General features: G+C 42.8%; 2 protein-coding genes across 4 annotated transcripts in view; both read right to left on the reverse strand.

Moving 5' to 3' along the window:
* The window catches only part of AP1M2 (adaptor related protein complex 1 subunit mu 2), a 13,511-nt gene extending 9,601 nt beyond the window's left edge, over positions 1 to 3,910 (reverse strand). The window contains exons 1-2 of the mRNA XM_063449485.1: positions 3,665 to 3,910; positions 1,693 to 1,849 (exon numbers count right to left, since the gene is read on the reverse strand). Of these exons, the coding sequence (XP_063305555.1) occupies positions 1,693 to 1,849; positions 3,665 to 3,706 (199 nt within the window). The 5' untranslated portion in view covers positions 3,707 to 3,910. The remainder of the gene's footprint in view (positions 1 to 1,692; positions 1,850 to 3,664) is intronic.
* A 27,281-nt stretch (positions 3,911 to 31,191) lies between these two features.
* Positions 31,192 to 95,149, reverse strand: SLC44A2 (solute carrier family 44 member 2 (CTL2 blood group)). 3 transcript variants are annotated; one of them, XM_063449489.1, is made up of 22 exons: positions 94,856 to 95,147; positions 62,168 to 62,216; positions 57,803 to 57,876; positions 53,690 to 53,774; positions 53,509 to 53,593; positions 49,752 to 49,868; positions 48,330 to 48,390; positions 46,439 to 46,565; positions 45,560 to 45,643; positions 43,970 to 44,082; positions 43,739 to 43,870; positions 42,821 to 42,920; positions 41,602 to 41,694; positions 41,085 to 41,169; positions 37,786 to 38,048; positions 37,597 to 37,691; positions 37,079 to 37,182; positions 35,531 to 35,604; positions 35,326 to 35,396; positions 34,304 to 34,392; positions 32,956 to 33,040; positions 31,192 to 32,030 (listed from the first exon to the last, which is right to left on the reverse strand). In XM_063449489.1, exons 1-22 carry the CDS (start codon positions 94,896 to 94,898, stop codon positions 31,924 to 31,926), a joined length of 2,136 nt encoding a protein of 711 aa, XP_063305559.1. In that variant the 5' UTR covers positions 94,899 to 95,147; the 3' UTR covers positions 31,192 to 31,923. The 3 variants fall into 3 exon arrangements, with proteins under 3 accessions (XP_063305559.1, XP_063305556.1, XP_063305558.1); XM_063449486.1 differs by having other exon boundaries at positions 31,937 to 32,639; positions 94,856 to 95,149; XM_063449488.1 differs by lacking the exon at positions 94,856 to 95,147 and adding an exon at positions 76,171 to 76,273 and having other exon boundaries at positions 31,937 to 32,639.
* Between the last annotated feature and the right edge of the window lie 12,157 nt (positions 95,150 to 107,306).

Consider the following 107,306-nt stretch of genomic DNA (forward strand, 5'->3'; position numbering starts at 1 on the left):
TAGCCTCAGGAATCCTTCTTTTTAAATGTTTGAAAGTCCTTGTGGATCCTCCTCTTGAAGTCACATGGTGTGGAATTAATCACAAATTGGAAAACAGGTTACGCTCTACATTACAAGTTACAAGAGAAAACATCTGTGGTAGAGAATTTCCATTTGTTGACAAAATTGTCAATCATCAGTGATGTTTAGTTACGTAATGTTCATTGGTAGTGACATAATTTTAAATATCAATGTCACTTCCGCCAACCATTCACACCATTGGATATTTAAAATTATGTCACTACCAATGAACATTACGTAACTAAACATCACTGATGATTGACAATTTTGTCAACAAATGGAAATTCTCTACCACAGATGTTTTCTCTTGTAACTTGTAATGTAGAGCGTAACCTGTTTTCCAATTTGTGATTAATTCCACACCATGTGACTTCAAGAGGAGGATCCACAAGGACTTTCAAACATTTAAAAAGAAGGATTCCTGAGGCTATCATGCAGCTACTGAGGAAGCTCATAGAGTGAAACGCGTTTAGCTGATTATTCTGGACTTTTTATTGGACTTTTATTGGATCTTTTTACTTTCTAAGTACCCATTTATTTTGTTTTTAATGTATTAACAATAAATGTTATTTACTATTTTATACTTTAGTCCAAAGTCCTTTATAGCCATCAGGAACTCCATTGGGGAGAGTGCTATTCCCCCTCTAAAGTAGCACATTGTTTATCAACCTCAGAGCCGGGATTTCAGGGCTCTGCAGAAGGTGAGCACAACTATTTATATTTCAAAATACCATTATAGTATGTGCAATTCTACACAGTTGTTTTTCTGCTTTTCTTCTCGTTGTATACTCCTGGAGGGACACTACCTGGGATAAAGGGGTGTGTTGCTGCCCTAAAAGCATAAAGGATCCTTTTACGGAGCCAATACCATATAGGCTCCTGTCCATGTGAGTGGTTTCAGTCATTACTTACTACCAATTATCCATTTTGGAACATCTGCACTATATTTTTGTTTCTCTTGTTTCCTTTTATATGTACATTCAAGTTTTTCAAGACTGTCACTGTACCAAAGGGGTGAGTAAACCCCTCTACTGTTTAGAGCGCTACACTTGTTTGGTATAATTTGTATACCTTATTTCTGTATATTTGTTTTTTATTGTGGGTAAGGGGTATTCCACTTTTAGTGTTGAGCAGCTTTTACATTTTGGGCACTGTAAAGAAACACTTTCTATCTCTTTATTGAGGTAGTTTTCTCTATTTTGATAGAGATCTATATTCACTTGAACCTCTCTGTTAGGTGTACGAACATCTTCCTTTCGGGTCAGCCTTCACCTCTCATGTCCATCTTATACTGTTCCAAAAATCCACAGAACTTCTGCAATGCGCAAAAAACTACTGTATTGACATAACTTTGTCAGCCATGTATTATGATATCTGCTGATTACATCATATTTCAGTGAAATTCCAATACTGTCAACACAGGTATTTAAAAGATAATATCTCTAAAGAAAATCGCATGGGTAGCTAAATGTCTAGTGGTGCCAAGATTATCCATCACTCTCTTATGATATATAATAAAGACTGCCAAAGGTTTAGCCACCCTCATTTTATAGTAAAACAGCACATATAACGCAAACCACTCTCCCCGTCCCCTTGTATAAAGAGTGGTCGGCATGTAGTTGTGAAGGATACAGTAGAGGTTGCTGTGTTTAATCCACAAAAAATGCACTTTTCCGTGAGTTAGCAATGGTGATAGATTTCCTTCCTCCTCGCGTTGCACTAGCAACGGCATGAAATGGTCAATTTCCGCCATATTGATGTCGCCTTTGTAATTCCTGCAGATGAGGGGCTACAGAAAGAAATTATCTTGTTCAATATTCAGCAAAATTAGTGAAATCACTAGCAGATCATAGTTAATAACTATCAGGAACATTATGGTTTACCCAAAGTACAAGGAATTTCACAATTAAAAAAGGGACACACCAAGCACCACAACTACTTCATCTCATTGTTTTGGTTGTGGTATAACAAAGCTGTTAATGCGTTTTCAGATGTGGCAATAAAGACACTTTAAGCCATTGGTTAAATAAACTATGGTGAAAACATAAAACAACATCCAGGTGAAAGGTAAAACAGGAAGTAGGAAGAACAAGGCCGAAAAAGAGAGTTTATGAGAACACAAAACGCTCAGTACTTTGCCATTCATTTCAGATCTCTAATTTTAGCTCACTTGCAGACCTATCAACTACCCTGGTTTTGGCAGGACAGTCCCTATTTCAGGATGCGGTCCTACCATTCTGACTTTGTTCCCTGGTATCGTGGTTTGGGGACATGTAGAATGAGTCTTAAAGCAAGACGGTCAAATGGACTTAATTTGCTTGTTGGTAGACTGTAGCGTTTATTCACTAAATAGTGAATGATGGTGAACTGAAAACTAGACTGCAAAATTCAGGACACAATAGCCAAACCGTGGAACTGAACTCTCCTCTCAAAATCAGTACTTTTTTTCCCATAAAATGTTTGTATTTGATATACAAGCCCCTTTTGCCAGGGTTATTCACTGAAGCGAAAATTGGTGGGAATTCGGAGTGAATTTAAAAATTAAGGCCAAAGTAGATGAACGTGAAACATTGCTGACTTGGATTCATTTTTCCAGTTAGGATATTTTGGCCTTAAATTTAAAATTCACTTTGAATTCATTGAATAGTCCTGTCTGTGTACATTCACCATCATATATTTTGCCACCTGTCATCCCTCTGCTGAGGTGCCACGGCTGTATTTAGTTAAGTTAAGGATTTAGTTAAGGATTCTGTAAGGTGAGCAGCATGAGGTATCTACTTAAAGGGACACAAAAGGCACCAAGACCACTTCAGCTCATTGAAGTGCAGTATCCCAGGGGCCAGGTCCCTTAACCCTGCAGTGGTAATTATTGCAGATTTTAAATAAACTGCAATAATTACCTGACAGGGTTAACTTCACCTCTAGTGGCTGTCAACTAGACAGCCACTAGAGGGACTTCCAGGTTTTTAGGCGACTTTTGGTCGCCTAATTACCACTGGGCGTCCTTACACTATGCATTAGAACATCCAGCTTCACCCACAACTCCATAGGGAAGCAAGGTTCTCGCTGCGCATGTGCATTAGGTCCCCCCGCCAGCTGACTTTGGCAGAGGCAGAGCAGAGGCTGAGCCGGAATTTGATTGAGAACAGAGTTTGACTCTGTTCTCTCAGGGAAGTACCTCTAGTGGCTGTCAGTAAAACAACGGAGAGAGGGGTGTTTAACCCTGCAATGACAACGTTTCTACAAGGGTTAACACTAAAGGTCCACTGCACTGAGATGATGTGGTCTGGTTGTGTTTATTGATCCTTTCATCTCACATTTACACACTGCTGCACAGAACGTGTTGCCCTACGGTATTTAGCATTCATATGCCGCAGGAAGGATATCAATGAATCCAGATGGGATACCCAAATAACTTGTTTAAATCAACTGATTATCACTTGCGACATAGGAATTATATATATATCACAGTACAGGAGCACTTTCCATGTTCTGCCCCTCAACACAAAGAAGTGACGTCTATCTAGGAAAACATGGTGGATCTGATAACCAAACTCCTTGAACATAATTTCCGAAACACCAGATACAATGAACGAACACTCACCTTTCCCTTCAGATCCAGGACAAACACTGCAGAGGCTGACATGATTGAAAGATTATGCCTCCTTATACAGAGTTATTGTAACTAGAGGGTTAAATATGATCTTCCTACTTCCAGGAAGGTCTCTGTCCCAGTTACGGGATTCCCACAGAATATTTGATCCTTTTCCAGTAATTTTATTTTCTTGTCCTGCATGCAGTTATTTGCCAGCTATTCCTTCTCTTTTCCTGCTTCCTGTCTTCACCTACCCCCGACGTCACCAGCACAGGTACATCCAGTTTCCAGGTGTGCTGGTTTCTTAAAGGGAAAGTGCATTGTAAAAAAAACCTCCCACCTCATCAATACATGTAAGGACAGTGGCTTTAAGGCACTTCACCTTTAATTGCTAGAGTAAGGTATAGAGTTACAGGCAGTAGAGGAGGAGGATGGCTTGCTGACACTTCTAGCTTTCGAGGCCTTGTTCAGCCATTCATTTACACCTGTGGGGATTAACCTTATCTACAGCATATCGGAAATGTATTCTCTAAATGGGGAAATGTGAAAAACCAACATGGGATATAACTTAATCTAAAAATTGCAAATTGGAAAAATACAACAGCTCAATTGTTTTTTCAGCTCAGTAGATCCAGTTAAAATGTAGTAATTCCCTTTTCATTTCTCAATAAATCCTGCTTCAGTAAATTAACGTCTTAATGAAAGACGGTAGTTTAACCCCTTAAGGACACATGACGTGTGTGACACGTCATGATTCCCTTTTATTCCAGAAGTTTGGTCCTTAAGGGGTTAAAGGTAGATATCTCTTTATTTAAACAAAAATAATATATTCCCTGGATAACACTTGTTTTTCAAACCCTTCGCTTTCTGCACGCAAAATTATAGGCGTTATTGGGTATAACAAGTGTCATGTGATGAAAAGTGGTCTAAGGTGCTACAAGTGGGGCAGTTACCATGGAAACCAGTGGATCCAACAAGCAACATTGCATTGGAAACTCCGCCCCCATTATATATTTGACCTTTGCTTTATTTTTTAGCTGCAGAAACCCCATAGTACCTGACAAAGGAACATGTTAGATACAAGTTAATAACTGGTTTCTTCATTAGCAGGATTAATAACAAAAAAATCAAACTTTAGTGAAAATTCAGGCTAAAATAGCCAAGTCCTGATTTTAACTGATTTTCCAGATCAGCTACGTTAGCCTTAAATTTCCCATCTCGATTTTTATTCACTGCTTTTTGAAGTTTAGTGAAAAACACAGTTAATGTAGCCAGTGGAACAGCGCAGCTAGTGGAGTGGGGCTTGGCAGAGCCAGGAGGTTGGCATAACAACCAGGGGAAGTTATTATGAGCGTATTTATACCGGCCATTTTATGAAGTGGCCATCTTAACTAAACCTAAACTTACCTGTTAGTTGTCCCCCCCCACTCTCCCGAATTTGGATAGGTTAAGTTTTTCCCGTTTTCTTCACCTAGGTGGGGAATGGCCGGGTTAAATCGGGGGATAGATGGAGGAGGAAGTGGGCATCCTGAGGTTTAGTGTGGATTAGGCAGTGTTGGTTGGTAGGTTCGACCCCGTCTGGGGGTGTAGTGGTGTCTTGGTACAACGCTGCAATTTAATCCGGTGGAAATGTGGTCGTATTGGACGGCCAGTTTCTGTGTTAATATGTTAATTAGATTATTATTGTGGGGTCATTGCCAGGAGTATGTTATGTATACGGGGGGTACGTTGGCTTTAATAATATTTGTTGGCAATGACCCTATTTGTTATAATTTATTAATTAATAATTAATGAAGCTGTGGACTAATATTTCCAACAGTATAACCTGTGTCCGTGTCTTAATGGGGTTCAGGGTAAGGTTAGCACATGTGCCGGTAAATCCAACTGTGCGCCTGTCATGTGAATTGCCAAGAATTGGAAAATGATACACTAAAGATTGAATATTTATGAAGTGAAAACTAAATTTCAGGATTACATTTAAAATAACCCAAGCCCACACTGTAGTTGAGTTATGGAATTTTCCTGGTATTTTGACTAAATTTAGCAATTTGGTTTATAATTAATTTATAACACATTTACTATTTAGTGAAAAGGCCCCTAAATGATTTCTAGGTTTATTTATTTCTATTCAGAATTAAAAAGACATGTTAAACATAGACAATGGATATATATATAGAGAGGAGGTAGGTAGTCAGAGTAAATTTCAAACGGCTACAAGTACCTAAATGATATTAGTAAATGTCACAGCAGAGCGCACTACTTGCAAAGCTTTCTAGTCCACTTAAAAAATATATATATTTTTTAAATGTACAAAAAGGGCAGGAGTTGGCTATTAGAGTGTTGGATGAGTAAATGGAAGTTTGTGGTGGGGAAGGGTTTAAACGTTTAGGCCAACGTATTCATATTCAAGCCAGATTTGAGAATTTTTACAGCTATATTGGCCTAAAATTCCCAGATTTTGCTATTAACATGACGTAAAGTCATGATTTTATTAAAGACACGGAGGCGTGTATTATGCATAACTCTTTCTTTATTTCCTCAGCAGCAAAGATAGAGGAATATAAATATTATCAAAAATGAAAGAAAAAACTGTATTGGCACACAGGCAACCAATCACATAACAGAGGAAGTGACTATAGAAGGCCTGTGTCTCCCACAATCCCCCTCTTTCTTGCGAAAACCGAAGACCAGGTAAGATGAACGATATCCCACTCGACCAGAACAGAAAACGGGAACAATTCGATAACTTCAAGCTAAAAAAGAGAGAGAAATATGGTAATAACCAGACTCCAAACTATAGACTTACCAAGTAAAACTGTCATTAGTCATAAGGAAAATTGAAATCTGAAAAATATAAAAAATATAATAAATACCAAATTGTATAATTACCATATGCAATCCACATAAAACAGACCATATTGCAACATACCTGAAGGGTCCAACAGCATCTCACCCCCTAAACCCCACACCGGGAGGGTGGGAGGGAATAATACTCGCCTCCGTGTCTTTAATAAAATCATGACTTTACGTCATGTTAATAGTAAAATCTGGGAATTTTATTAAAGACACGGAGGCTCATATTATGCAAGTTTAAAGCTGCGCTATCACCCGAGATGCGATGTGTTCAATTGGTCTGAAATAGAAATCCCGGAAGGTCGATTCCCAAGACCAATCCGCCGCTCGCATAATGTCCTCTAGACGACAGCCGACTGAAGATGCTTTTGAAGCCATAGCACCTCCCACCGAATGAGGTGTAAATATAGAGGTGTCTATACCCACTGAAGATAACAGCCAACACACCCAACGTGCCAGAGTCGGCGTTGAAACAGGCCGGTGAGGTGCTCTAAAGGAGACGAAAAATAAATGCAGACCAGGTGAACGAAGGGACTGTGTAGCGTCCAGATAAGCTCTAAGACAGTCCACTGGACAGAGTGCCGGACACCCTGTGAATCTGGGGTACGTGAATGACTTGGCTGCAGACTTAGTCCTCCTGTATATGTTGAAAGTAACCCCTTCAGGAGAGAAGACAATGGCGTTCCAATCAAGGGCCCTGACGTCGGAGACCCTCTTACAGGAAACCTTGGATGATAATTGTTTGAGAGTCAGTCCTTGGTTAGGGTACCATGACGACAGGAACTGCAACATCACGTTGACGTCCCAAAAGGTAGAAAAACGAGACCGAGGAGGACAAGCGAGGCGAATACCCTTGAGAAAGGATGTCTGCCGACAGGTGAACCTTCCAAACCACTGTGTCCGGCTGAAATAGCCGAGCGGAAAAGGTTGATCGTGCGATACGCCTTGCCCGAATCAAACAGAAACGTGAGGAACTCCAGGATCAGGTGGAGAGGGGCAGATACGGGATCCATTGCCCGTTCCATGCACCAACTAGACCATGACTTCCATGCAGCACGATAAGCTGATCGTGTACCCGGAGCCCAGGCGTTATCGAGGAGCAGGAGAGTTGTTTGTGGAACGTTCGGGACATCCCAGGTTCCACTGAAAGGAGCCACGCTACCAGGGGCAACTGATGTTGTAACACCAGTCCGTGTGAGTTCCCATCCGGATCCAGAAGGAGGTCCTGGAAGCTCGGTATCAGTCGTGGGTAGTCTATCGACAACTCCATCAGGCGAGGGAACCATGGTCGGGATCTCCACAGAGGGGTGATCAGCGCCAGACAGCAATCGTGACGAACCAATTTCGAGATTATGCGAGCAATCATGTTGAATGAGGGAAAAGCATATAGGCGGCCCGGCGGCCATTCCTGGCCGGGTCCGGCCTCCAACTGTAAAACTCCGGTAGTTGAGTGTTCAGATCCATTCCGAATCGTCCCCACAATCTGGTCAGGCTTTGGAACACCGAAGCGTGCAAGTGCCAATCTCCCGAGTCTCTTAAATGTCTGGAATTCCAATCCGCCCCCGAATTGTCCAGACCTGGATTGTGTTCCGCCGTCACCGAGACGTTGTTGTAAAGGCAGAATTGCCAGAAATCTTTTGCCAAAAGCCCAACATCTTGGATTTGGTTCCCCCCAGGTGATTTATGTAGCGGACAGCCGATACGTTGTCCATCTTGAGGAGAACGCAGCAGTTTGCCCGCCCTGGGGTAAAGCTGCGAATCGCGAAGGCCCCTGCCAAGAGTTCCAGACAGTTGATGTGTAATGACTTCTCTGTGTTGGACCATCTGCCTCCTGTGGAAACGTCGCCACAACGAGCACCCCAGCCGTGCAAGCTGGCATCGGACTCTATCACCACGTCCGGAACGGAACCGAAAATGGCCCTTCCATTCCAAGCCTCCATGTATGCCAGCCACTACACCAACTCGTCCCTGGATTCCCCGTCTAATCATATCCGGGATTCGTAGGAGTGACCCGATCGGAGGTGTGACCCCTTGAGTCGTTGGAGGGCCCGGTAATGTAGTGGGCGCGGGAATATCGCTTGAATGGAGGCTGCAAGTGTTCACCAATGATCCTTGCCAATTGCCTGATTGACAAATCCGAAACTCGAAGAGCTTGTCGAAGTTCCTTCTGGATGGCCTTCATCTTGGATTCCGGCAGGTACAGGAATTGTTGGAAGGAATCCACTTGGAAGCCCAAAAACTCTATAGACTGGGCAGGGGTCAGGACTAAATTGTCCCAGTTGATCAGAAAAAGTTTTGTAAAAGGTTGATTGTCCAGTCCAAATGCAACAGCAGATGTTCCTTCGATTATGACATGAGCAAAATGTCGTCCAGGTAAATAATCAGGCTCCCCCCGGGTACGGAGGAACACCACCACCGGCTTCATGATCTTGGTGAAGCACCAAGGGGCTGAGGAGAGACCGAACGGCAGGCAGGTAAAACGCCAATGCCGCCCGTGACAGGTGAAGTGAAGGTAGTCCCTGTACTCCACCACGATGGGAACCGTGAAGTATGCGTACTTCAGATCCAACTTGGCCAACCAGTCCGACTGTCGCAGAAGATCTCTGAGGCAATGTATACCTTCCATCTGAAAGTGTTGGTAACGTAGGAATGCGTTGAGAGGACGGAGATTTATCACCGGGTGGACCCCGCCTCCTTTCTTTGGCACCAGGAAAAGATTGCTCGTAAAGCCCGGAGCGGCCAACGGCAACTCTTCTATGGCGCCCTTGGACAACATCTCCTCGACTTCCGCGGAAATCATCTCGTCCTGATCCGGCGGGAGAGATAACTCTCTGGGGGTATAAAACTGGACAGGCAGGGAAACAAACTCCAAGTGATAACCCCTTACGCATTGCAGTACCCAAGCATCTGAGGTAATATCTGCCCACCCTTGGTAGAACAAGGCTAGCCTCCCCGCCACCCGTACATGATCGAGAGGGGAAGAAAGGGTACTCACCGTAAGGACGTCTGCCCGAAGCGGCCCCGCGGGGGTATCTGGAGCCCCAAGATCTCCCTCTGGCCGGAAAGAAGGGAGGTGTCCTCGGATCTTGAAATCCTTGGGAAGGTAAAAAGGCCGGGTGGACGGTTCCTGCTACGCCCGGCCCCTCCGAAAACCTTGGTCGCGAACACGTGCTTCATGTTCGCCTGTGCTTTGTCTATTGCCGTAAAGGTCTTAACATAAGATCCCATGTCTTTCACGAAGGAGGTGCCGAACAACATTCTTTCATCGGACGGATCCGGTTCCGCCACTGTCATGGCGGCCAATTTAGGGTTGATTTTCAGGAGAATCGCTTTACGTCTCTCTGAGGACATAGCCGTATTAGCGTTCCCCAAAAGGCAGATAGCCCACTGGACCCATCCAATGGCCACATCCACGTCCAAAACGGAATCGCCAGTTCTAGCGGCATCAAGAAGCTCATATAGCTTCGATAAAGGGCCCAGGGTATCCAGGATCTTGTCCTGGCATCCCTTAAGGGAGTGGTCAAGTCCCTTCTTGGGTTTCCATCCCGACTTATTCAGGAACTGGGCAATCTAGGGATCAATGTCAGGGGTCCTGCAGGCCGAACCCGGAAGGGAAGGTCTTGGGCACTCGGCGCGCAACTTATTGCGGACCTCTTTGAACAATGGGGTGCGTATACGCTTAGCCACATATTGGGCGATATGATCTGGGGGGACCCATTCAGCAGACTGTGGACGGCGGAGGTCATCAGGGTCGAACAGGGGGTTACCCTGAGGGTCAAAAAGCGCCTTACTATCCCCAGTGGGTCCCATTATCTGACCCCGGGCATTGGCAGAGGACCCAGAGGGGGGAACACCCGTAAGGGGTAGGTCCTCGCCCGACTCGCCCTCGTCAAGGGAGTCATACTCCATAACGTCGGAATCATCCTCCACACTCCGGTCGGTATCCAACCCATCATCCAGGGCTCTAGCCCGTTTCCATAATCTAGCCTTTTTAGCCCGGCCAGGGGCTCTTTTGCGCGTGGGAGGCACGCTATCTGTGACCGCCTCTAGCGTGTCAGTCATGGCAGGTAAAACCTGCATCGAGGAGTGGGAGTCGACGTGTCTAGACTTAGCCTTCGCCTTACGGGCTCCAGGCATAGTCTGGGCAGGGGAAGGGGACCCCACACCCAGGGGGGTAGGGGCTGCCATGGAAGGCAATAGCATAGAATGCAGTGACTGGGAAAACAAGGAGGAAACAGCACCCATGGCTGAAGCAATTGCTTTCTGTAGGGAAGATGCCATAGTGGCCTCTAGCAGGGCCTGAAATTCCTGGGAGGCCATGGCACCCTCAGGGTTGTCAGAGTTAAAATCCCCAGAGGGACCTTCAGGCCCTTCCTCCCTATCCTGCATAGTTATAAAGGTAACAAACTGAGAATAAAAGGGCACTGAGAATAAAAGTTTACAGGAGCACTAATGAGAAGGGTTGAGTAACCCACAGCAAAACAATATAAACAAGATGACCTGTACGCTGGTGCACCCAGGGGACCCAGAGCCCGAGAAACCCGACTGCACGGCAGCACAGCGATCGGCCTAAAGGACCGCCCAAAATGGCCGCTGCACGTGTAGAAGTGTGCTCACGGACTGACTCCCGGCGGGGGAAGGAAAGGGTAGCGCACGCAGCCGCGGCCGTGTAAGGGAAAACAGCCGCGGCAACGAGGCAGCACCGGGTCCCACGCGGCACGAGCAGGGAACAGAGGAGAGTAGAGAAAAGTCGAACAGAACGATGGAAAAACCCCAGGGGACAACCTGAGCACACCAGCGTGAGGCAGGTCAAACACAGAATACAATAGTTGCACAGATAAGGCAAACCAGTAACAAGAATAAATAATAGTACAATAAATAATAGTGCAATCAAATACAATGAGCAGAGAAAAACAAATACTTAGCTGTCTGTGGAAGCAGCAAAGAAAGAGGGGGATTGTGGGAGACACATGCCTTTTATAGTCACTTCCTCTGTTATGTGATTGGTTGCCTGTGTGCCTATACAGTTATTTCTTTCATTTTTTTTATTTATTTATTTATTTTTTTAAAATTCCTTATTTTTACTGTGCACGTAAATTGTACAGGCTGTCGAGAGGTGCCCCAAAAGCAATCCTCCGCTTTTTCCCACGCTTAACATGCGGGGCACATGAATGAGAGGCACATTTTTATGTTAAATCAGGCTTAAACATTTGGCTTTAAACACAAATTGAAATTATAAGTAAGTAAGAACGGTGTTATAACCATGCCGTAAGCAATCCTAGTAGTGTAACTGCCTAACATTAGTGGTAACACGCTAGAAACATGTACATATGACTTAAGATAACCATCGTTTCATGTTGTTAAATTAACTTTGCTTATATATAGAAAACTGAAATTCAATAGGTTGCTAGAATAGTGCACTAACCCTGCCATAAGCAATCCGATTAGTGTAAGTGTGTTTCTTTAGTTATAACAGGGTAGGAACACGAGCCTAAGTCGTACGCTTACCATTGCTTTAATGTGCTAGATTAGCTATGCTCTTATATATGTAAAATCTGGTCACCATTCAAGGTACATTTTGCAGCGGTATTAAGTTGCTGGTTTGTTTACCGCATGAGGTGTTGTAGCATTGCATAGTCATACATCATCGTCAAAACAAAAAAAGAAGTGAACAGAACAAAAAAATAAGAGAAAAAAATGAAACAACACAAGTATAATACCTATCCAGGGCTGCGGAGCTTATGGACACTAATGGCCAGTCATGAGGTGTAGTGGCGTGTATTGGTGGTGGGGGGAGGGGGAAGGGGGTGAGGCCCAGGAGTCTCTCAATGCACCGAGTCACAACAAATGTGTGATTAGTTCTACCGTCAGTCTTGGCTATCCTGTTCGTTGTCCGTCTGTGCATGTTTTACCCAGTCTTCCCACGTCCTCTGGAACTTTTTGTATTGTCCAGGAGAGCTTAGTGACAGTTTCTCATATATATAAAATTGTTTGACTTTGTCCTTAAGCCGGATGCGAGACGGGCAACCGGGTGATTGACAGTTAGCCGCAATTAAGTTCCTGGCCGCTAGTATGATTAGCACTATCAGCTGTTGGCGACTACTGTCAATGTGAGCATCGGGTAGTAGTAGGCACTTAAGGATTGTCAAGTTGAAGTTTGGTATCCCCAGCGATTCCAACAATATACAAATGTCCTCCCATAGGGGGCGGATTCCCTTACATGTCCGCCAGATGTGTATCAAGGCATTTGGAGGAAACCTGCGGGTAAATTTTCTGCAGCTTGTGCGGCGTCAGATACCATCTGTACAGGAGCTTCCTATGAGCTTCAATGTGTGTATAACATTTCGTCCATATGGACAAGCTGTTGAGTGCGCAAAGCCACACAGATTCCGTCAGTCTGTTACCCCCGTCTGCTTCCCAGTGTGCCTTACAAGACATTGGTTTGTCGGGTTGCATCTCTAACCAGGCTTTATAGCAGAGAGAGAGGGACTTTGGCTTAGTCGGTGTCTCCCAGCACCTGATCATTACCAAGGGCGGCGAGAGCAATTGGAGGTCACCGCATGTGTTACCTGAAGTGCGAGTGTATGTGGACAGTATGCTATTCACACCTGCTGGTACAAAAAGGCGTCCCGAGCAGGGACTCCCCATGTATCTTGCATGTCCGAGAAGGACCTCAATTTAGTCCCATCCAGTAATTGGCCAATATGTGTTATTCCCAAGGTATGCCAGTTTTCTATGGGTACGGACTCGGCAGCAGTTTATAGCACAGATAGAGGTGCCTTCGGGTGAAGCTTGGTTTTATATCCTAACCGGGACATGAAATCATCCCACACTGTCAATGTCAGTTTAGTGGAGGAAAGCAGTTCCCTTCCAGAGCCCCGCAGGTGTGTCAGGGTCCACAGGTAGTCTGTGAGAGATCGGTCTGGTAGTTGGGCTCTTTCTAGGCCTACCCATTGTATTAGTGTCATGATCTGCTCTGCTCTGTTCTGATGTCTGGACTTGGCTTCTGGTATGCAGTACTCTTTTTGTGTAATGTGTAATCCCAGATTGTTTTCAGTGATCAAAAGAGCCCTGAGACACAATGCCATCCATGAGTTAAACTGAAAACCAAAATATTTAATCTTTGTGACACCTAAATAGAATTTGCATAATAATTTGGAACAGGGTGTACAGTGAGGGGAAAAAGTATTGGATCCTCTGCTGATTTTTGTCAATCTTATTTTTATTAAAGGCATATAGTATGGGATACAAAAGAGAAATCGGAGGAAACGTTTAAGCGATTTACAATATAGGGTTGATACAACAATACGCCAAGTTAGAGTACATTTCCAGATTTTCAGTGCCTCATTTTTTTATATATATTGTAGTTAAACTCCAGTTTGAAAATACAAGCTAAGGATCAAAAGATCCGGATTGGTAACTCGCTAAGTCATGTTAGTCAGGCGTCTGGTGACACATGGGTGAGAAAAACATTGGTTTCACAATAGACGTTAACACAACAGTACATCACCCAAGAATGTTAATTTTTACGTTAAACATAAGCTAAACCATTGCTTATAAGTATCCCATATGCTGTATTATGCTTTTCTAGGCTTTAATCGTGTGCGTCAGGGTTGGCTACAAGTGTGGATAGCAGTGATTAACAGGAAACAAGCATGGCCTAGTGATGGGGTTCATACATCAGAAATACAGTGTAGTACATGCTTAAATTGTTAACACCTTAGGTGATTGAAGGGTAGGAGACCATAGGTAGTGTGTAGAAACAAGAAAAAAATATATATATCATGGTGTGCATCATTATTTATCGGCATATGTAGCTTAATTTGTGGTGTCTAGAGTGAGACAGTCCTCTCGGCCTGTCAGGCCACTGTGGAAAGTCCAGGATTAACCAATGCCCTGGGCTGGTGGAGCGTAGAAGTTGGCATGAAGTGCAGCTATCCAACCTATGCCCAGTGCAGGAGTGTGCCTCTTGCTGTTGGTGTTGGCCTCAGGGAAAACGCTGGTACACGCTGGTGGGCTGTGTAGGGCCTCTGCTGTGCAGGTGCGGGAAGAGGCGATCCTCCAGCCCCAGGCTGGTGAGCAGGCCTGCATCACTGAGCCACAAACCCGGTGACTTCCAGAGTCCGAGTTTCCTCCTCTTGTGGGAGTGCTGGGGGGTCTGGTGGTATGCTGCCGTTTACGGCGCTGGGACCTCCGCTGCTGTGGAAGATGCTTACGGGCTTTAGCCCTGGTGGCCTTCAGCCCAGGTGGGCTACGTGGAGTAGGGGTGTTTGGCTGTGAAATCGCTGTGCCCGAGGACACCCTCCTTGCTCCCCGCTGCTTGTGCCCCACCTCACCGGCGCGTGTCTTGGTTTGTAAATCAATCTGGGCTGCCTGTATGCGCTGGTCCAATTTCTCCCAGAACCGGAGGAAGATTTCCTCGAGGCGTTGCAGGGTGTCTGTGGCATTACTGTGACTGGGCATGTAGCTTAGAGGCAGGCTTCTAGTATGCGGTGAGTGTGCAGCCGCCATCTTGGATGTGCCACGAGGCAGGCGTTTGTAGTGCCGTGCTGGATGCTGATGCAAGTGGTTCTCTACCGCGGTTCTGTATGGTCCAGGATAACCCCCACTGGACCGAGGGGGGGGGGGGAGGTGTGTGTGCGAGGCTGCAGTCACTGTACCTGTGCCCGGAAAGCGGCCGTCTCTCCGTGGCTCAGTTCGCGTTAGGCCGCAAGCCTTGGCGTGTCAGTTTGGCTGTGCAGGAGTTCGGGGGAAGCACCCGTCGATGCAGCAGCCTCTCCTGGTTTCAGTCGTCGTGGGTTGCAGTTTGTCAGACACGAGTTGTGGGTAGAAGTCCCCGTTTTTTGTCCCCAGACGCGGGAGCTCTCGCTGGACACGTCTGGGCTGCTTGGCTGCTTGGCTCCGCCCCCTCCTCTGCTGATTTTAAACGTTTGCCCTTTTACAAAGAAATGATCAGTCTATAATTTTTAATGGTAGGTGTATTTTAACAGTGAGAGGCAGAATAACAAGAGAAAACTCATGTAAAATACATGTCAAAGTTTGCATGTCAATGAGTGAAATACATATTTGATCCCCTATCAATCAGCAAGATTTCTGGCTCCCAGGTGTCTTTTATACAGGTAACGACCTGAGATCAGGAGCACTTAATCTCCCCACGGGCCTATGAAGGCACACAGCAGGGCCAGGCCTTGGATAGCGCTGGCTCTACATGGGCCGGCAGGGGAGATCTCTTAATTGTTTTTCTGCTAAGGAGACAGGACAACTGCACCGCATCAAAGGGACCATGTACCGTCAAATCTTGGGTGAGTACCTCCTTCCCTCAGCCAGGGTATTGGAAATGGGTCATGGATGGGTATTCCAGCATGACAATGACCCAAAACACACAGCCAAGGCAACAAAGGAGTGGCTCAAGAAGAAGCACATTATGGTCCTGGAGTGGCCTAGCCAGTCTCCAGACCTTAATCCCATAGAAAATCTGTGGAGGGAGCTGAAGGTTCGAGTTGTTAAACGTCAGCCTCGAAACCTTAATGACTTGGAGAGGATCTGCAAAGAGGAGTGGGACAAAATCCCTCCTGAGATGTGTGCAAACTTGGTGGCCAACTACAAGAAACGTCTGACCTCTGCGATTGCCAACAAGGGTTTTGCCACCAAATGCTAAGTCGAAGGGGTCAAATACTCATTTCACTCATTGACATGGAAATCAATTTATTACTTTTTTGACATGCGTTTTTCTGGATTTTATTTTTGTTATTCTGTCTCTCATTGTTAAAATACACCTACCATTAAAATATAGACTGATCATTTCTTTGTCAGTGGGGTAACGTTCAAAATCAGCAGGGGATCAAATATTTTTTTCCCTCACTGTATATCCGTGTATAGTGATGTCCCGAATGGTTCGCTGGTGAATAGTTCCAGGCGAACATAGCGTGTTCGCGTTCGCCATGGACGGCGAACATATGCGATGTTCGGTCCACCCCCTATTCGTCATCATTGAATAAACTTTGACCCTGTACCTCACAGTCAGCAGACACATTCCAGCCAATCAGCAGCAGACCCTCCCTCCCAGACCCTCCCACCTCCTAGACAGCATACAATTTAGATTAATTCTGAAGCTGCATTCATTTATTTATTTATTTATTTATTTTGTGTGTTTATTATACATTATCCTCCATAGCCAGTAACCTGTGTTTATTATACATTATCACTCCCATAGCCAGTAACCTGTGTTTATTATACATTATCCCCCCATAGCCAGTAACCTGTGTTTATTATACATTATCCTCCCCATAGCCAGTAACCAGTAACCTGAGTTTATTATACATTATCCCCATAGCCAGTAACCTGTGCTTATTATACATTATCCTCCCATAGCCAGCCCAGTAACCTGTGTTTATTATACATTATCCTCCCCATAGCCAGTAACCTGTGCTTATTATACATTATCCTCCCATAGCCAGTAACCTGTGTTTATTATATATTATCCTCCCATAGCCAGTAACCTGTGTTTTTTATACATTACCCTGATACACACTGACACAGAGCAGAATAGGGACTGTTCCTCCTACATAGGGTCACTTGGCAGATATGGATTGACACCTGTCCTCAGGGACCCTGATACACACTGACACAGAGCAGAATAGGGACTGTTCCCCATACATAGGGTGACTTGGCAGATAGGGATTGACACCTGTCCTTAGGGACCCTGATACACACTGACACAGAGCATAATAGGGACTGTTCCTCCTACATAGGGTCACTTGGCAGATATGGATTGACACCTGTCCTCAGAGACCCTGATACACACTGACACAGAGCAGAATAGGGACTGTTCCCCCTACATAGGGTCACTTGGCAGATAGGGATTGACACCTGTCCTCAGGGACCCTGATACACACTGACACAGAGCAGAATAGGGACTGTTCCTCCTACATAGGGTCACTTGGCAGATATGGATTGACACCTGTCCTCAGGGACCCTGATACACACTGACACAGAGCAGAATAGGGACTGTTCCCCCTACATAGGGTCACTTGGCAGATAGGGATTGACACCTGTCCTCAGGGACCCTGATACACACTGACACAGAGCATAATAGGGACTGTTCCTCCTACATAGGGTCACTTGGCAGATATGGATTGACACCTGTCCTCAGAGACCCTGATACACACTGACACAGAGCAGAATAGGGACTGTTCCCCCTACATAGGGTTACTTGGCAGATATGGATTGACACCTGTCCTCAGGGACCCTGATACACACTGACACAGAGCAGAATAGGGACTGTTCCTCCTACATAGGGTCACTTGGCAGATATGGATTGACACCTGTCCTCAGGGACCCTGATACACACTGACACAGAGCAGAATATGGACTGTTCCCCCTACATAGGGTCACTTGGCAGATATGGATTGACACCTGTCCTCAGGGACCCTGATACACACTGACACAGAGCAGAATAGGGACTGTTCCCCTTACATAGGGTCACTTGGCAGATATGGATTGACACCTAACCTAAGGATCCCTGATAGACACTGACACAGAGCAGAATAGGGACTGTTCCCCCTACATAGAGTCACTTGGCAGATATGGATTGACACCTATCCTCAGGGACCCTGATACACACTGACACAGAGCAGAATAGGGACTGTTCCTCCTACATAGGGTCACTTGGCAGATATGGATTGACACCTATCCTAAGGATCCCTGATACACACTGACACATAGCAGAATAGGGACTGTTCCCCCTACATAGGGTCACTTGGCAGATATGGATTGACACCTATCCTAAGGATCCCTGATACACACTGACAAAGAGCAGAATAGGGACTGTTCCCCCTACATAGGGTCACTTGGCAGATATGGATTGACACCTGTCCTCAGGGACCCTGATACACACTGACACAGAGCAGAATAGGGACTGTTCCACCTACATAGGGTCACTTGGCAGATATGGATTGACACCTGTCCTCAGGGACCCTGATACACACTGACACAGAGCAGAATAGGGAATGTTCCCCCTACATAGGGTCACTTTGCAGATATGAATTTACACCTGTCATTGGGGACCCTGATACACAGTGACACAGAGCAGAATAGGGACTGTTCCCCCTACATAGGGTCACTTTGCAGATATGAATTGACACCTGTCATTGGGGACCCTGATACACAGTGACACAGAGCAGAATAGGGACTGTTCCCCCTACATAGGGTCACTTTGCAGATATGGATTGACACCTGTCCTCAGGGACCCTGATACACACTGACACAGAGCAGAATAGGGACTGTTCCCCCTACATAGGGTCACTTGGCAGATATGGATTGACACCTGTCCTCAGGGACCCTGATACACACTGACACAGAGCAGAATAGGGACTGTTCCTCCTACATAGGGTCACCATTTTAGCCCAAGGCAGCTCATCTCATCAGGCATTTTTAGTCGAATGTATCGCCCACTGTCAGTCCCTTCGGGATCCATCCCTCATTCATCTTAATAAAGGTGAGGTAATCTAGACTTTTTTGACCTAGGCGACTTCTCTTCTCAGTGACAATACCTCCTGCTGCACTGAGGGGACTAAGGACCACTGGGGGAGAAGGAGGGGGGACTAAGGACCACTGGGGGAAGAGGGGGGACTAAGGACCACTAAGGGGGGAGGGGACAAAGGACCACTGGGGGAGGAGGGGGAGGGGACACTAAGGATCACTGGGCGAGGAGGGGGGGACACTAAGGACCACTGGGGGAGGGGGGGGAGTAAGGACCACTGGGGAAGAGGGGGGGAGTAAGGACCACTGAGGGAGAAGGGGGAAGGTCCACTATGGGTTTGCCAGAGGGAGGACCACTAAGAGGGGGAGGGGGGAGTGAGAAGACCACCAAGGGGGGACTGCAGAGGGACAGGGGGCCAAGGGAGAAAACTGAGGGACAGGAGGGAAGGGGAAATCACTAATTGACAGGAGGGGAGAGCACTATGACATTTATTTTTTAAAAATAAAGAGCTGCTTCCCTCTCAGTCCCTATCCTACCCCACAAACCCTCTCTTTTACACTACACACATACACAATTCATCCCCCCCCACAAACACAGAAACATACAATTCATCCTTACACACAGACACACCTGAAACACACAATGCATCCCTTACGCTCACATAAACACTCATTCTCTTACACACAGAAACAAAATGCATCTCTTACACACTCAATGCACCCCTTACAGACACACACTGCATTCAATTACATACACAGAAACAAACCTTGCATCCCTTACACACACACACACAGAAGCATACAATGCATTCCTTACACGCAAACACACACTGCATTCACTATACACACACTACATCCCTTACACAAATTGGTATCCCTATACACTACATTCTATAAGAACACACACATTACATCCTCTACAATAACACATAAAACATCCCCTACACACATACACTCCACTACCTGTGAGAGAACTCATGGGTGGGCCATGTAGGTGGATTTATGTGTGGGCATTGTAGGCATACTCACGGTCAAGCCCCGTGACCGGCAATCAGAAAAGCGGAGAATTTAAAACGGAACAGCAGCTGGATGTTTTATGCACTGATGAAAACTCGGACTGAGTTGAAACGCGTCTGCATGACTGTGATTTTGTGTGTCACCATATGGGACCTGCACAGTTACTTTTAAACTTTTATTTACAATAAATGTAATATTTTTTTATCATCACTTGCTGCTTTTTCCTGCTTCTGGGGGACATCATCCAAGATTCTCCATATAGCCTTCTAAGGCACCCTTGGGCACTATATACAGAGCCTGGCACGGCTCTGGAATTCGTGAGTGTATTCTATCACTTTCATATATTTCTTTTTGTATATACAGTCTATACTATGTATCTTTTGTCTTTATAGGATTTTACTACATGGAACATTTCCCATATGTACCTGTATATATATAAGTATCATTATTTCTTATTTTATACACAGGGAGTGGTGTGTGTATTTGGCACTTGTTGCTTTCAATACTCTATTTTATTACTTTGACTTTAGGGTGTTGGGGAACACCTTTTTCCACTCCAGTACTGTGTTTTGATTTTACTGTGTAAGCGCCATCTACTTCTCTTTTTTATTTCTAATAGTTCAGACAAGCCAGCTGTCAGACGCTGGGCAAGGGGGTGACTTTCTGACATTGGCTTCTTACGCTCAAACATGTCCTTGACAGACACCTGATTGTGGGCAGATGAACGTGAACTGCTCAAGGCGGGAGACGGAGTGGCGGATGGTTGAGAGGGGGCAAGGAGGACAGCAGTGGTTGACGTGGCTGAAGATGCTGGACCAGGAGGAGGATGGCGGCTTTGAGTTTGCGTGCTTCTTGTACTCATGTGTTGATCCCATAGGCGTTTGTGATGTGCGATCATGTGCCTACGCAAAGCAGTTGTACCTAGGTGGGTGTTGGACTTCCCACGACTCAGTTTCTTTTGGCACAGGTTGCAAATGGCATCGCTGTTGTCAGAGGCAGACACACAAAAAAAATTCCACACTGCTGAGCTCTGCAATGACGGCATTCTGGTGGTGGACACAGCATGCGTTGATTGGCGTGCTGTCGGGCTGACCCCGGGTGCCGATGCATGCTGTTTGACTGTGCCACTAGCTCCTTGCGACGACCTCCCCCTGCTTCCAACTCGTCTCCTCCTCCTCCTCCTCCTCTCTGTCTCACCATCTGAACTTTCGTCCTGTTCTTCTTCTTGCCGAGCGGGCACCCACGTGACATCCATGGACGCATCGTCATCATCATGGGCGTAGGAACCCAAAAAAATCTGGGGGGGATAGCATTTTTACTCGCCGGGTATATTCTTATTCCGTAAACTAGGAGTTGTTTATCCCATTGTACAGCGCTACGGAATTTGCAGTCGCTATATAAATGATTAAATAATAACATTAAAGGGTCACTACAAGGAAGGGGTTTTACTTACCCGTATACAGCGCCGGGATCCTCATGATTAGAACCACCCCTACCCTTCCCATGAATATTAGAACCACCCATACCCCTTCCATGCACAAAAGAACCCCACCTACCCCTTCCACGCATTTTAACCCCCTACCTCTTCCATGCATATTAGTACCCCCTAACCACTTCCATGCATATTATAACCCACCCTACCTCTTCCATTCATATTAGTACTCCCCTAACCCCTTCCAATAATTTTTCTACCTCCCCCCTCCTCCCATCCATATTAGTAGCCCCCCCTAAACCCTTCCAATTATTTTTCTACCTACCCCTCTCCCCCTATCCTTATTAGTAGCCCCCCTAACCCTTTCCAATAATTTTTCTGCCATGTTAACTAACGCCAGTGCTGGAGTGCCGCCGTGTTTACATTAAAAGGTCTGCAGGGACAGGCTATAGACACCAGAACCACTACATTAAGCTGCAGTGCTTCTGGGAACTATAGTGTTTCTTTAATGTGAGGTAAATTAGAGATTAGTGCCACGAATAATATGATAGATTTCCTACTTACAACCAGATGAGGATGATGATGGGCTCTAGCTGCAGTCTGGCTCCACTGGTCTGGTGTAGAACAGGCTCTCTGGAGGCTGTTTGTAACTGTGGTCCCAAAAATCAATGTTCTGTGAGAACGGGAATCAGCTCCATTTTTTGGGGGCCCTTTACACAGCTCAAGGTCTGGGTCCCAGGGTCCACCTTCACGTTCCACCAATGAGTTTGTTCACAGGGGGTGGAGTGTGTAGGGGATGTCCTGATATGTGTGTAAGGAATGCATTGTGTGAATCTGTGTTTGTATGTGTAAGGGCTGCAAGGTGTGATTCTGTGTATGTACGGGATGCAGTGTGTGCGTCTGTAAGGGGTGCATTGAGTGTGTGTACGGGGTGCATTGAGTGTGTGTAAGGAATGCATTGTGTGTTTCTGTGTGTGTAAGGATTGCATGATTGTGTGTGTGTGCACGGGGTGCATTGAGTGTGTGTAAGGATGAATTGTGTGTTTCTGTGTGTGTAAGGGTGGCATGATTGTGTGTGTGTGTGTGTGTGTGATGGATGTCAATCTCTCTCCCTCGTCACTCTCTTTCATCCCCTCCCTCGTCACTCTCTTTCTCCCCCTCCCTTGTCACTCTCTCTCTCCCCCTCCCTTGTCACTCTCTCTCTCTCCCCCTCCCTTGTCACTCTCTCTCCCCCTCCCTTGTCACTCTCTCCCCCCTCCCTTGTCACTCTCTCCCCCCTCCCTTGTCACTCTCTCCCCCTCCCTTGTCACTCTCTCCCCCTCCCTTGTCACTCTCTCTCCCCCTCCCTTGTCACTCTCTCTCCCCCTCCCTTGTCACTCTCTCTCCCCCTCCCTTGTCACTCTCTCTCCCCCTCCCTTGTCACTCTCTCTCCCCCTCCCTTGTCACTCTTTCTCCTCCTCTCTCCCTCCGTCCCCCCCTTGTCACTCACTTTCTCCCCCCCGTTTCTTTCTTTCTCCCCCCCTCCCTCCCTGTCCCCCTCCCTGTTTCTCTCCCCCTCCCTCCCTGTTTCTTTCTCCCCCCTCCCTCCCTGTTTCTTTCTGCCCCCCTCCCTGTTTCTTTCTCCCCCTCCCTGTTTCTTTCTCCCCCTCCCTGTTTCTGTCTCCCCCCTCCCTCCCTGTTTCTTTCTCCCCCCTCCCTGTTTCTTTCTCCCCCCTCCCTGTTTCTGTCTCCCCCCTGTTTCTTTCTCCCCCCTACTCCCTCCCTGTTTCTTTCTCCCCCTACTCCCTCCCTGTTTCTTTCTCCCCCCTACTCCCTCCCTGTTTCTTTCTCCCCCCTACTCCCTCCCTGTTTCTTTCTCCGCCCCTCCCTCCCTGTTTCTTTCCCCCCTCCCTCCGTTTCTTTCTCCCCCCTCCTCCCTGTTTCTTTCTCCCCCTCTCCCTCCCTGTTTCTTTCTCCCCCCTCTCCCTCCCTGTTTCTTTCTCCCTCCTCTCCCTCCCTGTTTCTTTCTCCCCCCTCTCCCTCCCTGTTTCTTTCTCCCCCTCTCTCCCTCTGTCCCCCCCTTGTCACTCACTTTCTCCCCCCCCGTTTCTTTCTTTCTCCCCCCCTCCCTCCCTGTCCCCCCTCCCTGTTTCTTTCCCCCCCCTCCCTCCCTGTTTCTTTCCCCCCCCTCCCTCCCTCTTTCTTCCCCCCCTCCCTGTTTCTTTCTCCCCCCTCCCTGTTTCTTTCTCCCCCTCCCTGTTTCTGTCTCCCCCCCTGTTTCTGTCTCCCCCCCTGTTTCTTTCTCTCCCCTACTCCCTCCCTGTTTCTTTCTCCCCCTACTCCCTCCCTGTTTCTTTCTCCCCCCTACTCCCTCCATGTTTCTTTCTCCGCCCCTCCCTGTTTCTTTATCCCCCCCTGTTTCTTTATCCCCCCTCCCTGTTTCTTTATCCCCCCTCCCTTCCTGTTTCTTTATCCCCCTCCCTCCCTGTTTCTTTATCCCCCCTCCCTCCCTGTTTCTTTATCCCCCTCCCTCCCTGTTTCTTTATCCCCCTTCCCTGTTTCTTTATCCCCCCTCCCTGTTTCTTTCTCCCCCCTCCCTCCCTGTTTCTTTCTCCCCCCCTCCCTCCCTGTTTCTTTCTCCCCCCCTCCCTCCCTGTTTCTTTCTCCCCCCTACTCCCTCCCTGTTTCTTTCTCCCCCCTACTCCCTCCCTGTTTCTTTATCCCCCCTACTCCCTCCCTGTTTCTTTATCCCCCTCCCTGTTTCTTTATCCCCCCTGTTTCTTTATCCCCCCTCCCTGTTTCTTTATCCCCCCCTGTTTCTTTATCCCCCCTCCCTGTTTCTTTATCCCCCCTCCCTCCCTGTTTCTTTATCCCCCCCCTCCCTGTTTCTTTATCCCCCCCCCCTCCCTGTTTCTTTCTTCCCCCCTCCCCTACCCGTGTTGTAGCGTGGCCGAGCTGTGTACTGTCCGCGGGTACAGGGAGCTTTTGTTTCCTGTATCCGGCGGACTAACAGGAAGTGCACACTCAGTGTTCACTTCCTTTTAGTCCGGCCGGGTACAGGAGACAGATGCTCCCTGTACCGGCGGACTATGCAGGGCTCGGCCACGCTACATTGAGGGAGTGACAGGAGGGAGCGCTGAGCGCTTCCCTCCTGTCAGCCCCTCTCCTCTGGCTGCGCCCGGGCAGAGCTGCAGCCGCCTGAGGCTCTCTGCAGAGAGCTCGGGCGGCTGCAGCAAAAGGGGGGCCGGCGGAGCTGTGGGGGATTTCCCCATTACCTGTCCCCCCCACATGATTTGCTGGGGGGATGCGTCCCCCCCATCCCCCCCGGTTCCTACGCCCATGGTCATCATCAACCGCTTCACTTGTATCTGACAACTCAGCAAAGGAAGCAGCAGCGGGTACAACATCATCATCATCACACCGTACGTCCATGTGTGTAATGCTGCCTGCCTGAGACATATCCCTGTTATCTACATCCTCTGGCAATAATGGTTACGCATCACTCATTTCTTCAAACGGATGTGTGAATAACTCCTCTGACATACCAAGTGAAGCGGCTGTGGTGCTAGTTTTGGTGGTGGCGGCAGGCGGGTGAGTGGTATCTTGAGAGGTGCCTGAAGCTAAGCTGGAGGAGGATGGTGCGTCAAGGTTCCGAGCGGAAGCTGTAGAAGATTGGGTGTCCTGTGTTAGCCAGTCAACTATGTCCTCAGAACTTTTCAAGTTCAGGGTACGTGGCCTCTGAAAACTGGGCATTATTCTAGGGCCAAAGGGAATCACAGCATCACGACCACGATGGCCCCTGCGGGTTGGCCTGCCTCTGCCTGTCATTTTTTTTTGGATTAGTGGTACTATGCATGCAAGCTACTGTGAGACCAGATATGAGTGGCACTGTGCAGTGGCAGAGGTTGGCAGAGTACACTCTGTAGGCCTGACACACCCGCTTGAAGACAACTAACTGCTATTCAATCTATAACAGTGAAACAAGTTTTTTCTTTGTAAAGGCACGCTATAGAGACACCAGATATGAGTGGCAAAGTACACTTGCAGAGGTTGGCAGAGCACACGCTGAAGGCCTGACACCCAGATGCTTGCAGACAACTAACTGCTATTAGCTTACAGTGAAAAAAAAACTTTTTTTCTTTGTAAAGGCACGCTATAGAGACACCAGATATAAGTGGCAAAGTGCACTTGCTGAGGTTGGCAGAGTACACGCTGAAGGCCTCAAACCCAGACGCTTGCAGACAACTAACTGCTATTAGCTTACAGTAAAAAACTTTTTTTGTTTTTAAAGGCACGCTATAGTCACACCAGATATGAGTGGCAAAGTGCACTTGCTGAGGTTGGCAGAGTACACGCTGAAGGCCTGACACCCAGACGCTTGCAGACAACTAACTGCTATTAGCTTACAGTGAAAAACTTTTTTTGTTTTTAAAGGCACGCTATAGTCACACCAGATATGAGTGGTGGCACTGGGCAAGTGGGCACAGTATCCACTGTGAGCCTGACACAGAAGCTGGCAGACAACTAACTGCTATTAGCTTACAGTGAAAACCTTTTTGTTTTTAAGGGCACGCTATAGTCACACCAGACATGAGTGGCAAAGTGCACTTGCTGAGGTTGGCAGAGTACACGCTGAAGGCCTGACACCCAGACGCTTGCAGACAACTAACTGCTATTAGCTTACAGTGAAAAACTTTTTTTGTTTTTAAAGGCACGCTATAGTCACACCAGATATGAGTGGCAAAGTGCACTTGCTGAGGTTGGCAGAGTACACGTTGAAGGCCTGACACCCAGACGCTTGCAGACAACTAACTGCTATTAGCTTACAGTGAAAAACTTTTTTTGTTTTTAAAGGCACGCTATAGTCACACCAGATATGAGTGGTGGCACTGGGCAAGTGGGCACAGTATCCACTGTGAGCCTGACACAGAAGCTGGCAGACAACTAACTGCTATTAGCTTACAGTGAAAAACTTTTTTGTTTTTAAGGGCACGCTATAGTCACACCAGATATGAGTGGCAAAGTGCACTTGCTGAGGTTGGCAGAGTACACGCTGAAGGCCTGACACCCAGACGCTTGCAGACAACTAACTGCTATTCGCTTACAGTGAAAAACTTTTTTTGTTTTTAAAGGCACGCTATAGTCACACCATATGTGAGTGGTGGCACTGGGCAAGTGGGCACAGTATCCACTGTGAGCCTGACATAGAAGCTGGCAGACAACTAACTGCTATTCAATCTATTACAGTGGGAAAACTTTTTTCCTTTTTAAAAGCACGCTATTGTCACACCTGATATGAGTGGCAAAGTGCACTTGCTGAGGTTGGCAGAGTACACGCTGAAGGCCTGACACCCAGACGCTTGCAGACAACTAACTGCTATTAGCTTACTGTGAAAAACTTTTTTTGTTTTTAAAGGCACGCTATAGTCACACCAGATATGAGTGGCAAAGTGCACTTGCTGAGGTTGGCAGAGTACACGCTGAAGGCCTGACACCCGCTTGAAGACAACTAACTGCTATTCAATCTATTACAGTGAAAACATTTTTTTTATTTTTAAATGTCAAGCTTAAGCTATTGTGACACCAGATATGAGTGGTGGCACTGGGCAAGTGGGCACAGTATCCACTGTGAGACTGACACAGAAGCTGGCAGACAACTAACTGCTCTTCAATCTATTACAGTGAAAAAAAATGTTTTGTTTTTATATGCAAGCTTAAGCTATTGTGACACCAGATATGAGTGGTGGCACTGGGCAAGTGGGCACAGTATCCACTGTGAGACTGACACAGAAGCTGACAGGCAGGCAACTGCAATTACATTACACAGAAAAAAACCCCCAAAAAACAGAGTGATGTTCTAGCCCTAAAAAGGGCTTTTTGGGGTGCTGTTCTTACAGCAGAGATCAGATGAGTCCTTCAGGACTGTAGTGGACACTGAATACCCTAGCCTAGCTATCAATTTCCCTATCTAATGAGCAGCAGCTACACTTTCCCTCCTCTCACTAAGAATGCAGCTACAGAATGAATCTAAAATGGATGCTGGGAGGGAGGTAGGAGGGTCTGGAAGGGAGGGTCTGCTGCTAATTTGCTGGAATGTGTCTGCTGACCGTGAGGCACAGGATCAAAGTTTGCTCAATGATGACGAATAGGGGGCGGATCGAACCGCGCATGTGTTCGCCCGCCGTGGCGAACGCGAACACGCTATGTTCGCCGGGAACTATTCACTGGCGAACAGTTCTGTACATCACTATCCAACAGGTGTGTACAGAAAACCTGTAATACAGTCAAATAGTAGGAGAATGACCGTATGCAATAATAAAAGTTCCCACTTGGTGGTGTCAGCGTACCTAAAATTATAAAATACGATCCCTAGTGCTTTCTGTATAATAAAACATCTTACTAGGTACAATTAGAAACGCTGTCATATTCCAAGTGATTAAGAGTCAAAAAGGGGATCAGCCCTGGCGTGGAAATGAGTTCTGTGGTCTGCGGTTTGGCTGTGAGGGATTAGAGTTGTAGTCTACCCAGCTGAAAAATCCAAACCAGAGACCGAATTAGCGTGTGTTCCACTTCGCCCTCTGCGTTCCACCTATTTAGCCTGTCAGTTTTGTGAATATGTTCAATCGAATTTGATGATTCGCCTTACGTGTTTCGCGGCGTGAAACTTCTCTTCATCTGACGCGTAAAACATACACACGGCAGGATGGCACCATTTACCTTGACGTTGACAGCGCGTTTGAGCAGAGTCTTCGTCACTTCTTGTCTCTGCTATATTAATTATGTTAATTACTTGTTAAATATCCCCATTTTTCAGTGGTAATGCATTGAGGAATATGTTGGGGCTACATATATGATATCTGTAGGTGAGTTTCATTTTCCAAGTGGTCTTTGTGTTTTGGGACAGTGCGCAGGTAACATTTTTGGGTGTTTATGTATGGAGTGTGAATATTAAAATTAAATCCCAACTTTTTAAAAGGACAAAGAAGTTGTGGCCAGGGCACGGCATTTTAAGTGACTTACTAATAACAGTTTACAAAAGTGAAATGTAATTTAGAACAAGAACATTGTATCTTATTTACACAGACTGGTTTCGAAACACATATATTAATGTTTAAAGACACACAAGGTATGCAATAAAATTGTCTGTTCCAACCAAAGAACCACTGGATTAATTTACCTTCTGTGGTTCTTCTCAGCTAGGCTATTTTAAAGGATTTCCAAATAATTTCAGCGTGTTGTGGCATAGCAATCAGAATAACGCAACAGTGGTCCGCAGCCTCTGTACTGTGTGAGGTTCTATGATGGAGTAAAACCTCTGCAGTTCATATCAAGTCATTAACCAATGCACTCAGGTACTAAGATCCTAGGCAAATAATCATCTTGTGCCGGTGACTTTAGACATTTTTTATCCCCAGATGTTCTCAGGGTCATGGCCAAGCAGTGGAAGATAGTGATGTCCCAAACGGTTCGCTGGCGAATAGTTCCAGGCGAACATAGCGTGTTCACCATGGACGGCGAACATATGCGATGTTCGGTCCGCCCCCTATTCGTCATCATTGAGTAAACTTTGACCCTGTACCTCACAGTCAGCAGACACATTCCAGCCAATCAGCAGCAGACCCTCCCACCTGCTAGACAGCATACAATTTAGATTAATTCTGAAGCTGCACTCATTTTTTTTTAGGCGTAACCCTTACACTACCTGATCGATACAGCATCATACCTGATGTTTTAAAGCACGTTATTCCAAACAATTTAGGAATGTTAGGTGATTTATGCCCTTTATGGATTAAAACCAGACTCTGCATCAACTATGTAATTTTCCATGGGAGTTTTGCCATGGATCCCCCTCCGGCATGCCACAGTCCAGGTGTTAGTCCCCTTGAAACAACTTTTCCATCACTATTGTGGCCAGAAAGAGTCCCTGTGGGTTTTAAAATTCGCCTGTCTATTGAAGTCTATGGCGGTTCGCCCGTTCGTGAGCATTTGCGGAAGTTCGCATTCGCCATTCGCGAACGGAAAATTTCATGTTCGCGACATCACTAGTGGAAGACATTTTCCCATCAAGGACTGTAACTATAAATCATGTTACCAGCTGTGGTAAAAACAGGGCTCCTGACAGAGCTCACCACTGGTATTCCAATATACACTGACGATGTCACACCTGAGCCCACTGTAGTGGTTATGGTGCCAAGAGTGTCCAGGCACCATCACAGTTCTAAAAACGGTTTGACAGCATGCCTGGGCCCCTCAGCCACCACGTTTAATAGTCTCCTGCAAATTAGCCAGTCTCTGCAGTTAACCACTGTTGTTGACAATGGTTAGGAAACCATTTGCCTACTTAAATTTGGGGGCAGGGGTGCCAGAGCTGTCCTAGCAACATACACAGAGGAGCACTCTGTAGTACGTATGGTACTTGGAGTGTTGTTTTAATACTAGGTGGATGAGTGGGTTTCAATTTTTAACAAGGTTTTAGCTTTTGATCTTAATTCTAATACTTCTTTTACTCATTCGCCAATTGTATTAGTGTATATATAAAAAAAGATGGGTCCCACGTGTACGCTTTCCTTATTGTGTCTTCGTACCTGTTTGCATTGTTACTGCGGCTTGCCTTGAGATAGATGAATGGGCTCGTGGGTCAGAGATATCATATCATGATGACTATATACTCTGTTTATGTGAGCATAATGCTCATCGATGAAGGACTCAAGAGTCCCAGTTTCCGCTTTGCTTCTCAGTCCTGCGTGGTGGTTTGCACAGTTACTGTACGCTTTCTAAAAAGGTTACCGTTAATGCATGCTTTCATTGATAACCGCACGTGATTTATATGTGGTGACACTTATTCAAAAAAAATTAATAAAAAGATGGGTCTTCTTAATGGAACACTATTGTGTCAAACTAACTATTGCGGTTCCTGGACCTCCTTTGACCCCCCCCCCCCCAACCAACCCTTGCAGAGTATAAACATGCGACATTTCTGTAGCCTGATGTGGCTTGATACTGGTGTAATAAAAAATTCACATGGAATTTTCTTCTGATTTTCAATCCAGTTATATAAAACCAGATTGGATTACTTATTTTATGGTCCTGAGCCCAGAAATATCAGATCTAAATTGGACCCCTCACGAGTCCAGAGACCAGAAATATAAAGGCTTGGACTGAACACTTGGCACATCTTATTATAGCCCAGACAGCAGCGATATACAAAGACTGCACATCTAGCACATTTTCGTACAGACCATAATCCAGGAATATAACATCTGGAAAATTTCATGACCACAGTTTTGTGATACAACAGGACTCCATGCAATACATTATGGTTTCGCTCCAGCAATTTTCAGTCCTGGACTACACGTTATTACGGTCTGCAAGCCAGCAACCCAACGCTGCATAATATTTACTTTCATATAAAGAAAAGCCAAACGGCTCATCCACGTGGCTGGGGCTCAAGGGAGATTTTCCAACTAGCTGATGAGACAATCTTACAGTATATTCCGAACTTGGAAAACACGGTAAAAGAGGCACTCCAGATTCCACTACGGATTAAAAACCCAGGAAGTTTAAGAATGACTTTTTATTCTACTTTAGTTTCCTAAAGTCTCAGAGCGGCCTAGCAAAAGGTAACACCTGTACGGCAGCTGGGCTATTAAATAATTTGGCAGAGAAAAAACTGTGGAAAGTTGAATAGATTAACTGCCTAGAGAGTTCAAGTTCAAACACATTTAAGAAAAATTTTCTTCGTATGTGGATTATTAGATACACCGAGAAGAAAATATACAAAAAAAAATCTGCGTTTATTATTTTTTGCTTCATTCAATACATTGATCGAGGGACAATTTTATACAAATACTTATTCGCCTAGTAACATTTGGTATTTTTCGTAAACATTTCAGCCTGTGTTATGTTTATATATACAGATACAAAAACGCACAAATCGTCATGCAAATATAAAAAAAAAAAAACAAAAACAGAAAATCTTCAATGGTAATAACTCTTGAAACATAGAATTAAACCTAGTCCAGTTAACATCACACAAGCTCTGTTATAAATACCTGTGCACCGATTGCTTATTGTAGACTTTCCAGGATCCACAAGAGGCATAACATTTGGTTAACGGATTTTATAAAAGCTGATTGGGTTTATAGACGAGAAAAGAGTATGCCTTGCGTGTGTGAACAATGTACACGTGTTACTGATGATTTAAAAAGGTATGTATGCTTAACATATATATGTAAATTATCACGTTGATCTGTAGGCACAGAGCAGCATGTGTACAAAAGGAATTCCATGTTCATACCGACACAAATACATATGGGTAATAAAGTGTACATACAAATGCAAGTCTAAAACCCGCTTCCATAAATAAAAGTGCATATACATGTGTATATACATACAGCCCTTAGAAATGTACACACACAAAGCAATATATCCATTACGGTCAGGCCTCATTCTCCTCTTCTAGTTGGTGCTGAAGGCAACAGGACACTAAGGTAACATAATGCAAGAACTATTTTTCGTCCGCACTTTTGTTCGTTTTGTTTAGGAGTTTCTGGAGATTCGGGGCCATGAAGTACGGTTTCTCGGTCGACCCATCGTTCCTTTCTAAGTCTTCCACTGCATGGGGTAGGACAAGTAGTGTGGAAGGAGGAAAAGGCAATGGAAGCGGATACAGAGAAAGAATAAGAGTGGAGTAAGATGTAAAAAAGGGGGGAGTAAAAAATACAAAAAGAGAGATGTTTAATTTAAAAACTGGGTCATGCAGTAGTTATAAGAAGGCACTAGTTGTTGGCAGGGTACATTGACAATGTTTTACGAAGGAGTATTAAAGAATAGATTCTTATATACAGAGGCTGTGAAGGCCTATGATAGACAGTATAATGCAGCACTATCTCCATAGTGTTTAGAATTTAATGCCATATAATGCACCGCACATTTGTGGCCAGGAGGCCATGTCTAGATGCCACCATTCCCAACACATGCTGATCATCTGAGATTGAGGTATAGAGAAGGGGACAGTGAATCTGGGAGAGTAGAGCAGATATTCTTCTGAAGTTCTTTCCTTTGCCCGTAAGAGTTTTATAGTTTGACCACCAGGCTTCCTTCAGCTCTCCGTCTCGCTGGATTTTAACGTTTCAGGGTTGTTTTTGAGCAGGATCTCTCGGAGTTCTGGAGACATGTAATAAGGTCTCTCCAAGGAGCCATCATTCCTCTCCAGATCTTCACCTTGGTTATGATCAGCCCCCCAAGGACGATCAACGTAAGATAGAAAAGGTGAGGGAAGCACGCAAGTCAGAAGGAAAGAGAAGCAGAAATATAGATAGAAGCAAAGTGATGAGCGAGAGGTTTAGGGATTTAAAAGAGAAATGAAAAACAAGAAAATAAGATTAGTATAGTAGAGACTATCACCATATTAAATCAGATTGAAACAGAAAGGTTAGGATTCAGTTAGACTGCAAGCTCTGCAACCAGTTCATCTACCCATCCACCCTAAATGACATCGATGTATATTATTTATTACCTGGATGTAACAAATACTTACAGAAACACAGGAAGAGTGTGTCTACACACATCGCATACACACTGAAAAAGCCGTGAGCGATTAGGTAGGATCCAATAACCACCGTCTGAGGAGAAGGAAGGAACAAGTTTAATCAGTTTTCATTAGTCAGTTTTTATCCACTATCGATGTCAACTTTTTCATTCTGGAAGGCATATAATAAAACGTTCCTTAACAGGTGATATTTGCAACTGGCTCACAACAGACCAATTATATCAAGTGTTAGGAGTGTTGGATGTTCGTGTTTGAAGACAAAAATCAGTTTACAATTCAATGTTCCATAAACACTAGCTGTACATGTGTTAATAGTGACTACAAAAATAAAATAAAATAAAAAAAAAAAAACTTAATTTTCAGCTGCCAAATTTCAATGTTAAATCAATCCTTACCGTTACAAACCTCACTGAATTTTATGAAAGATTATGATTTACGTGCTAAGGTAACCTGTTTCCATTGTAAAACCTCCTATCCTGGCATCTTTTGGGTCTCGGATTAAAGGATTTTTTTTCCCATCAGAGAAAATGTTTTAAAGGCTAGAGAGTGCAGTGTCCCTGTCTGTCCAAGCCTGCATTGTAAAATCTTGCCAATATTTAGGAACGGCAATGTTTACATTGCAGGTTTAATATATTGAGAATATGTTTTTTTAGCATTTATTTAGCACCAACACAGGGACATACACCTAGCTAGGTCTCAGGACACTATAGTGTTAGGAATCTATGTTTATATTCCTAATGCAATAGCGTTCCTTTAAAAATACATATCTATTGATATACTTGTATAGATAGATGGTATAGAGATAACTTTGTGTAAACTCCTTTTGTTGACAAAGTCTGACTTTTTATCTATTTCAAAGTCATGCAAGGTTTCTGTCAATTTTATTTGTATGTACAAATATATACATGTTTATTTTTCTCCTAATTCCCTATGAATGTTGTGTTATTGTGTAGGAATATTTTTACTCCATTTAACCCCTTAAGGACACATGACATGTATGACATGTCATGATTCCCTTTTATTCCAGAAGTTTGGTCCTTAAGGGGTTAAATAATGTGAGGGGGAAAAAAAATCCACAAAATAACCAGCAGACAGAAAAATGAATTTCAAATTAGCAGATTATTATCTCTGGGAAATGGTCAATAGAACAAGCCTACATGAAGGCCTTGAATCGCTTTAAATGGTCACACCAAAGATCAAGCTAAAATTCCAGACATTTTCACCGGCTTCAAGTGTCATGGCGAGTGCTCATAAATACACAAGCATTACTGCTGCATGCTGGAACACATAATATAAACAGAGGATTGTGGGAAAAGGTCATTGTGATCCAACTCACCAGGATTGGAACCCAGTAATAATTGAGAGTTGGCGCCGTGTCCTGCACGATGCGGATCCGATGGGTAAAGAAGAAGAAGGCAAGAATACCTGCAAAACATTGACACCAAGTGAATCTTAACCATATGAGAGAGATTAATTTCAACAGCTAGCACAACAGTTCTAATGTTTAATGGGTTAAATAGTAAATCCCACTGGGGAGCACAGTGACCTGTTCAATGGGTTAAAAGTAGAATTGGATATTAGATGCATGGCATTACACTAAAGAGACTATATTTTTATTGCACCGCTTATATATACCTTGCTACATGCGGTTTTGTAATGGTGGAATGTTTAATAAAAAAAGATTGACAAAAAAAAAATGAAAATTAAAATTATCTACACTCAAAACAACAACTTCATCCCATCACCTGCACCCAAAGCAACAATTCAGGAGTACAGCAGCTGGGGCTCAACTTTGCGGTTAATCCATTTGAAAGAGGGTTAACACATTAAAAGGACACTCCAGAACCCTAAACCACTTTAGTTGGCTGAAAAGCTTTATTAGAGAATAGTGTGTCCTATTTTTTCATTTTGCAAAAAGTGCAGATTTCAGTAGAAATTGACACTTTTATAAATTAACCTGGTTACACCCCCTGGCTTTCAATCAGACAACAGGTAATGTTACTTCCTGGATTGTTTAGCTCAGTGAAGCTTAACTCATGAGGCAGCAAATGAACAAAGCACCATCTCTGCAAAGGCAGCAGGCAAAAGATCTGCAGCTTTTGCAAGTATTTTTGGATATACCCCCAATAAAAAAAAGCATAATTAAAAGCATGAAAGTTTTCATTTGGGGTACAGCTACTAAATGCCGTTTTTAAAAATGTATTTTGCATTTGGGAAGTGGAGTGTCCCTTTAAGGTAAAAAGTGTCAGGGACTCCAGCCCCCAAAACAATCTTAATGGCATCGTGCTGAGTGTACAGAGTACCTTTAATATGGTGCAATAAACCCAGTGAGACACGACAGGAGACTTTCATTCTTACCCACGCAACCTACTATCAGAAGTTTCCCGAGGAAAAGCAGGAAATCTGTGACTTTATCCAGGACGGCCACGCTGTGGACGGAGAGAGAGACCGGGTTACTCCAGGAGGATTTACACAGTTCAGAACATCTGAGGCAGGTTTGGGCTCCCAAGCAAACTGTGCACCCTTGATGCCATAGCAGTATGCCCTCTCTGAGCTTACTTACCGAATTATGTTCCTCATGAGCAAGAAGAAGGCATTTCGAGCTGATGTGCAGAAGTTGGTGCCATATATTGCTATCTGTAAAAGATACAGCATTTGTCACAGATCCTGCGGTCTTTCTATTGGTAGGATTTTAGGGTCCACCGCCACACCTTTACTCTACCCCACATAATGCCGCTTACATTAAATGGATCACATACATTATCTGACACTCCCCACATCCTGTCCCATACATTATCTGACACTCCCCAGGTCCTCTCCCATACATTATCTGACACTCCCCACATCCTGTCCCATACATTATCTGATACTCCCCAGGTCCTGTCCCACACATTATCTGATACTCCCCACGTCCTCTCCCATACATTATCTGATACTCCCCACGTCCTGTCCCATACATTATCTGATACACCCCACGTCCTGTCCCATACATTATCTGATACACCCCACGTCCTGTCCCATACATTATCTGATACACCCCACGTCCTCTCCCATACATTATCTGATACTCCCCACGTCCTGTCCCATACATTATCTGATACACCCCACGTCCTGTCCCATACATTATCTGATACTCCCCACGTCCTGTCCCATACATTATCTGATACTCCCCACGTCCTGTCCCATACATTATCTGATACACCCCACGTCCTGTCCCATACATTATCTGATACTCCCCACGTCCTGTCCCATACATTATCTGACACTCCCCACATCCTGTCCCATACATTATCTGATACTCCCCAGGTCCTCTCCCATACATTATCTGATACTCCCCACGTCCTGTCCCATACATTATCTGATACTCCCCACGTCCTGTCCCATACATTATCTGATACTCCCCACGTCCTGTCCCATACATTATCTGATACATCCCACGTCCTGTCCCATACATTATCTGATACACCCCACGTCCTGTCCCATACATTATCTGATACACCCCACGTCCTGTCCCATACATTATCTGATACACCCCACGTCCTGTCCCATACATTATCTGATACACCCCACGTCCTGTCCCATACATTATCTGATACACCCCACGTCCTGTCCCATACATTATCTGATACACCCCACGTCCTGTCCCATACATTATCTGATACACCCCACGTCCTGTCCCATACATTATCTGATACTCCCCACGTCCTGTCCCATACATTATCTGATACTCCCGACGTCCTGTCCCATACATTATCTGATACTCCCCACGTCCTGTCCCATACATTATCTGATACCCCCACGTCCTGTCCCATACATTATCTGATACTCCCGACGTCCTGTCCCATACATTATCTGATACTCCCCACGTCCTCTCCCATACATTATCTGATACTCCCCACGTCCTGTCCCATACATTATCTGATACTCCCCACGTCCTGTCCCATACATTATCTGATACTCCCCACGTCCTGTCCCATACATTATCTGATACTCCCCACGTCCTGTCCCATACATTATCTGATACTCCCCACGTCCTGTCCCATACATTATCTGATACTCCCCACGTCCTGTCCCATACATTATCTGATAATAATGTCTTTCTGGTGCTTACCATGATATATGCATTACGATTTAGAAACTTGATAAACTTCTCCAGACACCAGAAGCAGCATTTCAAGCAGCAAAGGAGGAAGCGTGCACATTTATTCTCTGCCCCTAGAGGGAAAGAAGGGAGATAAGAGTATTCAATTATTCAATACCTGGCATGAACTTGATGAACTTGTGCTCTGCTAGGTTTTTATTAAGATCCTGGAGAGAGCAAGCAGCACGCTGTTCAAGGGTAGAGAGGAGTGGACATAGCAGAGAGAAAACTATGTGGTTTCTACATTATTCTACTACTCATTACTACCATAAATTATATATGTTGTAGTGGTGATGGTGCAGGGAGAGTCTTTGGGTGTTCCACCATGATTTTGACAAAACAACATTGCTCTTCCAGCAACCAAAGCTCAGGCCCTTGGTTGTCACTCAAACAATGACTTGTCCACCATCACCAAACCTGTCCAACCTTGGAAAGCAATGACGGTTGGAAAGTGATGGGATAACCTGCCTCATTCAAAGCGGTCTTACCTTTGAGTTTGTGATCCAGATATTCCAGCATGATTCGTATTAACTGCACTATGGCGAGAATAAGAGATCCAAATGCCAAAGATCCTGTATGGTACCTGCAGCAACAAAGCATCACAGGAAATGCGGTGAGTTCGTTTACGGTGTACCCACCCAATAGGATGATCTACATTATGGTCAGGACCATCTTACCTCAGTGCCCGGCCCAGAGAAGAGAAGATAGGGAAAGCTGGCATGTCATCCGGCTTCTTAAACGCCCAGTAATAGGAGGCAAACGCCCCAGCAAGTGTTACTTGCCCCAGTGCTATGACAAAGTTTGCCAACCAAAGGAACATGAAAGCATTGTAGATTTGAAAGACTATAAGGTATTTGTGGTAATAGGTTTCTCCTCCGTAGAAGGCAAACTGGCACCTGGCATCTGGACACAGGCGAGTGACATTGGTGGAGTTAAACGTCTGAGGAAAAATATAATTATTAAAGAATAGACTTAGACATAAAACCATGACAATCTAATTTCAAATTGGAAATATTGAGGAGGTGGGGGAACCACGTACACAATATACAGGAGTCAAAATCCATTTCAGCTCCACAACTTGAAGTGGCACCGTCACGCCAAACTTATCTTTCTCCTATTGCTTCCTCTTCTCTTACCCTCTCAGAATCTGTTCTTATTTTCTCAATTTCTGATCTAGTTTTCTTTAAAACGTAAATAAGTAGGGACTACTTTGTCTTATGTCTTTTTCCTACGCCTGACATTCTCTGACCAAAGGAGGAGCTTAATTCAGCTACATCTCCTGTATCAAAGAAAGTATTCCCAGAATACTCACCCTCCTCCTAGACACAGGAAATGGAGCCGACTTAAACTCCTTCTTTGGTCAGAGAATGTCAGGCTTAAGAAAAAGACATAAGACAAAGTAGTCCCTACTTTATCTTACATTTTAAAGAAATCTAGATCAGAAATGAAGAAAAGAAGAACAGATTCTGAGAGAGGGAGAGAAGAGGAAGCAATAGGAGAGGCAAGTTTGGCGTGACAGTGCAGCTCTAGCCATTAGGGGGTAACAAATTGAATCTCCTTGATGGCCAACTGTTTATTGGAAGTTTTTTTTATAAAGTTCACAGAGTACTTTGTGTCCACATGTTTTTACATTCCTGCAATTTTGACTCCGCAACAAAATGTAAAATACAGTTAAAATAAATACAATAGACAAGTGTTGTGCTCTACAAAGGAATGTAGCTATTTTTGTTGGGTTGACAAAGCAGCTTTCCATGTACTGAGCAAAAAACAAAAAACAAAACACAAACACAGTCTTAAAATATAGTGAACCACTTGAACAGAGTATAGAAACAGTGAGATAATATTCCCTACAAAACCAATTTTACCCTAAATTCTGTTTCAGAGTCTCAACACTGAATTCACATTCAGATTTGTGATCCACAAAGGGTTGTTTACCCCTTAGCATGCACAAACCTAGGAACTGTACAGCTTTGCCCCAATAGCTCTTATGTAGGCAGTGGATTGCTTGGTTTCTGCGGCTTAACACTGGTGTGGTGGCAGTGGCGCCCGGTTCTGGGCGAGGGCAGGCCGTGGCGCCCGGTTCTGGGCGAGGGCAGGCCGTGGCGCCCGGTTCTGGGCGAGGGCAGGCCGTGGCGCCCGGTTCTGGGCGAGGGCAGGCCGTGGCGCCCGGTTCTGGGCGAGGGCAGGCCGTGGCGCCCGGTTCTGGGCGAGGGCAGGCCGTGGCGCCCGGTTCTGGGCGAGGGCAGGCCGTGGCGCCCGGTTCTGGACAAGGGCAGGCCGTGGCGCCCGGTTCTGGACAAGGGCAGGCCGTGGCGCCCGGTTCTGGACAAGGGCAGGCCGTGGCGCCCGGTTCTGGACAAGGGCAGGCCGTGGCGCCCGGTTCTGGACAAGGGCAGGCCGTGGCGCCCGGTTCTGGACAAGGGCAGGCCGTGGCGCCCGGTTCTGGACAAGGGCAGGCCGTGGCGCCCGGTTCTGGACAAGGGCAGGCCGTGGCGCCCGGTTCTGGACAAGGGCAGGCCGTGGCGCCCGGTTCTGGACAAGGGCAGGCCGTGGCGCCCGGTTCTGGACAAGGGCAGGCCGTGGCGCCCGGTTCTGGACAAGGGCAGGCCGTGGCGCCCGGTTCTGGACAAGGGCAGGCCGTGGCGCCCGGTTCTGGACAAGGGCAGGCCGTGGCGCCCGGTTCTGGACAAGGGCAGGCCGTGGCGCCCGGTTCTGGACAAGGGCAGGCCGTGGCGCCCGGTTCTGGACAAGGGCAGGCCGTGGCGCCCGGTTCTGGACAAGGGCAGGCCGTGGCGCCCGGTTCTGGACAAGGGCAGGCCGTGGCGCCCGGTTCTGGACAAGGGCAGGCCGTGGCGCCCGGTTCTGGACAAGGGCAGGCCGTGGCGCCCGGTTCTGGACAAGGGCAGGCCGTGGCGCCCGGTTCTGGACAAGGGCAGGCCGTGGCGCCCGGTTCTGGACAAGGGCAGGCCGTGGCGCCCGGTTCTGGACAAGGGCAGGCCGTGGCGCCCGGTTCTGGACAAGGGCAGGCCGTGGCGCCCGGTTCTGGACAAGGGCAGGCCGTGGCGCCCGGTTCTGGACAAGGGCAGGCCGTGGCGCCCGGTTCTGGACAAGGGCAGGCCGTGGCGCCCGGTTCTGGACAAGGGCAGGCCGTGGCGCCCGGTTCTGGACAAGGGCAGGCCGTGGCGCCCGGTTCTGGACAAGGGCAGGCCGTGGCGCCCGGTTCTGGACAAGGGCAGGCCGTGGCGCCCGGTTCTGGACAAGGGCAGGCCGTGGCGCCCGGTTCTGGACAAGGGCAGGCCGTGGCGCCCGGTTCTGGACAAGGGCAGGCCGTGGCGCCCGGTTCTGGACAAGGGCAGGCCGTGGCGCCCGGTTCTGGACAAGGGCAGGCCGTGGCGCCCGGTTCTGGACAAGGGCAGGCCGTGGCGCCCGGTTCTGGACAAGGGCAGGCCGTGGCGCCCGGTTCTGGACAAGGGCAGGCCGTGGCGCCCGGTTCTGGACAAGGGCAGGCCGTGGCGCCCGGTTCTGGACAAGGGCAGGCCGTGGCGCCCGGTTCTGGACAAGGGCAGGCCGTGGCGCCCGGTTCTGGACAAGGGCAGGCCGTGGCGCCCGGTTCTGGACAAGGGCAGGCCGTGGTGCCCGGTTCTGGACAAGGGCAGGCCGTGGTGCCCGGTTCTGGACAAGGGCAGGCCGTGGTGCCCGGTTCTGGACAAGGGCAGGCCGTGGTGTCTGGTTCTGGTGGAGATGGTGTATGTAGAGATGTTGGTTCTGTAGCAAAGTTAGTTATTGTTTATTGTCCAGTTGCACCCCCAAAGAGTGACTGGCCCTTTTATTGCTATTCCTGTCCACTATTCCCACACGCTTTCCTCCCTGTAGAGGTGTGGGAGTCATTAACTGATAAATACTCAGATACGGCAAAGTACCTAAATACCCCCTGTAACATTTAAAAAGCATTATATATGAACTCCTAGGGACTTACCTCTGGGTTGCAGATATTGCCAGAATCATCACATTGTGTTTGGTTAAACACTTTATAAACTGCGTCATTGGAGGTAGAAAGAAAGCTGAGGAGTGGTTAAGGATTCGTCACTAAATAGGTTAAGAAGAAGAGTGTATAAGGTGTTTTAGTGCAATTGCTGTCTGATGCCTTGTCCTGGTACTTACCCACTATTCTCCTATAACATGCATGCATTTAAAATGTGTATTTTTATTTTGCACTTTTTTGTAAAAATTATAAAAGGGCACACTTCACACATGAGTTTTTCTTTAAGTGTGTGGAGTGTCCCTTTACGTATTAGGAATGGTAAGTCCCTAGTAGGAGACAGACAGCTTTATCAAGATCATTATGCAGTCAGGGGAACCGCTGTGGGTGATGGAAGGATAGGTGTATTGTGGGATGCAGTCAGGTAGTACGAGGTGGAAAAGCGGTTTGGGATAAAGGAAGTACTGTTGAGTGTCAGAAGGTACACTGTGAGCGGTGAGTACTAAAAGGATACACAGCTGTGATGGCCCAGTACGCGATGCACAGACATACAAGTAAGAACGTAAATAGAGGGAACACCAGTGAGGACATCACATGCCCAACGGCCCTGAGGAAAGAAGAGGATACAGGTTACAAACAGAGAGATAGTCGCAGTAATGAAGAGGCAGGAAATGGAAACAGAGAAAGTGACTACGAGCGTGAGAATGAGGGCAAGACAGAGGTGCACGAGTATAGTACAACAAATACAAAAGAGTGAAGGACAGAGAGGCCATGAGAAATGGAAAAGCTACAGAGACCACATGCAAGTGAGACACAAAGCAAAACAGAGGCAGATAAGAGGATGTGAATGACAACTCGAAAGAGGAAGCTAGGGAGCAAAAATAACATAACAAAAACATTTATTTCTAATAAAAATATGAATCATCCCAGAAGAACTAACAAATACACTGAATTACAGTTTATTTAAAAATACATTTTAAAATTAACATATTCTGTGACTGCACAAGAATTTTTAACTATATCACACTTTTCTAATAAGTGTTCTATGCAAGAATGGTCATTAGATACGGTTACTGTAGTAAGGATTGTTGAGAATGTAAAGTGAGTTTGATACTTAAGGCCAAAATGGATAAATGCTCCACGTCAGCTAGGCATCTAGTTCAGATAGTTTGGCTTTAAATCCATTTGAAATTCACTATGAATTACTGACAAAACTCACTATAGTGCATGTCTCGGGAAGATAGACCGTCAAAGAGTGAGAGTCATATAAGGCCAAACAGTGAGAAAGACAGAGTAGACCAGGGGTAGGCAACCTTCGGCACTCCAGATGTTGTGGACTACATTCCCCATAATACTCTTACAAAGCATGATGGTAGGTGTAGTCCAAAACATCTGCAGTGCCGAAGGTTCCCTATGCCTGGAGTAGACAGACAGTCACAGAGCGAGAGTAAGATGAGGTCATAGAGACAGGCACAAAGCAAGAGTCAGATAAGGACAGAGCTAAGTATAGAGTAAGAGTCTAGGTCAGAGAAACCAGCATAGAAAGACGGTCAAAGAATAGTATATGAGAGAGAGGGTGCGGTAAGGTCCGAGACCTCCGAGGAAAAATCAGATCAATTAATTTCCTGGACTTTCCACCATGTTCATTGTTGCCATGGTAATGCTGGTTTCTTAGAAGGATCATCATAATCTCAGCATTCCAGTAGCAATCAATACAACATGGCTTCCCTCACCTGCTGGCCTCCTTTATAAGAGCAATGGCGATCATGATCCTCTTCCTCAGGAATATGAGCAGGAGAATTACGATGACTTCCATAATACAGAGGATGATCACTGTAGGCAAAAGGAGATTGTGTGAGCCTTGGTGAAATAATTGGACGTACAGCTAAATCCAAACAGCAAGATGACTTGACACCGTGTGATTAAGCAGTGCTGGCGAGCGTCTAACAGGACAGAGCAGGCTACTCCATTCCCTTTACCACACACCCAGAGATAGCGTGGCATACGGGCAATAAATAACTCTTTAAACATGGCAGCATCTCTCACTTAGAGCCCAGCTGGCTATGGTCTGTGAACTGTTCCATACAGCACAGCCACACGCAGGAATGCATTTTACACTTCTAAATGCTCAGTTACAATAGATGCTGTCACTTGAACAAGTCATTGGCCTGGTGTTAAACTTTAAAAATGAGATTGTTAAAAAGCCTTGCAGGATTAATAATCCGTTTACTATCTTGCTGGCCCACCATATCAATTTTAATCTCCATTATTTCAGTGTTGGTGCCATCCCCTGCATCAAATTTATTTTGTTACAGAAGGAGCAGCAATAGACGTTCAAATATTCCACCCTACATCATTACAATCATGGGAAACATGTGATGTCCGTTCTCTGCTCACATGAACAAACCACAACCATATATACAAAGAACAGTAGCTGCTTCAGTGTTGATATCATGTTACGTAAACACTATACCACAACATAAACACAAAATTACAGATACGGCACTCGCACGCACTCTGCATCACATTATCTATACACAGCACAGGTTTGGCACCAGCATCTACAGCATCAACTTTCTCTTCCTACCAGGTAGATCATGGTTCCAGCTTCCTCCCACACAATTACAATGAAGAAATGCACAACAACTTACTGAATGCCAACCATGTCTGGCGTAAGTGCAAGTACACACGAAGGTCCATCTGTAAGCCGATATCGGTGATCGTGACATCTGACCCCGACTCTCCCTTCAGTCGCGCATATTCCATGTAGCAGTGAAAGATTCCTGTGTACGGGAAAGCAGAGAATATAATAACATTATATGACAGAATGGTGTCTGAAGTGGGATCTGGTGAAACTAGAGGTAAATCATAGATATACGTACCATAGCCCATCACAGCAATCAGCATTATAATCATCACCCAGATCATAATACCAGCCAGGAACCTCAGTAAGACCACAAATATCAAACTGATCACCATGGCAATTACAAGACCTCTGTGGAACAGAATAAACATGTTATTTGCATAGTTACATAGCTGAAAAGAGACTCGCGTCCATCAAGTTCAGCCTTCCTCACATTTGTTTTTTTGCTAATGATCCAAAAGAAGGCAAAAAACACAGTCTGAAGCACTTCCAATTTTGCAACAAACTAGGAAAAAAATCCTTCCTGACCCCAAAATGGCAGTCATGTATCTCCTTGGATCAAGCAGCTATTATCCCACTAATTAGGAGTTATATCCCTGTATGCTATGTTTTTGGAAGTGTTTATCCAATTGCTGTTTAAACATCTGTAAGGACTCTGATAAAACCACCTCTTCAGGCTGAGAATTCCATATCCTTATAGTTCTTACTGTAAAAAAAACCTTTTCTTTGCCTTCGATGAAATCTCTTTTCTTCCTAAATGTGTGACCCTGTGTCCTATGTATAGCCCTGTTTATGAATAGATTTACAGATAATGATTTGTACTGGCCCCGAATATATTTGTATAATGTTATCATATCCCCTCTGAGGCGCCATTTTTCCAAACTAAAGAGATTTAAATTTTTTAACCTTTCTTCGTAACTAAAATACTCCATTCCTTTTATCAATTTTGTAGCTCATCTCTGCACTTTTTCTAGTGCCATGATATCCTTCTTTAGAACAGGTGCCCAAAATTGCACAGCATATTCAAGGTGTGGTCTTACCAGCCATTTATAAAGAGTCAAAATTATATTTTCATCCCGAGAATTTATGCCCCTATTTATACATGACAAGACCTTACTGGCCTTAGCAACTGCAGATTGACATTGCATATTGCTGCCTAATTTGTTGTCGATAACAATTTCCAAATCCTTCTCGTGTGTGGTTGTTCCTAATTCACGACCATTTAGGGTGTAAGTTGCTTGTGCATTCTTGCCCCCGAAGTGCATAACTTTGCATTTCTCTACATTAAATTTCATCTGCCATTTTAGTGCCCAGTCCCCCAATCTATACAAATCCCTATGCAGCAAAGCAATATCCTGCTCACATTTTATTACTTTGAAAAGTTTTGTGTCATCAGCAAACACTACAACATGACTTTCAATGCCTATTGCAAGATCATTTATAAATATGTTAAATAGAAGAGGTCCCAAAACAGAACCCTGAGGGACACCACTTTGCACCTCTGTCCAGTTTGAAAATGTACCATTAATGACAACTCGTTGTACTCTATCCTTAAGCCAATGTTCTACCCAATAACAAGTATATTCATCTAGACCAATTTCTTTTAGTTTGAAGACTAACCTATTGTGAGGAACCGTATCAAATGCCTTGGCAAAATCCAAGTAGATTTTGATCAGATTTATATTCTGCTGAGTCCACTACATAACACTATCATATTTGTCTCTCCAGAATGTTCTCACTGCCCTCGCCAAACAAGCAAGCTGAGTGCCAACAACAGCTGAAGACACAAATGTTGTCCACAATGCCCCCACCATGATGAACCTCTTACATGATTATCCAGTACCACGATACTGTGTAGTCCTCAAATATCTTCATGGCCACCTGGCGAGCTTCTAACACTATATTGGCTTTTCTGCAGAGAAACAAAAAATCCAAAACTGTAGGACTCTCTTAAAAACGAGGCTTAGCAATAAAGATACATCACAAAAAAAATACAATCTAGAAAAACATGATTTTGTAGAACTATATATAGATTTGATTTTTTTTTTATAGAATGTTATGTAATACCAATTACCAAAACAAAAACACCAACAAGTGTCAGAAATCCTATTTAACACCCAAAAACTAGCACCTTCTCAATCTTTCAGACATTTGTCTCTTGGTCTATCTTGGTGTTTGGATGCTTGGTCACAAATTATTTACGACACATTCTGGTAGATCTTTTCTTTGATTTGTTTTTTTATTATAGTGTCCAATATTTACGATAGGTTCACAGTGTTTTAGTCTTGGCCATCTGCAAAATCCATACTTATTTCATTGAAAAAAAGTTTCCCAGGGAATTGATCAGTGAACAAATCAAGATAGTATATATGTATCTCCACAGCAAACAGTATGTACACCTACCAAATGTGTCCCTCTTTTTTAGAAGCTCCCTTATATGATATTGCCATGTTTCTCCTCTCGACCCCTTTGTTAATTAGGTTTTTTATTCTTTGGAATATGAGAATAAAAGGTGCAAATGTATCCCATACCATAGAAAGCAAAAATGCCAATTATTTAGATCATTATTGTTTAAGAGTATTCTAATAGCATTGTTATAGAATGCATCGATATATTGGCCCTGTTCGGTTGGAACAATGGTCGTTCTCAGTGTTATGTTGGATATTGAAGTTCTTTTCAGGTCTGGACCCTGGATTACGGTACTTACTTTGCACCTTCCACAAGATCGGTAATATTTCGCGATTTTTGATCTATCCCATCATCAAATGTAGTCGAGTTTCCGACCATCACAACCCCCTTTTTTAAATTAATTGCCGGGAAACATCTTCTGGTGACTGGAAATAAAATGCATGGCATTTAGTATGATGTAGTGAAAAGAAAACATACAAAATCACACTGGGGCAGGCCGACATGATGGGAGCACTTGCAGAGCAGGAAGAGGGGCTCCACCAGACCTCTGGAAAGGAATTCTAGCTTACACAGTGTTCTAAATTAACTCAGAGTCTGCATACTTAGCTAAAATTGTTCTGTCAAATAGTGAAAAATAGTGAACTACCTACGTTTAAATGTTAAAATGGCTTTATCATGGGCAATCCCCCCTGCCCCCCAAAAGTATTTTTCTTCTTGCCCCTTCATCCCAACCCCCGTCCTCCCACTACCTCGGGAAATAAAAGCTGGCCACGCATGCCCAGAAAGCCACAAGCTTTCACGAACAGAGTTTGCAAGACCAAAAAGATGACAGACTTGATGGAAATGTGAGTATTGTGGAAAAATAGGACTTCGCAGATAACAAAAAGAAGTGGAGCATTGATTTAACTCCACTCTTTGTCAAGAGTTGGAAAAATACATGAAAAGTAGAAGAAAAAAGAGTAGATTCGAAAAAAGGAAGAAAAGAGCTGTAGGTTTTGGGGGGAGGAGGGGGACACAGAGCCACTTTCAAAGGATACCCTGGGGACCAATATTACTTAATACATTTGATAGGTTTTTGCCTCATTAACATGCTATATTTTATGCATGCTCCAATCTTGCCTGCCTCTTTAGTCACACCCCCTGATACCAGAAAAAGACTTCCTTATCAAATGTATGTACACAGTTTAGCCATTCACAGTACTGAGTGATCTGAACCACAAAACAACTTAAATTAGAAGGAGAGGGCACCCAGAGAGACATATAGTGAGGATATCACTAACTGTTTGTAGTTTCTCTGACTGTCTGCAGCCAGGTTGTGAATTAAACGCCGCTCACTCAGTGCTTTTGGTGCTGAGACTTTGTGCATATCATATCTTTGATCATAAATTATTTCTGGCATCAGGGGGCATGGCTAAGGAGGCAGGCTTATGGAGCAGAATTCTGCAAAACCTTTTTTTTATTTTGTGCAAAAACTACATAAGATTTGAGCATACAAAAAATATACAGCAAATTAATGAGGCCAACATCTATTCCACACATTGATTTTGTATTAAGGCCCAGAGTGTCCTTTTAAAGTGTATTTCTCAAGCTTAAAAATGGACGTTCTACTACCCACATAAATAAATAAATCACTATTTAGTGCACAGACTCCTAAGGAACATACGCATGCATTTAATTATGCGTTTTGTATTGGGGGTATATGTAAAAACAGCTTACAAAACCTGAAGATCTCTTGTCTGCTGCCTTTGCAAACCTTCCCATTCTAACCCCGCCCAGCCTTTCTGTGACTGTCCAAACACTCAAGAGGCAGACAAATGCCCAGAGAACCTGCCTTCCAAAGACATATGCTTCACTGAGCTAAACAAACCAGGAAGTAACAGACTGGATTGTCTGATTGACAGCCAGGGTGTGTAGCAAGGCACATTTATAAAAGTGCCAGTTTCTATTGAAATGTGAACTTTTTGTAAAATGAAAAAAAAAAAAAAAAAAAAAGGGACACAAACTGTTTACACATAATGCTTCTCAGCAAGCTAAACTGCATGTGAGGAGTGAAAAAAAAATAAAAATATATTTTTCCTTCTTTCTTTTAGAGACTTTCCCAGATTATTTACGTTGGTGACTGAATAAGCTTAGAAAAGGATAGGGTGTCTGGGAATTATTTTATTACGACCTCATCCCACCACACTCACATGGCTTGCTTGGTGTAATCATGGCAGGACAATCTCGATCTCTCAACACCTCATTCAGACTCTGCAAATGAAGAAAAACATTTCAAAGCGCATAATGACAACAAAACGATTGGGAAACCAAAATACCAGTTTTAAAATAATGAATAACCGGATAGATTAACCAGTCTATTATTAACCCGTTTGCTGTAACAAAAAATGTCAAGAAGAGAATACGTTGTTTCACTGACACCACCACTATTTACCATACTGTACACAAGGCAGACAGAATGGATGTAGAACCAATCACAACGCTGCACTGATTATCACAGCGTCTTGTTCACCTCTTGTCCCGGTTATAGTCGATATGTAAATTACTTGTCAAATATCCCCATTTTAGAATTGTAAAGCGCTACGGCTTATGTTGGTGCTATAGAAATGATAATTTCAATGCAATTTGCGGTGTAAAGGAGTGATCATTAAGCAAACGCTACGTTCGTATTGGCTGTACTTTTTCGCCTATCGCAATAAATGGGAGACTGTCTTCCTGTCAGGCCTTTTTATAAACCCTCAGGCTATTTACAGCAATATTATATCCATCCCTTGGTCTTTTGCGGTAGTCGTTGGATAGACTATTCATCCCCTCTGTAGGCTTTCAAAATTAAAGTCACTTACTTCACTTTTAGCACAGATTATGCACAAATTAAAGGCATCAATACAACTTTACCTTAATGAAGCAGTTTTGGTGTATAGATCATGCCTCTGCAGTCTCTCTGCTCAATTCTCTCCATTTAGGAGTTAAATCACTTTGTTTACACAGCCGTAGTCACACCTCCTTGCATGTGACTTGCACAGCCTTCCCTAAACACTTCCTGTAAAGAGTCATCTAAAGTTTACACTTCCTTTATTGCACATTCTGTTTAATTTAGATCTCCTGCTCTGTTAATGCATTCTATACACTGCAGGAGTCTCCTATGTGTGATTAAAGTTCGATTTACAGAGCAGGAGGTTACATACTTGTAAAGCAAGTTAACATCGGACTTAAACTAAAACTTTTTTTTCAATGCAGGCTGTGTTTGAGCCAAAGCCAGGGGAGGTGTGACTAGGGCTGCATAAACAGAAACAAAGTGATTTAACTACAAAATGTCAGATAATTCAGCAGTGAGACTGGAGGGGCATGATATATACATAGAAACCAATTTATTAAGCTAAAACTATTTTGGTGTCCAAAGTATCCCTTTAAGAATAGGATCAGATAAACATTCTTGAAATACTCTGTATTCTGTTTATATAACCGTCTGCTAACAGGGATATGCCTCGGGCCGATTAATAAACCTCTAGATTTACATACAGATATGTGATACTGATAAGGAACATGCTGCACTGTATAATGATGCTCGGTATCTGTAGCGGATAAAGAACATGTTTTCAGGTTTCATTAGCTACCTTTGAAAAGTTATTGAATCCGGGTCTGCAGAACTGTTTGTAGTAATCAAAGTTTTGTTGAGTGGCGATAACAGAGTAGTAAGTGAGGAATCTGTCCGGACACTGGTCCACGCAAATCTGGAAGAGTAAAACATCATAAGCAAAATAATATATTATGTCATATAGTTGTAGACACATTTGGCCTATTACCCTTTTGGTGGGTCTGTGTCACCCTGTGCTGGGAGGGACAGACTCCATATCCCATAGCTCCCTCCTGTTTGTGTCACCCTGTGCTGGGAGGGACAGACTCCATATCCCATAGCTCCCTCCTGTCTGTGTCACCCTGTGCTGGGAGGGACAGGCTCCATGTCCCATAGCTCCCTCCTGTCTGTGTCACCCTGTGCTGGGAGGGACAGACTCCATATCCCATAGCTCCCTCCTGTCTGTGTCACCCTGTGCTGGGAGGGACAGACTCCATGTCCCATAGCTCCCTCCTGTCTGTGTCACCCTGTGCTGGGAAGGACAGACTCCATGTCCCATAGCTCCCTCCTGTCTGTGTCACCCTGTGCTGGGAGGGACAGACTCCGTGTCCCATAGCTACCTCCTGTCTGTGTCACCCTGTGCTGGGAGGGACAGACTTCATGTCCCATAGCTCCCTCCTGTCTGTGTCACCCTGTGCTGGGAAGGACAGACTCCATGTCCCATAGCTCCCTCCTGTCTGTGTCACCCTGTGCTGGGATAGACAGACTCCATGTCCCATAGCTCCCTCCTGTCTGTGTCACCCTGTGCTGGGAGGGACAGACTCCATGTCCCATAGCTACCTCCTGTCTGTGTTACCCTGTGCTGGGTGGGACAGACTCCATGTCCCATAGCTCCCTCCTGTCTGAGTCACCCTGTGCTGGGAGGGACAGACTCCATGTCCCATAGCTCCCTCCTGTCTGTGTCACCCTGTGCTGGGAGGGACAGACTCCATGTCCCATAGCTACCTCCTGTCTGTGTTACCCTGTGCTGGGTGGGACAGACTCCATGTCCCATAGCTCCCTCCTGTCTGTGTCACCCTGTGCTGGGAGGGACAGACTCCATGTCCCATAGCTACCTCCTGTCTATGTCACCCTGTGCTGGGAGGGACAGACTCCATGTCCCATAGCTCCCTCCTGTGTCACCCTGTGCTGGGAGGGACAGACTCCATGTCCCATAGCTCCCTCCTGTCTGTGTCACCGTGTGCTGGGAGGGACAGACTCCATGTCCCATAGCTCCCTCCTGTCTGTGTCACCCTGTGTTTGGAGGGACAGACTCCATGTCACATAGCTCCCTCCTGTCTGTGTCACCCTGTGCTGGGAGGGACAGACTCCATGTCCCATAGCTCCCTCCTGTCTGTGTCACTCTGTGCTGGGAGGGACAGACTCCATGTCCCATAGCTCCCTCCTGTCTGTGTCACCCTGTGCTGGGAGGGACAGACTCCATATCCCGTAGCTCCCTCCTGTCTGTGTCACTCTGTGCTGGGAGGGACAGACTCCATGTCCCATAGCTCCCTCCTGTCTGTGTCACACTGTGCTGGGAGAGACAGAATTCAGGTCCCATAGCTCCCTCCTGTCTCTGTACGGCAAGGTCCAGCTTATTTACACATTTATTCTAGAGCAGTGGTTCCCAAACTAGTCCAGGATTTAAGGATTGCCCAGTAGTTTCTAATGTATTTTCTTTTTCTAAAAACACCGTAGACAGAACTAGGTAATTCCAAAATCATGGACAGGTGGTGGTGTTTGAGGACTGGTTTGGGAACCACTGTTCTAGAGCCTTTCTATGTAATCCTCCTTCATGTGTCACAGGGGAGCCGGTTTACAATGTTGACATTTGCCCGGTCACCCCTGAGGCTGAGTATACTAGGAGTTCTGGTGAACAGCAGCTGGAGTGCTGGCAGAAACAAGTCTCTCCCATATTATGAGTTATTTGTCCTGTACTAATAAAATACAGTAAGTAGCCCCAGGCCTCAAATGTAATGTACATAAAGCAACAAAAGGTTTCAGTTCTCTACACAGGCCTCATTATGTCAGGTCTTGGAAGAGACGATAAATGGGTGGGGCAAGGAATGCACTCTCACATTCTGTAAATGGATTAAACGTAATAAGACAGGGAAAGCGTATTCACAGAGAGAAAAATATGACCACAAAGAAGGGAATCATCAATATTATATAATGCATGCACGCACATACACATACACACGCACACGCATACCAGTGAAGTGTTTATAGTGGGAAAATAGTGCCATCAATAGGTCCTGGATACATTGTAATATATACCACAAGAGCACATGGCATTTTGTGTAATACAGACCAACATGTTTTTTTTCCTTTTGTTTAATTTAGGGCCAGGACTACGGTTACTTTACTAATAGGACGGCACCGGCTTCCGGCTTGCATAAGTTTGGTGAGAGTTACTTTCCAGGGAAGCAGACACAATTTTGATATTTTGGTTTGTTTTCCGTCTTTCTTTCTCTCTTTTTTTCTTTCTTTCTTTTTCTTTCGTTCAGTCCATCACCCTCTGGTGATAATTTGATAACACGGTGTCCCTCCAGCTCCTCAACCGGCATATGTTTTGGAAGAGTGACTAATTAGTGGTGGGGCAGCTGTCGGGGGTTGTAACATGCACATCCTGTAGATAAACAGCCACACAATACCCTCTATACACACGCACACACACACACACTATACCCCGTATACACACACACACACTATACCCCGTATATATATATATATACACACACACACACACACCATATACACACACACTACCCCATATACACATACACACACACACACAATACACCCACAATATCCCGTATACACACACACAATACACCCACAATATCCCGTATACACACACACACACACACAATACACCATATACACACACACACACAATACACCATATACACACACACACACACACAAACACACACAATACCCCATATAGACATACACAATACCCCGTGTACACATAATCTCAATTTAAGCAGACAGGCATTCGCCACGCTGGGGATCGGAGTTTGGTCTTCACCCACAACAGTCACAGTCAAAATAAAGTCCACAAATCTGGATCCAATGCAGGGTCCTTTATTCAGCCTTACCAAGCTGGAGCGGACATGTTTCAATCTCTCCAAAGCTTGCTAAAGGACCCATGGGGTGGATGACGTGCAATATGCAGTGCCAGTCATCCTGTGTAGAGCGTCACTTGAGAACAGGATCTATCCAGGTATCTTTACATACAAGATACTAATGCTTGTAAAAATAAACTAATTTATTACCATCTGTGCAATTTGACACCACTCATGTTTTAAATTGTAGCAGTATCCTGACTGAGTGGAAGCTACATGTATCTAATGGTAGTGGTAGGTATAAGGCAGTAAGGCAATGAAGTCTGTAACGCTTGCATGCAGATATAATCAAACGTCTCAATCAATATGCTTCTATCTGAATTTGAGTCTAGGATTGTGCGCCAAGTTCCAACACACAGGGTCCTCTCTACCTTTACACTGGCACAGTTCTGTAACTTGGAGGGATTTAAATGACCGTGTTGGCATCATTTCATTCATACACAATTCTCCTGTGCCAAGGAAAATCAAGTAGGTGGTAAACCGTATACGGCAGAAAAGGGTTTTGGCTTAATTTGCTTAGTATCCAACCACCACTAGAGATTTTGTCATTTTGTCAGTGACCCCTCTAGGGAGTAGGTGGCGGAACTCCTGGGACTGACATTCTGAGGGACGTGGGTAATTACTCACCTGTGTTGTCGGGCACTGGAATTGCAGGAGGACAAGGGGACTGGCGCACTTCATGATGTTAAAATAGAATAGGAAAGGTTTCTTCCTGCAAATAGGCACAAAGAGAGAGGTAAGAGCAGCAATGACTCTGCGATATCACCCGTCCTAATACACCCCAACTGTGTACCGAGCCGTTACTTACTCATTGGGGGTCCCGGCCTGACCACAGAACTGACCACGACTGTCAGTGGGGTAGATCACCTTGCGTGGATCTCCGTAGGTCCAGGCTGCAAGAAAAAGACGAGATTCCTTGGTCATCATAAGAATAAGAGGATCTGCATGGCTGAATCAAGTTGGGATCTATTTATAATTTTACAAAGTCTTTTGCCCTTTAAATACAAGTCCTCTTATTTATAACCACCAGTGACGTAAATACTACACTATATTTTGTTGTATTGTCTCTCATTTATCATATTGTTTCATCTAAAGCATCGACCACTTACTGATTTATGTATTTTTTTAATTGCGTAATCAAACACTGAATTTAGGGCAGGTTTGTTGAAATACAAAATTAAGAGAAAACTTTAATTTACATTATTTAAGTACGGTAATTGGGTCAGGCCCCTTGTCGTATGAGTAAATACATATATAAAATTAAAAGCTTTATAAACAACAAGCTAAAAAACTACACTAAGACAGAAAAATTTGAAAAAGGATATAAACTCAATTCCATGCCCAGGTGTGGTGATATATAAAGTTTCACAAGTGTGAAAAAAAACAAGCCTTAAAAAGAAAGCAGTATTTGCATAGAATTGTGGAAGTAAAAAGGTCTGCATTCTATACAGAGCAGCGAGCCATGTAAAGTGGCAGAAACTTAACCTAATTAAAATGCATTCAAAGCAATAAACCCATAATCTATAAACCAGACGGTAAATGGTTTGGAATTTGAAAACGGAATCGGAACATTTAGCGGGTTTGAAAAAAAATAAAAAAAACAAAACAGTTTAGCTATTATAACATTTTAGCAAACTAAAAGCCACATAGCAAAACTCAGACTAAAGTAGCCAAAATTCAGATTACCTACTAATCTGCGAGCTGAAATGGGATTGCAGAATTTAAAGGGGCACTATAGTCACCAAAACAACTTTAGCTTAATGAAGCAGTTTTTGTGTATAGATCATGCCCCTGGCTCACCGCTCAATTATCTGCCAGTTAGGAGTTAAATCAATTTGTTTCTGTTTACTGTATTTCACCCTAGCCAAACCACATCTAGCTGAAACTCACAGCCTTCATTGAAAAAAAAAAAAAAAGTTTTAATTTTTAATCAGATGTACACTTACTTTAAATGTTTTTATCTCCTACTCTGTAAATTGAACTTTAATTACATTTTTGAGGCTTCTGCTGAGCTAGCAAGCTATTAACCCCTTAAGGACCAAACTTCTGGAATAAAAGGGAATCATGACATGTCACACATGTCATGTGTCCTTAAGGGGTTAAGAGAGCAGGAGATAAGAAATCCTAAATAAACATACAATTCTTAAACATGCAAATGTTGCAATAAAGTAAGTGTAAACACTAGATGACTCTTTACAGGAAGTGTTTAGGGAGGCTGTGTAAATCACATATAGGGAGGTGTGACCAGGGCTGCACAAACAAAGTGATTTAACTCCTAAATGGCAGAGAGTTGAGCAGAGAGACTGCAAATGCATTATCTATACACCAAAACTGCTTCATTACTGTTGTTTTGGTTGCTTTTAATGACTTTGTTGGAGTAAAAAGTACCGTTTGTTTCCAACGGGTACTCCAACTTCCCCTAGCAAGCACAGTCTATTGGTTAATAGCTGCCCTGTAGCTAAAACACCCCGCTAACGAAAAGGGAGAGACTCAGGGGTGCAAAACCAGCCACATCGACACTTTACACTAGATCGGAACTTACCGGCCTGGGTGGCGATTAAATACCATATGTACAATAAGGGTGTTATTTGCACAAAGGGAAGCTGAGGGGAAGAGCTAACCAAGGATGTCTTGTTTGTAGGAGTTCCAATGTTTTGCGAGAGGGTTTTAGGGCTCCACTCTCCCAGTGCCCTGACTGGATGGTGGGAGAATGTTATTAGAGACAGTAAAGCAGGGGAGGGATTACTCTTGTTCTGTTAATCACCTCCTTGTAGGGTGAATACATATTTTATACAGTATAAATATGTTGTCCTATTCACAACAAAGCGACCAAGGGAGGGAGACTACTGGAGACACTCAGCTTGAGTACTGGAGCTCCGCCATACACATGTGCAAGCTTTTATTAATCTTGTAGTGTGAGTTTAAAAATAAATGATGGCCCAGCTGAAATAATCAGCTAAAACTGGTATTAGATGAGTCATGAAGGCAAGGAGTTTAGATTGCAGCTTACAGAGGAATTAGAGGTTATGTGATCAGTCTCACAGTTGTTTTATTAAAGGAACACTGAGCACCATAATAAAGTCATTTCAATTAGCCTTTTTTTTGTGAACTATTAGTATAACCTTATGATTTGAGTTCATTTTCTCTTTTTATACGAGGAATACGTACTTACACCAAGCAGAACATCCCGATAATCAAATAGAATGTTTGCGATTCATATTTAATTCAGCGCAGATTGAGGCCACACTCTATACAGACAATGATTGCCAACTCGTTAGATGTTTATTTGTCAAGCCTCTGGGATCTGCAAATACGTTATAGGAACATGTTACCCACTTCCTGTGTATCCAACTAGACCACGATTCATAGGAAACCCTACGTAAACAGACAAATCAAAACACTAAATCTAAGAAGAGCCCAAACGGCTCTCTGAATAAAATATACAACCTTGCTATTGACCACTCCACCTTGTTTGGTTAAAATCCAAGTACAAGTTTCCCTTTACCTTGATTACAAGCGGAAGCGCCTGGTTTTCACGTAACCTTTATACTGCAGTGAATTAGAGATGGAATTCACTCTGCGCCTGCTAGGTGACTCTCCTTTAATGTGTAATAGGAGGGGATGGGAAGATCTATACATGTATAACCAATAGTTGTCAGGCATCTTGATTTTGTTATGACAGTCCAGACAATGTGGCCCTTCTGTCTGCCAATGGCTCTTGCACATGAGAGGGATTAGAGGAGTTTTGTGAGCAAACAATATTGGCCAAATGTAGCATTACGTCACATGACCAGTCCTACTAGGAGAGGATCTTTGAAGGGACACTATAGGCACCCAGACCACTGCAGCTAATTGAAGTGGTGTGGGGGCACTGTCCCTTTCACACTTAGTGCTGCAATGTTAAACATTGCCGTTCCAGTATCCCTTGCACTCTAGTATCCCTTTAACAAGAGAGTCTGAACATAGACAGACAGGACATTGAAATAGCTGGTTTCTAAAGTCCTTGACATTTCAGCACACAAATCAGATCATTGCAACTGCCCATCGTACCTGCATCAGAGCACCGCAACTGCCCCTCACACATATCAGAGCACCGCGACTGCCCATTGCAAATAAATAAGAGCCCTGCTAATGACCATTGTACCGGCTTCAGAGCACTACGACTGCCCCTCACACAAATTAGAGCAAAGCGATTACACTCACACAAATCAGAGCAAAGCGATTACCCTCACACAAATCAGAGCAAAGCGATTACCCTCACACAAATCAGAGCAAAGCGATTACCCTCACACAAATCAGAGCAAAGCGATTACCATCACACAAATCAGAGCAAAGCGATTACCCTCACACAAATCAGAGCAAAGCGATTACCCTCACACAAATTAGAGCAAAGCGATTACCCTCACACAAATCAGAGCAAAGCGATTACCCTCACACAAATTAGAGCAAAGCGATTACCATCACACAAATTAGAGCAAAGCGATTACCCATTGCAAATAAATCAGAGAACCACGACTATCATAGCACAGCAACGCCCCTCACACGTGGATCAGAGCACTGTGACAGCTTTTTATTTAAAGTGAAAATGTAATGCTGTAAAAACTTGGAAATGTTTTGTTATTTACATTTTTTTTGCTTTACATTTTATGTTTTCAGCGATTTACCCTTTACATCTACATTTCTTTAAGCTATAATTTACTTTTCAGCGAACCTTAATAAACAAAGTTATGAAAAAAAAAATGTAAACACCCAACACCCTTAATAAATAACTAATGCTTTATTACTATATTTATATATATATAGGAAGTGGTTTTACAGGTTTAGCGTGGAGTATGAAACATTCAAATATATTAAGTTCAGAAATGTGATGTAACCAGTCTCTTTGCAGGCCTGTTGTTGACACGCTTCAGGGTGTACTTACCCACAATTCCCACAGCCACGTACGCAATGATGCCAAGTACAATAAGTATACAGCACAGGATATCCGTGCAGCTTCTGTTAAACGGAAAAAAAAGAAACATTTTAAGACCATTTTATCACAAGGATTTATACTCTGGTTTATCTGCAGGAACAGATGATGACTTGCAGTCTCTGCCAGTTTAAAGGACCACTCTAGGCACCCAGACCACTTCAGCTTAATGAAGCGGTCTGGGTGCCAGGTCCAGCTAGGGTTAACTAATTTTTTTATAAACATAGCAGTTTCAGAGAAACTGCTATGTTTATCAATTAGTTAAGCCTTCCCCTATTTCCTCTAGTGGCTGTCTCACTGACAGCCGCTAGAGGCGCTTGCGTGATTCTCACTGTGAAAATCACAGTGAGAGCACGCAAGCGTCCATAGGAAAGCATTATGAATGCTTTCCTATGTGACCGGCTGAATGCGCGCGCAGCTCTTGCCGCGCGTGCGCATTCAGCCGACGGGGAGGAACGGAGGCGGAGAGGAGGAGGAGAGCTCCCCGCCCAGCGCTGGAAAAAGGTAAGTTTTTACCCCTTTCCCCTTTCCAGAGCCGGGCGGGAGGGGGTCCCTGAGGGTGGGGGCACCCTCAGGGCACTCTAGTGCCAGGAAAACGAGTATGTTTTCCTGGCACTAGAGTGGTCCTTTAAAGACATGCCAAATGGAAGTTTGCATTCTGCCTCATCTTTAAAAAATTTTTTTAAAAAAAATATACTTCCAAAACAACCTCCATCTATATAGAGCATAGGTATCATGGGATACTGAAGCCGTACATGGCCATTTTGTTTTGTAATTTTTGCAATACTGGGCCTAAAGCCAGACCAAAAAAAAAAATTTAAAAAAATAATTTGTTTAATTAAAATATAATTTTTCTTCCCAGTATTCAAATGTTACTTTGTTTATGCAGCCCTTGTCACACCTCCCTACATGTGACTTACACAGTCTCTGTACACACTTGATGAAGCCTGTCAGGAGGGGGGCCCTAAGGGTGGGGGGACCCAGAGACCCTATAGTGCCAGGAAAACGAGTATGTTTTCCTGGCACTATAGTGGTCCTTTAATAGCCTTCCAGATCCTGCCTCCTGTGTGTAAATAACGTTCAGTTCCTATGTTCCAGTCTCTTGATCTTCAACTCCTTGTCGGTACTGCATTGGAATCCTTTCCTGCACAGCCCCCAGTGCACAGATTTACAGTCCAGGTGGCTTCTTACCTGGTCACCTTGGACTATGTCTATCTGCAAGGGTGAGCTTACATATCTGCGCTAAAGACTCCCATCTCAGGTAAGACCCTGACACACAGCTCATTGAGAAGGGAAAGGGAGCAGGCATGCTCCAGTCTAGCGCTCCAGCTACTTCCGTTAGCCCCGTGGAGCCACCCAAGCAGAAGAAAACCTTCCCGTTTTTGTTTTGTTTTGAATTTTAAAGTAAAATATAGACCTTTTGTCATTTAATAAGAATTCTGATTCTTTCCAAATCAGAAAAATCTGAAATTTCAGTTCCTGTAATAGCATGCATGCCTTTCTGATAATTTTAATTAGAGCATCCCAATGGTTATGGTGAAGCCAATGTGCAAGGATACCACCCAGGCACACTGTTATGGATTCACGGTTTCTGGAGTGTGAAAACTTTGATTTGCAGTTAATCTTAATGGGTATGTAGCTTGTCCACCTAACTATTCCCCCACTGCCCCCCACCCCCATCAAATCGACACAACTAAGGAAAGCTTACTGCACCACAGAATTATGGGAAATTGGTTAATCTGAATGAAATGCCAAGGACGCCTTTTTATAAGGTTGCTATGTCCTGTCAGGGGCATTTTCAGCCTATTTGCAGAGACCTAATAGAGAGAGGTGACCCAATTGAAAATCAATATATACAATTATACACGTTTCTGGTAATGAAGGGAGTTACGAGCATTCTGTCATTTCCTGTGAGTGAGCACTAAAGATTATAGAGCGGATTGTTGCATTTTAAAATTTAAACTTTTCACATGGTGTTTTTAGAACTATCTGACAGCATTGTGAGAACAGAGATACCATCTTATCTGATAAGCAGCCCAAAAAGAGAGATGCACATTGTCACGTACAATGCAAGACTTTGTGATTCATTATTCCAAGCCAGGGTCAAACAAAGGTGTTTTTTTTTTTTTGTTTTTTTTTTAAAGGGACCTGTGATTATTATAAAATATTTATGGACACATTATGAAAGTCATTTGATATCCATCTTCATCATGCAAAGTATGCTCAACCAAAACCAGGAAGTGGTACCACCAATCAGGAGCCTCTCATTCTGATCTCTGAAGCCCACCAGTGTGCCACAAATGCAACTACATTTAAGACTGTCATAGGTTGTAATAGGAATGCAGTCCTTAAAAAAAAAAAGTTTGTTTTTAAAAAGTGTCAGCATTAAAAAATGAGCTTCCTGTGTATCTGGCTGATAATTAAAACCCAATAAATAAGTTTGACGAGGAGCATCTCTCTCCAGTAAATGTGAGATTCATGAGCCGCTGATAACAGTTAAAAGAATAAGTTGGTGTGTCTCGGAGATTCTTTTTCCCACGTTTTGAAGTTTGCCTTGGGAACCACTGCCATTAACTCCTCTCCAGCAGTGATTTTTTGGATGAGAGGCTTATTCCCTAGCTACAGTTTCAATCGTCACATAAATTCATACTGCAGGTCATTACTTTTTACACAGCCCAATTCACAAATATGTGCTTAGATTGTTGCGAATGTCTTAAATTTCTAGATACCGTAAAAGAGTGTCTGATGTTAGTAAATTCTGTCTGATGACCTTGCTTAATATGGGTTAAAAAGAAAAGACAAAAAGAAACAAAAACACAATGTAAAAAAACGATTATTCTTGATCTTATGGGAAAAGTTGTCCTACAATCACTGGGGGGCCAAGGCTGGACACCCTTGTTCTAAAAGCGTGGTTCGGACCTGGTAGCATTCCAGTTACAGCTTTCATTACTGGGTGGCTTTTACATGGGTTAATAAGCTTTGGGCATAGTGGGGCTTATTTACTACAATGGGAAACGTAGACAATTGTAAAATTTCACACCAAAATAGGCACGTTGAAAAATTTTTTTTAACATGCTGCCAATTTTTTTGCCAAAAATGTCCACTTTTAGTGAATGAAACCCTATGATTCACATTGGAACGGGAGCATAATACTGCACATCGATACGCCATTTGTCTATTTAGAGACACAACTGTTATGAAATAGTGATACAGCAAAATGTTTTAAGGGATACTCTGTTTTACTGTTTATTAGGCACCAATCAATATCTGAAAAGGCTTTGTTCAGTTTATTAGAAAAAAAACCTATGTAGAATGCACAGCTAAGTAAATACAAGTATCAAAGAATCAAATGTCATCCAGCTTAAAAGATCTACTGTAGAGTCTATTCCCAAATAATGAACAAGATGTGTCACAACAATGGCATCCATTGTCTATTATGGAAAATAAACGTAATTTTAACAGGGGGAAAACCAAAACGCCACATATAATGCATTAGTCATCACAATTTAGAAAAAAAAAGGAAAAAGGATAAAAATTAAATTAAAAAAAGATATATGGCAATAATCAAAAGCAGTTAACCCACTAAAGGACTTTATTCATAATCCGATGAAGAAACACTGAGAATTATCACAAATTAAATATATTTTATAAGTTTTGCCCTCATATTAATGCTGTGGTTTTCAAATGTCTAGAGTTTTGCTAAAAGGGAAGAAAAAGGGGATGGGGGAACGACAAAATAATAAAAACCACACACCACACTTAAGGACCACAATCTTGTCCTTATCGTGTGTCACTTATTTTTTTGTTGTATTGGCATGCTCCCCTGGCAATATTTTTGAGATATACTGGTACATAAGGAATATTTGGGACTACATTTCATTATACATGGCCTGCAGGTTGACAAATGGTGGTGCTTTAGTCTTGTCACGTCCTTTGTCAGCTTTTGTATGTCAATAATCTGATGTAATGACCAATTTATACAAATTCAGAATTTACTGTTGTTTATCAACATATCTCGAGTTCTGAGACAATTCTACTTTAGTAACAGTTATTCAAAGAGAGAAAAAAAAAATAACAATTGTCCCAGAATTTCCAACTCAAAATGCAGACGAGCAAAGACAGGCATTCTATTTCACACTTCATCCTGCATTTCTCTTAGCTCTGGAATGTGGTTTTAAACAGAATTAAATGTCCCCCCATAGCAGTATTTTCATCATGTTTATATGTGATTGGATTACTGTAACAGGTTTAATACATTATATTAGCAGCATTGCGGGAATAAATTATAGCCTCCTTAGCCACCAATCTCATTATTACCTGTTATGGATCGGACCTTTGAAGTTTGGATCATACTTCCGGGGTTCACCTGAAAAGAGAAATAGACAGGTCGGTGAGAGGACCATACCTAACTTCACCTAGCTATAGCATGTACACTGTGTAACCAACAGCACAACCAGCTTCTCAATGACAACATGGCAAATATAGAGAATAAAGAGTTACTTCAACCAAACATAGTGATAACTCCTCCCCCACCCCCCAAAAAAATGAACTGTTTTTGTTTAGAGCAAGGGTGCCCAATATTTAGAACCCAGATGTTTTAAATCTACAGTTTCCATGGTGCTTTGTCATTCTCTAAAGGCATGCAAAGCATCATGGGATTTGTAGTTCTACAACACCTAGGGAACTATCTACAGGTATCTGGGAAGCCCTGGTTTAGAGTAATCCTTGCTGGGTTAAAAGAAAGATAAAACCTCTCTCGGTTCGAGAGCCGGGGTCAATATCTGAGGTTAGCCAAGCTGCCACTGGACAACTGTCGCCAAGCTGCTGACGACAAGTCCAACATGTACAAATTGACATACGCCAGCTCGGTGCTTTAATTCCAGGATAGCTAATGACACTACCAGAGGTGGTATTACACCTCAGACATCAGATGGGGTAACCTCTGTATGTGCTGCGTATCAAAGTGAAATGCTGCATACACAGACTCCAGGCACCATGACCACTTCAAAATACTTATTAACTCTTTAAGCAACACCAGAACGAGCCTCACTTTCTTCTCAGTTACACCATAACATGTATCCAGGAAGATATATAGTGTAGCCAAAATGAAAACCAGCCTCCCCTTCTTTGAGGTTACCAACAGCATTAGAATCTCCATCACACAGTTACACCATTCTCCTGTAACAAGCACATATACAGTGTAACCAGGGCCGAGTAGGCAGCTGCCTATAGGTGCCTGTGAATTTGAGGTGCCTCCACTAAGAACAAAATGTATGTTTGTCCCTTTCATATTTTCATGGATTTTTTTATTTTGCCACAAGACTTTCTTTTGCCTCTTCCAAACCATAGAGCCGTCCAAAACAGAGAACTGTTTTTTTGGTGGAGAGGTAGGAGAGCCTGAGCCGTTGGTGCCTACAGGCCCTAGAGATGTGAATCTGTCCATGATTGTAACCAGTATCCTCCTTCCTCACATTGCCAAACTAGAACTACCATGAAAATTGCAATCTGGAGATACAGATCTTCAAGTGCCTTTGTAGACGTTAGGCTATCCTAACCACACAGTTATACTGAGCCCTTCATGAACTACAAGACAGCCGTACACACACACAATCGCTATTACTGCATGGAATGGAAAAATGATGACAATACTTAATGCAATTCTGAGCGTTATGTCAACAACATTGAAATAGCAAACACACACAAAGAGCAGCACCATCAAAAATAACACTGTTAGGGTTAAACTTACGGCTAGTTCGTGTTTAGAGAGAATTGGAGAATCACAATAAGGCTTTTGAAATGTCAGGTGTACTCTAAACCTTCTATAAAAAGGCAGACTTATTGCCCAGGGGACGCTGCTCTAGTATATCAATGGATATGGAACAGTGTTTATGCTTTTATGACGTTGTAAAATAACAACTTAAAGAAACATGTGGGGTAATATAACTTCATTGGAATTTAGCTGTTATGGTTCCAACAGGTCCCTGGTGCCATCCAGGGCCGGATTAACATAGTGGCTGATGGAGTTGCAGCTCCCGGCCCATGCCCATGGAATAGGCCCATTGATAAAAAAAATAATTTTTACTACTCTTCACATGCTCTTGCCTAAGTATGGAAACTTAAGAGGGATGTAGAGGAAACAAACATGTGTGGACTGGCTGACAACGAAAATAGTTAATGTAAAGCTGACTTTGCACACTATGCAAATGCTCTTGCTGCTTCAGTCTCTCTAACACTGTGGCATGTTCCTTTTCTTCTACACTCACTACATACACTTTCTATCTGTCCCAGACTGTATCACAGGAGCTGCTGCCTGTTAGTATTAGGAGAGGAGTGAACCAGCAAGTGCTTGGGGACAGTCTTTAGAAAACATAGAGATAATGCATCATTAGAAGCATTTATGCCAAGCTCATGGTGCTGTCTTTGGTTGGACATCCTGCATGATTGGCAGGCAGTGTGACATGCAATCACGCCAGACTGACCATCAAATTCTTCATGCAGACATGCCCCCTCTGGGTATGTTTGTCCCTTTGGGCGGTCCTGGTTAAATCAGTGGCCCACCCTTTTACCCCGCCCACCGAAATCCTGCTTCACGGGACACTGCTGTTAGGGGGTATGGATTTATTTGAAAGATGAAAGCGAGAGATTATCATAGGGTAGGTGTTTTCTGATAGCTATATCCTGTGTGTTTCCCTCCAGCACCAGATTCATGACGCTCAGGAGATATAACTGGTTTAGTGTTTTCTGTTGATAAAAATCATAATTGTCAGCACCAGGCCCAATGGGCTCTTAACCCCTTAAGGACACATGACATGTGTGACATGTCATGATTCCCTTTTATTCCAGAAATTTGGTCCTTTAGGGGTTAAACTAGCCCTGGCGACACCTTGTCTTCAGGGTTTAAACTGTTAACAAACGGATTAACCCAAAAGTCGCCGGTACGGTTCAGCTCTGCCCCCTCAACATACATTTGAGTCCGAGGCTTGAAACAGCTAGCCTCAAATTGGGTGCCGCTCATAAGTGGAAAGCCAAAGTGTAAAAATGCCCAGATTATGCCATCCCTATGCCACTTGCAGGACATACCAGCAATTATAATCAATTTACAGCCCAAAATTCTCGCCATACAAGTTCATTATTAGTTTAACCTGTAATCCATCAGCTGAGTGGCTGAGTATAACAATTTTTTTTATTATTTTTCATTAATAAACAGCAGCAGTGCCAAGGTCATACAGCCAGCCAGTACATGGGAGATGGAACAGAATCTTTAGGCGGGTCAGTTGCACTCCTGCTGAATTCTGTGATTCAGAATTGGATTATTTGCCAAAATCCAAGTTAACTCTATAGTTACTTAAATGTGGCCGCTTCATGTTCCGTGTGTGCTGACCCTGCACGTTTATAAAGCCTTGACTACAAACTATACCAAGATCAATGATCAGTGCGTAGATTTTACCATGAAAATTACACAAAATAATTTCTATTGGCGCTTTAGCAGAAAAATATTTAACATATAAGCACCTTAATCTAATACTATATTATTATCGATAATCTAAATCTAATACTATATTATTATAATATTCATTACTCTTTACAGATATTACTGAAGAAAAATAAACGGGAATAAGATACTGTCATGTTCACCTTTAATGTAGGACTGTAATCAACGAAAAACACAACACAGGTAGGCACTCGCTCCTCTTCCTAATTTATTTGTTTGGACTAAATAGTAAGTGGTTCGTCAAAACCTACAATGTTCGAAAGAATACTGCGCCTCCGATTATCAAAGAATGACTTTTAAAGTAATAATAATAATAATAATAATAATAATGATAATAATATTAGATTTAAAGGAGGTACATTACATTTAACAAAGAAATGCAGCACATGTGGGAAGGGGGAGCTCTTGAGGCAGTAGGGGGGGTTTCGGTGGTAGTCTGGGCAGGGATTTGGTAGTTTGGAGATGAATTAGGGAAGTTAGGGGGTTCATACATGGTTATTCCCACCAGGCCCGAAGCCTTTGGATATCTTCCCCTGGTGGAAGATCTTCCGAAGATCTGGCGTTCCGTATCTGTGGAAGCCTGTGGCAACGCTCTGAACAGCCGGAGCCATGCCAGCAGTGCTTTGTTTATCCCCAAATCCTTGCACAGGGGTGCCTTACAGACTCACAAGGAGTTTCAGGGAATCCATTCCTACGGATATGCATTACTCGTGTACATGCTTGGTGTGTGCCGTAAGAAAGCCACTTCATCTCTTACCCTTTATCTGTAATTCCTCCCTCAACAGTCAGACTATAAAAATCTGGACTAATGCAGGAGGCCATTGATACAGTATCATCACAAGAGTGACTTTATAACATTGTTGTGTTAGCAGCCTTGTAGATAAGGATTTAAAAAAAAAATATATATATATAGAAACCCTCTGTCATCATCAAAACTAAGCTTTCTCACAAAACATGTGTTGACACAGAATAAGGCTCTGCTATAACTTGATATGGTCTTAACGTATCTTGTCTTTACAGACCATTTTCTCAGCCTGAGCATTAATCCAGTACATCGCCCAGAGCCTCAATCAATTGCCCACCGAATTCGTCAATACTGTGGCCAAGCTTCTACAACCTTGAGCTCCACTGATGAAGTTACATTTTGTATCTCTGGACTTTAGAAACCAAACCTTTGTAAAAGTTGTAGCATGTTTTAACCCCGTCTTGCCAGCAGCTGAAACGTTCTTACGAAGTTACCACTGGTTAGTTTTGAAAATTATATAGAAAAAAAAATTTGTGTAGATAAAGTTAAAGGGACACTATAGTCACCCAGACCACTTCAGCTCAATGTAGTGGTCTGGGTGCAAGGTCCCCCAGGTTTTAACCCTTCAGATATAAACATAGCAGTTTCAGAGAAAATTGCAGGGTTAATCCAGCCTCTAGTGGCTGTCTTCCTTACAGCAGCTAGAGGCGCTTCTGCGATGCTGGATGCGAAAATCGCATCCAGCGTGCAGAACTTCCATAGGAAAGCATTGAGAAATGCTTTCGTATGGACTGTTTGAATGCGCACGCGGCTCTTGCTGCGCATTCCGCTCCACTTGAGAGCTGACGTCAGCGGGGATTAAAGTAAGTAGCTGAAGGGGTTTTAACCCCATCAGGGCCAAGGGAGGGGGGCCCTGAGGGTGGGGGGACCCCAAGGATGATATAGTGTCAGGATGATATAGTGTTTTCCTGACACTACAGTGATCCTTTAAGCTTTAGGCTATTTGTGTGGCCTATATACGCTCATGATTAACCCGTTAACGCCATTACGGCATTCCATGCCGTCCCGCATTTAGTGGGCTTTAAAGCCGTTGCGGCGGCATGGAACGCCGTAACGGCTTTTAGCCCTGGAGCGCCCGGGATACTCACCTACCCGGCGCTCTGCTTCGGGAGGACTGCCTGACAGCCTCCCCACGGCAAATCAGGCCCCCGGGGTCCATGTGATCGCTCTCACATGGCCCCCTATAGCCCCCCAGAGCGATCACATGGCCCCCTATAGCTGGCTGTGGATCTGCCAGCAGGGGGACTGTCTAAAATATTAGACAGTCCCCCTGCTGGTAGGTAGTGTAAAAAAAAAAAAATATTAGACAGGTTATAAAATAAAATAAATATTATATATATATATTTAACGTCATACATAGTGTATTTTAATATTAATATAAGTACATATATTAGTATTAAAATACACTTAGAATGACGTTATATATAATATGTATATATACACATACACACATACACGTATAATTACAATAATAAAATAAAATAATAAGGCGGAGCTAAGCTACTGAAGAAGAAGGTCGCATGGCCGCGAGGCTCCCGACATTAGCTGCCCTAAAAGACTATTACCCGCGCTCACACACGAGCCAGCCTCACCTCAGGATAATCTTTACTTACCCAAGGGCACGATGGGCCAAAAATTGAAAAAGCAGAGAGCGGACAAGCCCCGGCTGGGCATGAACATAGGGGAGCTCTGGCGGCAGGCCCACGCTGACGAAGTCCTGATACCGGCCCCGGCGCTACCACCGCCGATGCGGGCACAGACCCAGCCGGTAGGAACAAACCCCACCCCGGTGACCATGGAGGCCTTGAGCACGCTCATGGCGGAACACCACGGCAAGATAGCCGCGGATGTGGCCCTGATCCGGGGAGACCTCAAAACCATTGCAACGCGGCTGGGAGCAGTGGAGGAGACAACCACCAAACACACTTGCCAAATCACGGAGCTCCAGACAGCCGTGCATAATCTGCAACAACAAAACCTGCAGCACGAACATCAACTCTCAACGCTGGAAGATAAACGGCGCCAAACTCACCTGAAGGTCAGAGGTGTAGCAGACACAGTACCTGAGGCAGAGCTCCCACACCTCATCAGGAGAATGCTCGCCGCACTGCTAAACCCGAAGACAGCCAAAGCCATCCTTATCAATGGGATCTTTCGGGTGCCTCGACCAGTAAATGCACCACCTAACACCACCAGAGATGTGGTGATCCGTTTTCAAACCCTCAAAGACAAGGCTGCAGTACTGGAAGCTACCAGGGGCCACATCACTTACTCTTTCGAGGACATGACCCTGTCCTTCTACGCGGATCTCTCCAGTGGGACACTAGCATGGAGAAGGTCCTTGCGTCAATTTACCACTGAACTGCGACAACACCAAATTAAATACCGGTGGGGACCAGGCCGCACTTTACAAGTCACTGCCGGGCAAACTTCACATGTCATTTGGGACCCACGCGAGGCCGCGGAGGCCTTGCACAAACTCAATCTCCCGGGGAACTCACCTACAGAACCGGGGACAACATCCGGACAAGGGCATTCCTTTAGCAGAGATGCAGCCGTAGCCCCAGAGTTCGTGCCACTTCGCCCACCAGCGGCATCCTACGCGACAATTACGACCTGAACCCAAACACAGGGACACTGCTATCCTGGCACACATCACTGCCCCTCGGTCCCCTGGACACAGCCTGATAGTGGTGACTTCTTTCACTCAATTTTGCCGCAGAAACCAGATTGATGGCCGGACTCTCCACACATATCTTCAGTACCCTGCTCAACACATTAAGGGACTGTGTTGACAAATTGGAGGGGTGCCCCGGAGTCCATCGGCCCCATAGCATTACCTACTAACCTGAGTATACCCTAGCTTTAATACCCCCTGTAAGGTACCACTGCCCAACACTACCCAGGGCTCACAGTGCCTGGATCACACTTGTAGGAGCAACGTAGCTAAGTTTCGCTCATTGTACAGGCATTAACCATCAAACATTGCCTCTAGGACACTGTGGTTAGCAGTTATTACCCCGATAGGGGAAATTGTTCATCCTATGTTATTGGTTTCCATAACTATAATTTCTTCAACCGTATGATGTTCTAATCTGACAGTCTATTGCATGACCCTTTCATGTTACTCTTGCATGTTAACTACTTAAACAAAACAAAGTGCAAAAACTGCATGTAATACTGTGCTCTAACACTCAACTCCACAATACGAAGCGTGCCGCATGTCCGACAAGTTAGAATTTTTCTTTTCTGTGGTGTCCTTATATTTTGATTGTCCTGCCTAGCCTGACTTCTTTTATATTGAAAACGTGCTGACGTTGATTGTCGTAGTTTTGATTATACCGTCTCTAGCCTCCCATCGTTGTTTCTGTCGTAGGTATTACTTGGCTAACGCTCTGACAACATTTGTCTAGGGAGACCGCTAAACGCAAAAAGGGAATGTCGGCTCCACTTATCTTATATGTAAATTAGGATATAGGATGCCCACAAAACAACCAGAATACTAAGCGACCTCTAGCCGCCCCATAAGGCATGCCAGTCGTAGCAGACACAATACTGGTATGCCAGTATGCAAACACAAATTGCCACTGCTTGCTTATATAGGTTAAGACACTAGACACACAAGGTCAGCCTACTAGAGATCCTTATCACATGCCATATTCAATTGAAGTATGGAAAACCCTAGCTACCGAGGTCCGCTCCACCAAAGACACCGGGTCCCATTTCCACTGATTTTAACATCTCATGCCTACTCATCACACAGCTAGTATGATCTCTGACCTTCAGATGTACCATATTTCTTTTCTTCAACTGTTAATGTAATTCTGTTAAGTCCTTACTCATAAAATAGAAAATGCGCAAATGTTTCTGCCACTGTATAACTTGTTTCTACCTACGTGTACGCTGTTGTGGCGTTTAATTGATATGTTTGTACTCACCTGCGCAAAAAAATAAAGAATTTAAAAAAATAAAATAATAAAATTAATAAATAAAATATTGAAACAAAATGTAATATAAATTATATATACATATGTAATTTCATTCTAACTGTATTTTGTTATTACTATATATATACATACATAATAATCTTTTAACATAATTATGTGATTTGATTAATTAAAATTTGATTGACATGCCTGACAACACAGGGAGAAAGTGCACAGAATTTAATTTGCAAGCACTATATTTGACCCTGTAATGGACTTTTATGGACTATATTATTGTTGTAATATGTTTTACTGTTTTAAAACACTAATATTTGTGTTTAGTGAAGTCTCCCGAGAATAAATATACCCCCCCATGTACAGGTTTTATGGTGTTTTGGAAAGTTAGAGAGTCACATATAAGGCTTGCATTTCATTTTTTTTTACATTGAAATTTGCCAGATTGGTTATGTTGTCTTTGAGAGCGTATGGTAGCCCAGGAATAAGAATTACCCCCATAATGGCATAGCATTTGCAAAAGTAGACAACCCAAGGTATTGCAAGTGGGGTATGTCAAGTCTTTCTTAGTAGCCACTTAGTCACAAACACTGGCCAAATATTTGTTTTTTGCTTTTTTAACACAAAAACAAATATGAACGCTAACTTTGGCCAGTGTTTGTGACTAAGTGGCTATTAAAAAAGACTAAACATACCCCACTTTCAATACTTTTGGTTGTCTACTTTTTCAAATGGTATGCCATTATGGGGGTAATTCTCATTCCTGGGCTACCATACCGTTTCAAAGGTAACATTACCAATCTGGCAAATTTCTATTTGAAAATGGAACGTTCTATATTTGGCCCTGTAACTTTCCAAAACACCATAAAACCTGTTAATGCTGTTGTACTCGTGAGACATCGCTGATTACAAATATGTGCATTTTTGTGCAGTACAACCTAACAGTATTATGACATTCACAGCTAAAACGTCAGACGGAAATACAAATTTTAAAAAAAATCTTATTTTCTCAAATTTTTTTTAATTTTATTCATAATAAATTATGTTCCATATATGAATAGTTAATGATAAATGAAAGCCCTGTTTCTCCTGAACAAAATGATATATAATAAGTGTGGGTGCATATAATATGAAAGAGGGGAACTACGGGTGAACAGATATATAGCGCAAATTCCAGTTTTTGTTTACGTTTTGTTTTGATCAGAACGTGCACTATTGACTCCGTCCTGAAGGGGTTAATTAGACTTCAATACAAACCCTCCACGCCTTGTGTACATGCACACAGAGCCTGTTATTTACACACAATGACAGCGTCAGAGAGACACAGAGCTATCTAATATACATGGGCAGTCTGCAGATTATCAGGACAGGCTCAGAGAGTGCTGGGTTTATATCTAATCTTCAGAGACCTCCTGACTGCAGATTATCAGGACAGGCTGAGATAGTGCTGGATTCATATAATATATATTCATATAATTTAGAGAGACCTACCTACTGCAGATGATCAGGACAGGCTCAGACAGTGCTGAGTTTATATGAAAGATACAGAGACCTCCCTACTGCAGATGATCAGGACAGGCTCAGACAGTGATATAATATACAGAGACTTCTGAGACCTTTTAGATCAGCTCTAGCTAGTTGGTTAGTAGCGTTTTTTAAATATATATATATATATATATATATATATATATATATATATATATATATATATATATATATATATATATATATATATATGCAGATATGTAGCATGTGAGCTTCATTCAGAACCATCTCGAAGTCTGCTTAAAGGGACACTGTAGGCACCCAGACCACTTCAGCTAATTGAAGTGGTCTGGGTGCAGTGTCCCTAGTGCACGTAGTGCTGCAATGTCAAACATTTTAGTTCCAGAGAAACTGCAATGTTTACATTGCAGCTCTAAGTCTGCCCTTAGGGGCTGTCTACCAAACAGCCACCAGACGGCTCCCGGAATCCAAACGAACCTCTTGTCCAGAATCTGATGCTAGACATCCTCGCGCTCAGCAGGAGGACCTCCAGGTGTCAAATTTTACCCATAGCAAAGCATGCGCATTACGTGGGAGGAGCGTGGGCAGGGCCTGACCCAGTGCTGAGGGACATCGGCGCTGGTTTCAGGTAAGTGGCTAAAAGGGTTTTAACCCCTTCAACCCCATGGGAGGGGGAACACCTTAAAAACCTATAGTGCAGGGAAAATGGGTTTGTTTTCCTGAGACTATAGGATCCCTTTAAAGAAGCATTGTCAACCCTCCCAATCCAAAATGAATATTTCATTAAAAAAATAGAATCTTTGTGAATTCTTCACATTGACTGTGTTGGAATATCACCACTTTGTCTCAGAACTACCGCCGTCAAACCTCGTCATTTCCCCCACCTGTTACTAGTGATAGCTGTAGGGATATTAAGCTCTTTCTATGGAGGAACCCATGATCCTCCATAGACCTCAATGTGTCCTCTTGCACATCTCACAGTTTCTGACAATTATTGTTGAAAAACATAAAAAATGAAATACTAAATCATCACTCGAGAAGAGAATTGCATTGTGGGCCAGAATGGTCAAGTTGGAGAAATAGCTAAACTAGATAATTTTTTCAGCTTGTATTTCTTACAGGAATTTTAGAGCATTAGGAATACAAACAAGTATTCCCATTTTCCTACATATTTAAAATCAGGAGCTCCACCCCCAAATAAAATTTTGGGGAAAATGAAAGGAAGAGACGTGCATGCGCAGCAAGTGCCGCAACCTGTCCAATCAAATGCTTCTTAAAGGGAAGCATTGAATCCAATTGATTAGGATTTGAAGACGTTCAAGCTCTGTCTTTGCCATGGATGAACTCTCCAGCAGCTGTTTGGGTTCATGGCTGAACAAAATCCAATGGGAACATGCTTTCAGATGTACATACAGATTTCAGTAATGGAGGAGTCATGTTCTGGACATCACGGCATTGATTATTCAACCAATCACCGCAGCGTGACTTAGCGCTGGTAACATGACCTGCATGGTAAAGGATTTGTGTGCATGCATTAGATCAATGCTGCCCAAGAACAATGTATTCATCTACAGCCATTTTCATGATACCACTATTTTAACATCATGAAAATCTACACTAACCATTTAAAAAAAAAAAATCAAATCAATTATTCCAGCAGTTTCTGCAGTGTTTCCATACTGCCAAAATGCAGTATGCAGGTATGTCTTTATATTGTACATACAGCTGCCTACTCCTCCACTCCCCCACAATAATTATCCTTGTCCTCGCTTTAGCATTATTGGTGATTTCATTTTATAGTGTTCTTTTTTCATTGATACATTACATGATTTTGATAAATATATTTTATTTAAAAAAAAAAAAAAAAAGGGGGGGGGGGGGCTGGGGAGGGAAAGAAAAGATAACCAATAAATAAGGAACCTTTGATGCAGGCAAACAAAATCATTATACTTTTCAATGTTACTATTGCTTTAAGCAGTGTACCTTTCTAGGGGTCTATTCACTAAATAGTTAATTATATCAACAGTAGAGCAATTTGGCGAATTTGTACAAATCAAATATAGCTCTGGCTATAGGAATGAGGAACTAAGGGAAACAAATACCCTACAGAAAATTTAGTGGGGAGGGAGGAGTGCTTTAAAGGGACACTATAGGCACCCAGACCACTTCAGCTCATTGAAGTTGTCTGGGTACATATTCCCAGGTCCCTTAAGCCTGCAAAGGTAATTATTGCAGCTTTTAAGAAACTGCAATCATTACATTTCAGGCTTAACTCCACCTCTAGTGGCTGTCTACCGGAGGAATTTGCAGGTCGTTTTGGTTGACTTTTGGTTGCCCTACGATGGACGTCATCAAGCTTCGCATGAGGACATCCAGCGTCATTCAAAACCCCATAGGAAAGCATTATACACGCTTTCCAGTAGGGAAATACTTATGAGAGTGTGGCCATTGCCGCGCATGCCCATTAGGTCTACCCTGCCAGCTGACATCAACGACGGGGAGCGGAGGCAGCCCGAACTAGCTCGTAGGGACATCGGCGCTGGACTCAGGTAAGTGACAGAAGGGGGGCACTATAGGGATCTTTTGTTTTCCTGGCACTATAGTTTCCCTTTAACATTCCCACCTCGTTATCCATGTGTAGAAATTTGGATCATATGTTTCACGGTTGTGAGGACCAGTAAAGGCACCCAGACCACTTGATCTCATTGAGGTGGTCAGGGTGCAGTGGTCCTTTAGGTTTAACCCTGCAATGTTTTCATTTCAGAATTAAATACCCCTTCAGTGGCTACCTGCCGCAGATCTCCACTGTGAGAAATTGGTTCTTGGTGCGGTGAAAAAAAAAAACCACAAAGGAAAAATAAAACATTTCCCCCCCCCAAAATATTTGTTTAAGGGGGGGGGGGGGGTATTTAAAACAAAATAAAACAGAGGAAAATATTACCCAAAAAGCTTTTCAGAGTTTATGGAATAACCCCATGTATTTCACTTGTATACAAAGTTCCCAGAAAAAGGAAACATTTTTTAGACAGAATAAAATTTGGCAATTTGTATTTAATATCATTTACAGAAACACAAAATCAGGTAAAAATGTACAGATCTTATATAAAAAAACAAGGAAATTGAACTGAACTGAACATAGATTTTCAAAATTCAGGCTATATGCTTTCTACATCAACTATTTTTTCCTAAATGTTGCGGTTCATTTCTCAATTCACAGAACTTTAGGGTTTAGTGAATAAATGCAAGTTTTGAGGTTTACTTTAAATATTATCCAAGCTGAAGAATTCTCCCACTCTGCTATTTTTCAAATTTTAAAATACCGGTATGTAATTCTTTTGTTAATTCATAGATTTTTAATATTTCCTTTTCGAGATCCGCAATGGAGCCAAATATTCCAAGTTTAGTAAATAAACTTCACTAGATTTGAAGTATTTACCCCCCCCCCCCGACGATTTTAATTTTAAAAAGTTGCACCCAAAATGGTCACTACACTACGGGGGTTCATGGGAACTCCCATGAATTAACATTCCAATTTGTTTATATATATAGCTAAGCGTAGGAGTAATTAGAGTTCTTATCACCAAGCCTCTTCACCGATTCCTGGACCAACTGCTCGTGAGCAGATCTTAATCCTAGTGAATCACTATCACTTTACTGTACATCTGGAATTTACATCGAACGTACAGTGACCTATCAGTACAGGTGCTGGGCTTGTATCTGCAGATTATCAGGACAGGCTCAGACAGTGCTGGGTTTATATATATAATATACAGAGACCTCCTGACTGCAGATTATCAGGACAGGTTCAGACAGTGCTGGGTTTATATATAATATACAGAGACCTCCTAACAGCAGATTATCAGGACAGGCTCAGACAGTGCTGAGTGTATATATAATACACAGAGACCTCCTGACTGCAGATTATCAGGACAGGCTCAGACAGTGCTGGGTTTATATATATAATACACAGAGACCTCCTGACTGCAGATTATCAGGACAGGTTCAGACAGTGCTGGGTTTATATATATATAATACACAGAGACCTCCTGACTGCAGATTATCAGGACAGGTTCAGACAGTGCTGGGTTTATACATAATATACAGAGACCACCTGACTGCAGATTATCAGGACAGGTTCAGACACTGCTGAGTGTATATATAATATACAGAGACCTCCTAACAGCAGATTATCAGGACAGGCTGAGACAGTGCTGGGTTTATATATAATATACAGAGACCTCCTGACTGCAGATTATCAGGACAGGCTGAGACAGTGCTGGGTTTATATATAACATACAAAGACCTCCTGGTGTAGATTATCAGGTCAGGCTGAGACAGTGCTGGGCTATTTTATATCCTATCAATAGCATTGTTAACAACCACTCCCTTGCTGCAAATGCCACAAGCAAACCACCCTGCATTCTCAGGTTAGAATCCTGGAATCCAAGCACTCATGCCCCACTGTCCCTGTCCATCACACTAAGTTATTTAAACCCACCCCTTGCACCCAGCTCTGCAGAATATCTCAGCGTTCTATAAACACATCCATGGCAATAAAGGGCCACCCCTCACTTACCATGCTTGCCATAATAATTCTCCTGGTCGCCCATGCTGCTTCTAGCCGTGCAGAGTCCTTCCCCACCTTGTATCAACCCCCCTCCCCTCTGCCTGTTACCCCTCTGTGCCTTTCACTCCCCTCCCCCGGGTCCTCTGCTACTAGCCTCTCCCTCCTCCTCCATCTCTGTGCCCCCACCCATGTCAGCTGGTGCCCAACACCCAATTACTCCTCCCTAGCCTGTGTGTCTACCAAACTGGTCTATCGAGTGTCAGGTTTAGGAGTGAAAGAAAGGAGGATGGCATGAGTTAAACAAACAGGGAGGAGAAATTGCACATCTTGCAGATGCATGGGAATGGGGTGGAGCAAGTGGGCTGCTTTTTGGGGATATTGTTAAAAACCTCCTCATTCTTTGTAACCAGACAGCTCACAGGCAATCCCATTTATACACAGTGGTAATTGTGCTCATTCTCCCCAACTGGTGTCTGTAAATAAATCCTTACAATTGACATTTCTTTATAGTTAATTTATTAATCCTATACCCAGGGCTGGTGCAAAGAATTTTGGGTACATAGGCGAAGATGCATTTTTCCATCCTCCCACCCCCCCAAAAAAACCATCTTCACCTGTGTGCCTCTTAACCTCCCTTTTGTGTTTCTAATCCCGTCTTTTAAATATCTTACTCCCTTTAGTGTATTTTAGCTCCTATTTTTCCGCTTGTGTGTCTCCTATCTCTCCTCTTTGTATGACTCTTACATCCTCCCACATTTTGTGTGTCTTACTCCCCCCAGCCCCTTTGTGTGACTCCTTCTCTCCCAGCCCCTTTGTGTCTTTTACTCTTCCCAGCTCCTTTGTGTGTCTCTTTTTCCCCTTCTCAAGCCTCGCTGTGTGTTTCTTTCACATCCAGCCCCTCTCCCCTCCCCGTCCCTTAGTGGTCCCCTCTCTTCCCCGACCCTTAGTGTTCCTCTCCCTTCCCTCCTCCTTTCCCTGTCCCTTAGTGTTCCTCTCCCCTCCTCCCTCCTTTCCCTGACCCTTAGTATTCCTCTCCCCTCCCCCTCCTTTCCCTGTCCCTTCGTGTTCCTCTCCCCTCCTCCCTCCTTTCCCTGTCCCTTAGTGTTCCTCTCCCTTCCTCCCTCCTTTCTCTGTCCCTTAGTGTTCCTCTCCTTTCCCCCCTCTGTTCCCTGTCCCTTAATGTTCCTCTCCCCTACTCCCTCCTTTTTCTGTCCCTTAGTGTATCTCTCCCCTCCTGTCCCTTGGTCAACCACCCACCCCCATAGTGGTCCCCTACCCTTCCTGGTGTGCATCCTACCTTTCTTCTAGCGTGGCTGAGCGGAGAGAATCCCGGTACAGTGAGCTTTTCCTTTCAGTCCGGCCAGGTACAAGAAACAGAAGTTCCTGTACTGCGCTTCTCTCTGCTTGGCCACGCTACACTCAGTGGTGTATACACACTGACAGTCACACACACTCAATGACACACAGACGTCTCTCACAGCCAGACTCACTTATCTGACACACTCATTCATTGACAGACACACACAAGCACACTGACAGACTCATTGACATACACACACTGACAGACACACACACACTCACATGCACACACATACACTCACAGACACACACACTCACTCACAGACACACTCACTCACACACACACTCACTCACAGACACACACACTAATTATTAACATAAATTTAATTTAAATTTCCCACCCAGCCTCCCTACCTGAAGAGCTGGCGTGGGTCTCTCATTGGATGTCCAGTGGGGCTGCTGGGAGGCGTGCAGCTGAATTGGAATCCGAGGCGGCGAGGGAGCTGTGTTCTCTCTGCTCTGCTCCCTCGCGGGCAGTTTACTGATGTCGGGAGCCGGAATATGACGTCATATTCCGGCTACCGGCATCAGCAAAAGGCGCGCAAGAGAGCAGAGCAGAGAGCTCCCTCGCTGCCTCGGATTCCAATTCACCTGCACGCCAGAAGGTGGCCTGGTAGGAGGGAGCACTTCCCTCCTGCCGTTCACTGGAATTTTGCGCTCTCAGAGCCGGCCCTGCCTATACCATGAAATCTCACCTGCCTCCCTGCCCTGTAATTAATAAACCCCCTCCTCGCTTAATTTCTGTAAATAAATTCCAAAATTTGTCTCTTCAAAAGTAACCCTTAAATACTCCTGCCCAGTGGTGGCTCTAGACTTTGTAAGGCCTTAGGCAAAACTCAAACATGAGGCCCCCACTATCACCCAAAGTGTTAGGCGGCCGCCTAAATCGCCTAATTAGAGAGCCTCCTAAATCGCCTGTCTCCTAAGGGTTTGGGGGATAAGTGTGACAGTGTTAGGGGGTATTTGGGGTATCTTTTGATCTCCCTGCCGGATGATAGAGGACCTGTGAAAAGCCGAAGCTCCAGGTTCAGACAGGGGCTCACCTAATGAGTTATTAAACTTTGAGGAAGCGCGTCTCCTAGCTATCAGAGGGACAACCATCAAAGGCATTTAAACCCTACAATGTAAACAGTGCTGGTCAGGCAAAATGGCAGTGTTTTACAATGCAGGGTTAAACAGACAGGGGCATGGTACACAGACAGCCTTATTGAGATGGAGTGCTCTGGTTGCCTATAGTGTCCCTTTTATCTAGCGATGATACTTTTGGACTCCACCTTATTCTCCATGCAGCATATGAGTTCCACGTACAGCAAGTTTTTTCATGTCACACAGCGTAGTCCATACAAGGGCTCCTTATAAACAGGATGATATGCCAACTCTACCCTCTTACTTCTAAACTAACTCCGAACACATGGGGTTGCCATATGCGCCATCAGTTCCTGCATATGTGTCTCTTTATGCGGATGTATATGAACATATTTATCAAATCACGCAATATTAACATGTGCTACACAGTAAGGATAATTCACTACAGTCTGCAATGTGTAAATGAGTTCTGAATCACAGATTTAAGACTAAATTAGGCAATCTGTGACTATAGCTAAGTAAGAGAATTCTTCCATACCAGCTATACTTGCCAAAATCTTGCCACTCATAATTCAGCAATCAGTCCACCGTATCACCAGACAGACCGACTGTCACTGTGTCAGGAGGACTGCTATTAACTGCAGCGCAAGGTTAAACACATTTACACTGAAAGAATAACAGGGCATGTACACCCATAGGCAGCCCTGATTGCACACCATGGTGACTCGCCATTTTTTACAAGTGGATACGCCAGCTATGAAATTAATTGCGATTCAGCCATGCCTTCCCACTGGCCTTTCCTGCCACCCTGCTCCCTCTCCTATCTCCTGATTTTAGACTCGACAAACTTAGTAGATCTGCATGAAAAAAAAATCATTTTTGTGATGTATGCAGCATTCAAATGCTACATCAGAGAAATTAATTGATCAAGACTATTCTTTTAAAAGCCCTTGCAGATTTCTTCCTGAAGCACAAGGTTGCTACATACAGTGAGGGTGGCACTCTTCACGAGCAGCTCGTATGCATGTTGTATGTAGTATGTGTCCATTAACATTAACTGCAAATACGTTCAAAATTAACCAATCTGTTTTTAAAGTGATTTATGGGGCTGTCGTGTTACTTTCTAACAGCCCACTGTGATCACTGTGATTCATTTCCTGATACACTGTCTCTTGTGATCTGTCGCTTCGGATATTATTGTCTCTCCTCAGATACGCCCCCTGCTGTTTAATAGTAAAACTTTACGCCCATCTAAACGTTAGCACATCCCATGCATGTTATTAATATTTACAAATCACCAACAGATTTCCATTGTTTATAGACACGTCATAGTTCGACATAGGAACCATATAACAGAAATGGTTAAAGGATACAAGATACAACAAGTCAAATCCCATCCCTGTCAGCAATAAACAGAACCATAATAGCAGGCTTGAAATTTCTATTTTTAGTATTTACTAAAAACCACATAGCTAGTACAACCAATGTTCTGTACGTCTGAAGGATAACCCGCACTGGGCTGGCATCTCTCATGGGCCCAACATGCATCTGGCAAACCAGTCACCACGTGTCCATGCTCTGCTATGTAACCACGTGCATAATGTGACATTGTTTAAAGGAGACTATGTCTGATTAGGTTCCTGAAGAATTGCCCTCGTATGATGGGAAAATGAAGACATATTAACTGGTTCAGTTCATTGTGAGCGTAGTGACAGAAGGGTGTCACCTGATTTAACTGGGATTCCAAGTTGGGAAAGCAGCTAAGTGGGATAATAATGGTAGCTATCTGAAGAGTACCTGAATTCTCTACTAAACCCGAAATAAACTTTAAAATTAAATCTTGTTCTCTTTCTTCCTTTTGTATTGTGCTAAACGTATCAATAAAGAAAATAAAAAACCTTCAATATTCCTCGCTTTCCAAGTTCTCCAAGACAGTCTACACATCTTTGGAATAATAAGGTCCATAATGGTATTCTCCAAAACGTCCTCCTTAGAAGAGACAGTATAACTTAAAGAGGGATACACCATAATGTGAGGAGTGTCTGTGAAACATAACACAGCTCTCCAGCAATACAACAGCTGTACTAAATAGTGTGACTGTCCCTTTAATTCCTTTCTTGATGAAAAACATCTCTGTCTTTCGGAGCCATTGTCCTACAGTAGAGTGAACTTCCTCAACACTGTCGCCTTTTTGGCTGACCTCCAATCCACAATCTGCCTTGTTGGCATTAGTGTGCTGATGCTTATTCTAAGACTTAGTTTTCTCAGTGAAAAAAAATAAAAAAAATAAATGTCAAACATTAACATGTGTCTCTTCATACTTACACAGACAGGTGACATTTTTATTCAGATAGTGAAATTGGCAGCTTCTAATTACCAGTAGTTATTCACAAGAGTGACAAGTCAAAGTGAATGTGGCGGCCTACTCGCATGGGACCTGAGTGTGATTATAGCGCAGAGTATATAGCTTAGTGAGAGCTATTCACCCCCTATAGCTATTCACTACCTTATTTAACCCCTATAACGGGTTCACCCAAACACTAGCTGAGACTTAGTGTAGGGTGAAGTAGAATGCCTGGGAGTCCATACCTGACCAGTAATTTAATTAGCGACCAGACACCTCGGCGCTGGTTAACAATTTCTATTAAAAAACAGGGTTCTAGTGCCCACATGCCCAAACAAATGCAGTCCCCAGAAAGCTCTCTTTCGAGTGTCCACTCTGTTCAAAATGTGCTTGGATCGCAGGTGGCTAGCCCAAGTTAGCTGGAAGTACAATTTTGGCCGTACCCATCCTCTGATTCAGCGCAGAGTTCCACAGCGCTGGGTGGGAAATGCCGGTCAACTAAAAGGGTGTCGCTCTCTGCCGCTATATGGAGCTTCCTTCAAGTCTGGGTATTGTTCAGTGGTTGGGTGACCGGGTGGTCTGTCACATTGAATTTTACATTTAAGGCCAAAGTAGGCGAATTGGAAGCATAGCTGACTTAGAGAATTTTTCAAAATCAGCCTTTTTTTAAACCTTAAATTTGAGATTTCTTCTATACTACGAGTACACTGTTTAGCAGTGATGTGGGACCTGGCACCAAAGGTCTCCAGGCAACATAATCACTTCAATCCCTTGAAGTGTTTATGGTGCCCAGAGCTTCCCTTAAGATTTTTGCTACTGACTAAGATGACTGGACTACGAGACAGAGCTAGTGAGCGTGAGAAAACACTGCTTTTAATTTTGTTGATATTTTCCCACCCCTCAAAGTTACAGTCAGAGAGCAGTTTAAAAATATCTACAACGTTTACAAAGGAAGCAGAAAGTTATTTTTAAAGTGTATTGGCCAACAGGATCTCTCGAGACAGGGAAAATATGCTTAAATGCAATGTTTCAATGCGTAGGCACCTATAGTTGGGAAACACAATTTATCGTCAACTTGTTACACAGTCATCTGAAAACATGGTACTAGAAAGGAAGTATTTGTGGTTATTTACTTCCCCACAATACTTCTCAAAGTCAAGCCTGCACTGCTTTAATATAGAATAGGGTCACATAGCAATGTGCTCGAGATGGGTGCTATAGTTGTATCAGGTGGGTCCATGCGATCTTCACCGTAATAGCCCTCTATGTCAACATGTCCAGCCCTTGGACTTTGGTGGTCGGTTGGATTTTGCTCGTATTTGAGACTTCCACACAGTAAGACAGCTCTAGACTAGGCTGAGAGCTCAGAGAAAACATCAGAAGGTATTACTAGACAAGGAACAGATGAGTCATAGAAGAACATGATATATGAAACCAATATATGAACGGCAGCTGAACAGCGAATAGAGAAGTAGGTAGGGCAGAATGGCAGAACGATATTGGAATCTTAGAATTATAAGGCAGAGTTCGAAATGGTTCCAAGGCCATTACACAGTACAGACCAGCCGTACAAAGATTATATTCAACTCAAGCTAGGTCAAAGAAACTCACAGTAATAAGATCGATTTAAAGCGGCACTATCACCATCTGGGAACTTTGCATAAGTTGCAAAGACCCCCAACGGTGCTCTGGATGCTGAAACTGTCTGCATGAGCTGCCATCATCTTCTGGGTGGTTCTATTCGGTTCCTGGCACTACAGCTGCCACAAGCCAACATCACTGCTGAACTATAGCGCAGACGCAAGAGTGCAGCCGAGAGGTTTATCGAGGATCCCACGAGATCACGGAATTCTCCATAGATAAGGGAAACATTTCCTGCGGTATTGACACTTATTGATGGCAGTAGCTCCGCCTCTGTGTCAAGAAACGCCAGGCGTAAGAAGAGTGCTCAGAAGAAGTAGTCCCTACTTTGTCTCACTATATCTCTTTACTGGGCTGACATTTCAGTGAAATTCCAACACGGTCATTCTAAGGCTTTATCTTTATGAAATACAAATTTTGCAGGGGAAAGTGACAGTGCCGCTTTAAAAAAGATAATGATGAGGCAGAATTAATGTCCAAGTCAAACAAAACAGGAGCACGTAGCCAACACTGCAAACCTTGGCAGGATACACTTAGAGAACAAGAGGATTTATAGAAGGATTTGCTAATACTTAAAGGGACACTATAGCCACCTGAACAACTTTAGCTTAATGAAGCAGTTTTGGTGTATAGAACATGCCCCTGCAGCCTCACTGCTCAATCCTCTGCCATTTAGGAGTTAAATCCCTTTGTTTATGAACCCTAGTCACACCTCCCTGCATGTGACTTGCACAGCCTTCCATAAACACTTCCTGTAAAGAGAGCCCTATTAAGGCTTTCTTTATTGCAAGTTCTGTTTAATTAAGATTTTCTTATCCCCTGCTATGTTAATAGATTGCTAGACCCTGCAAGAGCCTCCTGTATGTGATTAAAGTTCAATTTAGAGATTGAGATACAATTATTTAAGGTAAATTACATCTGTTTGAAAGTGAAACCAGTTTTTTTTTCATGCAGGCTCTGTCAATCATAGCCAGGGGAGGTGTGGCTAGGGCTGCATAAACAGAAACAAAGTGATTTAACTCCTAAATTACAGTGAATTAAGCAGTGAAATTGCAGGGGAATGATCTATACACCAAAACTGCTTTATTTAGCTAAAGTAATTTAGGTGACTATAGTGTTCCTTTAACGTTCTCTCTGTTACTTTTTGCCACACTATGGATACACCTGTCTGTGATTCACCCAATTTATTGATCAAAAATAAACTTTTAAAATTGGCGGTTGTTTTAATAAAGCACATTCTTTGTCTAATGTATCTTTCTGTCTGCTCGCTTCATTGTAAGTTATATTTACTGTGACCGTGTTTCCACAAACCTGTTGAGCATGTGATGGTATCAGATTGTTTGAATTATCCGTTTACTAAGCCAGGTTTCCGTTTCCTTAACCAGAACACTATCTTCTTGTGAAACAGTCATCTATCTGGACATCACACCACTGAATAAAACTTTGAAAGTCACCTATAAACTGTTACTCTTTTTTCTTTCCTGTGAAGCTCTGATTTCTTTTCATTTATGTTAACCCCTTAAGGACACATGACATGTCTGACACGTCATGATTCCATTTTATTCCAGAAGTTTGGTCCTTAAGGGGTTAAAGCAAATCTATCACCTCCCCCCGACCCCCCCTGTCAAAATTGGGTATTTCATAAATATTGAATCTTTCTAAAATACTCAGAATTACTGTTTTGAAATTTAACTGAAATACCAACCCAGTCAAAAGATAACATAAAACAAAATAGGGACCTCACCTTTTGTTGCCCACTGGACCCCAAATGAGGAGAAGAATTACAAACAGTGGAGGAGATTTATCAAAGTGTTCTGTTCTACAGAGTGTAGCAAGTGACAGAAGGTATGTAGAATTTATCTCACCTGATGACCAGGACATGCAGTTTCAGGTGCCGGGCAGGAAGATTTGTATTCTCTTAGTCCTGCTAAAGTACAGAGAGCATGTGGGAAAGGCTGAACACCCACTACTGTACTTCAGCTGCTGGTAATCTGTGCTGTGTGTGTAACAGAGAATGTGTAGCTTCTGTGTTTGTTTCAGTTTGTGTTGGTGGATGTGAGTGTCAGTGTACAGTGTATATTGGTTAGTATATCACAACCACATACAGCTAGCACACACATTACATACAGCCACAACACACACATCACACCCAGGATAAACACCACATACAGCTAACACATACAAATACAACATATAGCCAGCACACACAAATGTCACATACAACCATCACACACACACATCGCATATGGCCACACGTAAACATACCACATACAGCCAGCACACAATATAGAAACATAGTCTGCCAATTTTTTTAAAAATACTTTCATTAGTCCCTGGCCTTATCTTATAGTTAGGATAGCCGTATGCATATCCCAGGCATGCTTAAACTCCTTTCCTGTGTTGGCCTCTACCACTTCAGCTGGAAGACTATTCCGTGCATCCACTACCCTCTCAGTAAAGTAATACTTCTGGATATTATTCTTAAACCTTTGCCCCTCTAATTTAAGACTATGTCCTCTTGTTGTGGTAGTTTTTCTTCTATTTAAATATAGTCTCCACCTTTACTGTGTTGATTCCCTTTATGTATTTAAATGTTTCTATCATATCCCCCTGTCTCGTCTTTCCTCCAAGCTATCAGTTCCTTTAACCTTTCCTTGTAAGTTTTATCCTGCAATCCATGAACCAGTTTAGTAGCCCTTCTCTGAACTCTTTCTAACGTAGCAATATCCTTCTGGAGATACGGTCTCCAGTACTGCGTACAATACTCCAAGTGAGGTCTCACCAGTGTTCTGTACAATGGCATGAGCACTTCCCTCTTTCTACTGCTAATACCTCTTCCTATACAACCAAGCATTCTGCTAGCATTTCCTGCTGCTCTATTACATTGTCTGCCTACCTTTAAGTCATCAGAAATAATCACCCCTAAATCCCTTTCCTCAGATGTTGAGGTTAGGACTCTACCAAATATTCTGTACTCTGCCCTTGGGTTTTTACGTCCAAGATGCAATATCTTGCACTTATCCACATTAAATGTCAGTTGCCACAACTCTGACCATTTTTCTAGTTTACCTAAATCATTTGCCATTTGGCTTATCCCTCCGGGAACATCAACCCAACCCAACCCAACCCAACATATCTAAGTATCATCAGCAAAAAGACATACCTTACCATCAAGACCTTCTGCAATATCACTAATAAAAACATTAGAGAGAATGGGTCCAAGTACAGATCCCTCTGGTGACAAGCCCATGCTTCGAATATACTCCCTTGACTAGAACCCTCTGTTGCCTGTCACTCAGCCACTGCCTTACCCATTCAACAAAATTGGAATCCAAACTTAAAGATTGCAGTTTATTGATAAGCCTTTTATGTGCAACAGTATCAAAAGCCTTACTGAAATCTAGGTAAGCAATGTCTACTGCACCACCCTGATCTATTATTTTAGTTACCCAATCAAAAAAATCAATAAGATTAGTTTGGCATGATCTCCCTGAAGTGAACCCATGTTGTCTCTGATTTTGAAATCCATGTGTTTTTAAATGTTCAACAATCCTATCATTTAATATGGTTTCCATTACTTTCCCCAATACTGAAGTAAGGCTTACTGGCCTATAGTTGCCCCACTCCTCCCTTCTACCTTTCTTGTGAATGGGCACAACATTCGCTAACTTCCAATTTTCTGGGACTACTACTGTTAACAATGATTGGTTAAATAAATCTGTTAATGGTTTTCCTAGTACACCACTAAGCTTTTTTAATAACGTTGGGTGAATTCCATCAGGTCCCATTGACTTATTTGTCTTTACTTCCTCTGTAAACTCACATGTAACAAATGACTAATTTGTCCTTTTTCCTAACTGCGGCCCCTTTCCTTCATTTCATCTGTAAATACTGAACAAAAATATTCATTGAGGCAGTCAGCTAGACCTTTATCCTCTTCTACATATCTACCTTCTTTTGGTTTTAATCTAACTAATCCTTGTTTTACTTTTCTTTTCTCATTTATGTATCTAAAAAAATGTTTTGTCCCCTTTTTTTACTGACTGTGCTATTTTCTCTTCTGTGTGATTTGGAAGCTCTTATAACTTGTGTAGCCTCTTTCTGCCTAATCTTATAGATCATTCTGTCTTCCTCACTCTGTTTTTTTTTTTTTAATAATTACTAAACGCTAACTTTTTGTTTTTTCACTATTTTGGCCACATCTGCGGAGTACCACAGTGGTTTCTTGAAGTTTTTGCTTTTACTGACAAGCCTAATGCAATTTTCTGTTGCCTTCAGCAGTGCAACTTTTAAATAATCCCATTTCTCTTGGACTCCATTTAAACTGCTCCAGTCTGATAATGACTCATTTACACATATTCTAATTTTAACATACATCACATACTGCCTGGACTCACCAAACATGTGACATACACCACACCTGCACCACACAGTCAGTACTCTCTGTTCATCACACACAGCCAGCACTCACCAAACATACATGGCACATAGCAAACACACTCTATGAAAAAGGGGGATACTTTGGGAGGGCAGAGTGTAAGACACTCAGAGTAATTTGCAAGACTTTGAATTTTTGCTAAATAAATCCAAATGACAAAACTAAGGCAAACATAGTCATGTTGTGACTTAGCAGAGTTAGAGAGTTTTTACCATGAGCTATTTTTGCCTCTATTTGTCCTTTCAGTTCAGCAAATGGCCGTGTCAATGCCCAGGGCTCTTGGCAGGGCCCCCAATCTATGTAATGGAAATTATTTTGTGTCAGGACAAGTAGATTGCCATTTAAATTATTTTGTGTCAGGAGAAGTAGGGAATTTAGTCCCTTGGACAAGTAGATTTTTTTTTCCTGTGACAGGAAGCTAAGATGGAGGTTGCAGGATAAAGAATTGTGATTTCTAAATTGAATTTTATTGTTCATACATCAAAATTAAATATTGGTAAAATATAGGGTATAAGAAAACACGATATTTAAACGGACACTAAGGTCACCTGAACAACAACAACAGCTTATTGTATCTGTGAGTACAGTCGGTCCTGCAGGCCTTTTCATGTAAACACAATCTCTTCAGAGACAACGGACACCTCTAGTGGCAGCCACTCAGGTGGCCACTAGAGGTGCTTCCTGGGTCAGTGCTGCACATTCGTTCAGCATCTCCATGCTCTGCATTGAGGCGCTGAACTTTCTCTATAGAGATGCATTGTATCAATGCATCTCTATGAGGAGATGCTGATTGGCCAGAATGTACGCATGTACGCTTTCCTATGGGAAAGCATTGGATTGGCTGAGATTATCAATTCTGATTAACTCAGCTAAGGAGGCGGAACGAAGGCAGGGCCAGTGTTGTTGGGTCAGCCCAGTGCTGGAATAAAGGTAAGCTTTATACCTGTTTTAAGAGGGTTACGGTGTGGGTCAGGAATACAAATGTAGTGTCCCTTTTAAGATCCAGTACAGAGATAAGAGTTGATCCATGGTGTGTGTGGTTCATGGAAAGGCCGCATTTAAATCCCACAGAGAGAACATTTTATCACACATTTGTGAGAGCACGTCTATTATACACTGTAAAATAGATGCTCAGGCCAACTCATTTTGGAGAACAAGAGTAGAAAATATATGGTAGTTTGAATCCCTTCTCTCAGGTTCTGTGTAGGTTTTATGTATTTGCTAATAAAAAAATAAAAAAATGTAATCTACATAGATTGTTAGCGCTGCATTGATTTGTTTATGTTTTACATATACCCCCCAAAAATATAACTTTCTCATCAGACTCAGGCATGGCTTGTAAGTACTCTGCATATGGGAAGCCATTGTTGACTTGCCTGCACGACAACATAACACATAGTTACAAAGTAATCTAGGTTTAAAAAAAGACCCCTATTGACATTTTAGAAACGTAGTGGATACCGCACTCACCAAGTAACCCAGGTGCTCTGAAACCAATGCTGGCCAGGCCTCGCTTCTAAAATATGCAGAATAAATCATGGTTAACAAAACAATAGCAGCTTTATTGGGGCAAAAACAGCAACATTATCGAGACCCGGTAGGGTTGAAACGTTGCTGTTTTTGCCCCAATAAAGCTGCTATTTTTTGTTATCTTGGAGTGCCTGAACCATGATTTATTCTGCATATACTAACGACATTTTGACCTCATAACGACATTTTGGACTAAGATATATTGGTAGAGACTGACTTAGAAGTCCCTAGGAATCCTCTCTGTTTGGACTACATCAAGAAGTAGCATACAGGATTACCTTTTGCCAAATTATACAACATAACCTTGACTATAAAAATTTAAATAATAAACTAATTTAATTTATTATGAAACATATAAAAAATATCACACACCTTTGAGACAGATGTAAGAGGATGAACTTTTTTGAGTATATATTATCCTTATCCATAATTTGAATGTGCACAATACAAGCATGTATCAATTTAAAATAAACAAAATAAATTAAAAAAAAAGCCATGATCACAGACTATACTATAGTTTAAACCACATAAACAAAAGCAACACAGTCACATGGTTACTAACAGATGTTTAATACTAGACTGTGACCTGATTGTTTTCTAAGTAACCATGATACTATGTTATTTAAGGTCATGTGAATTAAAGGGACAGTCCAATCAGCATATCCATTATAGCAGTGATTATGGTACAAAGGGGCCGAGGATAGAATCTCCCTTGTTCTTGTGAAATGTTTTCAAAGTAGTGGTTATGGTGCATGTTCCTTTAACTGAATTTAAGGCAAGGCAGAAAGGTCTGCATCACTTCAGTATGACCAAATTCCGCTATGACCTAGCACTCAAAAATTAACACGTTGTGTCATGCACATGCTGACTATTAACAATAAGTGCTTGAAAATGGTTTGGAAAAAAACCCAAAAAACTTACTGCACTCATAACCTCAAAGTATCAGAACAACTCCAATAAAATGTGATGGTACAAAAATCAGTGAATATGATATTTGGAGTAGCCCTGTATCACCTTTAATACCCAAATCAAGTATAAATGTTTTTATTATCACATATTTGGCAGTATGAAATTTAGTCCTCAAAGCCTCACCCTCATTTATATAATAATAATAATAATAATCATAATAGTTATGATTACCAGCCTGTAGAGGATCAAATTTTTTTTTTTTTATTTTGCCAGAAGCGACTAGTTACTGAGATAATACCTGTAAAGTTGCTGAAAATGCCTGCTCATCCCCTACTTTCAAACGCTATAGTTTCAATGGGTCATATCATTCCTACAATCAATGAGGGGGTAGGAGTGAATGGACTTTACCCATTCATTACCAGCATTACATTACGTTGAGAATGATTGCTATAGCAGTTTTAAATAGATACCTTTATTTTAGAAATGTATGATTTAACTGTATTTAGTTAGTTAAAGACATTTTTACATTTTGTTTCCAATTTTAATAATCTGTACAGCTACCGATACCTTCAAGGTCCTTACAAATACCTGTATAAGCAACATATTGGACCATTTGTATTTTGTCACATCTACGGTATGTAAGAAAAAAAAGCATTTTGTTTTAATACAAACATTTTGGACCCTGTGTGAAATATTGTTAGATAAATGACAATGTATAAATACTGTCAAAAGTTTTTCTGTTTCTCAAATATTTTTATGAAGGATAAACAAATTGGTAAACATTTTAATTTACATATTTTTAATTTTGAACTTTGTTTGCCAAGCTATTTATTTACACACAAATTGTTGTGTTATGGTATGTTTATAGGCTAGCTATGCACCTCTTGCTTCAAATACATGTTACGCAGATATTTTCCCCAATGAAAAAGTGCTCAGTAGTGATGGAGTTAAGAAGACTGCCAGGTACCAACTGCAGCCACTTTCTCAGAGTGATTAAGATTACTATTTTATAATAACAGGAAAGGATTTTTTTTCCTCTCCCAGAATATCCTATTCTTAATCAACAAACATCTGTTTCCTGCAAACCTTTCAAGATTGCTTCTGGTCCTTAGTGATAAGTTTAGACTTTTTGGGGAACAGGAGTGAGATGGAAACTGCGATGGAAAATTATTCTCAACCATTTCACTTTTTAAAGACATACGTAAACCACGCCTCCACCGCCAAAAATAAGAATGTTCCCTTCTCCTAGAACAAAATAATGTAACGAACAGCCATTCCCTTCGTAACAGGATTGTAGAATAAAAGAATAGTATGAAGGTTTTAAAATGGTACTCTATGCATCAAAGGTACTACGGCTTACTGTGTTATTACAGCTGATGGTAGTGGTTATGGTGTAAGTACCTGTCAAGGAAGCAAGTCTATCAGAAAACAATGCACGAAACCCCCACCCACCCCCGAGGACCTAACTGACACAGCAATAGAGGGGGCCTAACACGGCCATCACAACTCGGAATAACGCTAAACCAGCATCGAAATTAAACCTATATCTGTTACTCCGATATACAATGCCGTAATGTATGGACCCTCTAACCCCTTTTCCTTTTCTCATTCTGTATCCCCCCCCCTAAAAACCAAATTTTTACAAATAAAGAATAAAAAAAAAAAAAAAGAAAACAATGCACGAAACGTGCAATTTAGATGAATATCAGCTTATTCGGCAGTTAAAGTAATCCTATGTGATGAGCGGAACTGCATTGGGGGGTGAATTAAATATCCCATAGTCATTTGCTGAAGAGAGATTTTGGAAGAAGAAAGCCCCCTTAGACCAGTATGAGAGACTCCTGGCTGATGGAGCAACATATTTTAGGAACTTTTGTATTAGCAATTAGTATTTTCTGCCTATTTAACTTTTTTCAATAATTTGTGATACATTATCTACATAATATTTAAAGAAAACTACTTCCTACATATTGTTTCCTTTTAATCACCGAAGCAATTACGACAAATCCGCACAGGGCGTATTCAGCTATAATGTTCCTCTTTCTCATCAAACGCTGAACTTTATTATACATGATTATTAAAGGTCAAATATTTGTAAAATATGTATCCTTTTGATTTCTTTAAGCCCAATAACACATACACACGGACAGCAGAGATATACAGTATATCCATATGCTAAAAATTATATTGTATTGTGGTCTTTAGCTGACATATGATGATGATATTTTGTAACTTATTTTAGGTTTTTTTTTTTACTCTCTATTAAACAAGGATCAACAAAGATATTTAAGATAAAACATAAATAAATATTATATATATATATATATATATATATACACACACACACACACACACACACACATATATATATATATATATATATATATATATATATATATATATATATATATATATATATATATTAATATATATATAGTTAATACATGCCTTTTTTACCAGGACACAAAAAACTCTAAACAGATTCTTGTGGTTCTTTTTCCCCCCGAAGGAGTTAATAAGTACAGCAGTTCCAATGTTGAACGCTGTGTGTCGCCAGCATACGGTTGTGGCTGCCCAGTGTCTTGGATTATTAGAATGACATCATACATACGGTATATACATAATCTCCCGGATTACTGCTTATGCAGGGATCAGAGTAAAAACATAAACCAATAACCAGTGATAAAAGATCCTGTGATGTAAATATAATGTACGGCCCTTGTCTGCATTACACACTGAAGCTTTAGACAATGACAGAGCAAAAAGACAGACGCCAAAGACAAAACCAGCAATTGTGAAGAATTAACAAAGGGATATGCAAATTGGAAGCCAAAATAGCCATACTATTTTCTCTCTTTGCGGTATTGTCCTTATATTATTTTCTCTTCAAAGAAAAGTGATTTTGTAAATGCTGACCGCAGAAAGCATGGCGTCATTATAGTGCCTTTAATAATGACAGGTGCCATTACGGCGGTGGGTCAACCTAACGTTAAATATCTCTTAAAGCGGAACTGACACTGCGTAGATTTCTGCACAAGCCAAAAGCTAATTAAATTTTAGCTGCAGGTTTTTCATATCCTCTGCGGTTTTAATTTTTTTTTAATTTCCACGACACACCCAGCGTGTTATGTAAATTATGTTAACCCACGGTGTGACAGACAAGTGGTCGCATGTGCAAAATCATTGAAGGAAGGCCCGAGCAAGCATGTGCTTGTATAGCATTCCTTTGCAGGTACCTGAGCTCACATGGGAGCCTTCAGTGCTGTGGAGGAATCTTATTATTTACCTCTGCTGCACTACCCTCCCCAGTAAACTCCTCTATAGTGTTTGCAGGGCGAGGGAACTGTTATAGAAAGTGACTGATCTGCTTTAAATCTATCTATCTATACACTAACCGCTCCGTAATGCTACGATCCTTATATAACCAAGAACCTAACCTTACCCTAACCTCCCCCCATTAGCAGTGCTGTTCTTATAAGCACAGCGACATTACTGCTTTGCCATACAATGGCACTATTTAAAACATTTCAAATGTGTTTGTTGAATTTGCAGTTCCCTTGTCAGTTCTCTATTTCAAGCTTAGTGAATAAGCTGTACTGTTTGTATGTTTGTACTGTTTCAATGAGCTGAAGTGGTCAGGATGCCTATAGTGTCCCTTTAATAAATCCACTTCATTTGTAATTATAAAAATAATAACTAGGCAAGGTTATATGGTGTAATAGGGAGAGGCTATATGGAGTAATAGGAGGGGTTATAGAGAGAGGTTATATGGAGTAATAAGAGGAGTTATAGGGAGAGGTTATATGTAGTAATAGGAGGAGTTATAAGGAGAGGTTATATGGAGTAATAGGAGGAGTTATAGAGAGAGGTTATATGGAGTAATAGGAGGAGTTATAGAGAGAGGTTATATGGAGTAATAGGAGGAGTTATAGATAGAGGTTATATGGAGTAATAGGAGGAGTTATAGAGAGAGGTTATATGGAGTAATAAGAGGAGTTATAGGGAGAGGTTATATGGAGTAATAGGAGGAGTTATAGAGAGAGGTTATATGGAGTAATAGGAGGAGTTATAGGGAGAGGTTATATGGAGTAATAGGAGGAGTTATAGTGAGCGGTTATATGGAGTAATAGGAGGATTTATAGGGAGAGGTTATATGGAGTAATAGGAGGAGTTATAGAGAGAGGTTATATGGAGTAATAGGAGGAGTTATAGAGAGAGGTTATATGGAGTAATAGGAGGAGTTATAGGGAGAGGTTATATGGAGTAATAAGAGGAGTTATAGGGAGAGGTTATATGGAGTAATAGGAGGAGTTATAGAGAGAGAGGTTATATGGAGTAATAGGAGGAGTTATAGAGAGAGGTTATATGGAGTAATAGGAGGAGTTATAGGGAGAGGTTATATGGAGTAATAGGAGGAGTTATAGAGAGAGGTTATATGGAGTAATAAGAGGAGTTATAGGGAGAGGTTATATGGAGTAATAGGAGGAGTTATAGAGAGAGGTTATATGGGGTAATAGGAGGAGTTATAGGGAGAGGTTATATGGAGTAATAGGAGGAGTTATAGTGAGCGGTTATATGGAGTAATAGGAGGAGTTATAGGGAGAGGTTATATGGAGTAATAGGAGGAGTTATAGGGAGAGGTTATATGGAGTAATAGGAGGAGTTATAGGGAGAGATTATATGGAGTAATAGGAGGAGTTATAGAGATAGGTTATATGGAGTAATAGGAGGAGTTATAGAGAGAAGCACACAACACATACATAACCTAGTGTCACTTTATTGTATGCTCGATACGCGGTCATCGTCATCCTATCTTTTCCAGCACATTATACATGTCTCCTGCCTCTTCTGTCCTTCTGTATGATAAGGAACTGAAAACCAATAAGTGTGCGGGCTGACATATCAGATGAGGTGCGCCGAAAAATTGCAGAAGAAGATGCCGAAGAGAGGTAAGTAAATCCGTCATTTAAAGCAAGTTGAATGATAATATTACGGTAAAATGAACATGGATATGTTGCTAGAAGCTTGAGTATGCTCCGCCCACTGCCAAAGATTGCCAAAGATCAGTCCTTATTTTTCCATATGTGGAACAAAAACATTAGGGCGATTTCAGGAAAAATAAAACCAGGTGCAATACGCAATGCAATAAAAAGATATTCCGCTTTTGAAAACCTAGTAACTGATATGGCAGCTTTTAACGGCTTCACATGACATGACTGTTATTTGCGTCTGGGTGTTAAATATCTCTGGCTGCCATTGGAATCCATGCAGGAATAACACCATTATATTAACAGTATCCCAGATGTTCTGTTATTTTCATGCAGCAGACAACAACAAACTGTGTGCATTGTCATCCCATTCAGCATCCCCCCAACATCCCATCTTACCATAAGCTTCATCAGGTGGGGTCTTCCCAGCATCCTCTTCCATGTCTCTGCTCTCCTACAAGTCCAGATCAGCTTTCCAAAACAGTATTCTTTTATTCCAGATAAATATATTCCTTTAGAACCTTCTATTCCACGTGTTCTTTCCTTGGAATCTTTAAACTCTGTGCTATATGTTTTGTATACAGTATAGCATTCATGCAAGGTAATTAAAGTGTATGGGAGAGCTCTCTGATATACCTGTGACCCTCCCTCCCCCCAGTGATTCCCAGACTGCTCCCTCTCCCCAGCCAGCAGTCTCTAGCATTAGATGTCTCTACCCCCCTGCACCACTTTCTGCATCTCCAGATGTCTATGCACCAGATGTCTGACTTGTGGCCACGCCCACATCCTTCATTAACTCTGGATACAGTAGACACTCATTGGCCAATAAACGTGCGGGGGGCGGGGTTTAAGGTAGGCAGCGCCCTGATGGAATGTGGTCCGCTGCTTGGTTCTATGCCAAGATGGGGTCGTTCTTAAAGAGGCAACAAAACAATGCATGGTGCTCTTAAAGGGGCAATAACTCCCACTGTCAGACAAATACCAGTTAGTAGCTATTTAACTGCTCACACAGATTTGATTTTTAGTCTCTAATATCATGGCTTCCAAGTGAGCTCCTGTGTGTTAGAAACTCACAGGTAGAGGAACAGGGTGTGTCTGGGGATATTAAATTCCAGACAGTTACTCATGTAATGATACATAATTAATGGTCAATGTGTACAGTCAGGGAGGAGGGTGAGACCCTTAACCTTCTTATAATAATAATAATAATAACACCAGAGAATATGTGCTTTTAAAATAGTGGCATCAAAATTCTGAGTTACAATAGGAAGGAAATGAATATATTATACTCCCCATGTCATCATCAGTATTCCTGTCTGTTAGAGACATGGTGGCCACGGCTACTCAGCCCTCCTCCCCTTCCTTTCGCCTCTTACTAACAGGAATTGTGGCTGGCAGGAGTATAAGTATCGCCACCACCCTGAAAAATATCTTATGAAGATTATAATCTTTATGAAATACACATTATGACTGTGTTTGAATTTCATAGAAATCCCAACCGAGTCAAGAGATACACAGAGACAAAGTAGAGACCACTCTGGATTTACCCTTCACCTAACATCAGTGACAGCTGCAGGGAATTGGCTGTGTCTATGGTGACGTCAGTGCCGAGGAGGACCACGCCAGACCAAGATGGCGGCGCCCGCAAGGGACAGGTTCAAGTAAGTAAACTCACCTTTACCCGCCCCCCTTGGCCACCGGATACCCAGTGGCGATGTCACCGTCAGGGGACTTTGTGAATTCAGCAAAGTTTCCAAATGGTGACAGTGCTGCTTTAAAGTAAAATTTAAATGGCTGGCATCAATACAGTATAGGAATTCTGCAAAGTCGCCCTGGCTGCACCGGTGATAGTTCCACCATTGCTTCCAGGAATCATCATGGTGTCCCATTAATAAGCTCATTAGTGCACACTTTTTGTTGGGATTTATGTAACCTTAGTAACGCCTGTCACCATGAAAGTCACCATGAAAACGTTAAAGGTTTGACTTCCTCTGAGGACACAGGAACGTAAGATAGTGAGAAAAGCCTAGTGATTCACCGTGTAGAGGCCAATGCTCTCCTTTATTCCAAATGCTGGAAGCTCCCAGAAAACTTAGCAGAAATGCCCAGTCCTCTTAGTCAAAGGCATTTTCAGCATCCAGAGATACACTGTATGGACAAAAGTATTGGGACACACCTTTTAATAACTGAATTCAGGTTTTAATCAGGACCATTGCCACAGGTGTTTAAAATCAAGCACCTAGTCATGCAGTCGGCATTTACAAACATTTGTGAAGAAAATGGTTGTTCTGAAGAGCTCAGTGAATTCAAGCGTGGTACTGTGATGCCACGTTTGCAATTAGTCCGTTTGTGAAATTTCATCCCTGCTAGAAGTTCCATAGTCTACTGTAAGTGGTATTATTGGAAAGTGGAAGCCTTTAGGAATAGCAGCAACTCAGCCACAAAGTAGAAGACCACGTAAAGTCACAAAGTGGGGTCATCGAGTTCTGAGGCGCATTGGTGCATAAAAGTCACCAAAGTCCTGCTGATTCCATAGCTGAAGAGTTTCAAACTTTCCCTATTAATACCATTACTAAAACTGTGCGGCGGTAGCTTCATGTAATGGGTTTCCATGGTCGAGAAGCTGCATGCAAGCCTCACATCACCAACTACAATGCCAAGTACTGAATCGAGTGATGTAAAGCACACCACCACTGGATTCAGGAGCAGTGGAAACGTGTTCTCTGGAGTTATGAATCACATTCCTCCTTTTGGCAGTCTGATGAGTAAGTCTGGGTGTGGCAGATGCCAGGAGAACGTTATCTGACTGACTGTTTTGTGCTAACGGCAATGTTGAGTGAAGGAGGAATAATGATATGGGGGATGTTTTTCATAGGCTAGGCTAGGCCACTTACCTCTAGTGAATTTTGGACAATGCTATGCTTCCAACTTCATGGGAACAGTTTTGGAGATGGTCCTTTTCTATTCCTGAATGGCTGTTCCCCAGTGCACAAAGCAAGGTTCATAAAGACATGGCTGGATGAGTTTGGTGTGGAAGAACTTTACTGGCCCGCACAGAGCCCTGACCTCAACCCCATTGAACACCCTTAGGGATGAACTGGAATGGAGATTGTGAGCCAGGCCTTCTCATACAATATTAGTGTCTGACCTCACAAATGCTCTGCTGGATTAATGGGCAAGACTTTTCATAGAAACACTCGAAAATCTTGAGCAAAGTCTTCAAAGAAGAGTGGTAGCTGGTAAAGCTGCGAAGCGGGGACCAACTACATACTAATGTCCATGTATTCAGAATGTGATGTCGCAAAAGTCTCCGTTGGTATAATGTTCAGGTGTCTCAATACTTGTATCCATATAGTTCTGCAGCCTTCCTGGTATTCCTGAGGTTATAACCAAGTGGTCCAGATTGATAGTCATCTGGATGTTATCTGAAATCTTCCTCCCTGGTGTAGATCTCACCTGGTTCAGATCCACAAGAGCTAACAGAAAGGTATTGAGATGCAATGCAAAGATCTTTGAAAAAAAATGTTGGCGCCACATTAAGTGAAATCACTTAATTGTAATTTTGGCAAGGATTATGTTCCTCTTCTTCCTTTGGAAGAACAACAATCCCTATTATAGCAGCTCTGTCAAATTCTGGAATTTTTGCATATCTTGAAAAGACCCCAGATGGTGACTGTTCCGTTTGCTGTGTGGTGATCATGGGGGGCAGGGGAAGGTAGTCTTTACTTATCTGAACATGTCTCTCGTGGACACCATAATCTTCTTTCTTGAGATCCTCTTCAGTTCCCGGCTCTTTATCTGCCAAGAGCCGATGTCAATGCTGTAATTGAGCGTTTTGCAAGTACAACACTGATGTCTATGGAGGGTGCCGCAAGACAACATGATCCTCCATGGGAACATTTTTTTAGGCGAAATGAGTGTTTATGAGCATTTCATAAAGATATTATCATTTTATGAAATATTAATTTTTTGGCAGGGGGTGTGACAGAGCTGATTTACGTGTTAAGGACTTCATGGAAGGAGATCTATCAGAAGTCTATCATGAATATCACTATTGTAGTTTAGTACTAGTTAGGGTCTGTAGTGAATTCTCCCCTGTGAATTTTTAGGATGTGAAATATCTTCTTTCTAGTCATCTGACTAAGCCATTTGGCTAATATCGTGTCAACCAAAAACACACTCAAACACACTTCTGAATGTACTAGGAGCTAATGTATTTTTTATATATAGTATTTTAACATTGTGTCGCTCTTCTAATTATTTTTGCCTTATTTATTTGACTGCCTTGAGAACATGCTGTGTTAAGAGAAGGCTCGGCTAATAATCTGCCCCCTAGTGTACACAAATGATTTTGTAAAATAGTTACATTCATTAGCAGCTATATGCACATATGAGTCCTTTATAAACGAGGAATGAAAATTAATAGAATATCTATCACTCTTATAGCATATCCATCACTCCTATAGAATCCATCAATCCCGTATTAAAGAAAACAGTTCTTCTGTAAAATGTTCATGTTTGCTCTAATGTTTTCATATTATTTGGTGGCCTGTTTTTTAGTTGACAAGAGGTGCCAGATAACCACGCAGATGACAAGCTGGAAAAAATAACCTAAAGGACTAAACAGAATTGGGAATGCACTATTGGGAATACCAGGCAATTCTGAATAAAAGGGCATTACAGGTGATACTCAAAAAATGAGAATATCGTGCAAAAGTTCATTTATTCCAGTAATGCAACGTAAAAGGGGAAACTAATATATGAGATAGACGCATTACATGCAAAGCAAGATAGTTCAAGCCATGATTTGTCATAAGTGCGATGATTATGGCTTACAGCTCATGAAAACCCCAAATCAACAATCTCAGTAAATTAGAATATTGTGAAAAGGTGCAATATTCTAGGCTCACAGTGCCCCACTCTAATCAGCTAAGTAAGCCATAACACCTGCAAAGGATTTCTGAGCCTTTAAATGGTCTCTCAGTCTGGTTCAGTAGGAATCACAATCATGGGGAAGACTGCTGACCTGACAGTTGTGCAGAAAACCATCACTGACACCCCCCATAAGAAGGGAAAGCCTCAAAACGTAATTGCGAAGGAAGTTGGATGTTCCCAAAGTGCTGTATGAAAGCACATTAATAGAAAGTTATGTGGAAGGCAAAAGTGTGGAAGAAAAAGGTGCACAAACAGCAGGGATGACCGCAGCCTGGAGAGGATTGTCAGGAAAAGGCCATTCAAAAGTTTTGGGGACTTTCACAAGAAGTGGACTGAGGCTGCAGTCAGTGCATCAAGAGCCAACACACACAGACGGATCCTGGACATGGGCTTCAGATGTCGTATTCATCTTGTCAAGCCGCTCCTGAACAACAAACAACATCAGAAGCGTCTTACATGAGCTAAAGAAAAACAGACCTGGTCTGTTGCTCAGTGGTCCAAAGTCCTATTTTCTGATAAGAGCAACTTCTGCATCTCATTTGGAAACAAGGACCCAAAGTCTGGAGGAAGAATGGAGAGGCACACACTGCAAGATAGTTGAAGTCCACTGTGAAGTTTCCACAGTCTGTGTTGATTTGGGGAGCCATGTCGTCTGCTGGTGTTGGTCCACTATGCTTCATTAAGTTCAGGGTCAATGCAGCCGTCTACCAGGAGGTTTTGGAGCACTTCATGCTTCCTTCCGAAGATGAGCTTTATGGGGATGCTGACTTCATTTTCCCGCAGGACTTGGTACCTGCCCACACTGCCAAAAGCACCAACGCTTGGTTCAATGACCGCGGGATTACTGTGCTTGATTGGCCAAATAGAATCTATGGGGCATTGCCAAGAAAAAGATGAGAGACATAAGACCAAACAATGCAGAAGAGCTGAAGGCCGCTATTGAAGCATCCTTGTATTCCATAACACCTCAGCAGTGCCACAGGCTGATAGCTTCCATGCCACGCCGCATTGAGGCAGTAATTGCTGCAAAAGGGTCCCAAACCAAGTACTATATGCATGCTTATACTTTTCAGAGGTCCAATATTGTTCTATGTACACTCCTTGTTTTATTGATTGCATGTAATGTTCTAATTTACTAAGATTGTGGATTTGGGGTTTTCATGAGCTGTAAGCCATAATCATCACACTTATGACAAATCACGGCTTGAACTATCTTGCTTTGCATGTAATGCGTCTATCTCATATATTAGTTTCCCCTTTTACGTTGCATTACTGAAATAAATGAACTTTTGCACGATATTCTAATTTTTCGAGTATCACCTGTATATGGCAGCGTCCTGTGTCAGAATTGACAACAGAACAAGAGGTCACATGTACCAGGTCCCCTGGGGTAGGAGTTTCGGGCAGTATTTGCTTAAAATAATAAAAATTGTAATTTAAAATGAACACATGATATTATGGGTTCTGTTTAGAAGTCGAAGATCTAGGTCCTCTTCTGATATAATAGTTGTTGTCCATAAGTGTAATGTGGGCCTCATGCCGGCTGTAGATCATCACTTTCAGCATGGATATCCTACCTAGGTCAATATTTTTGACGTTCTCAAGTCTTGCCGAAAATCTGTAAGAGAGAATAGCTGCTGCTTGAAGTCAGCAATATATTTTTTGGTTGAATTTTCACTCTCTGACTTACATGCAGCTTGTAGCACAACCATCTCTGTTGGACTGACAGTGGGAATGAGATCACTCAAATAAAATGTGGGACTGCTGGAAGTGCAATTTTTATCTTAAAACATCGCCCAGGGACAGCAGGTACTGATTCTGGCCGCAAAACATTGCTGATGAAGCTTATTCGGGCAGTATGACTAAGAAGCTCAAACTCTAAGCTATCTTGGTCCACTGCCAGGCTAGGTTTAGCTCTTATATACCACACACCTTAAAGGGACACTGTAGAACAAGCATGTCAAACTCAAAAGCTAGCAAGGGCCAAATAAACAAGGTTTAAGTTTATATGGGACGCAAAAAAAAAAAAAAAGGTTCGACCTAGACAAACACAAACTAAAATTACTTGTATCATTCTCATGCAAACAATATGTAATCCTGGGTACATATAAATAATTTACTCGAAAGCTTAACCTCACGTTACTTACTGTCTCAGTACTAATACCACCGTCTATAGTGTCCACTCCTGTTTGCTCAGTCAGTCTCTCTGCAAACTGCAGTCTCAGACCGCTCCACTTGCTTTCTAGTCCCTCTGCAATCTCGAGACAGAGTAAGGTGTGGCAGCACACTCCTCTTCTACCCCCCTTCGATCCATGTGTCTCTCCCACCTTCCATCCAGTGTGGGCTGGTCTGCGGGTGGCCATGGATCCGCATTCAGTGTTAAAGGGACACTGTAGTCACTATAATCATTTCATCTCATTGAATTATAGTGCCTTAAGTCTCCTGGCACTGTCCCTCCATTCAGTGTTAAATGGCTTTAGAGCATTTTAACACAAAATAAGTGTCCCTGGCCACAGACAGTCCGGCCCCTTCCGGAGGTGTGGCAAAGGCTGAGATCACACACTTCCTTGTGGTCATACGCATTTATACTGTCAGGTTGAGCTCTCATAGTCTAAAAGCAGTCAGCTGACACTCTCAACCAATCACAACTGCCTTTTGCTTCTCAGGCTAATACTTCCTCATTAGCCCTAGCAGCACAAAGTGGCTGAACTGCTGGGAACTCGCATGTGGCATTAAAACATAAAAACACTGAAAACTGTTTAGTACAGAATGAAATTATGGCACAAGGGGATTCCCGATATTATAATCAGTTTAATGAGATGAAGCAGAGACGTTACCTATAATGTTCCTTTAAATTGCTAAAAACACCAAATGGAGGGACAGTGCCACAGGACTCCAGGCAATATAACCAGTTCAGTGAGATAAAATAGTTATATATAGTGCTTAGTGTGTACCTACAATCCTACACCCCAGTTGGTCAGACAACAGTCTACTGGTATCTGGCCAACTGCGCAGCAGTTGGTCAGATAACATATAATCTCACAGCCTGATAAAAAAAAAAGTTTAACTTTCTTAAAAAAACACACAAACAAAACAATATACATTATTTTACAAATAGCATTGTTTCATTAAAGGAACAGTAAAGTAACCAGAACAACTACAGCTTAATTGTCCTTAGTTGTTCTGGTCAGTATAATCATTCCCTTCAGGCATGTTCGTGCAAACACTGTCATTTCATAGAAAAGGCAGTGTCTACATTGCCCCCTAGGGACACCTTGACTGGTCACTGCTCAGATGGCCACTGGAAGTGCTTCCTGGGTCAGTGCTGCACAGTGTGCAGCACTGCCGTTCAGCATCTCCACGCTCTGCATGGAGACGCTGAATTATTCTCATAGAGATGCATTGATTCAATGCTCCTCTATGAGGAGGTGCTGGTTGGCCGAGGTGGCGTTTAGCCTCGTCCCACCTGCTTGCCGATTTCAGCCAATCCAATGCTTTCCCTATGGGAAACACATGTGCACATGCAGGATATCAAGAGATCAGGTAACCAAATATAAGCATGATTATGATTATGATGTCACAACCTCACCCCCTCTTATTTACATCGGGAATTTAAATGAACATTGTTTGTGCCAGTGCATTTATTTTTTTGTAAGTGTATGTGTGTCTGTTATTCTGTTGTTACACAACACATGAAAATGAAGCCTTGTAGACAATTTCTTATCCTGTCTTCGGTACAAATAATAGCTTGTATCTGTGTGTGAGATCAGAGCCTATCTGGATGAGTTGTTCGACTGGCTCAACAAAAATGATAGATTCAATATTTTACTTAAACATTATTTTTATTTCAACTCATCTCTTCTTTTCTAAGTAGAACAAAGCATATATTTTTTTTTTAATTCTTTATTTTTGCGTGCATTAAAGTAACATTGATGCATTCATGGCCACAACGGCTCATATTCAACATGTCAAACAATTATAACATAGATGGCTGTCATATCATAGCACTGTTTTATAATATAGGGTTATCTCTAGAGGAGAAGGTCTGTGTTGGTAACTTTAATGCCCTTGGTGAGGGTGAGGTGTGCCCGATGCTACTCTCTAATTATTTAACTGCCCTATAGGGCTACCCCTTCGCCTTGTATGAAGTAGTCATTCTCTGAGTGGTTTGCAGTGTTTCGGCTGGGGGGGGGGGGGAGGGGATTAGGGGTGTCGTAGTGCAATGCGGGTTACATGATAACGCTGCTAGACGGGCTTCTGCAACCCTATCTGGGTATTCATGGTATGAGTAAGGCAGTTTGCCCATTCTAGGTGTGTTAGCCACTAGATGCTGCGGCTATACAGTGGTGGCTTCGCCGGGTCGCTATGTGTGGGCATTGCATAAAACACAAGAACAAAGCATATTTTGATTACGCATTTGGCAAGTTTTGAAAATGGTTCAATGAGTGCTTCCTGTGTAAAATTTATATAGAGGTATTGGGATATGTGGTTTTTCAGTTAAGTAGGTGTTACAGTAAACAGTTTATTGTTGAATTAGACAAAAAGTCCTGTCTAGATTTTAAAGTTTGATCAGACTTTGGGTTATATAAGATAGCTGTGTTAGATCCTGGGTCAGATTTCATTGATAGGTTACTTTCTGAACTATTCTCTAATGTTGATCTACACATGGCTAAGATTCTGCTATCAAGCTTTAGTCTGGATGACTTTTGTATTTATGGTTAAAAGGGAACTGAAAAGTCTCTTAATCCATTAATTGCTACTGGAATGTTTATTTGGGTGGAGGTAAGTATTAAACACACTCCGGTGCACGTTCATCTACTGGGTGATTTTACCACGCAATAATATCTACAACATACTTGCATAATTGGCCCTTGATTTAAAGTAACACAGCACAATGCTAATTAGTAAAAACCAAAAGTAAAAAGAAAACCTCACTGTTATGTACAGTTGTGCTCAGAAGTTTGCATACCCTTGGAGAATCGTTAATATATGTACCATTTTTTTTTTCATTCTTTATTTTTGTACTGCGTGGAACACATTGGGATGACATTTTGGCTTTCGCATAAGCCGATCACATCTCTATTTCGTTTTTGTCAAAATTGTTACAGAAAGGAAGAATATCGGTTAAAACAATCATATGACTTCGCGTTTACAGAGTAGAATGCGTTATTAGGGTAGCCCCCAATTGCTTTCTGCTTCCCAGTGTATGGCTTGCATGCCTGCAGTTTTTCTCTTGTGCCCACTAAACTTGTGGGTCGTCAAGAGTTAACTGATAAAACAATACAACTTAACAATTCAATTATCCTGTACACTTGCTTTTTCCAAGTCGTGGGACAAGTAGTGGTTTTCTTGTGTGTTTGTAATTCTTTGTGTATCGGTGCATGTGTATCGGTGCATGCAGAGCTACATCACAGGGAGAAGAGCACCCTGTAGAGACAGGCTTGTGAACCGTGGAACATCACAACTTATATAGACAAGGGTATATTCTGTTAACATATCATGCAATACCAGTGGTTACAGATTATATTACAGGTCCGTCTAAATAGAGACGTTTCCGTTGGATTAGCATTTCTGTGCATTAACTGTCAGCATTTCGTGGTGTCCTGCATCTGTTAGATGCCTCTCTTCACCTGTATTTTATCAGGAGTTGCTTTTAGCTTCTGCATGTATTATCCACTTTTTGAAAGGACAGCTGAGAAGGAGAGAATAGATAAGAGTAAGGTAGGCGAGTGAAAAAAAGGGGGGGGTGGTAGCGGTGTTGTTAGGGAGGAGGATCCGCAGTGGTGGTAGTGATCGTTGTTGTGTGTGGGCTAAGCGAGTCAGGAGTTTTTGAGTCACAACACTATGGAGTCGTCTCTTCCAGCGGTTGGTGTAGTCTTCCCAGGGTTACCAAATTTTGAGGAACGTTGGATAAGTGTCTCTGATTTGTGCAGTCAGTTTGTCCATGATGTGAGCGTCTTTTATGTTGTGGGTCAACTTGTCTATGTGTGGCATGTCTGTGCCATGGCTCTTCTAGCGGCCAAGTTTACACGTACTGAAACACATACACTCATATAGGCATACATACTGACACACACATACTGAAACACACACACACAAACAGACATACATAGTGACATACAGACACACATATACATACATACAGACACACACAGACATACATACGGGCTTGGAGGAACACCCTCAGCTGTGTTAGGGGACCCAAAATTTCTGATGGCGGCCCTTCTCTTCACCACATAAAACACTTCAGCAAGTAGTACTTTAGGGGTGTAGAGTGGTCCTTTAATATTTTTGGATAAGCTTTTCAAATGATTTAATATGTTAGGATGAACTTTCTAAAAAAAAAAAAAAATGTAAAATGTAAAAAAATCAAAAAGATATCAAATACACACAAAATATATCAATATATGAAAGAATATGAAAATATTACAAAATACTAATATTTCTCATGATATAAAATTGTTAAAAGGTTTATCTAAAAATGTTAAATTATTTTAAAAGTTTATCCAAAAATATTAAATCAAGGCCTTAATCATCTACAGAGAAATGGCGTAAAACCACTTTCTTGTCTAACCATGGCAGCATCACTTATGGACTAGTCCCACTTCTCAGACGTAAGGACAGGAACTCAAATAATGAATTAAGCCTGTCTAGATGCCCAGTGTTTCTAATACATTTCATAAATCTCTCCTTTCTTGTCTAAACTTTGTATAGGAGAAAATCTGCCTGATGACTTCTACCAGTGTTTGTTCTCATCATAGCCTCCATTTCTAGCAAAACAATATTACGAGAGGCAATATGACACAAGCTGTCTTAGTCTATTGCCATGGGAGATGCACATCCTTTCAATGCCATAAAATTTAAGAAAATGCTTCATGCAATTTTGGAGCACAGTGATAAAGCACGCAACACCATTTTGTTACTGAAACCTTGGAAACCAAAAAACTGGATATATATATCAGAAAAAATTATATTTTTGAAAAATGAATGAACTATTAATAAATTAACATTGTCTTTATTGCATTGAAACCTGTGGAGTATATTGCAAATAAGATAATATAATAAAGTATTTTTTAAATATAACTAAATAAGAGATATGAACCGATTTTTCTTTATACAAACAGTTCTTTAGTCCTGAATCCTGATTAATTGCTTTCTATCCCAAGTTCACTATTTCACAGTAAAATTATATTTCCATCTAGTGTACATACTTATGTATTGCACTTCATGCCATCGTCTTATGAAGGTGATTTCAAAGGTCATTTTAGGTACATCAAGTTCAAAAATGCAAAAGATGCATGTAATTACTTTTGGTAGTGCTGCACCAAATTAAACTTTGAAATCCCTCAAAGTACTGGCTCTTTGCGGGTGGTTTATGGTTTTGTGTGTGTATGTGCGCTGTGTGTTGTAGTGCATGTGTGTGGGCTGTTTGTGGCATTGTATGCGAAAGTGGGCTGCTTGTGGAGGTATGAGTGCATATGTGTGTAGACGGGTTGTCTGGGTTGTTGGGTATATGTGTGAGTTGTCTGGATGGCACACAGGCTATATGTTACCAACCCTCGTAATGGATTTTCAACAAATAAACACCTTAAATTATTTTTTTTATGCCAGATGTCTGTTTCTTTCAAACACTAAAGAAGTAAAGGGAAGTCATAGCAATAAGTGATACCTTGGAGTAAATCAGAAATCTACTTACCTGTGCTGTCTATCTGATGCTGCTCGCTCCCATGATATGGCTATTAATAGCTAAAAGCATGAGAGACCCAAATCTAGGACTCTTTTTCTAAATATGCATGCCTTAATTTTCCATTGCAATTAAATTGGCTCCAAACTATCCCATAACTATTTCCTGCTCCCACTTTCTATCCAGCTATTCCCTTTTACCATCCTCTCCCAGTCTCAGTCTAGCTATTCC

This window comes from Pelobates fuscus, chromosome 3 (assembly GCF_036172605.1).
Source record: "Pelobates fuscus isolate aPelFus1 chromosome 3, aPelFus1.pri, whole genome shotgun sequence".
Classification (NCBI taxonomy): domain Eukaryota; kingdom Metazoa; phylum Chordata; class Amphibia; order Anura; family Pelobatidae; genus Pelobates; species Pelobates fuscus.

What these genes read in the sequence shown, in the direction of transcription:
- SLC44A2 (XM_063449486.1), bottom strand. Translation starts at nt 94,898, where the DNA reads ATGGAAGAGGATGCTGGGAAGACCCCACCTGATGAAGCTTATG. An exon ending in AAAGGTCCGATCCATAACAG is followed by an intron (nt 57,877 to 62,167) that starts GTAATAATGAGA and finishes TCCGTTTAACAG; the next exon opens with AAGCTGCACGGATATCCTGT. An exon ending in TCTGGATCACAAACTCAAAG is followed by an intron (nt 37,183 to 37,596) that starts GTAAGACCGCTT and finishes CTTTCCCTCTAG; the next exon opens with GGGCAGAGAATAAATGTGCA.